Source organism: Sphaeramia orbicularis, chromosome 19 (assembly GCF_902148855.1).
Source record: "Sphaeramia orbicularis chromosome 19, fSphaOr1.1, whole genome shotgun sequence".
In the NCBI taxonomy this organism is placed as follows: Eukaryota; Metazoa; Chordata; class Actinopteri; order Kurtiformes; family Apogonidae; genus Sphaeramia; species Sphaeramia orbicularis.
The window spans coordinates 27,089,612-27,203,946 of record NC_043975.1 but is presented as its reverse complement, the minus strand read 5'-3'; the positions used below and the strand labels follow the sequence as shown (position 1 = coordinate 27,203,946).

Here is a 114,335-nt window from a genome sequence, read left to right as displayed (position 1 = left end):
CGAGAGCTTCGCCTTTTGGCTCAGCTGCCTCTTCTCCACAACGGGCCGGTTTAGTGTCCGCATCACTGCAGAGTAGACACCACCCTGATCCACCTCCACCCTTGGGCACTCCACTCTTTTCCATCTGAAGACCATGGCCTCAGACTTGGGGTTGCTGATCTTCATCCCAGCTGCTTCACACCCTGCTGCAAACTGGAGGTCGCTGCTCGATGAAGCTAAGAGGACCGCATCATCTGCAAAAAGCAGAGACGAGATCCTCCCACCACTGAACTCGACCCCCTCCTCCACCTGGCTGCACCTAGAAATTCTATCCATAAAAGTTTTGAACAGAACTGGTGACAAAGGACAGCCCTGGCACAGTCCAACCCTCACTGGGAACAGATCCGACTTAGTACTCATACAGCCTTGACAACCTATTTGCAGTAAAACAGAACTAATGCATAGTTTCTTGTGAGATGAAAAACAGAGGTAATTTCAGAGAGACTTAGGCTGGCCTGGACGTCATCAGAGGATTAATACACCATCATCTAATGTTGGTATCTGTGCCATAAAAACCTGAGCACAAATGTATATTAAAATTTGAATAGAGTGAAACATATATACACTCAGTAAAATTCAATAAGAATATTTATGTCACATTAGATGCAACATACTCTACCAGTCAAAAGTTTGGACTCACCCTCTAATTTAAATGGCATGAGAGGGACCACAGATGGCCAAGAATGAGCAAAGCAGTAATAAAAGCAAAATGTGGCTATTTTGAAGAATCTAAAATATAAAACATGCTTTCAGTTATGTCACACTTTTTTTAAACTACATAATGTGTTCATTCATAGTTTTGATGCCTTCAGTGAGAATCTACAATGTAAAAAGTCATATAGTCAAATAAAGAAGAACAAGTGTTCAGAGAATGCAAACCTCTGCCAAGCACCCCGAACGGTGTGCATGTGTGGATCGACTATTTCTTTTTAAATTAAACAGTTTCAAGGTTGTTCCATACAGTAGAAAAAGTTGAAGCTTGCTATCAGTCATGTGTATGTCAAATTATATTAAATTCCAATCAATATTTGTTGAGTTATAATGAAAAATGTGTGGTAAATGGGATTTTCAATGTTAAATTGAAATGTCCACAGAGTCCACATTCCACAGTGGATGTGGACAATTTTGTGCCAGATACAAGATATTGTTATAAGCTACAGGTGTATTAAATTGGAGGCTAATCGGAGTCATTTTTTATGAATTTTCGAAAATTCCTCAATGATGAGAGATAGGAAAATTTGAGTTTTGTGACCTTGCTGTGACCTTGAACTTTGGCCTACTTGGCCCAAAATTTAATGGGTTTGTCCCAGGGCCTAGGGCTATCTGTGGGTAACATTTGGTAAAGATGGTTGGAATAGTTTTCCCGTAAAGTTGCTAACAAACAAACACACAAAGCAAAGTGATCACAATACCTTCTGGCAGAGGTAACCAGGGGCCTCATGTACAAAGACTTGCGTGGATTTCATACTGAAACCTGGTGTACGACCAAATCCAGAAAAGTCCGAACGCACAAAAAAAATCCAGATGTATAAAACTGAGCGTATGCCCGAATCCAAGTACATTTCCTTTATACATCCCAATCAGCGTGGAAGAGAGCGCATATGTTGGAGTGCCTGACTCCTCCCTCTCCACACCCACATTTAAATATGCAAATTAGTATAAACGGGGTCTGCAGGTGGGATTCCCTCTGGGATTCCCTTGTCTGTATGATCAGAGGATGACGTCAAGGTGGACACGAAGCGGAGGCCGAAACAGGAGAAAAGAGACGAACTGAGACTGTTTGAGCAGAAAGTTGCCGACACTGTGGGTGACACTTTTCTCACAGGGCTGATGCAGATCACCCGCAAGGTAAATATATATTTAGTATTTGTGTAACTCACACATTAGTTCATTCTACGGGTCATACAATAGTCTGATCACAGCCAAACAAGAAAAAGGTTCATGTGTGATCATGTCACGATATCAAAGAGGAAGTCAAAGACTTTGACTCATTTTTAATCACTCAAATTATTATTTTCCAACAATGAGACAGAAGACAGTCAGACCCAGTATCATCCTCCTGTCACAGAGGTTTCTGTTGACTCCCCGGCGTTAGCCGGTCCTCCGGTCCGCCACAGCCCACTGCTGATGCCCGTCTGACCGGTGTCCAGAACACCGGCATGGGTCCATGCTGACCCGAGTCACATTAGGACATTGTGAGGACAATCGGCGGGGTCAATGAGCAAGTGGACCGACTAATAAATGTTCTCACAGACATGAACACTATATTTATCAACCAATGAATTCTGTGTCCTTGTCTCTTTATGTGGTTGTTGCTTAATGTCCTCCCGGGCAGGATTGGCACTGATGGGTCCAGAGTTGGTTCTGGTTCTGGTGGTGGATGTGCTGCTCTGACAGTAGGATGACGTGTCTGTGTGTTCATTATTCTTCTGTGTATCTCCGATGTGCCCATCAATCGGAGGAATGACCTTTTTCACATTATTAACAGTTTCTCAGTGTCACCTCTAAGTGTCGCCAATGGTTCCAAAGCACTAGAAACGTGCGTACGCCAGCTATGGAGTTGGCTTGAAGGACCGCACATTTCCACGGTCATTTCAGTCTTTATACATCTGAACGTGAGCGTGGAAAAGGGCGTACGCCAGGTTTTTGTGCGTACGCACGCTTTGTACATGAGGCCCCTGGTGAGTCCAAACTTTTGACCGGTAGTGTAAGCAACATGACACTTATTCATTCAACAGCATATTTGTTCTTTATTTTTCTGCTCAGTCTGGACCTTAAATGAATATTGATGCCTGAACTTGGAAAATCCTCTGATAAACCCAGTGCATATGACACATCCTTCAGCAAACAGACATGAAACCTACTGTATCTGTTGAACCAACTCTAACATGGATATTTTTCTGGCGTTTTAAACAGTAGCTGAATGTTGTAACTGTTTCCAGACATTTAGCCAGAAGCCCTCCATAAGCTGGTGATATCGCAGCGGCTGCTTATCTCTCAGCTGGGTTCGTTGTCCCCCAGTGACCATAAATCAATTATTGCAGCTTTAACCCAAGTTAAACAAACTAGAAAAAAACAACAGCTCATCGTGGGAGCGTTGACACAGGAAGCCGAGGGTCACACTTCCCATAATAAGTCTCACTCTCCCTCTGAGGAGCTGCTTTCGACTTGGATCACCTTTAGTCTTGGGCTTAATCTCCCAGAGGTAAACAAAGGAGCACTTTAACACTCATTAGTGTCCACTGCCACAGTGATCCAAGCCTCTGTTAATTAGAGAGCCACTGTTTGTACGACGCTGTCACAATTTTCTGTTCACATGTCCTGATTTGGTATCCTTATGCATAATTTATATATCCGTTTAAAACACTTTTGTAAATGATCTGGTTATTTCTATCTGTTCACTAGTGTACTGGTATTTAATGACTGGTGATCAGTGACTTCACAGGTTTTAGCCTTTCATTAAAGATATTTGCTTAACCACGACATTTCATGAATTATAGATATCTTATTTACTAGCATTCACTCTACTTGCCCTTCTCCTATTTTTATTCCATTATTTCTGCTATCGCAAAAACAAAACTCCTCCCCAGGAATCATTAAACTTTCATCCAACCTTAATGAATATTGCCCAACCTCATCACATCAGAGTTCACATCTAATTGAATGCATATTTAGTTTGTTTTAGGAGCTGCCAGGTCCCACTAATGTGACATTAAACGTCTGCAGGGAGGGTTTTTAAGTCAACGTGATTAAACCCCATGCGCTCAGTATTAAATGATGGTGCATTCATGATTTATTAAAAGTGGTTAGAAAGCATCGCTGCCTTCATGCGTCAAACCCACAGGCTGAAAAATCCTTTCATTTCAGCTGTTGCAGCTCATTTTAACCAGGCTCTTCAAAGCTAGTGCCTTCATGTGAAGTGCAGGTATTCTTTATATCAATGGTTCTCAACTGGTTTGTCTTCAGGACTCACTGTCAGCCACGAACCAAACTGAAAACAGTCAAACTTCACCAATTTAATAAAAAGATGGTGTGATTTGACCCTGAGATAATACAGAATATGACAGCATGAAAACGCAGAAGTTTAATGATAAACCAAACTGACCAGCAGGTGGTGGTACTAAATATGGAAATATTCCCTTTAACTCTAAATCAACATTTTAAAGCAACGTACGACTTTCATCACAAACTTTTTTCAAATGCATCAAACCCCAGTGATAGTCTAATTATCACTAATCCATTAGTCTCTCCGTGCTTACATTCCTGAATTTCTTCCCTCACAGTGAATAACTTTGAAGATGACTCCATCATAAACACAGTCCACTTGTTTACATAACAAACCAAAATGTCACTCGAGCCTTTTTTGAAAATTTTGTCACGAAGTGCATTGTGGAAAGTGAAAGCAGTTTATCACAAATTTGACAAGAAAATGAGCCAGATTGCTACAACATAAAATTATACAGCCCACCAGGGTTGTTGTAAAGAATGAGTAGTCGGTGGATGGAGATAAAGGTGACGTTTGGGTTCAGCACTCACAAACAGACAGCCAAATTACTGCTGTGTGGAATTCCCATTCCCACAATGCACTTTGTGACAAAATTTCTGAAAATGCCCAAGTGATGTTTCAGTTTGTTTTACATAAACAAGCGGACTGTGTTTATGATGGAGTCATGTTTGAAGTTGTTCACCGTGAGGGAAGTGATTCAGCTGTGTCAGCACGGAAACACTAATGCATGAGTCATAATTAGGATACCACTGAGGTTTTACAAATTTCAAAAAAAAGTTGTGATGAAAATCATACTTTGTTTTAACCAAAACCAACAAAGTGCAGTGTTAAAAATTAAAAGTGCATTCAGTCACTTATTCAAGAATTAAACACACTGACGTTTTTGTCCTCCAAACCATATCTGATGTAGTCGCTGTCATACCTGAGTTTCCCCATGATATGAATAGTAACCTGTGGGTCTTCTTTTATTCTGTGAACTGTTTGATGTTAATTAGCATTACGGCGCAATACCGCCACCTACTGTTGGGGAGTATGAATGGGCGGAGCTCAACTCCATAAAAAATAAAGCACAGGGTTTGTGTCTGTACAGTATTTTTGTCCAGACCAAGGTTCTAATAGTTTTGGATTTTTCATTATAGTTTAGTTTTATTTAGTTTTGACTTTTTTTTCTCTAATTCAGGTAGTTTTAATTCGTTTTTAGAGCAGGTTTGCTAGTTTTTATTAGTTTTCATTTTTTTCCTAAATGCTTAGTTTTAGTTTAGTTTTAGTATTAATTTTAGTTTTGTCGTATCTTTTCTCTTCTTCTCCGTCATACTCAAATAAATCCCGTACAGGACTCTGCTGCTTTCTCCCAACTTTAGTCTCCATGTTTCCAGGTAGAGTGGGGACCAGAAGACGACTGGAAACCACAAGTGACCACAAGTGACGGACCATCAAGTGTCGTATGGTGCTGCTAGCTAAAATTGCTAGAGCGAAATAAATCTATTTCGTATCAATCCGACATTGACAAAGACGAAAACGAAGGGAATTTTTCCCATAATTTTTAACCGTTTTAGTTAGTTTTATAAACACACAATACAGTTTCAGTTAGTTATCGTTTTTTTTCTTCTAATTATAGTTTTTATTTATTTCAGTTAACGAAAATGTTTTTTCAATTTTAATTTTCATCATTTTGTTAGTTTTCGTTAATGATAATAACCTTGGTCCAGACAAAGGCCGATGACCCACTGAAAAGGGGTTTGTGACCCACTTTTGGGTCGCGACCCACCAGTTGAGAATCACTGCTTTGTATGATACCTACCACCTCAAGGTACATTTCCATAAACACTCGGGCCATAACAGACGACACACTTACAACTGTCATGTATAAGAGGGTCACTTTTATTGTCACAAAAACACAACAGGAACGTACAAAAGCAGCAACCTTTGTATGGTTGATTTTTCTCACACGAAGCAGCAACTTTACCCTCCATACACAAAGTTGCGTGGTGTTTTGCACTGTAAGTTGGTCTTTAGTATACTGATTTCGTAGTAGGTTATCATTCTTCTTCACAATTCACAAACAACAATTATCCCACACGGCAAGCATCACTCTCAGACTCCAGGAACAGTAGTTGATATACAATATCATTCAAATATCTTTCTCTATAGTTGTAATAATCTTTTTTTCCTTTTTTCTGACAGTAAAAGGGGCCTTACCCACCCATTTAAACATAATACAAAATCTATGTTACTGTACAATTTCTGTTTACTCTATCATACACTCACAAGTATACACAGAATTATTGACAAGAAAATGAGACCTCTGTTGACCCAGCGTGCAGATTTCCAGGAATGTATACAGTATGCATGCCATCTTGGATTATTTTTTTTGCCTAAAAAAATTCACATAAAATTTGTATAATACTATTTGGGTCTATATACATGATTTCTGAACATCCACAAATGGTTTGAACGATCACACATTCATCAAGAAACCATCAATACAATTTAAACTGTATAGTCTGTATAGTGTACATACACTATTGGTTATAATAGAGGAAAACAGCTACAAAATGGGGTGTTTTATCAGTGAGGTGATCGTTTTCGAGGAAGGAGGATATGTGCTTTAATAATGTGGTGGTACTAGTTCTGTCCGTACATCACAACCATCTGGAGTACCTCCCACTCTTCCACTGCTAACTGGTCTCTGTGATTTCTATAACAAATGATTATGGTTAGCAGAAAAAATAAAAAATCTTTCAAACAGAAAAATAATAATTTACAGAATAAACGTGTTACATGCTTATGAATCCTCTTTTTTTTTTTCCAAGTATAAAAATACAAAAAAAGCTTGATTATATAAAACATAGATGAGACTTTATTTTTTACATGTTAATAAAGCGATCTCTTCAAACAAAAACTAAATGGTCATATAATATACATACAATATATCTGAGAAGTGATTTTAGGTTATACTTTATATTTCTATTTCCGTGCTTTTAATGCTGTTTGAGAGTCTATTAATACATTCCATAAATGTATTCACTATATATTGAAACATCATTTTATAATTAAATTTTTGCCAGTGTTATGATCACACACTCGTAGATTCAGATTCCCCTCCGGCGAAATGTCAAACAGCACATAAACCATGTGCAGGATTATTTTTCTTGTCATTTTACATTTGCTTCAACCAACAAGTTTCAGCGTTCACCCTTTCATTCCAGCTCTTTGTTGAGCCTATTTTCCAAATCTAGGGTTTCGTTAGAACGTCTGCACAAAAATCTGGGGTCAAACCTACTTTACATTTGTAATCAAATGATTGTTAGATATGATGGATGATGGATTTGCAGCACAGATGTTAAAAGTGAAATCCCCGCACTGCTTGTTACTGCAGGTCCAGAGCAAATAGATACAACCAATAAAATTTATCCAGAACATTTCAGTCTTTACTTAATGTAAAACAGAGCTATGTCTCATGGGGCAGTAAATGAATCATTGGTTCGTAAAAGAATTCTATTTGGCTCTACTGTCATAATTTGGTGACCTCTAGCTGATGGTCAGATGATGATTAAATTAGTTAAACTCTTCTTTGTAAATCTGACAAATTACAAAATCTCTTAACTAGGATTTTGGAGTCCAAAACCAGAATGATCCGAGTACTCACTCCTCACGTATTTAGTCCAGCTGAGACCTGAGAGACCTGAGAAGCAGACAGAGAATGAAGAAAGCAAAGCAAGAGGATAGGGGGGAGGGGAGGGGGAAGGGGGGGGTAAAGACTGGCTGGCTCGCAGATCAAAATGATGTGAGAAAAAAGCAGCGGAGGGAAACGTCAGCAAAAGTGATGATTGGTCAGAATGAGCAGGGTTTCTGCCGTAGTGCAAGAAAAAAAGCAGTTAGTGACAAAAGCTCAGCACTGCCTCGGTGCAGACGCACAAAGCAAGCACAGAGGGGAGGATTTAAGAGCAAAATATGTTGAAAAAAGACCAAAAACAAGAGGCGGAAATTTGGATGAGGACAAGAAGCAGTGAAAGGGAGGGGGAAAAGAAAAAAAGACAAAAATCAAAATTTACAAACAGACAATGTTTCTCAAATTTGTCTTAACAGCTACATCTGTGAAGACCTATGTGTGTGTGTGTGTGTGTGTGTGTGTGTGTGACTCATGAGTCAGTGAAGGCAAACGCTCCACCCTTCACTATCACTCTGTGCTTCAATCTCCTGATTGGCCGCTGGGGATGCCAGGTTTTGGTGCATCGGATGACAGCGCTTGTGCTTGTGGATAGATCAGAGAGGGAAGAAGCCTCTGTCACTAAGCTGTGTATTGTATAGGCAGAAATGATGCTGTGATCAGTACCGCTCTGCCGTCAGGGCTTTGGGACTCGCTGCTCCCCTTTTCTGAGTGATGGAAGGGAGGAGGAAATGGAAGAGGAGCAGTGTAGGAGGGACAGGAGGAATGAAATATAAGGCAGGAGAGGAGAGATAATGTGATGCAGAGGAGAGGAGACTGTCTGAAAATCTTCCCTGTTTGACTGCCCACAGCCGTTTATTAGCCAAAGCTCCTGGGTGTTGCTAAGAAAACATTCACTTCTCTCTGAACTGATCTTTCTTTACCACCACAGCAGCCGCAGGAGTCTCAGAGCCTCCTTTATGTGCCAAATAAATAAAGAAACTGGGAAAACAACCAGAATTTGGCCGTCCCCTGATCCTTTTTGCTGCCAGTGCTAATGAATGGCTTCACACATTAGAGCACCGTAGATTTTCTCTTCGATTAAACGTCTATGCCGCACATGGCTGGTGACGCTTTGTCCATCCAAAAAGTTCACTGAGGCAAAAAGGGTTGTGAGGACAAACATGTTACGTTTAATAAGATTAATGGCCGCGACTGCTTACTGCACTGCGATGGCACGCCGCTCTGGAAAAGCATGCCTGCAGGGCGCAGAGCAAGCCAGGCGTAGACGTGATAGAAGGGTTTTGGGTGTGTCCTTGAGAAGTATGCACAGTGAAGCCTCAAGAAATGTTGAAGGATAGAACTTAGAGGATGCAAACGCTGTGCAAAGGCGAAATCAAATCTTAAAAAAGCCTTTTCATCTTGTCCCAATGCTTATATTGTCTATAAATGTGTAAGAACAGCATGTACAAAAAGGAAGAATCCACGCTTGACAACAGCTTAAGTTCAACAATAGAGAATAACAGTTTGTGGTGACAAGGTGCTCCGTTGTGCCTCAAGGGGACACTGGTATATGTGCGGCTCTCTCAGTGCTCTCAGGAACAAAAGGACTAGAAGAGACAGGTGCACCACCCATGCCTCCAAAGGGATTTACAGAATAAAGTGCGCCGCCTCTTTTCACAGCAAAGCAGCAACTTCTACATCAACATCTAACTCGTCTCCTTTTTCAGATGCGGAATGAAATAAACAGTAAGTGCATCCTGGTTCATTCTGCCCGCTAGGACATAAAAAGCCTGCACAAGGCAGCGCAACTATAAACGACACCATTTTGTGATATAATGTGCAACATTTGGTCACATTGTTTTGGCAGTTATTCTGCGTGCGTGCTCTTTTGTACAATAATAGCCTCTGGTTAACAAACACTTTCATCACTCAAATGCATTCATTTGCCCGAAGCAAACACATACGCTACACGACTCCTGCTGATCTAGAAACAGGCATCAAGTGAACTTTACTGCATCCTTCAGCTGCAGCAGAAAAGGGGTGGAAAAAAAAAACAAAATAAAACTAAAGAGACTCAGATGAAGGTTGCACCCAATTCTAGCTGCTTGTTAATGTGTTTTTTTTTGTTGTTTTTTTTTTTTTTACTGTTTCATGATTAGTTACATTAAATATCATACATGGAGTGTAATTTGACCCACAAGTCACAACACTGTATGTACAGGGTGAAAGAGATGCATCTACTGATGTTGAACCAAATCACTTTTTTAAAGGTAAATTACAATATACAGTGTATTGTGATTATAATACTGGTGTATTTGTTCAAACTATTTTGCACTGAGTTGAGAATACCTAACAGAATCTGTTTCTGTATTATATTAACACTATGTCTGGTGTCAGCTCAAGCCATGAGTTCACTCCTGACTACATGAAAAAAAAAAAAAAAAAGATTTTAGGCAAAAATTGATGTTGAAATACTATGCTTTGAGACAGATCAGGACTAAATGACTAGTGTTTAAAAGGCAGTAAAAGGACAAACGAGGATATTACACATTTGAGTTGCTATGCGGCCCATTACCACACAAATCCAGCATGAATACTAATTTTTGTCATTTTTTTAAAGGACGTAGTGCCGTCCATACCCAGATGGCATTACTGTGTCAAGCGGAGGTCAGCCGTGTTAGCCATGAGCTAATTACTGCTACCACTAATGGGATGTACTGTCAAAGACACTGTCCTTCCCAGGAAGTCATCACAGACAAGTCTCCAAAACAGACTCCTGTGGGTGAGCTGCTCCTGGCCATAAAAATATAGATAAACTCTTAGAGGCATGTTGATAAGCTTATCTTACAGATGAGGTATTGAATGTATGAAGAAAACAATTATTAGTATGTTAAACTAAAGCTGGATTTGCTTTGATTTATCAGTTAATTTAAAAAAAAAAAAAAAAAAAAAGTAGAATTAACAGAGAAAAATGACTGTTGCTTGAAAATGGAGCTGGTGTGAGTGGTTAAGGTGCTCCCAGCTCAGTGGCTGGATGAGTTATCGCTGTCTCTTACTGAGAAATTCCTGCAAGCTCTTTTTATATTTTAGAGCAGTGTGGCCAAGGGTGGGTCAAGGCTGCTCCACTCAGCATGTCAGGGGCAGCTTGGAGAGTCTGCAGGAGCAGATAAGACGGATGGAGTTTCAAACCTAAAAGGTGCTTTTCAGAGTTCATTGGCCAAGAACTGAAGAGGAGCGTTGGGCTTTTCCGCTACTGTCTCCTACCTCACTCACCACCAGGCTGTTCATGCACAAATCTACTTGCCAACAGCTCTGTTACTCTGTAAATGAATGGTTTGTTCAACACATTCAGCTGAGATACCTCCCAACAAGTAAGCCTTTTCAGGTGACCTTTAAACTTGTGCTTCTCTCTTGACATTTTGCATAATAGCTTATAGCTTTAATGCTGTTAAAAGGCAATGTTAAGTATGTTTGTATAGGCTTTCAGGCTGGTAACTATTCAGTACCAGCCCCACCGAAGTACAATGCAGCATAAAGGCTGCCAACCAACAATGTTGGAGAACTGCCTGCTAACCTTGAGATTTAACGGATGGGTAACACAAAATGAACAGCACGTTGTAATTATTAGATGAATAGAGTGAGAGATAAAGGGAAAGACTCAGTGAGAGAATACATGGCTGGATCATGGAGAAATATCACTGTGACCTTGAGATATTCCGTGGCATTATTGAGGATTATGTAGCACACTGGAAGCAGAGAACGTATCCGAATAGATCTGACGATTATAATAAAGCTAGTTTAATCAGTTACAAGCACCACCGAGATCTTCCTCTGGAAATCAAAACATCGACATACTTGTACGACAAAAACTTCTCTAAGCAAGCTAGTTTAGATCCAGTAACTTAAATGTTAAAACACACATCAAGAACTGGTAAAAATCAAGAGATATATAGCCTCCCCCTTCTCCTTGTATGTGATTTCACAATGTCTGCTAGTAGGGCCTACAGTTTTTCTCATTTCCAAGAAGTCGCAGTGGGGGAAAACCTCCTTTGAAGTTACAGCAGAGGAGAGTCAGATAGCGAGGCAGACGTAGGATCAGAGGTGGCTGTTTAGAAGTGGAATACCTGCTGCTGGCCCTGGACTTTAGGGAAATCCTCTTTCTGCTTGCGGGTTTTGGGTCTCTCCAGGCTGCCCTGCTGAAGGTGTTTGAGCCTGGCTGCCACGGTGGGACCCTTGGTTGGCCCTGGGGAGTTACTGCTATTCTGTGAACCCAGAAGGAAGCTCATATTAGGACACAATGAATGAGTTACTTCACAGAAATAGCTCTTCAAAGCCCATCATCATAAGCACAAAACTGTTCTTTTTTTATCACTTCATTTATTGCAGTGTAATATTTTGCATCTTTCAAAGACTTACACAAATAGTTGGTCAAAGGTTCAGTACATAACATGCTTGTGTGCTTACATGAAGGTTGTGTTGGAGTCTGTCTTGTGCTGGGAGCCAACAACTGTGTCTTGAAAGTAAATCCAATGCAGTTTAACCCATAAAGACCCAAACAGCCACTGGCGACCAAAAGCATCTACTGATGTAAACAGTTTATGCAAATGTAATGCAGTTTGTCGTCTTTCATGGTCATCAGATATGACCCATTTGGACGTTCAGAGGCTCCGTAGTGAACGTGGAAACACTGTCATCTTCTACAACATTGATTCACCAGTAAAACCCATGGAGTTTGATCAATGACAGTGGATGGAAACATTTGTTCTTACATTCAGTTATTGATATATTTGCTAAAAAAGTCACTTTTTTCCTGTTTCTGATTCATTAACCCTCAAGTTTAGTCTGAGTTTTCATTAACATCTAAATGATCAGTGAATTAAATATAAGAAAATACATGATTTACACTGAAAAATGCAAAACACAGAGGATAATATTATGATAAATGGTGATAAATCACTTAAAAATGATTAAATATAGAGAATAATTCATTTGGGAACTGCCACAAAAGTAGCACTGGGTCTTTATGGGTTAATGCTTTGGACCCCTAATGGGTGTACTGGTGGTCCTTTTGTAAATTATTGATCTGAATAAGATTTTAGGGCCGATAGAAGTCTTTGAGGTCTGCCATGTCTGGATTTGAGTGACAGCAAACTTATTTGTTTATTGAATAAAACATGGTTTTCTTCCACACAGACACTCAATGCTGCTGCAGCACTAGTGGAAGTCATGAAAGGGCATTTTGTGTAGCAGCTGTGGTTAACTGGACCGTCAGACTAACGCTTTTGTCCAAATATGGCCACTTCTGCTTCCAAAAAAACCTTGATGGTGACATCCAAAAAACAGACTTGAGGCATAATTTAAAAAACAATGGATCATGTCATAGAAGCATCATCCTTTTCTTTCACACAGTCTATGCTTGGAGCTGGTCTTTGATGACATTAAAAGCCTCCATCTCTGAGCCAACAGTCGCTAGTGTTGTGTACTGTTTCTACAGTTGATAAGCAGAAGAGAGGCAGTGAATCATTCAGGACGCAAACACACGCATGCACACACACACACACACACACATCCACAAGGACAAGGTTTATCACTGAGAAAACGATCCAAGTCCTTTACATAGAAAACATCTTACAGGCTGATCAGTGGTGTAGTGGTCCCTGGAGAAGTGGGTATACTCAAAATTTGTCCTATTTTGTATTTTATTTATTTATTTTTTTTAAATAGTTCAGAAAATGACGTTTTAGAAACAGTGACATGTAAGACTACTCTATTTAGTTTACCCACAAATCCATCAGTAGTATTTGCTCACTATTACAAAATTCTCATGACTTGATCAGGAACAGTTTGTAGGTATTACTGGTTAAACAAGCAGCTGCATGAATGGAAATGTATTCAACATGAGGCAAACATAGGATAACAATAGCCTTTCATTTCTTGTTCGCATTTCCAATAAGATGTGCAGTGACCTGTCAATCACCTGGGGTGGCACTGGCACCTGAGGTGGCCAGCGCTAAGCAGAGCCCTGGCTCTGGCGCTAAGTTAGCAATATTTAAAAAAAAAAAAAAAAAAGTCAGCAGTTTTCCTCAGCATGACCTGCCCTACTCTGCCTCTGATTGGCTCATCAGTCCTCATGCCTTAAGTTAACCAATCTAATCAGTGAAGGTACCGAGTACTAGCCAATTAGAGGCAGAGTAGGGCGGGTCATGGCTTCACCAGCCTAGGGGAAAACATGGGCAATTTGGCTCAGATACTACTGAATGGTGCGCATTAGGGGGATTTAGAAGTGCATATACCCAATGCTGAATGAAAAATAAGTAGGTATACTCCATATACGGCCATATACCCTGGACTACACCACTGAGGCTCAAATCATGGATGTTGAACACCAAGACAGTTAGCTTAGTAATAGAGTTAGCTAACGTCAGCAAATGACCACTCCCAGCACAAAAGACATGCCAAACAAACTTCACATAAAAACACAAGCATGTTCAAAACTCACACCTTTAACCTTTAAGAATGTTCTGCCAACTGTTATTTCTAAATAATCAATGACTGCATTATAATGAGCGTTACACAGATAACAGTTGGATTGGCAACTTAGAAATCTGTTTTTATGACAGAACTGAATATTTTCTTCCATTCTACTGACATTAATCATTCTTGAGAGAAAAGTAACTTCAAAGACAGCACAGTGAATAAAAATGGATCAAATTTAATGCAGCAGGCTGTGAGAAAATAACAAAGAAGCGCTTCTGTCTGCAGCTCTGAACCTGAAATCCCCACCCCTAACCCTCCCACCTCCTCGCTGTCCTTTATTTTGACAGCTACCTGCTTAGTGCCTTTGTGAGATAATTCCAACAAAAACAAGACCTTTTACTCAGTGAAATCTGTCACTAGAGCTGTCGTGAAGTGCGCTCACTGCTAAGAATCTGCAAAGGGAAACTAAATACATCTGCTCCAGCTCTGTGCGCGTGCTTGGATCCATGCTGAGTCACTGTGAAATACACCATCCGATACTTTATAGGGTTGTATATTCACACAAATACACCACTGGTTAGCCGAGAAAACAGAACAAAAGCAAGTTCCCAAACATCTATTTGTACAAAGATTATCTTATGTAGACTGCTTAAGAGCTCACACGAAGCAGAAGGCACCAAGCCAGCAAAGGAGAAGAATTGTTAACAAGATTAGAGAGAAGATCAGTACAGCATCTACTGAAAGGCCATGCTGTCAAAGTGGAGTGGATGTGATAACATTTTGCTATCATAAAAGTCCAAAGACACATTTATTGCATTTGGTTCTTTTCTTTTAAATCAGTGACATGAAGCGAACTGAAGTGGATAGAATTTTGAAATTGGATTTTACTCCTCTTGACGTGTCTGATAGCTACACATTTCCTCTGAGTACGTCTTTATTTGGAATTTGATAGAGGCACAAGAATCAATAGAGGTGTAAAAAAAAAAAGATTTGGATATAAATACACAGGTTTTTGACACCAAATAAAACTGTATCTATTATTTTACAAGCTGATTTTTATAACTTAACAGCTGGTACTTTTCATATTACCAGCTATATGAGCGTTAGTTTAGCAGAAAATATAAAGGGAGAAGGAATTAGAAGAGGACAGGGAATAAAAAAGGAGGGAAAATGCTGCTGCGGGTTTTTATTTTACCTTTTTGCCCAGGGAACCAAAGATGCATGATGGGGTAGGGGCGGCCTTTGGTTGGCTGCTGTACTGTTTATTACATGTAGATTCTTTTACAGGCGTTCTCTGGAATATCTTTAACGCACAGGTGTTGTACAAAAAAAAAGTGCGGCAAAGACATGTTATGATATGACAGCCAATAATAACCACCACAGTATAATGTGCTTCCTTTACTGCTGCGATCGGAAGCCGATTTCTGACGGTGTCATACCTCTAGCTCAGCGATGATCTTCTCTTCGTCGTCTTCATCCTGGATGGCGGACGCTGCTATCACAGGTGGGGTCGAGGCAGGTCGAGGGGTGTCACAGGGAGTCCGCCTCAACTTTACCAGAGTTTTAGGCATGTCTACGTCCTCCTCCGCCTAAAGGAACATTAAACACAATGAAAGCTCTAAATTACAGGTGTTAAACATACATGAGCCAAAACAGGCCAGCCTAAAAGACCAATACAGCCTGTGGAGTGAATCTGTGAAATGCAAAAAGGACACTGAAAATATTAACAATTAAGAATGTTAAAATCATTTCAGTTCAGGTTCCGCGTATAGACCAATTCAGTCTCAGACCAGTAAAGTACTATCATAATAACCTATAAATATTGACAACTCAAAATGTATTCATTATAGTAAAAAAAAGTCAAGGTACATGAAACTGTTCAGATTTAAAAACTATCCTTTCACAAAAATGTGAAAAATCTGGAAAAAATATGAACAACCTGAAATGTCCAATAGACTACATGTTACTAATTGTTTTGTGTATTTGTCGATCCACTGTGATTTGTAAGTTGTAACGTACATAATATTGTTAACACTTACTGTTAGCACTTACATTTCTTAAGACATTTCAGGCTGTTCATTGTTATTTAGATTTTTTATGAAACATTGTAGATATAAATATTTTCATAAAGTAATTTTACTTTTTTCCCTGCGATTACAGTTGCAGAAAGAATTATTAGACCACCCTTGTTTTCTTCAGTTTCTTGTTCATTTTAATGTCTGGTACAACTAAAGGTACATTTGTTTGGACAAATATAATGATAACAAAAATAGCTCATAAAAGTTTAATTTCAGAGCTGATATCTAGCCATTTTCCATGGCTTTCTTGATAATAATCAAAATCACTTCAGTTCTTACATCAATATCTATGGCATTGTACTGGCAAAAACAGTGCTTTTAGGCATTCCATGTTTTCTTTTCTGTCTGCTTTAGTCGCATGATACACACAGGGGTTAGTACTTGATTACACAACCATTGTTTTGATGACTTTTGATGGTCTAATAATTTTTTCCACAACAGTATTTTACTGGTCCGCCCCACTTCAGATCACACTGGGGTGAATGTGGTCCCTGAACTAAAATGAGTTTGACATTTATGCTCTAAATACTGACTTATTTCATGCCGCATTTGCTAATAGGAAAACTCTAATTTAAAACCATTCTCATTTATGTATTAGACTCATGAGGCTGTGAGTCTATAAAGGCAGAGCTCAGTGACATGTTGTAAGTAACTTAGATTTATAATGTCCATTTGCAAAGACAAGGACACAACCCACCAGTGGGTTGCAGTAGATATTATTTGGATTGTAAAATAAATTATCATTTGGTCTGTTGAAACATATTTTGATCAGACTGTTTGTATTGTTCTGATAATTGTGCTGGTGCACCTTGCATTTCTTTTACTGAGCCTTAAAATGCATTAAATATGTCTAAATTAAGTATTTACATAGTGTAGACTGGTCTCAAATTCAAATATAAGTGTATATTGTTGCTGTCATGTGGAAACCTCGGAAGTCCATTTTTGGTCTTTTTCTTTTTTTGTCATAAAACAATTCTATTGGTCAGTCTTCCCATTGACCTGATAATGTTGGAAATATTTAACCAATGAAAAGTGTTGAAAACGGCTTGTGACTACATCTTTTAACTCCATTCATTTATTACCCTGCCCCCCAAAGGGGAGGCAGGAGGTATTGTTTTTGGTTCAGTTTGTTTGTTTGTTTGTTAACACTCTAGCTGCAAAACTATTGGTTGAATTCATATCAAATTGGGAATATACATTGCCAGTGACCCAGGATAGATGTCATTACATTTTGGGAACAGTAGGTCAAAATTAAATTTTTAAATGATTTTTTAAAAATCTTTTTTGTTCTCCCATTTACTTATAATGGGCGACATTTGTAATGTCTATAAAAACATCAATTTTGTTTCAATTAACTTCAAACATGGCACATATATAGAGGCAACTGATATGCTGAAATCAGTACATGCATAGAAATGATGACATCAGTTGGATCGATGCCAAAAAAAGCTACAGTACGTGTGAGGGGCAGGGTTTGTTGTGCCTGGCACCACTTGATTCAAGTATGCATTGTTTTTCCAGTTTCCTGAAAATAGCCGTTTTGGACATAAGAGGTTTCTGCCCGACAGCGACAATATGTTTTCAATCACATAGGCACACAAACACAGAGTTGTGATTTATAAAATGTATAAATGTTATATGACAATATTATAAGGTGATGTACAAAAATGGCTCAAAATGGTCATGAATTTTCATCTATGCATTCATCCACTCTTCTCATGATTTATAGATAATAAGACCTACTGTGAATTAGGTTGTCACTTACTTAAAAAAAAAAAGTGAGTGCTCCAAAAAAAAGTTTGGGAAACACTATTTTATTATTACACTTGATCAATCATCCGGGCAGTTTTTTTACTTCATGATTCCAAGTAAAGTTACTAACGAAAGAAAAATCCAATCAGAATCCGTGCTGCAGTTAACAGGAAAGGTCAGGAAAGAGCAGAGCCTTTCAAGGTGACAACAACAAGTAAACAAGCAGCGAAAGAACTGATGAACAGTTTTTGTTTTTTTTAATAATTGTTTTTTCCCAATTGTGTTTTTGTCTGATATATTAAAGCAAAGTGGAAAAAAAACAAGACACAGAAATAGCGCAGGAGGATTGGCATTTAACCAACTCAAAGAAATGGAGAGGATTGGTTTTGAAGAGGTTGGTCTGTTTATTCATTAAGCTTGTATCAAAAATAAAGACATTTAATCACAAAAGCAGGACTGACAAGGGTGTGTTACACAGATACTAACCACTCCTGTATCTCTTGAGAATATTTTGAGAAAAAAATGTTTAACTTCTTCCAGGATTTTGGGACATGATGATAGTGATGCTGTTAAAGTATGTGTATCTGGTGTAAAAGAAAAGGATTTGCTTATTTAAAAAAGACAGATATATATAGTAGGTAAATGACTGTGTATTGTCTGTGCAAAAAATATAATAGAATAAAATAATATGGATTACAATACAGAGGAACGCTGCCTTCTTTAGGCTTCTGATATGACTGTTTAGACAAGATCTGTTAAATATTAAGTTCTTCTGTATTTATTAACTAGTCTTATTTATAACAAGATGAATTATAATAGTATTTTTATATAGATACAAGTGCCAGTAGGTATCTGCAGGACCAGTGTGGCCCCTTTTGTGTCAGCGTGGCTCAAGAGGATGGAAACTTTCCAGCACCCTGTTAAAACTATGACTTTGAACAGTTGGGCTACTTTACTGTTTTACTCAGCAACTTTCTCATAGAAAAAGGAGACTTTGGGGAAGGACTGGAGCTCATAAACCTGCACCCAGACACTGAGACTTTTAATCAGCTATAGATAAAAGCTGCATCAAAACCCTCGCTCCTCTGTCCTGCTGGTGTGTTTAAGGTCAGTGTGGTCGTACTAAGGCTGAAGATTACCGGTGGTGTCTATGGGAGCCTCACAGTGTCTCACCTTCAGGCTCTTAGTGGTGACGATGACCTCCCCAGTGCGGTTGGTGGTGAGACCATGAGCGGACGGGAAACTTCGGCGTGGTGGGGGCGGTGGGGGAGACTTGGAGGGCTTTTCTGTACGATATCTAGCCACGTTGAGTTCGACTGTGGACAAAAAAATGACAATGAAATGAGCTGCAACTATTGATGATTTTCTTTGATTTGATACAATTAAACGAATATTGGAATAGACCAAAAAAATAGCAAAAATGTGAAAAAGACATGTCTGAAAGTGATAACTTGTCATTTATTACAGAACCAGCTGAAACAACAAACATAAAAAGTATAAAAGGGTATATAAAAATATCTATATCTCTATTTATATCTCTGTATGTATGTATGTATCTATCTATCTATCTATCTATCTATCTATCTATCTATCTATCTATCTATCTATCTATCTATCTATCTATGTCAAATGACAAATGCCCTCTACAAAGAATATGTGCACTGAATTTCTTTGCACAAATTGGACTCCAACTCACTAATTTTGTTTGTGTGAAAGCTTAAAAGTTTAAAGGACTAACTGATGGTTCTAATGATAAAACGTGAGCATATAGACATTTTCTGCCTTTTTATTCTTATCTTGTTGATACTAGTGTCATGGTGTCACAATAAGCATCCATGTGAAACACAACCGCGGAACCAATGTTTACCAGCAGATAAATTAGAGAAACAGCTTTGATTCAAGAAAATTTGACAATTTTTATCAATTTGAGCCAATTAGTCACTTCAGCTCAACAAAATACAGCTCCAAATTGCGGTAAAAACACAAAAACCCCACCTGACCCTCGATGTGAACCAGCCCCCTCCATGCTGTTCAACTTCTGGGCAGCCAGCTGCACCTTGCCAGGCTGCTGGTCCCCGCTGGGTGTGGCGGTGGTGGTGGTAGTGGCTGTGGTCCCAGTGGTCCCAGCTGCAGAGGAAGTGGCTGTAGTAGAGGTTATTGGGATGGTTATTTGGGGCTTGGGGGGCACTGCTGGCTTGTTGATGTGCCTGGCAGCGAAATCGAGGTCCGGGATGGCCTTCATCAGCTCAGCCTGGGTCTCTTCCAGCAAGCGATTGATGTCCTGGGCACTGAACTGGGTCAAGCTGGCACGCTTCTCCTCCCAGTCCCGCTCTGCTGCCTGACATATATACAGATATAGACAAATGATGGGCTGTAACATTCACACTACTAACAGGAACAGGCACAGATGGAAAAACAAACATAATTGAGACACATTCTGGAAGTGTGTTTTCTAATATAACATGGATAGATAGAATTATAAACCTAATGCTGCTGGTGTGTGCACAGGGTCTTGATAAGACAGTCAGAAGCTGTTTCAAATGAAAATGGATGTTCGCCATCTGGCTGACACCAACATTTTCATAGTGTTAAATAATGGACACTGTGAATATTAGACTGGCCCAAAAGTGAAGGATAACAGGTACCGCATGGTTATAATAACATGATAATAGTGGAGTAATAGCTCAATAACAAATAATGTCCTGTAATTACTGTGTAAAAGCCTGGAAAAACCCTGGGTTTAACAAAATCTGTGCAATAAAGGGACAAAAAAACATAATGACAGGGTAAAAGGGAAACAATGTGGTAACTTCAGTGTAGTATTACATTAAACTAAACATCAAGAGACATAATGTTAAGAGCTTGTGTTTTCTATTCAAGTAAAAAAACAAAGGAAAAAAAATAGAGGTTTGTGAAAAGGTCTTTCCGTAAAGTATGACTTGTAAAATATGTAAAACAGAACTAAATGTGTTGCTGCTGAAAGTCCTCAGAAATTATAATAGAAAAGTAATTCCAGGTAACAAGTCGTGGCATCAAATGTATAGTTTGCAGAAGGTTGGAATTCTGCATAATAATAAGAAAAAGAATTCTGACATAATTTTGAAGCAGTTATGTTACCATATTACTGTTGTTAATCCTATATACTAGTACTGGTGTATGAGTGTGTGCCTGAATGGGTGAATGTGAGGCTTTGTAAAGTGCTTTGGGCATCATAAAACTGTGGAAAAGCACTATATAAGTAGTGACATTTACCATTTACTATATTTTAGATACCTTAATACCATCTAAAAATGTTCCCCCGTCATTGCTCAATTTTAGCCCTTTACATGAATTTCACTTTAATATCATTCAGATGTACACACCCATGGTTATCACTTTGGTAATTACATGCTAATAATGAACTATTATTAAAGTAATTCCCTACTAGTATTATGTTACTACTGAGCTGTAATGTAAAATCTACCAGGACAAGGCATTAAACCCCAGATTCTACTGTAATAACAGCTGTTTACCAGTCTGACTTCAGCCGACACAGCCTTATCTGAAGGACGGCGACTCGGAAGCTCATCAAGTATTCGGTTCCTAAAGGTCATTGACGGCTGGATGTCCTGTTCAGGACCCGATGTGTCTGCGTCAGCGGTGGACACGGGCATCCAGTTGGCGAGGCCAGCGCTGGTGCTCAGGTCGCTGAGACTAAGAGGTGGACTGTTGAGGATATCCAGGTCTGAGCTCCGGCTCAGGTCTTCTGCTCTCTTCTGGGTTTGGCTAGGGAGGTCTTCAGGACCCTTCCACACACCTTCAGTGACTTGTCTGTACATAAAGGGGGGAAAAAAAACACTACAATACACACAGGAGACCATGAAGGTCCTGGAAAATGTTAGAGAAACAATCTAGAAACAAAAACCAATGAAATACTATCTTCTTTTATCCTACGTAGTGAATCCTAGTGAATTCCTCAAAATAAAAACAAATCTACAATAACTAAGACACTTGGAAATTCTACTAAAACTACAATGAAATTGAAAAAAACAGACTGAAAGACTACATATAATTAAAATGAATGGGTATTTTAAAGCTCTAACTCTGGCCCTGAGTTGGTTGAATACAAAAGCCTTACAGTACGTGGCTGTGATAAGGACTCTATACCTGCGTAGTGTGCTGAGGGCATCTGTCATGGTGTTACAACGCTTCAGCAGGGCCTCCAGACGGTAGGGCTCCTCCTTCAGGAACTTCACAGCCTCCACCTCCACCCTCAGCACCACCCGCATCTTACTTTGCAGGCTGGGGAACTGGTCTGGATCGGAGAGAGAATCAAGAAAGAAGAAGGGGATCAAGCAGGACGTTTGGCAGAATGATGAGGAGGGAAAGACAGATGGAGGAAGAGAGAGAGCGGTGTGTCACAGGATGTGTTAAGATGTGATATGCAGAAAAATAGAGGCGGAGAGCGGGCCAGGTATAAAGGAAGCGAAGCGAGATTACAGGAAAACAGACATAAAGGGAAGGCAGGATGCTGTTTCTGTCACAGCTTGTGAAGGCTTTGGGTTTTTTTGTCATGTCGAGAAGGCTTCAATAAGAACGGTGGATGCAGGTCAAAAGACAGTTAAAGGAATAAACAAAGTGTGCATTTGCCTGCTGGTGTGTGGACATTTTAGCATTGTTAGACAGGTACAACATCGGTAGATCTGCAATTTGACCTTTTTTATACAACCGTCCTCACAAACAAAACTGGTCTTTGTGTTGCATTTGCTGTGTGGATATGCAAAATAGGAGTGGTCAGTCTACATAATGACAATTAGTTCAATTAAAATGATAGAAATAGTCACTGATAATCAAGCTGGAGTGTGCAACTACACAGGTCAAGAGGTGAAATAAAAAACTTTATGAATATGGTTTTAAAATGATTCATAAGAATGAATCTGACTTTGGATGGTAACATATAATGAACACAGATGGGCAATAACTTTTAGCAGTTCTAACAGTTTAGTATTTTAACACGGCCTCAGTAAAATGAATCATCATTGCACTAGTGAAAGTAAATTCAATTAGTACATATTTCAATGGAAACTTAACATTCGTATGTGAAATATGGAAGTATCACACTGCAAATCGAGTGGTAAAAGTCTAATTAAAATGTGTTCAAATGTAATTTCACAATTTAAAAGAATATACAAGATTTTTAGCTTGTGAAACATTTAGATTTGCACTCCAATGGTCTACATTTCACATCCAATCAGATATTACAGAAGATATTAGTGGTCAGTATGTGATGAAATCATAAATAATACTACTTAATGGAGCTAATAATGCCAAGGGAAGCTTTGGAAGCTCTAATTAAAAGGGCTGTGCTTAGAAAGAAATATGGAGAGTCTGGCAGTAGTCGGATGTTGAGTAAGTATGTAACACAAGTTTCTTTCTATGCCTTCAGGTGTCTTTTGACCTTTTCTCAAATTCTAGGTTTAAAGGCAAAAGCACAAACTCAATAATGCACTTACAGAAAACTATATGCATACGAAAGAGCCATTGCATTCACACTGCAACCACATTCATAAAGGACGTTGATGTAAACTGTTTACTTTTGAGCTCAGTGAGGGTCTCTCCCAGAATCCTTAGCTCCTTGCTCTTCTGATCTACATCCTGCTCGGTTACTAGTCCGTGGTTGACTGATGAGTTCCTCTGCAGCTCCTCCACTGACTTCTCCAGATCACTGTGGAGCACAAGGCATAATAAACATTTAGTAAAAACTGCAACCAATCTGGCCTCGAATGCAGCATATGTTTATATATTTACATTTCCACCAGTGATTCTGTATGTATTTAGAATCATGCTCTCTATAATCACTGTTCCCTAAGCTTTTGATCTCTATAAGTTTTGGTCTATATGTCTCAGTAAGTTGCAGAATGTGTGAGGTTGTTCTGCCCCTGAGGGTTTACAGCAGAACAACCGAGACAAATTACTCCACATTTATTGAATTTATTGCATTAATTAATTCTGCTGCAAACTCACTGCAGCTGCTGTATGAGCAGCTCCTCTTGGTTGAGGTACTTCAGTCTTTCCTCTTCCACTAGGAGGCGTTGTCTTTGGAGTGGGTCCTCCTGGGTGCGCATGGCATCGAGCATCATGAGGCTTAACTCTGACTCTGTCTGCCTCAGCAGCGACAAGACTGAGTCCTGGTTTTCCAACTGGAACAAGAAAAAACATGGCTATAATAATAATAATAATAATGATAATAATAATAATAATAATAATAATAATGGATTAGATTTATATAGCACTTTTCTATGAATGCATACTAAAAGCACGTACAGTGGATCCATTATTTATTTACTCTCACATTCACACTCTGGTGGTGGTAAACTACATATGTAGCCACAGCTGCCCTGGGGCAGGCTGACAGAGCATGGCTGCCAATTTACGCCTACGGCCCCTCTGACACCCACTGAACATTCATACGCATTTATACACCAGTGTGAGTAGCAGCACTGGAGGCAAGGAGGGTGAAGTGTCTTGCCCAAGGACACAACAGCACATGACTGGGACAGAGCAGGATTTCAACCGTTACTGGACGACCTGCTCTACCTCCTGAGCCACAGCCACCATGCTTATACCTGTTTTTATACAGCTGGTAAGCATACTGACAAACTGCAATTTTTGCAGACAGGGGGCTCGAAATCAAAAAATGTATTAGCAAATGACATTGTAAGTATCGCTAGATCATGGGAAATGTTATTTTCACCAACACTGGTGATGAGAGTGAATAAGATATGTTTACTGATAAAGTAATGCATTCATGTTCATATATGTGCATTTAGTGATGCATATTCACATTATGTTACACTATTATGGTGAAAAGGCTGCATGTAACATCAACCATTAATGTTAACAGAGGTTAATAGAGGTTTTGATATTTTAAATACCCAAGTAAAAAATGTAGGCCTTGTTGTTTTAGATATTTTACCGTGGAAAGTTTACATATTGCAGCTTTAAACAGGCCCGAACTGCACAAGCACTTATATAAATACACATATATGTGATAATACAGTTGCGAAAAAATTATTAGACCATCAAAAGTAATCAAAAACAATGGTTAAGCAATCAAGTACTAACTCCTGTGTGTATCATGTGACTAAAACCAACAGAGTGGGCAGCTGTGGCTCAGTTGGTAGAGTGGGTCGTCCAATGACCAAAGGGTCAGCGGTTCGAATCCTGGCTCTGACTGTCCACATGTCAAAGTGTCCTTGGGCAAGACACTGAACCCTACCCAATATGAGGAATTGTAAAGCGCTTTGGGCACCATGTAGGTGTAGAAAATGTGCTATATAAGTTCAGTCCATTTACCAGAAAAGAAAACAAGGAATGCCTAAAAGCACTGTTTTTGCAGTACAATGCCATAGATATTGATGTAAAAATTTAAGTAATTTTGGTTATTATCAAGAAAACATGGAAAATGGTTAGATGTCAGCTCTTAAATTAAACTCTTATGAGCTATTTTTGTTGTTATGATTATATTTGTCCAAACAAATGTACCTTTAGTTGTACCAAGCATTAAAATGAACAAGAAATTGAAGAAAACAAGGGTGGTCTAATAATTTTTTCTGCGACTGTATGTAAGATATGCTCAAAGCTGTTTTTCTCTTAACACATACAGACCTGCATGTTCCGCAGCTGAGAGAGCTGTTTGCGAAGTGCGTTGGTGTTCTGCTGCAGGCCTTGTAAGTGGAGCTGCATCTGCAGACGGGACACTGCCACTGGCTGGTTGGCACCCGATGGTGGGGGTGGCATCAGCGCCAAGGGAGCAGAGGGTGTCAGAGCTGCACATCAGAAAGCTGGATTTAACATTTATCCACAGTCCACATCTAACACACTGACAGAGGTCATCCCAATACACTGTTAGGGGATCAATGAGTTGAATGAATGCTGTGGTTGAGGACAAAAAAGGGGAAAACAGTGTAGGGAAAACATTAGAGAAACCTGATGTGGAATGGGTGTAATGTTGGTGGAAATTTTACTAGGTTTGTCTGGTATGACCTCAAATTTGCATCTGAAAGAAATATACTTGACAGACTGGATGGGGAATAGTGTTTTTCATTTGGCATCAGCCATGTAAGGAAATGTCAATCTGTGGTGCAGGTCAAAGGTGGATATTATAGTCTTAAAAAACCTTAATGATAAAAGCTCAGGAAGGCTTTAGGGAGAAAAAGCTCAATAGTGAAAAAGCATGTTTTCACTAAATCTGGGTGAAGTATTTAATATTGAGCCTCAGACAACCCAAATATGTGTTTGGATTCAAGAAAAACATCAGATAATCCTTTGAAATGAGAATGAAGTCTATACTGTGACAGTAATTAGGGTGTTGAGTCACAAGCGTCATGCATAACAAGACAAGGGAAAGTTACTAGAAGACAATCAACTGGTTCGTAACAGATGGTAGGAGTCCGAGTTGCATTCAAAGGCAGTTTTATTTATGATAAAACTCCCAAGGGCTGCAACATCTGAGCAGCGTAAAGCACTCTAGCGTCAAAAAAAATAAAAATAAAAAAATCACCAGTTTCTCAAAGTGTTTACCACAAGTATATTTCCACTCACACCACTACAGAGTCACAGGGTGACAGCTTCCAGTGTAAGCTGAAGCATGTATCCTAGAAACCCTGGAGAGTCAGGACAGCTGACCACGTTTGACCATAACTCAAAGCAGCTTTCAAAAAGCTTCTGAAAATCTTTGCCACCTAAATGTCTTTCTGCTGCCTCACCAGATTAAATGAATAAGTGAAATGTCTGATTTTAACAGCAAGCTCAAAGACAAACCACAGATAACAGTGTGACTAAATTAAGAAAATATATAAACTTTCATCAAGCGGCCGGACTGATAAGTGCCTGATAGATTTTATCAGATCAAGGAGAGAAGCACAAAGCGCTGAAGTCATTTAAAGCTGAAGGAAATCTGAAGGAAGCATTACTGAAATATGAGGAAAAAGTAGAAATTAATGGCCCTTAGAAAAAAAAAAAGTTCTTTATAAGGTGTGCTTTGCTAACTGCAGCAGACTTGAAATACTGTATCTATTGTAGACCAATCTGTGATCTGATGAGATTAAAAATTTCTCAAGGTTATTTACAATCAGATAAAAAGGATAAACTCACTTAACGTTCAAAATGCCATTTCTCTTCCACTTCATTATTTCACAGTTACAAACTGAGGCTCAAACTGAACATCAGCTCAAAGGAAATCAATTCATCTTCCCTTACAGTATTCAGTTAGAAAATAAAACATTTTAGAAAAACCTTTTAATTTGAGATTTAATGCAACTCAAATGGTTTACGACTGACATTGAAAACAAGGGGAATTTGAAGGACATTAGCTACCAGGAGCAGGAGGAAAGTTAGTCCTTCACACTGACACGTAAACACAGAGGGTTAGACATGGGAGAAGGCACCAAACACTTCAGGAACACATAGCTACCTTTCTTTTTTTTTGATCGTCCAGCTAAAACAAGAAGCATGGGCAGCGGTTACACAGCAGCAAAAGCCGACACATATGAAGAAGCTTGCAGAGTCAGCCATTACCATCACATATGAGCCACTTTAAGAATTAGGCAGAAAAATGAAATAGTGGCAGCTCTGTGAGAAGGAGGGCCAATTTATGTGGCTATCAAACAAGCAGCAGTGGGAAGCAGTGACAGGCAGTGATAGGGAATAGTTAGTCTTTTTTGTGAGCACTTACTGTCAGTTCCTGAGCAGTCACTGGCTGACTCAATCTTCTCCCTGGAAGAGGCAAGTGTTAATGTACTTACAGCCAGAACACACTATCTACTTAGCTACTGAGGAGGTATTGATATACGGTGGGAAATGTATGTGCTGCTTGCTACTGAATCCACAATGAGTGTGTTCGCCATTCCCCACATAACTGATAGTGATAGGTAGTGGAATCAAAATTGGGACATGAATCATCACATTTTATACAGGCAGTGACAGGTGCAGTGACACAGTTAATGTGTTGGGAAAGTCAAAACATGGTTTCATTTTTAGCAGAACACAAAATGTTCTGTTCTCTTCTGTTTAAGGGCACTACATAAGGCATATGTAAATTAAATATAAAACGCCACAGAGCAAATTGGTTTTGGATATGGCTTGTGTGTGTGTGTGTGTGTGTGTGTGTGTGTGTGTGTGCTTGTGTGTGTGTGTTTGTTTCTTACGGGCTCTCTGCCTCAGGCGCTCGGCTAAGGACTCTTTGCAGCAGCCCAGTCAGGCTGGCTATCTGCTTCTCCATAGCCTCCATACGCTCCCTGAATAAACACACCAAAGACACACAAAAGGCTAAGACATTTATACATATTTTGCATCATGCATAATGGATGCTGTGCGTTCTATGCTACACTGTGTTAGATGCAGATTCATTCTTTCTAGAAGAACTAGAATGAAAAACACAAGCAAATTTCTTCAAACTTCTTTCATGGAATTTTCAATTGTATATTCCTAATTAAACATTAGCTATTAAGTATTTTTTTTTCTTTTTTTTACATTTTGGCCTTCTCACATTCTCATTCTCATTTAGAGAACTAAATACTGGGACAGTCTACTACGCTCAGTAAGAGAATGCTACATATATGCTTCAAACCTCAACTCAAACAGTGGCTAAAATCAAACCCATCTTGTCTAATTTTTAATTCTTAGTCTTCTATTAACTAGTATTTTTAATATGCTGTACTTTTACTGTGTTGTTCTTTTACTGTTCTATTTGTAAATTTGTCATTGTGATGTTTTCTGTTACCTGCCTAGGGACTATGGATCCAAATTAGCAGTTAGCAATAAAGATGTTCATTCATGTTCACTGTCTCTACCAAATAAACTAATAAATAAATAAACTCAAACAAATCTCCAAATAGTCCCCCAAGATTCAAAACGGAACTTTTTTGTTTGTTTTTGTAAAATCCAAAGGAAACTGAAATGCACTATATTCCACTTTATCTAACTTATTAAATAAGGCTCATGCGTGTTAATAAACCAACACAAGATTGGATGCATCTGATCAGACAGTGACTTGTAATGATGGGCTTATTGATCCCCTAATCGCTGGTCTTTGCTTTTCATTCTTGCTTTAATTTGAGTTTTGATATGGAGGAATAGCATACCATCTTTTTCTCACTTGTTAAAATGGATGGTAGAAGAAAATCTGGCTGAATAAACAATAACCAAATTGCATAATTTATGTTTGTAGTATCTACACAGAAAACTCTTTGTTATAAAAGAATATTAATAGAGTTATAAATCCAGTGTGAAAGGTTAGAGGCATCAAACTGCAGAAATGAAATACTGATCATAATTGTTAAGTGACCTGTGATATTATTCTCTCAACCAAAACGCTCAGAGCAGACAAAACAAAAACTGGCTCTCACAAGGGCCTTTTTTTTTTTTTTTTTTTTTTTTACCTTTTCATAACTTCACCTCTGCATGCTACTAAATACTACACACTAAACCTTTAAACTATAAATCATTTCCTGTTGTCAGTCAGTGGCAGAAATAACAGCAAAAAGAGCAGAGACATATTTCAATTCGCTGATGGAAATTGCTTATGGAGGCTGTCATACCTGGTTTCTGTCTCATTTCCCAGCAGAGGAGAGCCAAAGGGTCCAGGGCCTCCTCCCTCCCCGCCAGGACCAGCCATCAAGCAGAGCTGCTCTGAGGTGAGGCCCAACCCTGCACCCTGCCCACGGGCTTTAGGACTGTCTCCGAATACAGAAGAGGTCACAGAGTCCCTTCTCAAGCTCTGCCTCCCAGGAGACCCCCGACCAGGCATGGTGCCTCCATAGGAATCTCTCATGTCTGGTATCTTCTGAGGGGAGGAGGGCGGAGGCACCCGGAGGCCCATGGCCAACATAGAAGCAGCATAGGCGTCGTTATAAAGTGGTCCTCCAGGTCTATAGAGAGCTTCACGTTCCATTAGCTCGCCTTGTAAAGCAGCAGCTGAATAGGAGGTGAGGGACCGCACTGATCCAGTACCGCCGCCGCCTCCGCCCCCCCCTCGGCGATATAAGGAGCCATAGGGATCTGCTCTGGCAGGTAGAGGTGAGTGAGGGCCTCCTGCTAGACTTAACCGAGCTGTCTCCGCCCCCAGAGAGTAGGGGTCTGCATAGATCCCGCCTCCGCCACGATCATCCCCCCGCAGTAGGACCATGCTCCTGGATCCCCCTACTTCATCGTCAGGCTTCACATCTCTGCGTTCCAGGATGGCGCTGGAGGAGGCGCAGAAGGCTGACTGCGGATGGTGGGGCTGGTGGATCTGGGGCTGCTGGTGGGGGGAGGAGTGGTGGGACTGAGAGTGCGGGTGGGGCAGGGAGTGGGTGTGGTGTGGAGGCCCGGCATAGGAGGAAGGCCTGCCACCACTGTAGAGGAGTCGGGCACGGGATGGTGAACCCTGGGGAGGCGAGGCTGAGGAAGATGAGTGCTGGGAAGACATGGGCGGGTTGCTGAGGCGACGGTTAGGTGGGGAGTCCTGAGGTGCATACACCATCTCCCTCTATGATAACACAAAAACAAAAGTCGTCAGAGATACACCTTGTAAATATATATTTGATGAAGAAACAAACTATTTTAAAAAATGGGTATATTTTTCACCCATAAGTAACAGGGCTGGAACAAAATATTGTAATTTGTATTTTGCTAAGTGTTTACTTTGTAATCACATGCTTTATGAGCTTGTGCAATAACTTATTTTTTACCTTCCAGTACTTTTATTTTTATTTTTTTCTGATGCAGTACTCTGTTTTACAAGTGTGTATTTGTGTTTGTCTGTGCAATTACTGTTTTTATATGTTTTAGCTGTGTTTATGTTTGTTTCTGTTTTTGTTCATGTCTTTTTTTCTTTGGATTCTGTGACTCAGGGAAACGCACAAGAATTTCAATGTACCTATACTGCGATGTATCTGTGCAAATGACAAATAAAGTCTGTTCTATTCTTGCATTTGTGTATTTCAAATAGTAAATTACTTGTTTGTGAACGTGTGCTTGTAATTTATAACAATATACAGTCTTGTGCAGAAGTCTTAGACCACCTCTAGCTTTGTTGCTTTTGGAGCTTTGAAATGAGCAGACATATTCATTTCTCATTCTTTTTTGTTTAGATAGAAGAAGAAAATACAGGCAATATGTGCACAGCCTTCAATGACACATAAAAAAAATAACTAAATGGATTCTACAGGTTAATTTCAGTTTTTAGTGTGATCCCTGACCACATGATATGAAGCAGAACAAACAATTAGAAAGATCTGACATGTGTTGAATGAAATCCACCAGTGCTGGAGGACTGGTTGAAAACTGTTGATGAAATTCACAAAATGGAGAGATTAACATTTATGCTGAGTCTGCAAGATGAACTTTACATAATGAGATGAAGCAAATGGATTAGTTTCTTGAAATACAATTAATGTGTGGTTTGTCTCATAGTCCTGTGAAATGCTTTATGAACTGCTGCTCTAAAATTTTATAAATGAGGTAAATTGATTGCTATGTCATAACTGTAACCTAAATTATCATTACTATTAGATTGTGACTACTATCTGTTGCCGATTGTTGTTTGTTATGTTCTGTATGACAAAATGATAAATAACTAATAAAAATTAAGTGTCAACACAAAAACATCAACAAATGAATCCAATAAACCTTATATTGTCTGAACATAAGGTTAACCCTTTCATGAATAGTGGTCACTACAGCGGACAGCTATTCTACAGCTGTTCTCTTGTATATTCATGGGTTTTGTTGTTCTTTTCCTTGTTTTTTTTTTTTTTTACACGTATCTTTATTAATGTTTTAAGGCACTACATATCTTTTCTGACATGAATTGGTAATATTATGTAGATCTCTCCTGAGCATTAACCCCCAGAATCACAAGGCCTCCCCATAGTTTTCACACAATTTATCAGTAAATACACGTTTCTGTACGTCAAAAATTAAACATGTGGTGTCCAGCTGAGTGGACACTTTTGTAACTTCATGAAAAATAGGTTCATTAGAATTTTTTTTTTTTCATTATTATTTTTTTAATGTTTTTTTTTTTCTTTAATTATTTTTTATTTTATTTTTTAAATATATTTTTCAGAAGAAATTTTTCAATCACATTGTTTTTTTCATGCCTAAAGAGTAATAAAAACACTCAGGAAAAAATTTAGATTAAGGTTCTCATAATTTGTGCATGAAAGGGTTAAAGACATGTTAAGTGCAAAGGGAGGTCATATTAAATTCTAACACTTTGGTTCATAGAAGCTGTTTTTTCCCTGAAACTTTTGTTTTTACAGCTGTACATAATTCACATATATCGAACTGGATCTAATACAGAGACTGTGGAATGCATATGTGTGGTTATTAGAACTTCACTAAAACAACAAACCTACAGTTGCAGAAAAAATTATTAGACCATCAAAAGTCACCAAAAACAATGGTTATCCAATCAAGTACTAACTCCTGTGTATATCATGTGACTAAAACAGACAGAAAAGAAAACATGGAATGTCTGAAAGCACTGTTTTTGTCAGTACAATGCCACGGATATTGATGCAAGCACTGAAGTGATTTTAGTTATTATCAAGAAAACATGGAAAATGTCTAGATATCAGCTCTGAAATTAAACTCTTAGGAGCTATTTTTGTTGTTATCATTATATTTTTCCAAACAAATGTACCTTTGGTTGCACCAGGCATTAAAATGAACAAGAAATGGATGAAAACAAGGGTGGTCTAATAATTTTTTACCTCAGACTTTTGCACAGTACTGGCCATTTAGATGTATTTGTGCTAAACTCATTGCATTATATTCACTTGTATGTTATCCGTAAACTGGGGATGAATATTAACAATTTTTTATTAAAACACGCAGGCACTCTAAACCAATCCCTTGCCAATTTGATGCACCAGAGGTATTATTTCTTGGAATAATGAAAAACATGGATTTGAAAGTTGCATTTATTCAAATATGACTCTTTTTGTGCATCATTTCATCTCACTTTTCAAAATCGTTGAAATAGATCTGACAATGCAGTGAATAAATACAGACATTAAACTATAGTTGCTGCTATTTGCATTTTGAGGGATCATTTTCTTCTTGTTGTGACATATTGTAAGTAATTGCCTTCCAGTGTAGTATCACAGACTTGGTGTATTGTGATACCATAATTATTTTGAGCATTGTACTGTGTTAGCATCATTTTGTGAGTTGCTGCGTCAATCCCACTGCTGATCGGAAAAAGAGAACATCCTAGGAAGCAGTCGGTTAACAACATCTTTCACAATCTGCCAATGCGGCTTACTGTAACATTCTACAGCCTTTCATAGATGCAGCTTTGAGATAGACAAGAAAGACTCCAAATTGCATTTTAAGTTGCCCTTGATAGTTTATTGACAGACTGAGCAAGAAGGGATTATCTTTGGCATCAATCCCAAATGTCACAGAGAGAGGCAAAACAAAGCAGGGCAGTACAGAGAGCAGCGGAGTGCAGTGTAAGTGAAAGCCCTGCATTGAAGGGTACCAGCCAAGTGTAATAGATACAGCAAGGGAACACAAAAGAAGACAACACTGTAATTGCATATGACGCACAAAGCTATCTCCTGGAGACGATGCAAATTGAAAAACCAATATTTCCACATAATAACCCTTAGGCCTCTTACAACAACACCCTGTGGATAGCCTCGCAGCCGGCTAATGACTCTAGTGCCATCATCTTCCATCTTGTATCTTAGCAACCGCTCCTTATCGACACCATCCTTTACCACGCTGAGGACTGAGACGTTTCATTGCCACCTCCAAGTTCCCCCCCTGAAGACATGGGACGTCTATCACAGGTAAACTCCATGCAGGTTCATCCCCTGGCATCGTTTGACATGGCCTTTCTTCAGCGGCTGAAAAATCTGCCAATCAATCTCATCCTGAACCATATCCTGTCCTCCGCACACCTGGGTGTCAATAATCCTGGTCATGCTTTTGTGGTCTGCAGTCAGGGAATAATCTTGGCACAGTTGTCTTGGGTTCAGTAAGCTCATACACACACAGACACACTCAAACGCATACGTCCTAGTCGATCACCTTGGCAATGAAAGAAGCAGCCTCACACACATAAAACTCAAGCTCCGTCTGTGGGTTTGATAAGGCTGTAAAACGCTGGGAAGATTTCACTGCTCTGTCTAAGCTAAAGACGGCAACCGGCTCCCGTGAGAGACGTGGAAAAGCTGACCTCTAAATGCTGGAAAGCAATCACATGCGCAAACATGTAAACAAAAGCCCCAGGGTGTTTGATTGACGGCAACAGAACCAGCAGAGGTGTCAAAAACACCCCCATTTCAGTAAAACTGTTTAACATTTATATCCATGCTTCATTTTTCACTACTCATCACATATGTCTGCTCTTCTATAATGCAATTTATCTAGTTTATAATTTATTTAATTTGGTAAAAGCCGCAATCACTAACATTTTAAATCACTGCTCCCTCATTTCCATAATCGCAACGTAATTAGATGGTAACAAAATGCAAGGTCTTGTACTGAAAACACTAGCACTGCAAAATTGAATGATATTAGGCATTCTGTCTTTTTACTGGCAATGGTTTATTTTGTTCCAGCTGTAACCAAACGCATAAAGCATTAGTAATCATGCTAATCAGTCTGGTGCCTCATTTATTGCCAAGAGCTCAGAGATAAATTAAGATAAATCCCTTTTGCGGCTCGTCAATACGATCGCCGCTACTGAACATGAGGTGTTACAGGTACTGATAGAGGAGACGGTGAGGTAGGATGAGGAAGTGAATGAAATACACAACACGAGTCCCAAAATACTGGACTGAATTACGACGTCAGCTCTTTGTTTATATGTTTGTGTACTTGGCTGTAAGTGAGTCACCGTTTAAGTGGTGCGTTCAGTTCTCAGGTTAAAAGCAGATGGTGAGTAAATCCATTTGCCATTTAAGAATACCTCTACCTTAACAATGAGACTCTACGCCCATTAACTGGTCCTCAGCTGAACCGGGCACAGTCTATCATCTAGTAACAGTGTTCATGCTATTTTGCAGTCTGTTAGCATTCAGCCTAGTCAGCAGCAGTGATGTAGACTGGCGCTAGTCCAAGAACAGTAGGGCAGGAGTAAGGTCACATGACACACTCCACTCACATCCACTTGTTTATAATGGAGTGTGGGCAAGCCTTACTTATGCCTGGACATTGATATGCAATGCAAACTAATGTCTGACAATATAAAAATAGCAGTGTTGTGAAGGTGATGGATACTGGTTTGACTGATAAATACATACGTATATACATAACAAATTCAAGGGGAATTATAAAATGTACCATTTGTGGGATGATTTGGTTCACTGCTATCTGCCACTGCCAGAAAGAGACAAGTGTTTGTCTCGCTCCTTAAACTATGAGTCATAAGGCAACTGCACAGAGAATGAATTGGTAATGAAGAAAAAGGTGACTGTGACTGTATCTGGATCTTTTTCCTAGCTTCAGTTTACATTTTGGCTCCAATGTAGCACAAAACTATCACATTAAAAATCCCAAATACTGTGGAACTCCTGTTGTTTTCTCTTTACCATTTTTTTTTAGAAATGTGACTGGGGTTTTATTTAGTTTATGTATTATATATTACGAGACAAAAATTCCAAAAAATAATGTTTTCAGTGCAGCACAAAGTCTTTGTAGCACCTACACCAAGACTGAGAAAAACACTGAGAAACAGAAAAACACAGCCACACACTTACCCGGAGGTCTCCGTTAGCTAGGTGTGGGTTGTGGTGTCCGGGGTAGGTGCCGTAAATGGGCTCTTTGCAGTAAATCTTAATTACACAGCGGTCCTGAACATCCCGTGGATCCTCTAGTTCGTAGAAAACATTACGAGTCTCATCTTTGATCAGCAGAGCTGTGCTGGGAGACCTAAACATCAATAGTCATCAAAACAAAACAAAAAGGAATAGAACATTAATAGACAGTCCATGTAAAACAATTTCAATGCCTATTACTCACCAATAACCAGTGATGTACATTCATTTACAGAGTGTCAAGGGAATTGGAAGATCTTTACTGCATGGAGGCACCAAAATGAGATAATCAGCTGGGTGCAGCTTCATATTGAACTCATCAGAAATGTAATGATAAATAAGTTTGGAGTTCTGAATTTTGCAGACTATAGAGACAATTTGTTGTTACAACTAAATATATACAGAATTTGTGATTCTTTGGCCATTTTTCAGAGAATATGAATGATACTACAAAAACTTTTCTTTCACTCTTGGTTGGGTGAAGCCATTTATTATCAAACAAATGTGTCTGCTCTTTACTGACATACTGACAACAGAAACTATCCAAATGACCCTGATCTAAAGTTTACATACCCTAGTTCTTAGTCCTCTGTATTGGCCCCTTTCACATCAATGACAGCTTGAAGTCTTTTGTGGTAGTTGTGGATGAGGAGCTGACCATTCTTCTTGGCAAAACACCTTCAGTTCCTTTAAGATTTTGGGTTTTCTTGCATGAATTGCATGTTTGAGATCTCCCCAAAGTGGCTCAATGATATTGAGTTCAGGAGACTGAGATGGCCACTCCTTCACCTTCACTTTTTTCTGCTGTAGCCAATGACAGGTTGACTTGGCCTTGTGTTTTGGGTCATTGCCATGTTAGAACACCCAAGACCCTACCTTTGTGCATTCTGTCAGGGTATGTAAAATTATGAGCACAACTGTAGCTTAACTGGGAGCTAGTGTTGTCAGAGTTGAATGCTAAAGGGAGTCATTCATATATGTGTCTATGCATAGAAATCTTGCAGCCTAAGAGGTTGAATCAGTTTATGTCTATGTGATTAAAATACTTCAATCACAAAATCAAGATTAGTGTTTTTTCCCTAGACCTTCCTTTCTCATTAAAAATTTAAATCCCACCAGTTTGGTAGTCGTGATACATTGATTGATGTTTATCATTCTTGTTTATATTTCTGTTGCTGTAGTATTGCACAGATACACTTTACAGTAGTTTAGATTTTGGACTCATAGAGAGTTGATGTCTTGCTCCATCTGGTTGTGCCCCATGGGACCTCATCTTTTGACCCCACTGGGATTATGCCATCACAGAAATCCACAGTATACTATAAAAATATGAGAAGATAAAGACTACACTCATGAATGTCACACAGGTCATGTCATCATAAATTTCTCCATAATCTGGTCAGAGTTGCTGGAAATGTCTCTACAGCTTCAACATGACCAGACCTACAGTAATTTTTCCTTCTGTTAATATTTCGCCATCATACTCTCGAACAGTGAGGTGTTGGTGATATGTATCACATGCAATGAGAGGTACAGCCTACTATCTATACCAGGGGTGTCAAACTCAGATCCTCGAGGGCCGGTATCCTGCATGTTTTAGATGTTTCCCTCTTCCAACACACCTGATTCAAATGATAAGCCTATCATCAAGCTCTGCAGAAGCCTGATAATGACCGTCAGGTGTGCTGGAAGAGGGAAACATCTAAAACATGCAGGATACAGGCCCTCGAGGATCTGAGTTTGACACCCCTGATCTATACTATCTTTACCACAAAATGTAACTTTACTTTCCTGCAAAATGATATTTTAAACAAACATCACATGTGTAAATGGAGACACAAATCAAACAGGATCAAAACATTTTCTTGCCACTGACCACCATTAATTTTTTTTCCCCCAAAATTAGGTCTCATGGTTCCCACGGGAAGGGGCGGGGCTTCAGTTCTCTATTGCCCTGCCCTTACATGATCTTTTATTCAATTTGTCTTTCAGAAAATGAAAATTTTATGGCCATTTATCCTCTCAAACTGGCTGTTACACATCTCATTTCTGAGATCCAATATCAATTTGTCACCTTATGAGTCCTGATTAAACTTGCATTTAATTAAGTGCAACTGTAGTGCTTCAGATAAAAGACACCTAAACAGATCAATGACCATATAAACAGTTCAATAACCTCTGTGTAAACATAGACATAGAGCACATACACTTGTATTGAGCCAACGGGAGGCTGCACATGTGATGTACATGTACCTGAGCATGGCCATGGTGAGTCTCTGGGGGAACATGTGCACTATGAGCGCCCTCAGAGTGTCCAGGCTGGTCAGTTCGTGGGTCAGATGCACCCTGCGTGTCTCCTCCCCAAGCTGGAGGAACAAGATCCCTGCATTTATGGATGGGGAGGAGCAATGAGGGGGATGTGTGATCATTAAAGATGACGAACCAGTTTTAGAGTCGGGTCAAGAGAAGGTAGATACAGTTTTTCATCTCAAAGTATTAATATGTTATACTCAGTGACAATATGTAAATAAGAAATTAAGAATGTTTTTATCAACATCTGAAGAATAAAAACAAACAATACAAACTTAAGTTGGCACAAAATGAAAGAATGTTATTGTGTTAAGCATCTCAGTGTTCTTTGTAACCTTTAATGCAAAGATCAATAATACTATCAAAGTACAGTAGCTTTGAAAATTCATTGTCTACTGTGCCTTAATATATTGCATCTGAACAAATAAAATCCTCATGGGACTACCCATCATTATCATTCTCTCATTACATACAGTCACAGCTGCAAAAGCAGAGTCAGGCTAATGTGAGTGAAGTGAAAATAAATCTTGTACCAGTCAGCTTCATTTATTAAACCAAAATGATCCCAGCCGGCCATAGAACAGGATTAACCCATAAAGACCCAGTGCTACTTTTATGTCAGTTCTCAAATGAAACTTTCTCTATTTCCGACTTTTCTTAAGTGATTTATCATGATTTATTTATAATATTATCCTCTGTATTTTTGGATTTTATCAGTATACATCATGAATTTTCCTACATTTAATTTACTGATCATGTAGATGTTCAAAAACTCAGATTAACATTGAAGGTTATTATATCAAAAACAGAGAAAACTGCAGAAAAAGTGACTTTTTTTGTAAAATATATCAACAGCTAAACATAAACCAAGCATTTCCATCCACTGTCATTGATCAAACTCCATGGGTTTTACTGGTGAATCAATGTTGTAGAAGATGACGGTGTTTCCATGTTCACTACGAAGCCTCTAAACATCCAAATGGGTCATATCTGATGACCATGAAAAGATGACAAACTGCATTTAACACCAATTATTTATATGCATTGATAGAATTAGTGGATCAACAGTTATTAAACCTTTTAGATCAGTAGATAGTTTTGATAATGGTAATGGATGTTTGGGTCTTTATGGGTTAAATGCCAACATGTTTGTTACACAGTGTTCAAAGCCTTATTTTGTAACTATGACACACACTATTACAACAAAAGCAGACAAATCAAGAAATGTTTGGAAAGTCGCTTTATATCCTCTATATGTGGAATTACTGTTTCAGATGTTTGTTTTTTTTTCTACAGCTTCTAACTCCTGCAAATGGATCAGCCTCAGTTTCTTTATATGCAGGAAGTATAAGGAGTAAATGAATTTGCTTCCTGCCGAAGTCATTAATCAAATATGACAAGTAGCTTGACAAGATCATCTAGAAGCAGTAGACAGCTCTGTTTAGATCCAGCGGTTTCATATGCAATGGACTGATTTTCACTGGAGGCTGGTTTACTAGATTAACATCGGCAGCCTTCAGTCAGCTCAGATAAGGAACTGCCTGCACGAAGGCACTGGTGGTCCTCAACGGATATCCCACCTCAAGGTCCAGTTAACCAGTTTTCCAAGCAGACATGACATGTTTGAATACTGTTTTTCTTTAAGAACATCCTGGATTAAAATCTGATGATCATATCTTTAGGTTTTGTCTCTACAGGCTTTAGAAAATTCCAGCTTCTTGACATTATATAGTCAAAACATTTGTGAGGATTTTGGAGAATAAGCTCAAAAAACGCTGACTACAGCATGGTCATTGTGCATTTATTAGAGTCTCTACAGTAATTCATTTAACAGATGGGTGCATTGTGTGTCAATGAAGGCCAAAAGGCAAAAAGCCTGATTTTTTTTTCCTGTTTTAATGACAGTGACAGTGCCTGACCTGGCGCCCGTAGCTTGGCCTGGCTGGATGACCGGGCCAGGGGCAGGCTCTGGCGAAGCCGGTTCATCCGGTTAAAGCCGATGGGGATGTCAGGCTCTGACATGGTCTCCAGATTTTCAGCTGACGCAAAGGACACCCTGCTGGCCTGGTCAGCGAGAGCAGGCTGGGTTGGACTTAGTCGTGTCACGCGTGGGGTGCGAGTCTGAGAGACAGAAGACCAGAAGTTGAAAGAGATAAAGATTAATTGCACAAATAAACAAAGAAAAGCAAGAAAAAGATGATACATTAAAAAGTAATACAGTGATCACTGAGTAGGCACCAAAAATGTAGAGCAGAAACACAAAGGTGGAAAATAGTCCAAGAAAATCAATGCAAAAACACAAAACAGCTACTGAAAAAGAAAGGTTTAGCACACTGGGCCAGACAAAACAAAATTTCCTCAGACAAAGCAGCCTTTATGTCCACCTCCACCGAGAGAATTCAACAAAAAGAAGGAAGAATCGTGAGGATAAAATTAGAGCCACAGAACGAGCAGCACAGTCATCTAGGTTAAACACATCAACTCCAACCAGTTTTACCACCATCAGAAGAGAAATGGGATCAAATGCCCCCAGAAAAGTCATCCCCCATTAATCATAAATGGACAAAAAACCACAAAGACTACTTAAGTATTTATTGTCAAATTAAATTTCTAAAAAAGACAGCAATAGGTGATGCAAAAAAAAAAAGAAAAGTCAGGGCAAGAAGCAGCATTTGCAGAGTGAAAATACTCTGAAGAAAGATAAAATAAATGGATGTTACTCTGCAGCTACTATAAAGTGCACTGGCCCTGAGCAAAAAAAAAAAAAAAATTCAGTTCAACTGCTCCGTAAAGAACTGAGCAAACACGGGCACCGTCATGCTAATGGCCGCAATGGAGCCAAATTCGATCATGACAGTCTTACTGTAATGCAGATTACAAGTGATATTTCACCTGTCCAATTTGAACCACTGGGGAGCCCAAACTGTGAAGGACCTCTCATTACAGCACTACCCAGAGCTGCTGGAGCAGGTTGGGTTTTAATGAATCCTTACTGACAGACATTTTCCAGCCCAAAGAATACAGTAATGAGCTCCCACAGTGCTATGTGAAGCCAGCTCCGATTGCTTTATGCATCTATGGTCTTCCTCAGCCCTCGAATACTCCTTATGGGTGTTGTTGTTTGCTTTCTCGTGGCTACAATAAGCTCAGAACATGCAGGCATCGTACTCAGCTATCTATATTAACATGTGAAATGCATAATTAAAAGGCACAAATAAATCAGGAAAGACTGCACGCATGCACATCTGTTGCACTAAATTATCTCTGGTGGGTTGCATGTTTATAGAGTCCCTAAAAATGCGAAAAGCCGTATAGCTGCACCCACATACACCACTGTCAACACAGAGAACAGCCTGAACAGCAGATTATGTGTACTGCCGCTCATATGTTTGGAAATTTATGGTCTCAGGGTGTGCTTGTCAGCCAGAAACTGCACACCTTCCGCCTTCTACTTCATAAAATTCAAGCTACGTCGAGCAGAAAATAATGCAGCATCCAGGAATTAAAAAGTTTATGTTTAGTGAACTGTGAGAAAATAAAAAGAAAAAAGGAGCAGAGAAAAAGGTGAAGGTATAAAAGTGAAGTACAGCATGTCAAAAACTGAATGCACCAGAGAAATAGAGGGGAGAAAATGAGAAATAACATGAGCAGAAAAATATGAAGATCGATTTTAAAAAATGATACAGAAATGGAGGGGCTAACTTTTTTTCCTCATAAGGTTCAATTGTCTTAAAATTGGCTGCACAGAAACTTTCCCTCAGGTGATCATGGAAAGATAGAGTACGTTTAGCTTTGGGGTTAACTGTAACAGCTAATAAACACCCTGACAAGGCATATCATGCTCTCGTGGAGATCATTCATAACGGATTTTGCCTGTAAGTCCCCAAAATAATAAAATTCATACATATCAAGCAAAACATCATTAAGCATTAATATGCGCTTATGACGACTTGAGAAAACTACGAACAAACCTGATCCACAGTATGACAGAAATGGAAAAAAACATGCTAAATCAAACATAGAAATGAATAAAGATCTATAAGTATTAAGAAAATGTTTGATATCGGATTTGGACAAGCGTTCTTTATACTCAGTCAAGATGTATTGCAACAAAGCTGATCTTAGTGTTTCAAAGAATAAAAAGTTTTAGGATTTAAGAGATTAATGGTGTCATTCACGTTGTCTTCACTGGCAAAAAATAAGGATTTTTGACGTATAAAAGCAACATCAAACATTAAATAATAATCTAGTCTTAAGAAAATTGTGCCTTGTGAATACTGATGGTAGATCAGAGGAGGTTTACTCAGACTAGACTCCCTTTCCACTATGATGTCTCTGTTACTGAGACAGTTAATATTAACATGTTCTGGTCAGGATGAGCTGAGCTGATCAGACAGGACCTTAGAGGAGATGAGTAGTGTGTACACCCCCCCCCCCCCCGAAGGGGAGGCAAGGGGCATTGTTTTTGGCTCAGTTTGTTTCTTAACACTCTAGCATCAAAACTATTGGTTGAATCACACCAAATTTGGTTTATAGATTGCCAGTGACCCAGAATGGATCTCATTACGTTTTGGGAAAAGTAGGTCAAAGTTTCAGTTTTTTAGGAATTTTTAAAATCTTTTTTCTTCTCCATTTGCTTATAATGAGCAAAATTTCACATGTCTGTAGCAGCAAAACTATTGGTTGAATTCACACCAAATTGACTTTATAGATTGCCAGTGACCTAGACTGGATCTCGTTACATTTTGGAAGCAGTAGGTCAAAGTTCAAATTTTTTTAAATTAATTTTTCAAATCGTCTCACTTACTTATAATGAGCGAAATATGTGCAAGGGGTGGGGTTTGTTGTGCCTGGCACCACTTGTTACATATTATGTGATTAACAATGTAAGAACATCATATTATTCCACACAGAGGACACCTTAAGTAACTATAATATACTGGGAGGTAAACATACCCACTAAATAGTTACATAATTATTCTTGACTACATCTATATGAATGTATGTATTATGTCTGCAGATGGAAGCACATTGTCTTTGGATTATAGTATTGATATTTTGACATGACATTTTTTAACCAATAAGGACCCAGTGCTACTTTAGTGGCAGTTCCCAAACCAATTTTTCTCTCTATTTAACCATTCTTAATTGATTTATCACCATTTATTATAATATTATCCTCTGTACTTGACCTTTTTTCAATGAAAATCAGGTATTTTCCCATATTTAATTTACTGATCATGTAGGTGTCCATAAAAGCTCACATTAACCCATAAAGACTCAAACAGCCACCAGCAACCAACATCATCTACTGATGTAAAATGTTTAATACCTGGTGATCCACTAATTCTATCCATATGATCCATTTGGACGTTCAGAGGCTCCGTAGTGAACATGGAAACACCGTCATCTTCTACAACACTGATTCACCAGTAAAACACATGGAGTTGGATCAATGACAGTGGATGGACACACTTGTTTTATGTTTAGGTAATGATATATTTTACCGAAAAAGTCACTTTTTTCTGCAGTTTTTTCTGTTTTTGATATAATAACCATCAACTTTACTCTGGTGCTTTAATGAACATCTACATAATTTGAGAATAAAATATAGGAAAACATGATTTTCACTGAAAAAAATGCAAAATACAGAGGAGAATATTGTATTAAATGGTTGTAAATCATTTAAAAAAGGTTAAATTTAGAGAAAAAAAAATCATTCAGGAACTACCGTAAAATTACCACTGAGTCTTTATCGGTTAAAGTTGATTGCCAAAATATCAGAAACAGATAACAATGAAGAAAACATGACTTTTTCAACAAAATCTATCAATAACTGTGCATTAACCAAGTGTGTCCATCCACTGTCATTGATCCAAATCCATGAGTTTTACTGGTGAATCAATTTTGTAGATGATGACAGTGTTTCCACATTCACTACGGAGCCTCTGAACATCCAAATGGGTCATATCTGATGACCATGAAAAGATGATAAACTGTATTTTACACCAATTATTTACATGTATTGATAGGATTAGTGGATCAACATGTATTAAACTGTTAAGATCAGTAGATGGTTTTGGTCACCAGTGGCTGTTTGGGTCTTTATGGGTTAAATTTAATTTGGTTACATATTTACAAGTCTTAAAAATACCACAATAATAATACTGCACAATAAAAGTAGAAAACTTCAACAGAAATTTTAAGTGTGCATGTGCTTGGTTCAGGTTTCCCCCATCCTGCAGCATCCCTTTCATATATTCATAGCTCCATCCTGTTTAAGCCGTTCTTCTGCACTTTAGCAACAGGAGGTCAAGTCTGAGAGTGATTGAAATTTGGCTTCGGGTAGTCCTCACACAAAGGTTTCTCAGTCACAGGTGGCACCTCATATCACCGGAATCCTTTCACGGTGAGAGAGAGGACACTTTGGTGAATGTGTTGGAGTAAATTTCATGAAGGTTTAGCGGAAACTGTGTGGAAATTTATAAAAATGAGTTTTTCTATATTTGAACAGACATGTCATCTCTGATATATTATTGGGTTCACAGGGGCAGCTGGCTTTAACTGAGTCACTGAGGGTTCTAGTATTGATTCTGTAAGTCACTGGGCTCCTGAAGTCACACTGTATCAAAGACAGCAAATACAGCTGCATTGGTGGAAAAAAGAATGTGTAGGTTATAAACAGTCCCAGATAAAGAGCAGATTTAAAACAAAACTTGTGAATATTACCATTGCTCTATTTGCATGGGACTAGTTTTACATGTGGACCTCTGGTATTTTGTAATAATTGTCAAAAGATCATATGGTCTTAATTCTGTGTGACTTAGCCATGTTCATTGTAAATCACCTGCTCAGTTTCAACAAAATCAGTGGTTCCATGATAATAGTTTGTGTGACTCGACATCTAAGATAAGATTGGATAAGATGAGATAAGATAACATATTTAATTTAATTTAATTTTATTTATTGGTTTATTTAGTAGGGACCATGCACATTTATGAACATTGCTGTAGAAAAAAATACACCCATGTAAATAGGCCAGAATTAGTAAAAATAACTACTTTTCATCTGCAGTCCCTGGGCAGGTTACAGAGCAAGACATAAAACAGCCAACATTAGTGCATCACTAGTTCGCTATAAATTAAAAAAATTAAAAATACACATAATGATGACATAGGCATCATCAAAACAAACAAACAAAGAGACAAACAAATAAACAAAAAAGAAATAGACATAGGATGATCTCAGGGGCATTAGCCTATACATTCACCTCTATACTTGCATACAATTTAACAGAGAAAGTGTATGGGTAATGAAATGTATGTCAATTAAAAGTGAGTGCACCTCTGGTTTTCTAGCCACTGTTTTAAGTGAATTTTAAAAGTGTTGTATGTTGGACACTCTCTTTTTGGGAGGGGCAAGCTATTCCAAAGTTTATCTCCTACTATTGACAGTATGTTTTGGCCAAAAGTGGTGCGTCTGGAAAAGATAAGATAAGATAAGATAAGATAAGATAAGATAAGATAAGATACGATAAGATACCATACGATAAGATAAGATAAGATAAGATAAGATAAGATGTGTTTCCTTATTATTATTATCTCTGTAGTTTGGTGGGATATGTGGTATTTTTTGTTACCTCCGCTCATGTATTCAGCCTGTTTCATTATCATGGATGACAAAAAATATGCTGGTGATGACAAATTAAAATTGTATTTTAGGATGTTTAAAGAAAGAGCAGACTTAAATCTTTTGACATCTGAAAAGATGGATGATGACAAGCACGACAGCTATGGTAAGGAACATTATTCCATCTTTCAACAGTTATCTGTAAGTGGTGAACCTTCCCTTGACATCCGAACTGAGGAATAATGTCAGTAAATATGAGTAAACAGACTTTGCTTATCCCAATGTGAATGTGCAGCATGAAACACAGGCATGGGGGCATAATGTCCAAATCACCAGAGGTCCACAGGTTAAACTAGTCCTGTGTGAATAGGGCTTTAAACTAATTATATATTTATTTATTTATTTATTTATTTATTTTTAATTGTGATGCTAGTAAATGTATTTTATATTTCTAATGGTTTTCTTTGGCAAAACTATATGCAAATGCTAATAAAATTTTATAGATTGACTTGAATTCGTTTTATGAGTGAGTTTTTAAAGTTGCAAAATGAGTTCTGCACCAAAGTCATATAGCAAAAAAAGAACGAGAATAAAACAGGCATTGAATATAAAAGGAGTCGTATGTAGGATTGTGGCCAAAACTGGTACTGCAGTCACATTCAAAATACTGTAGAATGTGGTATCCTCTCCCCCTCCCCCCAGACAAGGGGTTGCCAGATCCAGCATGAGCGTCTACTACAAGGAACTATCATGGCAAGCGATGAGTCCTACACCGGTACTTATACCGGGCATAGTTTCTTCACCTGGGCCATGGTCTCTTCTCCCGGGACTGGGCCGTGGTGTTTTCTCCTGGGGCCGGACCGTGGTCTCTTCACCCAGGAGAAAACATCACGGCCCGGGCCTGCAGTCTCACCACCCGATAAGAGTCACTGAGAGCCGGCAGAGACCATGGGAGAGCCGGTGTTCATCCTCAAATTCTTCTCTGTTTTCATTCGTCTCCATGTTTCAAAATCATCTCCTATACATATCCTTGTTTTGTTTCTCACTTTGTCACTACGTATTTGGGAATAATAAGAGGCCTTTTCAGTTTAGTAATGTCAGACATTTATGATGAGAAATGTTCCAGATGCAGCTCAGTGGGAACTGGCAACCTGGATGCTGAAACACTACTGACTTCATGATTGGGAGACAGGTGATGGGCAGAGCCCCAGACCAAAACATAAAATGACAACATAAACATTATTTAGGGGCTGACATTTAGCTTTTCAAATGCGAATATTCTGGCTGGATTACTACTGTCAGTGATATCAGCCTTTGAAATGAACATGATTCCTTAATGTCTGGTGACATTCAGGGCCATTTTATGATTACTGGGAACATAATTCTTACATACAGCACCTTTAATATGTCCACTGATAGGACGCACATAATGCAAGAGCTTCTATCCAGCTCCAAAGCCATGTCAAGTGGCAAAGAGTCATTCTGTTTACTTTAGTCCAGTACATACATTTACTGAAAGTCTGACCTAAATATCTCCAGGGCACATGAACAGAACAAAGGACAATGACACAGCCATCACACCGTAAAATATAGAGCACAAAAGCCTCTGAAGTTGAACCAGCTGCTAAACTGTGGACATTACCCATCAGTCTCTTCTGCTGTCTGAATCACTGAGTTGGTGCGGCCACGAGAAATGTCGATTTAGATTTAATATTTCTTGCATGGGGGATTCTATGCATTTCAACAGCTATAATATTCATGTAAAACTTGGCAAAGGAAAATACAGAGTGCATGGAGTACTACAGCAGGAAATCAATGAAAGTCAATGAAAGGACTTCACTGGTCTGTCATTCTGCGGAGCTGTGAGTTATTTAACAAGTCATGTTTCTAGATATGCAGATTTTTAAATTTTTTTTTTTTGTATTATAAATATATAAATTTTCTTTACTTTAACTACATAATATAATTACATTTTACATGGAAGCAGCCATGTAGTTCCATTTTTAAAGAACAGTATTTAATTTCTCTGATTACCATCTCATCCATACAGACTATAATTAAACATTTTCAACAGATTGCAGCCATTTTTAACATTATGCACATCTAATTTGATAAAATAATCAGCCACCATAATACCACAATATTTAACTGACATAATCATTTATCTTTTTTTTCCAAAGCAGTCAACAAACAGCTGGCTACATTAACACCTTTTTCCAAATCCTAACACATGAGCAGTGAATACAATCCTGCCTGCAGAGCTGTTGTAATACTAATGATAACTGTACCAACCTCTGGCAAATGACAAATCCAATCATTTTAAATCAGACCCTGAGACTAATTTTAATTGCCTCTACATTATTACTATTTTCTACGCAGGTATTCTTTATTATTGCTAAACATAATGATGCACAGCTTCCAACATCTGGCTAGATTAAATGAGTGCTGCTGAAGTATGAATCCATTTGGTGTGTTAACTTAAGATGTCACATATCAAAACTGTAATGTTATAATAAAAAGACATTAAGCACCATCGCCAGCTGCAGTAATAACACATATACTTATAAAAAGAATAACCTTTTTCTGAAGTGATCACATTGCAGCCGTGAGTTATTTACAACAGACGCCTCTGAAGAGTTTCTCTATTGTAAAAAGCATCCAGCGCTATGTACATTTGATGCTTACCTCTACTTCCAGCATCTTGTATAAGGTTGTTAAATCTGCTGCACATTACTATACATAAAACCTTGAGATTAATCGGCCACTTTTTAAAAACACGAGGCTCTACTGAGCCTTGTAACGCCACCTTTCAAGACTTGATTGGTTGGACAGAGACAGTTTTCCCACCAACCAGTGAATACTATTTTAATTTATGAGGCAGCTGTGCACAGCTGTACAGCCACTCAACACACACACACACACACAGATACTGACACGTACACACCTGTCACACCCACAGTCTCTGAGATTTCACGGGCATTACCGCTGCATACCAAGGCATTCCTTTCCGGTGAGACTCCCCAACAACTGCGCATTATATAACATCAATTTGTATTCATGGCAAACACAAGTGGATGAAACACACGTTTTTTAAAAGCATCGCCTGCAGACATACAGACAGGTGAAGGAGCGCCGAGTGCACATGACACCTTCACATGCGAGCTGCCCAATATAGTCACAGTCTTCTGTCATGTTCCTACAGGGCACTTCCATGGGAGCAGCAGGGGGGTTAATTGCTTTGCTCAAGGGCACTTGTTTCTGAGTGAGACGAGGGGCACCTACTGTTCATTTCCATGCCCGCCTGGATATTCCCTGTTGAACTGCTTCATCAGGGTTAAAGTGTTTTATCAGATGTTTGATACACTGTCAGCAGTGATTGAATCTGCTTTTAACCTTCATGCCTCCAGACTGAATGTACAACCTACAGTCGTGGAAAAAATTATTAGACCATCAAAAGTCATCAGAAACAATGGTTATGCAATCAAGTACTAACTCCTGTGTGTATCATGTGACTAAAACACACAGAAAAGAAAACGTGGAATGCTTAATAAAAGCACTGTTTTTGTCAGTACAATGCCATAGATATTGATGTAAGAACTGAAGTGATTTTGGTTATTATCAAGAAAACATGGAAAATGGCTGGATATCAGCTCTGAAATTAAACTCTTAGGAGCTATTTTTGTTATCATTATATTTGTCCAAACAAATGTACCTTTAGTTGTACCAGGCATTAAAATTAACAAGAAAATTAAGAAAATAAGGGGTGGTCTAATATTTTTTTCCTCGACTGTATGTGCTCTCACCGCTTTTAATGTATTTGGGTCCGATCAAGCTAAAGTGAACATCAACATGAAAAAGTAAATTTGCACACATCATTTATTGAGTGGGCTCATTTTTTAGCTAAACATTTCTATTTTATGGAACTGTTATCCTTTTTAAAATGCACACAAATGTACAAATATTTTTCAGTTTAAGAGGCTGTATAAGGAAAGAATAGAGACGCTTTATAAAAATATGTGATGAAATAATTTCATTTATGGATTTTTGGATTTGTTCATTTTCATTGACTATCATGTAAACTGTTTACTGTAATAGCTGTAACAGCAACTTATCTGATGTAAGCAGATGTTTGAAGAAAGGGGAAGGTATTATAAGTTTTCTTCATCCTGCTCCTTTCCAATCATTTAGATTAGAATGAATAAATAAATGAAATATATAAATGAAACATTTAAAAAGACTGAACTGTTACTGAGAAATTACTCTTTATTTGTAATTTACCTATATCAGTATGGACCACCATAAGTTGTAAATAACACTGTGTTAGTATTAAATATATTAAGTAATGCATTATGATTATATATTTTTTGTTGTTTTAAAAAAATAAGTCAACATTTTGGCTGATGCATACAATGGTAAAGAGTCATCCACGTGTTACTGTGGCAGCCTGTCCAAAGGTTACTATATTCTCATGTAAATAAAATCGAGACTTTGCAATATTTTAAACCAGAATTTATTTTCAGCAAAGTTAAACATAATATCTAAAAGGTTTTAGTGTCCTTGATATCAATTTCTGTCGAGAACCGCGTGTTTTGAATGTTTGAGTAAAGCTTTACAAATTGATGTCCATTTTAAGTCCATGTTACCGAGCAGTAATTTGACATTTTTCACCTAAAAATTTCATCTCCCCACATTTTTTTATACATCATGTTAAAGTGCTTATAAATACCTACTCAGATAATACATGCATATAAGTTACTCTGCTTACATGACAGAGACTGTTGCACATGAAATGTGTCCACGTGTTACCACTTGATCTGACCCATTTCTATAAAAGTCCTTGCGAGCCATGGAGCATAAGTATAAAGTACATTCCTCTACAGAATCTACTCCTCGAGTCGATATTTTACTTCAAATCTACAGCCTGCAGTAGGGCTGTGCAATTAATCGAAATTCAATTACGATTTCGATTATTACACGCAACGATTACAAAAATTATGTAATCGAGAAAAAACGATTATTAATTTTGAGTTGTTTAATTCACGCGCACGCAAGCTACCATGAGCTGCTCTGCCCCGCCCCCCTCTAAGCTACTGCTGCCTGCTAGCCGACAGGTCCACCCTAAGAGGAAAGTTGTACCTAGCGGTCTGGAAAAATAGCAGGAGAATCGCAGCAGAAGTGCTTGGTAAACAAAAAAGGCAAGTCAAATTCAATTGTATGGAATCACTTTGGGTTTGATGAAGAGCAAAAACCCATTACGTGCAAAAAGTGTTTCGTAGTTGTGTCCGCACCGACCGGTAACACAGCAAACCTTTTTAACCATCTAAAGTTTAACCACCGTGACCTTTATCATAATCTTATGAAAAACTAAAACACATAAAAAAAAAACTCCGTCTACAACTTCGTCCGCAATGCAATCTTCAGTCTCCGAATCTCTTTACGCTGCAACTCCTGTATTAACCTAACCCTAACCTGTATAACCCTAACGTACGTATTCTAGATGGCTGATGTATACAGAAGACCTTAACTGAAACCTCACGGCACGCCACTGAATTTACTATGTTTCATACTACACTGAACATACTTGAATTTATAATTTGCACTTTACGTGAGTTTTTTTTTATTGCTCCAGTTCTATGGCAAGTCTAGAGCAGTTTAATTCCAGTGCACTATTTGTTTACAAAAGGAAACATACTTGAATTTACAGTATACTTATTTGCATTCAAAGATTTTTTTGTTTCGTACAAAAGTGAACATACTTTGTTTTAATGGTTAAAAGCTTTATTTATATTTAAAGAGTATATCTTACATTGTTTTGCAAGAAAAAAATAAACAACTTTAAGGTTAACAAATAATCGTTTTTAATAATCGTGATTTCAATTATTGCTAAAATAATTGTGATTATTTTTTTTTTCTATAATCGAGCAGCCCTAGCCTGCAGTGAACAATAATTGCCATTAACATAAAATCTAGTAGGAAGAGTTCATCCTTTTATTGCTTTTCTCCTAAGTTCTACCTTATTAATGTGTATCCTGCTAAGCAAACCTTGCTGCCTTAGCAGATGGTAGTGAAGTGTCAATAAGTGATTCTGGCCACATGCCTCAGTCTAGTGCCAGTCGGCAAACGGGGAACGCTGCAGAAGCTGGCCTTTCTAAGCCTTTTAGTGGTGGAAAACACTCCCGCTATTCTCCGACTCAGATTGGGGAATAGCAATTTTCCACAGAGTATCGTATCAACAGCCAAACAGCACAAGGGCAACAAAAGCGCTTGTCTGAATGGGTTAGAGTTTAGCTAGCTCACTGGGACAAATATGGCAGCGGTAGTCAGGGGGGGCTTCTCTGTATAGAAAATGCCCTGGTCAAATTTCTGCATACAAGATATGTGAAACGCAGATGAGTGCCTTGCAAGGATTCAAGGCTCCCTGAAGTGACACAAATCCTGGGTTAAAAAAAATCTGTTCTATAAAAAGTTTTGTTACAGATATCTGCTGATGACTCTTTCCTTTCCAGATTGTTTTCGAGCACAGAATCACACTGGTAACGATAAAAGAGTAATTAAACATCTTATCAAAAAATAGACTTATCCAGCATTTTAACTAAATGACAAGGATATTGGTTGATAACAAAAATATTATGCATCAATCCATAAAGTCCCAAATAGCCACTAGCAACCAAAATCATCTGCTGATCTAAAATGTGTAATAACTTCTGAGTCACTAAACCTATTAATATGTTGAAATAATTGGTATAAAATGCAGTTTGTCATCTTTTCATGGTCATCAGATATGACCCATTTGGATGTTTAGAGGCTCTGCAGTGAACGTGGAAATATTGTCATCTTCTACAACATTGATTCACCAGTAAAACCCTTAGAGTTTGATCAATGACAGTGGATGGAGACACTTGTTTTTACATTCAATTATTGATATCTTTGCTGAAAAAGTCCCTTTTTCATCTGTTTTCTCTGTTTTTTATATAATAAACCTCAACTTTAAACTGAGCTTTTATGAACATCTACATAATCAGTAAATTAAATATAGGAAAATACATGATTTTCACTGAAAAAAATGCAAAACACAGAGGATAATACTAGAATAAATGGTGGTAAATCACTTAAAGGGGTCATATTTTGCTGAACCCACTTTTGTCAGTCTTTGGTACATTTATTTGTGTATTTGGACCCTAATAGTTCATAAAGTTTGAATTTGAACCCTCCAGGTGCTGCAAAGCTATCTTTATATTCATTTTGGTAAAAACTGAGTGGATTTCTACAATCCACTTCAATTCCTGCTTAATTTGCTACATTTTATAACTACTTATGTCACGACATTTGCATATATAAGGTCAAGATGAACATTTCTCTGAGCATGCCATAATTGTTTGTCAGCAGCAGCGGTTGTAGTCCATACTGAAAATATGTCCAAACTTCGAGCCGATTACCTAAAATGATCAGTTGTTGGTTGTATTAACAAACACAAGTGGCTGAACAGGACAGAGCAGCATGGTCAACAACCTGGAGGGGGAGGGGCGTGAAGTGGTTCATTTGCATTTAAAGGGCCAACACTCAAAACAACCTTTCTGGTGTCATTACTCAGAGATAGGGTTCAAGATGGACCTGTGGAGTTGAATTAATGAGAATTCAGACCCAAACATAGCATTTACAGTTTTTGTAGACTACAGGGAAATGTTTTAAAATGCATAATTCCATTTAAAAAAAGCTAAATATCACTCCTTTAAGAGAGGTTACAGATGAAGAAAAATTAATTTGGGCAGTGCCACAAAAGTAGCACTGTTTCTTTATAGGTTAATACATCAGGGACTAACACACTGACTTTTCCAACACTTAATCTTTTGAAACAGGCTTCATATTAAATTATATGCTAAAAAAATTCTCACCTGGAAGTATATTTAGCATCTGATACAGTCATTTTTACATGTCGGGTTCTCTTTTGACTGTGAGCAGTATGATATGTTATCTAGTGATTCAGTGGAACATTCAGAAGTAAAAAGCAGGGATATTTTTATTTAATGAACTCTTTTCTCCGCTTTAACACAGCGGCTACCAAAGCACGCATGGGAAATTCTCACTCGCAATAAGCTCCGTAATCATTTTCTCGTAAAGGAACATAGTTGATGAATAACTGGAAAACCGAGGACAAGTTCAACAGAATCTCTTTTTTCTTTTCTGAGCCTACGGTATGAGAGTATATTCCTCCAAATTCAACACTGAAGCAAACACAGAAGACAATAGCCTGTGATTACTTTGGCCACTCCAGACAGAAAGACAAGAGCACAAGAGACAAAATGGAGCATTAATATTTGTATAAGTGAGGCTGGAAGCAATGAAAAGGAGGAAATTATGCAGCACTCTGCTCCATTATGTTACCAACACTGTCAGTGGCAGCAGCCGTAGAAGACTAGTGTTTAAATCCATGTTCTTCCCAATGGACACGCAGACAATCCCTCTGTTTTTGTTGGAGGATTTGTGGAGAACATGTGAGAGGGAGTCTTGAAACGTGTGTTGTGTGTGTTGTACAATAAATGACCATTTTATCTGTATTTACAGTTTCCATGACCACTGTGAAGACGTGCATATGTTTGCAGCTAAAATAATTGTTTGCTAATCAGTGTGTGTTTGTTACAGCGTGTGTTCCTTTAGAAAGCTGAGGAACCAATGAAACATCAAAAGGGGAGCAGTAGGGGACTATTAAACACACACACATCCACTGTATTCGTGCACTGCTGCAGGGGTTTCTATTGCATCAGAAGAAGAGGCGAGACTCCCCGACTCCCTGAGAGGAAGGGGAGCGATAACCAATCCTGTATGAGCTGCAGACCAGCAACAAATGGGAGGACTGAAAAAGTGCCAGCATGTGTGTATGTGTGTGTGTGTGTGTGTGTCTGTGGCTAAACAGATGTGGGAAATGGGAGTGAGCTACTGGAAGTACATATAACAAAAAGGATCACACAACACAAACTTAAACATATAAATATCCTGCATATGAATCATGACAGGGTATAATATTTCTAATACACATTTATCAAATATAATTTATTTCTAATTCAGCGGTACCTCTATTGTTTCCATTGAATAAAAACACCCCCAACAATGTTAAATTTTGCTGCATCAGCGATAGCACTGCAAGATTCGTTTTAGAATATCAAGTAATTTTATGGTTAAGATGCTGTAAGCTAGCAGTAAGTGCTTAGGTTAGCATATGCTTAACAGTGCAGTCTCCCTGGGGCTTCATCAAAGTAAGGGTCAAAAGGCTCTGTTCAATAAGCATAATGTATTCAGGTCTGAGGTGGAACTAATAATGCATTATGGCTTTTTCTTGCTCTTTACAGGGCCTTGCATCGAGCTGGGAAGGAAATATTGACAGTTCATTTTTCATTATATCTCATTTTGTTTTCTCTTAAAGGTAGCACTTTTTTCTATTTGCAGCAGTCTGTTGAGCGCTGTGTTATTTATACCCAGGTGTGCAAACAAAAAAGTGTAAATGTATATGTAACATAAGTCTTGAACCCAGGTCATTCAGATTGAGATTTTGCAAGAGACATCTATTATTTTTAATTACTTTCAGTGCTTGATAGTATCGATAACTCCATTATTACTTTTCAGCGTATTGTAATTCAAGTGGTCTGAGAGGAAATTAGATTCCTGCAGCTACTCTTTGCCTGTGTTATAAGGCTGTAGAAAATCTTCTCCATGATGCAGACTTCAGCTAATCACAGGTGTTTTTCAGTCAGATAGGGGGTTAATGTGACTGACAGATGGAAATAGCCAGTCACCTATCAGATGCCATTATACATGACCTGGATGCGATTCTACTGCTTGATTCCATAGCTCAAAAACTGACTTCCTACTTCTATAACAGCATCTTCTAAAATCTTTTTTTTCTCCCCATTTACTTTTAATGGGCAAAATTTCACATGTCTGTAACAGCAAAACTATTGGTTGAATTCAAACCAAACTGGGTTGATGGATTGTCAGTGACCCAGAATAGATGTGGTTACATTTTGGGAAAAGCAGGTCACGGTTCACATTTTTTATGAATTTTTTAAAAAATGTTTCTTCTCCCATTTATTTATAATGTGTGAAATTTCAAATATCTATAAAAACATAAGTTTTGTTTCAATTTGCTTCAAACTTGGCACATATATAGAGGCAACTGATATGCTGACATCACCCCATGCATAGACATGATTACATAAGCTGGATCCATGCCAAAATAAGCTACAATAAGTGCAAGGGGCGGGGTTTGTTGTCACCACTTATCATTGATTTCGGGTCCTGCAGCTTTAAGGGTTCGTAGTCAGATGTGAATATTAGCAGCAATATATACTACAGTAATGCCCAATACATTGATCGCAATTGACTAGGAGATCACAAAGGTGGTGAAGGAGATCACATGCCACTCCACCTGTTTTTAATTTTACCTTGTAAATATCCTTTATATGTTGTATTTATTTCTTCTATCTCTGTGGTATAGATCTGACCTTTTGTACATTTTCAGTATCTCTTTGTATTTTTTGTATATTTTCAGTATTTTTTGGTATATAATTTCCGTATAATTCTGTGTGACAGTTTTTCTATAGTATTTATTTATTTTTTTTTTCTATTTTATTCTATTCTATTCTACTCAAAAAATGTTTTAGATGTTAGTCTATCATTTATGCTGCCACTTGCCATTTTTCACCATGTTATTGAAGTGCATTTTTCTGATCTATCATTGCTGTTCCAAATACAGGAAATGTGAAGAGGCACTTTTGAACTGTTTATAAAAACTACAATACTGACCTCCCTCCAAAAAAGCAAGAAACAGAAAGGTGAGAAAACCATGATCACAGTTAATTGGACAGCGGCCATTTTTCCAACATGAACATGATTAAGTCCAAATAGTGTTCCACCATGACTGATGATTGTGTGGAAATCTGCTTGACACTGGTACTGACCATAAATGTATTGAATTGTATTGTTCTGTAAGGGTTCATGCAGTTATTATATTGTATGCATATAAGTACATTCATTTTTTTAATATATATATATGTGTGTGTGTGTGTGTGTGTGTGTGTAAGTGTGTGTACATTATAGATCATTTTGACTTAATTATTTTAAAATTAGCTCACAAGACAAAAAGTGTGGACACCCCTGATTTAGTACATACTGTCAACACTATACAAAACCGGGTATAAATAGATTTGCTGGCTACAGACACACGTGTGCAAAGACCACCTGTCTTTTTTTTTTCTTTTTGTATTTTTTACCAGCTGAGATTATACAGAGGGTACAGGAATTTAGACACATTTTAGTGCAAATAATTCAGTGGTTTCCAACTTTTTTTGATTCGTGATCCCATTTTAACATTAAAAAAATTTCTGGTGACCAAAAATATTCAAAACAGAGAATTTTTTTTTGCTAAAATTAATTTGTTTTGATCACTTAATAGTTTGCTATACTGTGTTGCAAATAAACGTTAATTTTAGATGACATTTAGGCTATATAATGTATATTATTATGGACGGAGGCAGAAAAGCCAGGTGGAGATTACTGCACAAAGTGAGAATTTTATTTTCCTTGCTCAGGATATATACAGTCAGTCCAGCTTGGATTTACAAGGCTGACAATTAATACTGAACAAACAATAACTCAAACTATGAATTATGAAAGAGCTGCAGCATCTGAAACTGACCACGATGACCATTTGAAAGATAAACAGTACCACAGTGCTTCAATTTCAGCTTCAGAATTTGTCATGTCTTTTATGTGTTGGGATTGTCTCTCTCAACACACCATATATTTTTATTAGTAAGTTTTGTTTTGTTTTTTATCAATTACTAGAAATTTCAGGCGACCCGATTTGAATTCCAGGCAACCCCATGTGGGGTCCCGACCCCAATGTTGAAAAACACTAAAATAATCTAACCCTGCTTGATGGAAGTGAAGCCACATTTTCATTCATCTGTCCTAAAGGTTATCAATCATAAAAGCAGCAGGCAGTGTCTAATACGAAAACCCTAGTAAGACAGAATTAGACAACATTAAACCACAAAAGCAATTTCATGGCAACTTGTTCATTTTATATTTCACTCTATTTATACAACATTCTATCTAGTGCCTGCTAAAATACATCAGTCAAACCAAAGCAGAGATTTCATTTTGATGGTAGCTGGGCACTCGACATGGGCACAGTTTCAAAGGCATCCTAGTAGTTCAGAAATCCTGGAGGAAGACCATGTGTTTTCTACAGCGTGGGCTTATATTTGGCTCGTGGGCTTTGCATCATGTCAGCTAATCCCATCTCCCAATATTTTCTGTCAGTTGGCAAAATGAACTACATATGAGCTTAAAAAGTAAACCATATAACAGTGTAAAGATTGCATGTACTGTATATTATCCTGCAAACAAGTAGGCGTGAGTCATTTTTCACCTGTTTCACTTTTACAGATGTCTCCATTACTACACATGGGGCTGATAACCAAATGCTAAGTGGCCCAACTTAGAAGGGATGCAAATTAAATACCATTTTAAGAGACTCAGGATGGCTATTGAATAGGGCTGGTCGATAAAACGCTAACAATATATATCCTCGATAGAAATATGAGACATGCTCAATACAATTTCGACAGAATTAATTCGTCCATGTTTTGACAAACATAAGAACAGCTAATCATAATTAAGTGGCGCCGCATAGGAACAGATCACGCTAGAGCCATGGCAAGTTAGGTTGACGCACACAGCAGAGGCGTAAGAGAAGCTGCAGCACACATGCTAATGTTTGGGCTGCAGTGGGAGGTAATGAGTGTTCCTTTGAGAGAAAATTTGACTGAGAACTTGGCTGACAAAGGTTACTGAAAAGTAGGGTGCGGCATAGAAGTCAAGAGTCTGACATTCAAAGCATGTTAAGTTTCATTTTCAGTTTATGGCAGTTATAGAAGTTAAGGAACACACACCCCCGTATATACCCCCAGCATTGTTTCGTGAAGATGGTCTGTTTTGTTTGTGTTCTCTTTTAACACTGGTCAGACATTTAGTTTAGTTTTAAATATATGTACCTTTATCTGAAACAGTTGTATAATGTTCTTCAGCCCATTTGTCATGTTCAACCTCTGACAGAAAATAAATCATATTCAAATCAAAAATAACCTTCTGATGTCTTCAAAACTAACTTATGAGTAACAGAAAATTTAAACTTCAAAAAAATAGTGATTTGATTTATACCATGATACATATCGATTTCATCTGATATGAAAAAAAATTACTGTGATATGATTTTTTTCCATATTACCCAGCCCTACTATTGAAGTAGGTACTGTAACCTCTGTCCAGTTCTCATTCAAATAAATCATAATCATATAGAGTCCAGAAGCCATTTACCCTTGATAAAGACTTAAAGCTGTAAGTGTGTGCACAAGTGACTGCCACTAAATAAGAGGAAAAAAAGGCGAGCAGGCATGCAAAGACACAATAGAAAGTTATCCTATTAAAAAGACAAATCCACAAAGAGGCACAGATTTACACTGAAACACAAACAAAATATTGGCACTGACCTTGAAGCTCCAATAGTTTGGTTGTTGCTAAGGGGGAAGAAAAACAAAGAGAAAGAAGACAGAAAAGGGAAGGGGAAAAAGAGAAAAAAGGGATTGAGAGTGAGACATTTTTCTCATGCGTTACATTAAAAACACTATTTAAAAAGACCAGGTAATAAAGTGATTGGATGGAAACAAAATGAGTGGGAGGCCGAAAACGGTTTGTGACTCAGTTCCCATGTGAAGATATGTGAGTGATACCACAAACTTTAAGAGGTTGTATATTTTTTTATATAGTGTGCCCCAAAATGTTACACCACACTACAATAAAATGACCACAAACTATAATAAAGTTTAAGCAAACAAACCCGTAAATGGACCATGTTTTTGGGGCACATTAGGGTTGGTAAGAAAATGATGGGCTAATTACTGTGATGATAGCCAGATTAATTTACGTTGTCCTTCACTGCCATCATAATAGGACTTTAATTGCTTGTAATTGCTTCTCAGCAATTAATCAAATGTTTACAGTGACTTCACATGCAGTAATGATGCACACCCAGGCAGCTCCTTAAATTCAGCCCCACACTCTCCCCAGATGAATGGTGTACTGGCTGGGGCCCAGGAGCAGGATTAAAGTGATAAACACACACTGGATTAAGGAAGCTGCCATTTTCACTTTATTTGGGAGGTAGCCAACATTTACATCCAAGTTCATCTGATATGTTAAGACACAGATATGGAACCCGTATGTGTATTCATAAGCCTGTTCACCTACTAAAATATCCTACCTTTCATATTTGGCTAGAATTTCTTTGTAACCCACCTTGTGTCGAATCCAATAAAGCAGTTTCCTCTGCATTTGACTAGAGAATGCCAAATGTGAATACAGAGCTAAACACAAGGTCTGTGCATTCAGAGGTGTTTAGGTGTTAACACCTGGGAAACGGAGTGCAGAATGAAAAAGACTGAATTAAGTGCCGTATTCAAGGAGACATCACCTTGTGTGGCAAGGCTATCCTGTAGTGTAAAATAACGTAGTGACTTCTTGAAAGGGAAGTCAAGTATATGTGTGAAAAAACATTTCATTAGGATTCCGATGTACAGACATTCGATCAATGCCAGTTTGACTTCTCATATTATATTTGACATAGGGTAAAATGATGGTTTACAATGGCCTGCTATCCATCAACTTATGGCACCAGTCAGTTAAAATGTTCCTGTTCTGAATTGAGAAGCATCTTTTCCCCATGTTTTGTTAAGTGCCGGGTGTAGAGACAGATGAGAAAGTTTATTAAAGCAGACAGAGCCAAAGATTCATCAGTTTGTTCATTGGGAAGGAAAGTTCCAGAGGTGCAGCCTAAAGCAGGACACTGTTGGCCCTATCTCATTGTATTTATAGTGGATTCGTCTTTTCATAGAACTGTTTTCCATGGAGAGTTTAGCATGTTTAAGTGGAAAATACAGATTATATAACATGATAATGAAGTGTTAAAAGTATAGTGCCTCTGTGGTAGTCTAAAATGACTGAATTCCCTTGTTTGAGAGGATGGATATGTCATAAACACAGCTGTAATCTGACTCACAGAACGTTCTCTACTACATACTGAGAACGTTGAAGGTACTATTAGGGTGGTGGGACTGTCATCTTCCTCCCTTCTGTCATTAGCATCATCATAACCTTTATTTAAACTCGGAGATATATTGAGGACGCAATCTCATTTACAATATAGCCAAGACAGAACAAGACATTTGAAACATCCAATGGACATATTAGAAATACCGAAAAGTAAAAGTGACAAAGACAAATTAAAAACAGAGAACTCTACTTAAAAACAGGAGCAGCTGGAGGTAAAATAAGACGGAGTTATGGATATAAAACACAACATATCTGAAACATACAATGCCATATTAGAAGTACCGAAAAGTAAAAGTGCGAGTAAATTAGCATGTTATCATTTTGAAAGTCGTAAAAGAACAACAACATTTGAGCTGCAGCTGCAAGACTGAAAATGGCAAGTTTTCACAAAGACACACATATTTTATGTGGCTTTTTCTTTTCCTGGGATATAATGATTTTAATACCACGGCCATGAGTCACCTCTTCATGTGTTTGACCAGAACAAGGCATCTCTTGACACTATTTTACAAAGGTACCGCTGCTGCGTCCTAGGCTCAACACTGCCCAAGACCAGTGTGACTCATTTAAATAAATACAAATTAACAGCCCTGAGAGCTTTTACCTCTATTCCAGAATGATCTCCAGTATTGGAACATCTCTAATGAAGTATGGAAGTCTGGATATGTGAGACACAGCTGTGCTAACCCGACACTACAGTTTTAGCAAATGTGAAAGTATGCATATCTTAACACAGGTAAAGCAGCTACCAATCATCCACATATGGAAAACTGAAACCTTCAGCAATGGTGATGAGTTTCTCTATGAATATAAATTCCTTCACATATACTCTCAGAGTTCATGAAATTATTATTATTCACTCGAAAAGAAACCATGATGTAGGTGGAACTGGATTTATGTTCGTCCAGCTGTTTTGGGAGATGCCTAATTCCCAATATTTACTCTGCACTCTCCTGCAACTTTGAAATACACCTCAGTTTATTTTGAATATGGAGTGAAGGAAGCAAGAAAAGCAAAGAAACAGGCTTTGGGGAGAAAAGAGCAACAGGCCTGTGGGCTGCTCTGACCCAGATTTTAGCTCTGAGTGTTTTATAGTCCTGTACCCAAGCCTTGTGTCCAAAAACACACAAAGGCCTGGAAAATACTATTAAGTTGTTAAAGTTACAAGAGCAAAAATAAATACTGTGTAGTTAGAAATGCTAGTTCATTAATAAAGCTTAGTTTTATTTCCACTTCCCGCTGATCTTTGCCTTTTTCCCATTTTTCTTTCTCTCCATTACTGCTACTGTCCTTACCTTTAAATTAATATCCTACATATAATTCAAGGCTTTTCATAGGTTTGTGCAGGGCTGTGGTACAATGATGTTTTAAAAACTTCACATTTCTGCATAATTTTGGATCCATATTACTGTATAATATCTAGGAAAAATAGCTAAAATAAGCATAAACTGAATCTGCTGATTAATGAGGTCGACACACAATTCCAATCTCAAAACAGTCTATTCTTGGCAAATGATATTTTTTTCTCTCCGAAGTCACAGAGAAGACAGTTTGATAAGTGTCTGAGCAAAAACACTTCGCTGCTGTGCCTAAGTCTTAAAATGGTAAAGCAAAGCCTGTAATTTATTAAAATATATTTCCCTTAGTGTATCTGACAGGTATGCGTTGCTGCTACATTATCTGAACTAGCTCTAAAATATAAAAAAAAGACCCTTTGAAAATGATGCATAAGCTTTCGGTTTTCTGTGATTATTTTCAGAAATTATGTCAGTCATTTTGACAGTTCAGTCAGGACCACTTTTGTCAAAAACCTGCTAAATCTGCATCAAGTTATATTTGGTGGAATGGCTCTGTTTTAGGACCTCCGTGCCCTTCCATGTGCACAACATGGAGAGCCTAAGGCAGGGAGAGCAGCAACGATACACCAGGAACAGACCAGAGCAGCCATCAATGACAATGACATGATATTGATTAAAACAGTCACTGCATGAAAAGGAGGAGCTGGAGTGGAGGTTGGTTGGGTAAAGGTAGTAGACTTGGGTTACTAAACTATAAACTGTACAGGTAGAAGAGAATAAGCTCTCAGTTCATGTGCACTGAGATCAGCTGATGTCAGAGCTAATGCTCTGCAGAACGTGTTTCCCTCATTGCAATATTCAACTGCCACCTTCTGCTGCTCACTGGTTTACTTTTCTGTCCAGTTCTTGCCAAAATAATAATAATCCTGTCAGAGATAATTCCAGCGGATACAGAGTTACCACCTCTTCATGCCCCTGCTGACAACTTCAGAGCACTTGCACACGGAGGATTCCTAATTACAACTGGGAAATAGGCATTTGTATTATCAGGCTTCTCACAGGTTGTTGTTGAAATTACTGCAACAGAAACAAACAACTGATAACAAGAAAGTCAAGCATCCATTGTGTTATAATAATCCCTAATATATTTCACTTTCACACAGACTTGCGCAGTACGTAATCACCCACTCATAAGGTTTATTCACCTTAAACTGGAATGCCAAAATCTGCTCCGCAAATAATTTAATGCACCAACAAGCGGACATTTTTTGGAACATAAAACCTGTCTCATCTAACACAAACAGGCCCCCTATGCACCGTGACTCAGTGATTACTGCCTGCAATATTTCTCAATCACTTGAGCTGAAATCCCAAGGCACCCATATGCACTGAGACAGACAGGGCTTAGAGAGATGAGGGGAGAACGAGGGAAGAGAGATGGAGAGAGTGAAAGAAACAGTGAGAGAGGGACGAGCAGAGAGACATGCATGCCTGACCTGCATGCCAAGTAGCCATCTTTGTACCCACCCTCTTTTTTTTTTTTTCCATCACACTCCCTGTCCGCTTTCCTTCCTCTCCAGCCCAAACATGCACACCAGCACACATGTGCATCCACTCAGACATACTGTACACTACTACAAGCTTGTGCTGACACTTACAGACACATTTCTGTCATCCACTATGAGTACACATAAACTGACATATGAACATACATCACTCTCCACTCACATATTGCAGTACCACACCTGGACAACACTTGCCTACTTTTGATAAACAGACCCTCCCCTCAACACGCAGCCATAACCAAAAACAGGAGAGGATGGTTTTAGTGTGTACTCGTCAGGTTTACCTGTCTTTACGTACAGCGCAGTGTAAACACCTTTAGACACATGCCTCCACATCAGATGCAGATATATACACTCAGAGAGTTTCTAGCACTCCATCCTCTCCATCCTCATCTTTCCCTCTCTGACATGCAGCAGTAAAAGCATCACACAGTTATGGCAGCGCAATGGAGGAACGCTGGAAACGTCTCAGCTGAGACATGCAAGGACATGGTTAGAGAGTTACCGTTGCTACTTAATGAGCATGTCGGCCGCCTGGTGCATCCTCCTGCTCCACATGCCTCCCTCTTCCTCCTCCCCCCTCTCCATTTTTTTTTCACTGCGGCTCTGTGTCTTTCCCGCGCCCCAAGGATCCGCAAGAGTCCCCCCTCGCTGGTACCCGTAGTAGCGCCTAAGAGGCAGTTAGCATCTCGCTCTCTCTGCCCCTCCTCCTCCTCCTCCTGCTTTCTCCCTTCCTCTCTTACTGTCTTGACTGTCACTCTCTCTCGCCTCTTGTCCCTGACAAAAACGCAGTGGCTTCAAGCTCCCTCGTTCCCTCACTGTCTCTCCCACTGCTGTTGCCTCTCAGTCGGTACAGCGTGTGCCTCTTTCCAAGCCCAGGGATTGCCAACCATATGATATCACTCAGTTGCCTTATATGGGGAACGTGAGTTGCCATGACGACAACAGACTCCACCTGTTTCTCCATCTCTCTCTGTCTCAGTCCACCTTTTTCCGGAGGAGATAGATGGTCTAATTAGGGTAAACACACACAGCACATAGAGAGAAAAGCACAGGTAGAGGAGGAATTGGACATGTGAGAAGAGACAGCAGACAACAAGAGAATGAAACTGCCCTCGCTAGAAAAATTGAAGAACTGATATGCTTGTCTGAAAATCTATAACATCCTTTTTACCTCAATGACTGCTGTCTCAGTGATGCAATGTAAACGTAGCGTGAGAGGGAGCATCTCTGGTTACGTCAGCAAAGTAAGGGTGGGCAATCTGAAAGCCTTATATAGCGATCAAGTTCACAGATGCCCACAATCTCCATTTCACTGAATTGAAGAGACTGAGTCATCCGATTCCTGTTTCAGAATATCAAATAACTTCAAATAACAAATATGTAAAACTGTGGATTCATGTTATGTTAATGACTCAAGAGAGATGTGTAGCCTAACATGTGGTAGTGCTTGATCAAATGGTCTTTCTTCCCTGAGATATGTCAAAAAAATTCCACTCAGGTTAGAGAATTACTAGAAACAGTATGATTGAAATGTCCTGGAAAAACAGTTTTGATGTTTGAGGCATGTTAGAATCTAATAAATTAGGAAGCAGTAAAGAGCAGCCAAAGTCATAGTGGTCAATGAAGGTTTTAAAATGCTAATGGAGACTGTAGATTCATGTCAACAAAAGGCAGTTACACAAAAGTCAGATTAAACGTCAGAACTTGAATACTGCATCCTGGGATGTCATTTTCAAGTATTCGTTTTAAAATAAATACTTATTTGTAATTGTTATTGTTGTATTACTTTAGTTGTCCAAAACATCCGGGGGAACTATTTGTTTTAATACCAAAACAGTGATCTCTGTTGGAAACAGTATTTTTACTGTAGTATTGTGGTTTAGTATTGCAAACTGGACAAAGAAAGATCACAATTACAACAGTAGATTTTGAAAGTGATTACATTTTTTTTTCATTGTAACACAGAGATGATTCTTCCATTAATATATATATATATATATATTTCTAAATTAAGTATAGACTGTTATAAAACTTTTAAGTTGAGGAAACTCTTTGCACACTGTTTCCAATGGTTAACATAGTTTTCTTACAGGATAAGTTCCTTTATTAGTCCCAAAGTGGGCACATTTATAGAGTCACAGCAGCAAAGAGGAAGACAGTGACCAAAAGAATAAGTAATAATAATAATAATAATAATAATAATAATAATAACAATAATAATAATAATAATTAAAAAAAAAACAAAAACAGAAGAAACCATGACCATAGAGTGCTATTAAGGTTAATAGTGGTCTGGTGGGAGAAATAAAGAGTGACAGAGGGATTCAAGTAACTCAGAAGGCAGGGGGAGCAGCAGACCTCTCTGTTTTGACCATCTGTTATAGGTATCATGTAAGAGCATCTGGTGATTGATACGAGGGTGAAAGCAAAGATATAGGAATAGAAGGAAAGATAAATATGGAATGAGGCAGCAAAGAGGTTTTATATTTCACATTCAAACCTTTTCTCAGCATTTCACTCTAAACCTTTTCTCCATATTCTATTGCTGACCCTAAAACAGTGACCATTACGGACCCAGTAAGCTGGTCATAAAAATGCCTTTACTCTGTATCTAAAGCCCCAGAGGCATCATGCAACATAATGTGCTTGTGTGGGTTTCCAAGCCCTCCAATATGCTGTTATTATCTCCCAGGAAGAACATATTCACATGTAGAAATAGAAAGCACTCAGAGGACTCATATATCCCCCAAGGCTGAACACTCCACTAAATGTGATGTTTATGTGCTTCTGGGTCCATGTCAAAATGCAAATAGTGACTAGACAGTAATGGAGTATATAGAACTGATTTTTTTTTTTTTTTACATGCATTGATGTGCATTATGAATCCATGGGAAAAAATACTTTAAAATACTCTAGTAATTTAAAGGTTCACTGTAAGATTCACAAATGCTCTTGTGCTGATATGAAGCTTGTGTTGAATTCTGTTTTGTACTAGGATACCTGATTTCTATGCAGAGAAAGCAGTGAAAATCTTTGGGCTTGCCCCAAAGTAAGCAATAGTAGCTACTGTTAGGATAAATACGCTAATGTCAACAAAAAACAGCTGCCAGCTCAATACAAAGTTCATATCAGCACACAAACATGAGAAATCTTACTAAACTGCTAAACATTTTCATGAATTCACAAAACATTTTCATCTGATCATTTCAGCACATTTTTTCTGATAACACACCAACAAATAGACAGGACCAAAGCCTTAACTAGTTCTGCTATAAGGCCAAATATGAACTTGTCTATCACGTAACAGCCTATGTTTTTCAGAAAATGACTCATTACTCAACAAAATTAATAATTCTGTAACGATATGATACAGGAGAATAGTTGTTTGTGTGTATATGTTAGTCCTGTGATGAACTGATGACACGTTCAGGGTGTACCCCACCTTTGCCCATCAGCTCTGGGACCCCCATGACTCTTTCAAAGACCAAATGATTTGGAAAATGAATGAATAAATGAATGATACAGGACAACCCTGTAATTGTCCAAAAGGCACAATTTTCTCTGTACAGTGATAAAGCTGTCTGGCCCTGAAAAGGCTTCTGGCACACAAAATATTCTTGGCTTGATCTATTTTCAAGGTAGTTAATTATAAATGAGTGACACTGAACTTGCTTATTAAGAAATGTATTAACAGTTATTTTAATGCTACATGATCTAAAGCGTTATTCTTTTGTTTATTGTTTGCTAATTAGTCTTGAGGTGTGCGCTGTTGAGGATACCTGTCGTCCACCAGCAGCCGGGCCCTGGGACACGCTGCCGGGGCTGTTGGTGTACTTGTTTTTCTGGAGGTCCATCAGTGCATCTCGCTGCCGCTCTATGTCAGCCTTGTGAATGCTGTTCAGCGCCTCCAGGCTCTTAGCGGCCACAGAATTGTGCCGACGGTCCAGTGAGGATGATGTAAACCCCCCATTGGTGTTATCGGGGAACCGCCGGGCCCCACGGCCGCCACCGGCAGCCAGGGTGTGGTAATCCCGCGGGAACTCGGCATCACCGGCAGAGATCATGGGACCCTTTCTCTTCTCTCGACCTGGAATGAGAGGGGGGTGTCGGGACAGGGAGTTGGATTAACAGAGAGTGGGGGCATAGAAGTAAAAAGAAAGTTAGCAATGAGAATATATATGACAGCCTACTTTTATATATATAACAACAGTCAGTGGTTCAGAAAAAACTGATTCTGCATTGGTGGTTTTACAAGTTTGACAGTTTCCCTCATCAATTACCTACCATTTTCCCAAAACACACTACAAGTGAGTATATTCCTTCCCTTTTTTGACTGCCATCCAGGCAGCCTGTTTCCTCCATTCAAAACTTTACTATTTGCAAAAAATCAAATCAGATCAAATCAAATTTTATTTATATAGCACCAAATCATAACAAAAGTTATCTCATGACACTTTACATTGAAAGCTGGTCAAGGCCAGACTTTGTTGCTAACTATTCCCCTTTTGTGCCGGTGGCCAGTGTAGGCATTGGCTCCAAGAAGCTTGGCTGATTTCTCCTCAACACCTCTCTATAAAAACTAAGTCAACATTATTTGTTATCAGGATTCATTGTGGTTTCATCTGCTTTTTTGGGCCCCTGTAATAAGTGTATTGGTGATTCTTTTTTAAACCATTTCTCCAGTGTGACTTTCAGAGCTTTGGTTTAATAAATAGTTGACATTAAAAAAATTTACACAAAAGATTTCAGAATTTTGTTCTGAAATTGCTTTACTACGTTTACTGTTAGTTATAATACCTTAGCCACATCAGCTAAACGTACCATTAATTCTGTATTGCATTACATTCTATGTTAGCTTGCTGCTGGCTGGTGTGTACAATACATTAAGGCAGTGGTTCCCAAACTTTTTTGGCTCATGACCCCATTTTAACATCACAAATTTCTGGTGACCCCATACATCCAAAACTGAGACACTTTTTTTGCTAAAATTAATTTGTTTTTGATCATGTAATAGTTTGCTATACTATGTTGCAAATAAACGTTAATTTTAGACGACATTTAGGCTACATAATGTATATTATTATGGACAGAGGCAGAAAAGCCAGGTGTAGATTACTGCACAAAGTGAGAATTTCATTTTCCTTGGTCAGGATATGTACAGTCAGTCCAGCTTATATTTACAAGGCTGACAATTAATACTGAACAAAGAATAACTCAAACTATGAATTATGAAAGAGCTGCAGCATCTGAAACCGACCACAATGAACATTTGAAAGATAAACAGTACCACAGTGCTTCAGTTTCAGCTTCACAGTTTGTCATGTCTTTTATGTATTGGGATTTTCTCTCTCAACTCACCATATATTTTGTGTTAGTAATTTTATTTTTTTTATCAATTGCTAGAAATTTCAGGCCACCTCATTTCAATTCCAGGTGACCTCACATGGGGCCTGACCCCAAGGCTGAAAAACACTGCATTAAGGTGACATTACTGTTACCCGACACAACTCTATGTCTTAACTTTATCAGGAGGCAAAACTTATTTAATGGGAGCTAACATAACTTTTCCTAGTTAGCAGTAGGGCTGGTGTTTGCAGCAAGTAAACTTCACAAAGTTTTATCCATCGCCCTTGCATTTTCCATCCCTCCGAATACGGCTCAAAAAACAAGAAAATCCACACTCAACGCTTCGAACAGCAGCCCACAAACCTGTGACTAATGCCATGGTGGCTGGAACTATGTCTACTTCTTTTACACAATCTGCACTTGACGTGGACACTTATATGAGATGGATAATCAGTTACATTGTACAGTATAATCAGCTATTTCAATAATTACATTACAGTCATAAAAGTTGAAAAGACTTTGAAAAGTCTTTGAAAACAGACCGCTAAACAGCTGTATTTTTAACACAAGGTATGAAAAATTCATCCTCTTTTTTGCCAATTATAATTTTTTTCAGCAACGTAACACAGGATGCGATCGTAAATTCTCAGATCTCAGAGCATCCTTGAATGCACCTCTAGAGAGTACAAGAAGGTTTATGCTTGAATTCTCACGACAAGAAAAATTGAGTCAACAACTTCTTCATTTTAATGGATTTCCTCTGTCAGATAGTTTTCAAGTCTCTGCCAGTTTCCTTTCAAAACGAATGAAAACAACTCATGATTTAAATCTTACAGAAGTGCATGATAAAAGGTGCACTGAGGTACTGTGTCTATAGATGAGCAGGATATATCACAGCATATCATATATCAATAGGTCCAACCATACAGCATGTAAGAAACGACTCAAACTGAAAGAATGTTTATGTCAGGGCTCACGATGCTCCAGCATTAACGTCCATGTATTCTGTCCTTAAGCAGGCTCCACAGTGTGAGGTCTAGGAGGAACCATATTCCCCCTCAGTATCTTGTTTTCCTCTTAGCACACGTACACACTCCTATCGCTCTGCACACAAACAGACTTGTACACACAAACAACACAAACACATAAATACACCTCTAGCAATATACCCCTTGCGAAAACAGCTGCAACATCTGTCTATTCCAACAACTGCCACTGTCCTGGGAACCCTGAGGCACAGAAACGTCCCCCGCTATTAAATGACAGCAGAGCCGTCTCACATATGTGTCAAAATCAGTCGAGGTAAAGTGACATGAATGGAAACGATGTCCTCTTGTTAAGGGAATGGTTTAGTGCCCTCTTGTGACCACTGACACATAAAACACAACCAATACAGCCAAATGACTCAAAAAAAGTGATAATATTGATTGATTAATAATTGAGTTTGACATAGAATATTGTCTGTGTAACATAATGTGTGTGGACTCTGTAGTGAATAACACAGGAATATCAATAACCAGACACTACACTGGACACATAAGACACATAAGCTGTGAATGGTTTTTAAAGCAAACTTTAAATAACATGTTCTGTATTGTTTCTGGGGACAGTGCATTGATCTTTATTATGAGTACTCTTATTTTCCTGCAGTGCAACAAAAGAGCACTGAAGCAGGAAATCATCAGCTTGCAGTTAAGAAACAAGTAATGTGGCTGAAAATGAACTTCTAACCACATGAACTACTGAATCATTTCCCCCATATGGAATAATTTACCCATTATTATTGCATCTTTTTTTTGTTCTAAATGTACCAACAACTGCATAACATAAAGAATACATCATTATTACTGCCACTGGTTTTGTGTGCTTTCCACAGACACTGAACGACTGTGAGACTTTGAAGCGTTGCTCCTCTGCGGATTCAGCCTGACAACAGCAATGTTTGTTGCTGTAAATTCTCTCCTACTGATAGAAGAAAGTGTTTGAGTTGGTCACAGATGTAAATCTTCAGATAGGAGCACGGAGGCATACCACTGTGTATCCATGGCTGAAAAAAAGTGTTAAAAAAAACAAGGCATGGAAGAGAAGGAGGGAACATCTTGACAAGGGTTTGTCATTTTAATTTATGTGAAGCCTTGAGCAAACCCCTACAATGTTGGGGGAGGTATCTATGTGGGACAAAGGGATGCTATATTTTACCATGAAAAGCACTGCTGGTCATCTACTGCAATATCTGCAGGAAGTATCTCCACTGTTCTTCTTCTACAGCAATGGTGGCTGCCGTCATCTGTCCTAATTTTTGTACTTGATTTGATCCAAATGAAAACTTCAGACGCTCACAATGAGCCCATTTACATGCACACCAATACTCCGAACATTACCCCGATTTTTGGAGTTATCAGAAGATTTCTCCCCAATACTCCGATGTCTTTATGCATGTATACAGGTTAATCTGATTTCTTTCATTTTTTTTACAACTGCTTGTGTGTAGAAAAATAAAAATCTATATAAACCGAAGTCCTATCACGCCAAGACCAAGGGTAGATGTTTGCCGCAAGAAGGCCATCCATCGTTTCTCCTCATGATGTATAAATGAAGGATAGCAGCAACAAGTAACCTATTTTGCAGTCTTATTAGCTCCCACATTCGGACACTTAACAGTGACACCGTAGGTATTGCCATGGTCAGCAAGACAAGACTGGATGTTTTGAAAGTGACAGGAAGTGTACGTCTTACGTCATAATGCAAGGTATCCTGATATGTATAGCAATTTTGTGTTTTGTGCATATTCAGAATTTAGTCTGTTATGTGTCCTATTGTTGAGTTACTTAAGGGATCTGACATAGGAATTTAGGGTAAGTAGAAGGATGGGGTATGGGGGCGGGAGATTATAAATTAAACTTCATCCCGCTCCTTTTCAAATGTTTGACTTTCTTTTTATATAAATCCTTTTGTTGTTTGGTTTTACTGTTACATTCGAAATAAATAACTAAACAAACAAGCAAACAAACAAACGAAAGTATATACTTGGAAAAAAATCAAATAATGGACTGAAACATGTAAACCAGAGTTTTTCGATTATTGCATGTAAACGCGCCGCATCTGATTACGGCGAATCTCAGATTACTCCCAGTGATTGGATTTTTATGGTAATGTAAACGGGCTCCATGACAACATGTACAACCAGACCACAACTACTGAATAAGCCATTTCTTGATGAATCAACACTTAAAATTAACTTAAGAATGAAACTCTTCTCATAAAAAGACTTGACCTTTTCCCCGAAGCACAGTTCTTGATAAAAATTGCATCTTTTTTGCCATTTCTGTTACTTTAATTTCATTTTGCTCAGTTCTGTTCAGTGCATTTTAATGTATTCCTGTTTATTTAAACCTATTGTAGTACATATAGTCAGGCTTACATACCTAATCACAGCATTACTCATCTGTGAGTAAAACCCGCAACACCATACTTCATTTTTTTCTAAAGTCCAACATGTCACTACTGCTCCGGGTGGTTGTTAATGGGCTGCCACCTCCTCTCGGCTCGCTCCTGGCAACACCTCTGTTATTATGGCTGTTTGACTGCTAGAAGCCCTACTAGCTCAGCTGATGAATTGCTCTTTAATTTTCCTACTTTACTCGCATTGTTGAATCTTTAAGTGCAACGTCGCCATCGGGGAGATGACATATTTCAGCTGCACTCTCATATGTGGACTTTTATACATGAATACTTCAATGAAAACACACGTAGAAGACTGTAAGGAATAATACTACTGACTTAACAGGGGCAACCTTTTACTAATTCATACATTAACCAAGATCTCAGACATGACTAAGGAACACTATTTCATCTGTCTTGAACATTTTAAAGGAAAATTATACCAAAATGTGCTGTTTCTTGCAGCTGTAGCTATCTATATACTGTTTGTTCTCACTCACATACACAGTTACAAAAGGTCCCGTGTTGGCCACTCCACAAGATTCATTATTCTGTGTTCATTATTGTTGAGGGGACACTGAAAACCAAATGAGTGATTGTCACTGTGCCGCTGATACCATATTTCAGGTGCCTGGGAGACTTCCCAAAAGGCTGCTCAAGGCTACGTCCGAACACTTCTCATAACAAGAGGGTGTGTATGTGTGTGTGTCTGAGTGTTGTTGGTGGTGCAACCTTGGCCGGGGGTTCTGACAGAGGCCATTTTTTACTTTTATGGTTTAATCGCACTGAGGCCTAATCATTTGTACTTGTCGGTCTCTCACTCAAACTTACTTCACGTTTAATTTTTTTTCCTAGGATTTGATTTAGTGGCTGTGGTTTAGTTGAGGGTGCATGTAGGAACACAGCGTACATCCTGCTGATGACTATATATACTAGGGCTCCACCAGTTCGTGACCTGGTCAATTATTAGATCAAATATTCTGCTGAGTACCAAATAAAATCAGTGAATTTGAAATCCTTCTCACAACACTGTCATATCATTGGTTGCTCACATATGTCATCCATCAATAATGAAATTAGAAGAAAATGTATATATTACCTATTACGGAGGTTATGTTTTCATCGGGGTCTGTCTGTCTGTCTGTCCGTCTCTTAGCAAGATAACTCAAAAAGTTATCTACGGATTTTGATGAAAATTGCAGGAAATGTTGATACTGGCACAAGGAACAAATTATTAAATTTTGGTGGTGATCGGGGGGAGGGATTTTGTTGTATTTTTGTCTGTCTGTTAGCAAGACAACTCAGAAAGTTATGGAAGGCTTTTGATGAAATTTTCAGGAAATGTTGATACTGGCACAAGGGACAAATGATAAAATTTTGGTGGTGATTGGGGGGTGGGGTGGGGGAGGATTTTCTATATGTTTGTCTGTCTGCAAGATAATTCAAAAAGTTATGGAAGGATTTTGATGGGGGGAGGACTGATCTGCCTTGGCAGAGGTCTGCGCTCACTGATTGCTTTTCTAGTTTACTGTTGTGAAAACTGATAGTAAGCATTTTTGGAATATTAGAGGCAATCAAGCTTTAAGTCATTACCCCACCATATGTTTTAGGTTAGAATTCGATATCAACATTTTCATTTACTGCAAATGTACACTGCCCAGCAAAAAAAAAAAAAAAGTCACACAGAATATTTCCTTATTTGCCTTTAGCTTTGACTAAGAGTCACATTCGACCTGGTATAGTTCATGCCACATAATGCTTATGGAAAGTCATGATTAATGTTTATGATGATTTATGATTCATTTCTGTTCAGAACTGCATTCATTTTTGGCCAAGATCTTGTATTGATGACTTCTCCAGCCCATCTGTCCACAAATATGTCCTAGAAATAAGTCTCCTTTCTATATATTCACGTTCTGTATATTCACATTCAGCTCTCCACATTTGGGCATAACGCTGCTAAACCTAGATCTGATCAACTGAAGAAACCCCAGATCATAACACTGCCCCCACAGTCTTATACTGTAGGCACTAGACATCATGGCTAATCACTTCATCCATCCCTCTAGAACAGGGTCAATCTGAACTCATCAGACCACATGACCTTTTACCATTCAAACACAGCCCAGTCTTTATGCCCTCTATCAAACTGATGGATGTTTTGGCCAGGCTGTGTATATCTATTCTCAGTATCAGTATATACTAGTATATACCTTGCGATACAACTGAATGAATATTATGTTTTCTATTGAAGTCGTGGCATTGAGTGGTAGCATACAATATAAATCTAAGTATGTTGTCAACATGCATCTGCTTCAGGGTATACAGATGTCTGTGCATTTAATAATCATCACCATTGAAATATTCCACCCACAAGTGCAGTAATCTCTCCAAGGAATTATTAGAATAATAATATATCTGTTCACATGCTTGTTTGTCAGCAGGATATCAGAGAAAAGATGCCAAAAGCTCTAAGTGAAGACATGATTATTAAGGAAAAATTACAAAAATAATGTTTCTGTCAATTCCTAAAATAAAGGGACGTCATAAAGATGTAAATATGAAAATGTAAGCTCCTGCTTATGTCCTTACATGAAGTTTGAGATGGAGTCTATGTTCTGCTGGTAGCTGGTCATTTGCTCACATCAGCAACATTTCTATGTCAACAGTATCTGTATAGTACTGTACTAACAGTAGTGTGTGATATCTGCCCATATACTTATACTTATTCTTTATCTGTAATGCTGTGTTTTAATTAGTGTATTATTGGTTACAGCACACATTATCCCCAAGGAAAATTTCCCAAAGGGGGCAATAAAGCATGTCGTATTGTATCACAGTGTTTCCCCTACAATTGTATTAGGGGGGTGCCCCACCCCCCCAACGGCACACAAGAACGCAGACTGGCACAGCCCCTGTCAGTGGCTCACACCCAGGCACAACCCCTCAGACCTCACATCCAGTTCCAAGTAATCAGCTCCCAGTTACATGTATCACTGTCTATCTCTCTCTCCCTCTTTCTCTAACGTCACTCAGTACACACAAGGCATACGGACATACTGATGCAGGCGCCACTGACTAGTGATGTGACGTTCATGAACGAATCGAATCTTTTGAACGGCTCTTTGAAATGAAAGATGGGAACTGAGTCTTTGTAAAGAGCCATTCATTTATTTTTATTTATTTTTTTTAAGGAGGGAGTGTCCGATTGCCTGTCAATTTAGCGTCACTGGGGAGGCATTGGGCAGGAGGAGAATGTTCGAGCAGAAAAAAAAGAGTGCTTATGCATGTCTCATGGCAAGAAGTTAGCAAAAATACAACAGTTTGAAGCGTGAGGTGAGCATACTGGAGGAGGCGGAGCTGGAAGACTGGTCGAGAAAAGTTTGAGAAAGAGTGAGTGACCACCTGTGAGTAATGAGCCAGAGAAAAATGTTATTTCATAAGAAAATGTTTTATTTTCTTCTTCATTTTTAGGCTACAGACTAGTCCATATAATGTACTGTGATGTTTCTTGTCAAATTCCAGCCTTTGCTTAATGTCACCTCTCATGTCATGTATTTAGCCCACACATTTTAACTTACTATTCTTTTTTACAGTAAGATAATATTTACTGCCGCGCCAATTAAACACCTTTAAATTGTAATGTCAATCATCACATGTAGCCTATTTAGTCATTAAAACATTGGTGTTTCAAAATAATGCAAAAACCATAAAAGAGCCAGTCTTTTAGAACATCTCTTTTCAGTGAACGGCTCCTGATTGAACGGCTCCCTTCAAAGAGCCAAAAGTCCCATCACTACCACTGACCTGGCATGCATACTACATTGATAAATAGGAACTTTCACACTCTTTTGCGTGTCCGTCTGCATGCAGATTTTCCCCCTAAAACACACGTCTAAACATGGTTCAGTTCAGATCGTTACTGTCCAAACGTAGCCTCAGACAAGTCACCACCGGATGACTGGTTTTGATCCAGCTTGGCTGACAGAAGCGAAATAATTGCCCTGGCTCTACAAGACTGATCTGGGTAAGTAGTAAGTCAGTTAGAAAATAAATACATTACTTAGACACAAACAGGCACAGTCAGAGAGATAACAGATGGCTTGATGGATAAAATAGAGAACAGAAATGTTTTTGAATAAATAACGAAGAAACATACTGACTGAAAAGCACCTTGTTACTGTAACAGAATGAATAAAATGAACAACCCCCCCCCCCCCCCCCCCCCCCCAAGGATGCAAGACTAGAAACACTGTATTGTGTCTTACTGTTGCCACTGTAGAGGAGCAGGACAGTGGTACAGAGGTACTTTGGACCAAGCATAAAGATTTCCACTAAAGACAGAGATCTGAATACAGAAATCAGTGATGGACCAATGATGAAGAAGAGCATTTGTGAATATTAAACTGAATCCATTATTTGGGTATTTTTTCTATAGATTCATGAAGAGCAAAATATCCATTGATGTCCAAAATCTTTGATATATATTCCATAAATACTCCATAAAACCTTCCATAACCCTTCCCTTTTCCCACCTTTCACTGTGCATGCCTTATCCTCTGGGCCGTCTTTGCTCCATTGCCACTGATTCATCCATTTATTCATGTATTCATTTTTTTTTTATAATCTCAATCATATTCTAAGTTCCAGCCAGTGGCATCTTTCCAGCTGCTGGAACTTCTAACCCTGTCTTTCTCTCCTGCTCCATCATAAAACTCTATTCAACGGAGACCATTAATTAAGGAGGAAGGCACTGTGGCAGGACTGAGTAGAAGAGAAACGGTGCTGCTCCATCCACAAATTATAATATCCAGCTCTCCGGGGCACTCGAAAATTAAAGTAAAACCTAAACAAGATCAGAACGTGAACGCTGAGCGGGCTATATTTGGAACAAGGGCTGCCTTCTCTGAATACAAAATTTCTGCAAACTGTTGCCAGCAGGGAGGTATTGGATACAGAATCACAGAGAACCAATGTGCAGCTGTTACACTTAAAAGAGGCTGTGATTGCCTACATCTAAACTTGCAATCATATTAAAGAGTGACTGTGTCTTTCTGGTAGTCACCATGTACGCTAGGCTCTACATGTTTGATGTTACCACTCAGTGAGCACAAGATTTATGATGGAAATAAGGATTTGCAGCGAGCAAAGGATGTGTAATGTAATACAGTCAAACCGCGGCATCATTTTCTGCATGTAGAACCCGCTACAGCTCTCTCTGACCTCCAATTCAATTTCTACTTCTCAGAGTTCTTCATAATTCATTTTCAGCCAGAAGATTGATTAAAAAGTTATGGGGTGTCTCAAAATACCAGAGTGACTTTCTAAAATATCTCCGGGCAGACACAGCCCCCAGACAGACAACCTCCCGAATTTCCAACACCATGCTGCCTCCACGGTCTTGTTTTGTCTCGCTCAAGAGTTACAGCCACTTGTCAATGCATGGCTCTCAGCTGCAATGTAAACAGGCTTCAAGGACGCTTAACCCTCAACATCTCATCTCCCAGTGACCTTAGGAAACACAAGCTATGTCTGATCCCACTGATAATCACTCTACGAGGGGATGTGAGATATGAAATGCAGTATGAGACCAAGTCTGAATTTTCTAAGCACATGTAAAGAGAGCGTTCTGTGTGCATCCTTCAAATAAATAATACCAGACCCTGGGAAGTTAATGTCCTCTGCTGGGAAACAGAATGTCCAGCTTATCCCTCTGTCCTTGTTTCTCTTCTTCTATCGCAGCCTCACCTCTCCTCCCACGCCTCTGCTCCTCTCCCATTTCTACCCACAATTCACCCTTTGTACCACCACCACCACTGCATCTTCACAATTCACATCATGCATACAGATAGAGCTGCACATATATTCAACTTGCTAATGGTTAATAGCCTACGCCTGGAGCCTACAAACGTCACGTGAATCACCTGGGAGTAAATGAGAAGCCGCAGAGGTGTGAAAGTGTGTTCGCATGTCATGAAAAGAAATTTCTGTCCCTATGGGAATGTATGAGTAACTGAATGAACTGTCATACTGATATACCACGCAAGTGCAAGATTGTTTGTTATTCCTGTTCCTTTTTGCAGTCACGAAATGCGTCAAAGTGAATTATTTATTTGGAAAAAACTGTATGTGGGAATTATGTGCGAAAATGACTGACAAACTGATTTTTTTTTTCTCAGTTTTTGAGCTTCATTTGAATTTTCCACGCACTCTCTATAGAGAAATACACACAATTACAATTCATCAACTGCATGGGATAAAATTATTTCTGACATATTTGTGGACAGTTGGGATGAAATAAGAGCCAGCGTTGCTAAGAGACGTGCTGTCAACCTCTAAGATGTGCCATTAACCGGAGCAAATCTGAACTCTATTGGTTTGTACAGTAAAAGCAGATCTATTGTTGCTTATTTTGTGTTAATTTGTCCCTTAATAAACTTCAACTTTAGATTGTGTTTTGTGTTTTAAAGTTTGCATTTTGCTTGTACAGTCTAGTTAGCCTAGCTTGCTAATATCATAGGTGTATTCACAATTTTAGCATGACAGAGGAATGTTGGACATGCTCCCTCATTCCAATCCTACAATATTTAGGGTTTCATACACGTATAACAAAATTGTACATAATAATGAAGTTCAACACCTGCATTACTACCGAGAACACTAAAGCAGAAACAGAGGCTTTTACCACAACATGTTTAGGTTATATTTAGGTCAGAATTGCAATGCCAGCCTGTATAATTATTTATAGGTTCCGTGTGCGTATGGTGACGGTGTGAGTCTATGCTAAATGAAAATTTGCAACTTTTTTGTATTTTCTGCACTAAGAGTTAGAAAAAAATACTCATTTCCATATAAATTTGAACAGTGACTGTAACTCTCTGTACACCACTAAAGTGGATCTGAAATGAAGCGACATAATGTGATTGAAGTGTGTGCCTTCAGCTTTATTTCAAAGAGTTTAACAAATGTATTGCCTTAACTATTTAGGAATTACAACCACTTGAAACAAAGTCCCTCCATTTTCAGAGGCTTACAAATAATTAGACAAACTAAGACCATTATAAATATGAGGATGGTTTTTAATGGAACCCATGGAAATCACCAAACACTGAGTTTCCTCCTGGAGAAGCTTTGCTGTGCTTTTCATAAAGCTGCCTTCAGTTCCAGCTTGTTTGTGGGTTGATTCTGGCCCCTCACACAGTTCTTTCTCTCTGATAGATTTATACTGTGTTTTCAGTTGAATGACGGCCTCCTTAAATTGCACTGACACCTCTTTGGACCTCATTTTGGAAATTCCAGTGAACAGCTAGCAAATGTAAATTCAACATCTGGAATCTACAGGTGACCTTTTATCTGCTTCATTTGTCATATAATAAACAGGAAACAGGACACATCTGGACATGACACTGTATGTCAGTCAGTTGTCCAGTTACTTCAGAGCCTCTGAAAATGGAGGGACTTTATCAAATGGAGCAGATGACATTCTCACTAAGGCTTCAGAAAGCCACCTTTACCACCTTTAGAAGATGGGAACCTTTGTTGCCTTTATTGATGCAACGATGATATTTGTTGGTGATGCAAAACCTCATGTTGTATGTTGAGATGCTGTCATCCTGCTTCTGACTGGGGATTACACTTACAGCTTTATTCTTGGAGTGGACATTGCTGTGATTGTTATTGTTTTCTTTAATTTCCATCCTATATTGTCTATGGATGTTTGTAAAAATACACATACAGCTGAGAAAAAGGAAAAGAAACTTACTGAACAGTATTTAAATGTATACACTGTATTGTACTGATAAAAAAGAAAATATAATTAAAAAAAAAACTAAAGCCTAATGAAAAAAAAAGGAGAGACTTTGTTTTAAAATGACTGTAATTCCTAAATGGTTAAAGGTTGAACTAAAGCTGAAAGTTCACACTTCAACCACATCCTGTTGCTTCATTTCCAGTCTGCTGTGGTGGTGTACAAATACACCATAGGAAAAAATACAAAATCTGTGTCACTGACCTGACAGTATACTCAAATCACAAATCACAATATTTCCACAGTTATCACAATGTGAATTTTCACCAAATTGTGCAGCCCCTGACTATACTGTTCTGAAGATATACTTAGAAAAAGTTTGGCATTTTTTTCCTAAATGTATTTAGGTCAGAGGTTTCGATCTATTTTCTTCCTTGTGTTTTTGTGCATCATCTGACATGGTTAAGAAATGATGAAACACAGACTGAGGCTTTAATAAAGCCAGGTACATTTATAGCACAAATAATCCCATGTGAGGCATCTGTGTGACATTTATCCACCGTTGATGCAGCTACACGGTCAGTAAACATTGACATTTAGCACTGTATCAACATTAGCCTCACGCATATGACGACACTTTCTTTTGGGTGTCAGCTTTGGAAATCTGTGCCAAGCAGGTCATTTGTTCTACGGAGAACAAACCACTGTGTACATTTTTGAAACATCACTCGAGGTAGATCTCAAATTTGGTGATTCGTCTTCAAAGAGAATAATGAGGAGACAGGGAGAAAAAAAAGAGACATACTTTCATCATGAGGACTGGGGACAGCCAAGATTCCATCCTCTTTCACTTTACCTTCTTCTCTGATCTACTGACCGTCTTGTACTGGATCTATACTACATGCCCAGTAACTTTGAACCCTGCCTGGTAGTGTTTCCCATAAAAAAAACAAAAAAACAGTGCCACACTCGTATCGGCTCATCCTAGTCCAATAATTCAAGGTCTGGGATACACAGTGCATTAATTTACCAACACTCAGAATTTGCAAATCCCAACTGCTATTAAAACAGGATGAGAGTCTGTCTGATTATGATAGATGAAATGAGGGGTGAGTACAGGTATGTGACAGAGGTTATCAAGTAGTCACCTTCAGTCGCATGGCTATGATTGAATTCAGTCCCTGAAGCCTAGAGAGGAAGCACTAATGCCTCTTTTTCCAAGTTATACTAGTAAATTGCGGTACCTACAACAACACTCAGGCTTACCTTTCCTCACTTCACAGCCAATGACAACACAAAACCTGGTCTAAGGCCAGATGTCAATTCCAATTTAGAGAGGAAGTCCTGGTAATTAGGAAGTGATATTTTTGGCTTGTCTGAGCCCAGGACATGTCCTGAAGGTGAGTAATTGGTATCATTGAGTGAACAGTGGGACAGGATGAGTCAGGGATCGAGATCTATTAGTGGCCACTAATCAGTGTCTCACACTGGGCTCTGGGAGTCTGCCAGCCACTGTCTCTGCTTTGTGCTGTGTCAGAAAGCAGAGAAAACAGTAACACCTACTATAGTACTGGCTGTAACGCACAGTAAATACTTGTTTTTCCAGCCAAAGGGCAGTTCATAACAAATTATTGCCCTTTTGTGGTCCAAGAAATTTGGAGGAGAGCTTAAACTTTATACTGCAGGTAAATAAAAAGTGAGGAATGCAAATGGTCACACCTTGCCTTTTCACTATATTTACCAACATATCTGTCAACCCTGAAATAGTAGAAATCCCATATTTAAAGGAAACTCTTTAGTATTAATATATGCAACAGAAAACATTTTATCCGCAACTGGGGCAAGTCTGAGTCTTTGAAATCTGACGAGCATGATTCATTTATAAAATAAATACTGGAACAGAAGATTAGCATCCTTGTGTATAAACATCAATCAATGAGCCAAAATCCAGCTGCAATAAAAAAACTAATTATATAGAAAAGTTGGCTTCAGTATGCGGGTAGAGTTCATGAGGATCTTTTCAGAAACAGCAAACAAGGTAAACCTGAAACTTGTATTTTTTCTGCTGGAGGCATACATACTGAATTTATTTATTTAACTCAGGGAGAGGGCTGAGCGACTAGAAACTTCACTATTTAATTACATTTATAAGGCAGACTAAACCAGTCCAATTTACATTCTGTCTGAAGTCTTTCTTCAACATGCTTTAGATATACTGTAGCTCCTGACATTAGGTTTGGTAAGAAAAAAAGAGCCATTTAACTGAGTCAAAGAGCTCTATTTCTTGTTTAAAAAGATAAAAATACAGAATTTGGCTATTTTGTCAAAAGATCTTTTACCTGCACATGGTGTGTTTGCGTAAGTGGCACATTAACCAATCATGACCTGGCAGCATGTTACTTCAGTGGTCGTAAGTCAACTGGTATGGGGAAAAATAGAGTTGGCCAGGCAATTAACAAGACTGATGTGCTCTGAGGAAAAGTGAAGCTAGAAGGAAATCCACTCAGCTGAGAAAGCAGTTTCAAAGGAGCATATGTCTGTGGATGTGTATTTGTGTGGTAATATGTGTACGGCTGATTCCCTGCCTGTCCATATGCATGTGTATTTCACAAATTCAAAGCTTACAGTTGCCTTGCTGATAAAGAAATCCCACAGTTACAAGTGCCAATTGCTTACATAAATAATGCACAAATCCAAAAATAACTGTGAGCTCTGACACCCAGAAATGCATTTCAATACTTGCTAGGATTTTTTTTTTTTTAAATCTGGCATTTTTGCATATTTTGTTTTGCTTTCACCTTGCGAGTAACAAAAGAGAGTGACTTGAAACAGGGCAGTTTGACCGAGAAGGATATGACTTCAGCACATCAATATAAAAAGCAGGCTCTGTTTAATATGTCAATAGAGAAGTCTAAATGCTCAACTCTTATCACTTTACCATCTCTCAGCCCATAGAGTGATTCAGTTCAGTGCTTTTTAGCTCCTTCCAGCATCACTAATAGATCCAGACTCAGACAGACTGCAGTCTACCTCCGTCTCCGCTTGTTATCCCTGATCTCTCCCTTACTGCTCATGTCCCTGGTCTCCTCTTAGCCCTTGGCATGTGAGGCTGACAGCTCAGTGGGCTCAGAGCCAGAGCTGATACTACTGTCTGCTAGGGTCAGTCTCCCTTGTGGGGAGGGGCAAACACACAATCACAGTACAGTTAACAGCAGGCCGTGCCCTGGTGGCTCTGCAGGTCATGTTCTTACAGCACAGTGGGCGTCATGTCTTTGTTTTTGTCTTTGCCACTAATCGGCCCTTCTTGCCCCAAGTGATATAGTATATTAATCATAACAGAGCTGGAGTCTGGGTTTGCAGGAAATATAACTTTGTGTACGTAACAATTTTGCTTAATGTAAAAGACTTAAACCAATTACAAGGAATGAATGGTTTCTTAGCAACTGTAAGGATATTTTCCATTCTGGGATATCAAAAAAACTCATTCCCAATCATAGAAAAGATGAGCGTCAATTATGATTCTTAGATTAGCCAATTCCTACAGAAGCTATTATCATTATATTTTGCTGCCCCCTTAGGATTAAGTTTCAAAAACGACAATTACACAGCATGTTGTTTAGAAGATTTATGTGCAGTAGCAAAATAGAGCTGCATGACATCGGAAATAACTACAATTGCAATATTTTTTTCACTGCAACACACTTTGCAAACTTTGAACTTTTAATGCTTTATCGGGCAAGTGAATATTTTTAGTAATTTCCGCAAACATTAAATATGGGACCAATCCCGTGCCTCAGTGAGGTCAAGAAGCAAGTTGGTTTTTATTAGGGGTGCACAGCTCATCTGTTATTTTCAAATGACATTTCCAGATAACTCGTGTTTATTAGAGCTTTGCAAGACAACTGTCTTGCCCGCATGTAGGAGCCCAGCCCTTCTATTTCCAACTACCCTTCTCAGTATTAACATCAATATCCACATTAGTAAAACCTCCTCTGTCGTCACCATGTTTGTTATTACCTCCGCCAAGGAGGTTATGTTTTCGCTGGTGTTGGTTTGTCTGTCTGTTTGTCTGCCTGTCTGTGTGTGCAAGATAACTCAAAAAGTTATGGATGGATTTGGATGAAATTTTCAGGAAATGTTGATACTGGCACAAGGAACAAATGATTAAATGTTGGTGGTGATTGGGGGTGGGGGGGTCACGGGGGCAGACAGATACTGATCTGCCTTGGCGGAGATCTGCGCTCTCTGAGTGCTTTTCTAGTTATTGACTTTCTTTATCTCAAAAAACTTTACTCTTCTTCGTGGTATTTGGCCAGTATGGTAATTAAGAGCGGCACCCTCTGGTGAATTGATTGAGAAATGCTCATTCCAACGTACATGACGCATGGAAGTATTAAGGCAATGTTACATGACAACATTAGAAGCAGACTTACCTCTTTACGTACGTAAAGCGAACATAAATTAGCCTTAAGGCTCTCCATCAGCTCCCACCTACATTTCGACACACAGTCGGGCCTCAGCCGGTCTCTGCATCTGAACCATACTGTACCGTGAACCGTGAACCGTGACTCAAGAACCGCAATATGCACTGAACCATGGATAACCTGTATTGTTGCATCCCTAGTTTTTATAACACTATGCAGTGATTCAGAGAGATTTTATAGAAATTTTGAGGCTGTAAATAGTGAATATGAGTGATTTTTGTCAGTTTATGAGGAGAGGAGAGACACTGCTGTCACGCCAACCACCGCGGAGGTAGATGACGATGTTCAATAATACACTTAGGTTGAAATTTTGAATTTCCGAGTATTTCAATGAGTGCCCTATAAATGGTTACAGAGATAACTTGAACAACTCCATCTGAACTGGTCAAGAATGACTGTCATTGGTGGTTCATTGTGAAAGTAGATCCTACCTTGCAACAAACTGTCTATCTAGTGCTTAAATATGAGTCAGTTGTGTAATTTTTAAAAATTTCCATTCTAAGTCTTGTCTACCAATTAAACTTAATACACTACTATTCTATATGCACATCCTGACGACGACACTGAAAGAATAGATTGTGCAACCCTAATGCAAAGACACACCAGAAAAAACACTGCTGATTTTTGGAGTAAAAGAAATCCACTGAAACATGAGGAGTCATTTCTTTCATTTCATCTTGACACAATTTGTAAGACAGGCCTGATTCGTCTGGCAGAGCGCTAGATCAAAGAAATCACAAGAAAAACGTCAGCAATGACTCAGATTAAAACTTCATTCTGAGCTGCTTTTTCTCTTCAGGCCAGCAACAACTTACTTCCAATATAATCCATAAAGCAAGAGAGAGGCCCCGGCAGTCTCAAGATGAAGAAACTGATATCAAACCAGCATCAAAGTGAATGCACAAGCCTCAGACTGTGAGTCAGAAGATGCTCCAGAACGGAAAGAAACAGAGGTATATCTGTTTTTAAAAAAAACCTTAAACCAAGTCAATGGAGTGACTCACATGGGATTTGGTCTACGAACTTGGCACACCTAAAAACAATCATTATCTCTGGTAAAAAAAAAAAAAAAAAAAGCCTGAAAGAGCACTGAAGGTATGCATTAACACCAAGTGCTGTTATAGTCACACACTGCACACTCATTCTATAACAAATACAAATTAATTTCACAAGAATGAGTAATTAGCTGGCATGTCCATTTCCATTTGCAAGTCAAGCAGTTGCCGCCCATCCCCTGAGCTTCGGCACATACAATTAATGATATAACCCAAGAGATGCAAGAGAGCAAAGGAGTGTGTGTTTGTGGGGAGTAGGTGTAGGGGGTGGGGGGTGGGTAAGGGTGCGTTTTAAGAACACATGGGTAAAGTCTTTGAGGCCAGTGTCCCATATACTGTTGAAACTAGTAGCACTCACTTCCCATGTGAAGGTCAACCCAGGTTAGCTGGCTCTCTGCCGCATACTTTCCATGACATGACCTACATGACAAAACACAGCTCAGTTTGGCTTCTCTCATCTCCCATGTCCTCTCTTTTCCCCACCATTCCCTCTAATGTCTACCCTCCATCCTCTGCCTCCACTCTCTCTCTCTCTCTCTCTCTCTCTCTCTCTCTCTCTGCCTGCTATCTTTTTTTGGTTCTCTTGGGGCTATGCAAAGAAGCTGGATAATCTTGGTGCATGCAGCCTGAGAGAGTCTTCTGCAGAAAAATGAGTGGCTGGATCACTACAGCGACAATCCCAAAAAAAAAAAAAAAAATCTGCTGGTGCATTATGTGTCAGTTTGAGCGGAAATGAATGGAGCATACCTGGTTGTGGTCCTCTGTGCAGGCTGGTCTCCCCCTCTGGCCCGGTATTCTACATGGTGTGTTTGTAACTGCTCGTGTGTTTGAGTGCTTGTGTGTGAGGGGAGGAAAAGAAATAGAGGACTGAGTGCTATTGAGGAGACAGGAAGAGTGCACAGTGCAGTGTAGAAGATTGGAGGCAGGGTACTCAGTGTGAGCTAAGACAGTGCCTGTGCATCTCCCTCTCTCTCTCTCTCTCTCACTCCCTCTCCCTCTCTCTCTTTCTCTCTCTCTCTCTCTCGCTCTCTGTGTGTGAGTATAATCCTTTCCACAGTCTACAGGGACGAGCTGCAAATGAACCAGCTCTATCTCTCTCCCTCTCTTTCCCGCTCCCTCCACTTCGCTCTTGTTCTGTATCTCGGCTTTGCACATGAGCCCCGAGCAGAATTACCCTCCCCATGCCTCCACCTTGCAGTAGATAAGCCAAAATGCAGAGAGCAGTCTTGCCCTTAATGACTGCTACAACTCTATCATGCCCCCCCCCTCCCCATTTAAAACACGACCGCGTCCGCGACTTGTTTGTGCCGCAGTGACTTCTGTGTGTGATTAAACCGTCATTCCGGCTGTAACACTTAGACATGCATGTTTATTGTTTATACAAGCACTTAGGATGCGATAATACTTCGGTGTCATTTCAGTAATGACACAATGTTTTGAGCAAGGCTTGTTTACGCAAGGGTTTGAACTGCATTTGAAGTTTTGTGTACTCCTTTCTGTTTAACACTTTAAGATGCACAGTGCAAATGTTGACAGTGACTCAGTCTATCCTTTATCCCATCTGGACTCATCTTGCATTAAATTAAAACTGGCAGGATGTGTGAGGAGGATGATGACACATGATTTGAGCTTATCTGATGAAAACTCAGTTATGTGTATAAACTACGTAACTTTTACCTCAAACTATATGAGTTTTAGAAAATAATTGCATTTAATAATGTGTTTTTGTTCATTTTCTGCAATAAAAGTGCTGCAGAACAATATCATATATAATTCACATCACATCTGTGTAGATGTTTTATCTCCTTACTTTGAAGGAACAGGTGTTTCTGTCATGACGCCAACGGTACTGACGTGTACTGACGTGAACAGAATTTCATCTGTGTCTGTCAGGTTGTCAAAAACTGATTCAGTAATCCCATGTCATGTCAGAGGTGTTTTTTTTATGAACCGTGCAGCGCTTGATGTGGATCAGTGCATAAATACAAGAACACAGCACCAACTTTTACACACTTTAATCAACACTTGCTACCTGTCCCATAACTTATTCCTGTGTACCAGCACTTCACACAAGCTGCTAGTAATATTTTGTGACCTCTGGATATCAACAGCATCATCATCAACCAATAACTGTTACCTAGGGTTAGCCACATTTTTTCACTTTCTAAAATTGAGCATGGGTGAAAATGCAAAAAACAGACTGAAATAAAAATACATGCCAAGGATGGAAAGAAGAAAGGCATAGGGGAATTGACAGGATGAAGAAAAAACATTGAAAAGATCACTATGAAATATTACTTCTCCAAACCAGAATACAGTGTTGGAAATGTATCTGAATATATGTAGCTATTAGGGCTAATACAAATATTACTTGGATGGATAGAATATATTATGTAACATAAAAAATGTAAAGGTTTAATTATATATTTTATAGGGGTGTAACAGTGCACTCATTTGTATCGAACAGTTTCGGTTCGGGGCCTTCGATACAATACGGAGGTGTACCGAACGAATACATGTAGTCTATGTGAAGAATGCAAACACTGGGGAAGCAAGGTGTCCACAAGCAGAATCCATGTGCAGGGTTTCCTCTATATATATATATATATACATTCTGCTGAATTCTCAGCGCTGCTGCTACTGCTGCTGCTGCTGCAAAAAAAACACTTTATTCTGAGGCTGGGGGGGGGGGGGGGGGGGGGGGGGATGACAACAGAGAGTACAACAGAGGCACAGAAGCCAGGAGGGGTGTTCAAAGTGTCTTAAGTTTCACTTCTGGTTTTCAGTAGTCATGGAGCATACACCCCCTATACACCGCCCTCTCACTGGTCTCCTTCACTGTACCGAAAAAGTATTGAACCAAAGACCCCTGTACCAACAACCGATCTGAAATTTTTCTGTACCGTTACGTTCCTAACATTTTACAAAAAATTAAATTAACTAACTTATTTTAACTACAAATATATATGCACCGATAAGAGCATCTTACTGGTTTAATGACTTCATTACAAAATAAACTAAATTTAGTGTACACTGTGATTATTTTTAGTTTAATAATTGAAGTAGTTTGCCCTAAATACATAAATTAAACAAGAAAAGCACTCAGAGAGCGCAGACCTCCGCCAAGACAGATCCCCCCCCCCCGATTACCACCAAAATTTTATAATTTCTTCCTTGTGCCAGTATCAACATTTCCTGAAAATTTCATGAAAATCCATCCATAACTTTTTGAGTTATCTTGCTAACAAACAAACATGCACGCACACACACAAAGCAAAGTGATCACAATACCTCCTGGCAGAGGTAATAAATATGTGTATGTGTGGACATCAGCAGAATGCAGAAAGTTCTAATATAATAATGCATATAATAATATCCACACCAACATGTGAATGAGAGTAGAGACACTTGTTTGTTTTTCCGCTTGAAGCACCGGTAACAGATAATGAACAGTGAGCTGGTTTATTGCAAAATGAAATAAACCCCAACAGCATAATTCAGGATGCAGGTCTTCATCTCCCTGCGCAGAATAATGCTTGCTGTACATTACCTTGGTTATTACGTGACTATTTACTGATGAAATCACAATACAGCAATCTGACAAACAAAAAAAGAACAAAATGAACTCACTGATGGGAAAATAACTGTATATCCTCTGCTAAATAAAAGTGTCAGTTAACAGCTAATAAACAGTAGCTGCATTCCAGTTCCAGTACTACTCTGTACTCCCTTGACAAAACTTCACTCCCCTCAGAACACCCTGCAGCATCACCAAAGCAGACACCATTTCCTCTATATTAGTCTAGTAAACACCTTAAATAGCTACATGTTACCCTTACTATATAATTTTTTCCACCACTAAGCTGAAATAGGAAGTTGAGAAACCAATGGCTGATCCCGTAGTTCCTCAATCCATTAATTACATAAGGTTTGGTTGATATCACCTAATATCAGTATCAACATAAAAGATATTAATTCACCAAGGACAGTGGTAGATATTTATTTATTGTGTTGTATTAACCCACAAAGACCCAACCAGTGACCAGCAACCAAAAACATCTACTAATCTACTGATGTTTAATAACTTTAAAACCACTTATCCTATCAATACATGTAAATAATTCAGGTAGTTTCTCACCCTTTAAGAATCTGCATCATTTTCTGATTCACGAGTAAAACCAATGTAGTTTGACAAATGGTAGTGGTTTTTAGATTCAGTTATTGACATATTTTGCTGAAAAATTCACTTTTTCTTCAGTTTTCTTTGTTTTTATATGATAACCTTTGAATTTATTCTGAGCCTTCATGAACATCTACACAATCAGAAAATTCAATGTAGGAAAATACTCGGTTTCCACTGAAAAATGCAACATAAATAAATACTGATAAATGTAGAGAAAATTTCATTTGAAAGTTGGCACAAAAATATATATAATTCCTTGCGGGTTTACAGAAAATAACAAAGAAAACAAAATGAACAGAGAGAATATGACATTGGTGTCTGCATCAGCTAAAAAACATCCATTTTAATATCAGTATCAACATCAGCCCAGAATTTTATCAGTGCATCCCTAAAAATCCCTAATAACATTTACATTTACTCTATAGAAGCATTTCTTTCTGCCCCTGCTACAACTGAGGAGTAGTATTCTGTGTCTACTTCCTATAAACTGAACAGTTCTTCACTACACACCTTACAATTCCCTTTGAACTGAACATTGTTTCTCCCTATAGTTTGGAATCTCACTTAACCCATAAAGACCCAAACATCCATGGGTGACCAACAGCATCTACTGATCTAAACTGTTTAATATAATACCTGTTGATCCACTAATCCTATCAATACATGCAAATAATTGGTGTAAAATACAGTTTGTCATCTTTTCATGGTCATCAGATATGACCCATTTGGACGTTCAGAGGCTTCGTAGTGAATGTGGAAACACTGTCATCTCCTACAAGACTGATTCTCCAGTAAAACCCATGGAGTTGGATCAATAACAGTAGACGGAAATGCTTGTTTTATGTTCAGTTATTGATATCTTTGCTAAAAAAAAAAAAAAAAAGTCACTTTTTGTCCAATTTTCTGTGTTTTCAACTTTACTCTGAGCTTTTATGAACATCTACATGATCAATAAATTAAATGTAGGAAAATACCTAATTTGCACTGAAAAAAATAAAGTACAGAGGATAATATTAGAATAAATGGTGAACAATCACATATAAAAGTTAAATATAGAGAAAAATATATTATGGAACTGCCAAAAGAGCAGCACTGGGTCTTTACGGTCTAATATGGATATTAAGACACACTAAGTCTGTTGGAAGTAGTAATGATCTGTACAAAAATAAGGTCCCAAAATGCCACCAACAAATGTAGTCATTTATGTTAACCCTATAACGTCAAACGTATCATATTTGATACATGAGTTTTGAAGCCCTCTACATGATCAGTGTGATATCTTTTTTCTTGAAAAACCTGATGTATACAATTAGATACATGCAATAGATGGATAATCCGCAGGGGGGAGGAATTTGTTCACCAAAGGCCTTTCCAGTGACAATACAAGATTGTCATTAATGAGGAAGGAGGCCGAACTTTGCCAATTTAGAAAAGGACTTACCAATTTGTTAGACATGTTTGTGTTATATTATGTTTCTGTTTCTTCAAAAATAATATTTGAGCACTGAGACCCAATGTATCAGATATGATACAAAATTGAAACTCATACATAGAAATTGATATTTGAAAAAAAAAAAAGTTTTGGAATTTTCTGTCAATTTCCTGTCAATGATTTAATGGTTCAGGCTTTACAGGGTAAAAGTTCAGAGTTCCAGAGTAAATAGGACATTTTTATGTATGCAATTTCATGCTATTTTCATATTTCAGCATTCTAGAAATTGTATAAAGGTGACCCTATAATGTTCGGAAGCAGATATATAAATAAATTTGGATTTATTTTTTTACTGTTACTCATTCACTTCCACCGTGGTTCGCTCCTATTACAGCAATCAGCAGCATTCAGAGAAAATTGCTTGTAATGTTAAGATTGTTCATTTCCTTCATTTCCTTTCAGGATTTACACATCCAAATGCTGACAGTTCTATCTGTACATGTCTGTAGTTTTCTACACTGTAATGCGCATCTTCACATGTTTATAGCAATTTTCTCCATGCCCACTCAAATGCATCGCTTCCTAATTTAGAACGAGTGTTTCACCCCCACCCACATGCTCGGCCTACTATGTGTATCCACGCTGCTACAGTGGGCTCCAACACATCAAACCTCTCGCCTCCCCTTGATGGCTGAGGGGGAAACGCAAGCCCAGTGGATTACGAGTGTGTCAAATTGGCAGAATGTATTAGTATCACACCGATCACCGTCACATTTAGCCCCACTAGTCAATTATCAAGATAGATAGCTCAAATAGATAATAGCCCGCAACAGTGCTCAGCCCCATTTTCTGCTTAGTGGACAGAGAGGAATGAAGAGAAATTGAGAAGGGGGAAAGAAAGTAAGCATTAGTGATGTTGTGATAGGAAGAAAATGCTACTTTCAGCACAGCTAAAATCAGATTGGCTGGATGCAGACAGAGCGAGAAGAGAGAGGGAAAAGGCCGATATTACTGCAGACTGCCTTTGGATCCAGGCTAGGGGCCCGGGTGGCAGAAAGATGGAGGAAGAGGCACACTTGTCATCCCAATGAAATCATCCTCCAAGGCTGCTGAGTAGAGCGAGATGAGATCCTACAGTCTGTGAAGTGAGTGTGTGTTACGAAAGGGAGGGGATGGTTGCAACTGTGTGAGTGAGGCGAGCCAAACAGACAAAAAAAGTAAGACCAAGAAACTGTTTGCTGATTATATCTCGCTTGCTTTTAGGCATCTCTCCATCATACATTCAGTGCCCGTACTCTTATCTTCCTCCCTCATCTGCTTTCTGCTCTCAACGCCACAAACACGGTAGAGTCTGTGGAACCAAACAAGTGACCATTCATTAAAAAGGATCTCTATCCTGCTTTTATGATGTTGTTTTTCACCATCGTGTTAAGACTCCAGCTATGTTTGACGAACAATGTAGAGTTATCTGACATGTCCAGTTGGTTGATGTCTAAATAGTGGGTGGGTGGGTGGGTGGAAATGGGTGATAGGCTCTATGAACATTTCTCATGTTGTTTGATGAAAGCTGTCGATTTAAGACACATTATTTCATTGAATGAACCATACAATCAGTGTTGTGGAGTCACTAATGACCTAAAACAGAATTACTTACTTAAATTATGACATTAATGTTATCTAATTGGAATAAAATATAGTTTCTACGGCAGGGGTCTCAAACATGTGGCCCAGGGGCCAAAACTGGCTCACCAAAAGGTCCAATCTGGCCTGTGGGATGAATTTGCGAAGTGTAAAAAATGACACTAAAGATATTAACAATCAAGGGTGTCAGACTCATTTTAGTTCAGGTTCCACATACAGAGCAATATGATCTAAAGTAAAATAATAGCAGAATAACCTATAAACAGTGACCACTCCATTTTTCAAGGTTCTAGGTTCAACTGGACAAGTTTTGCTCTTGTGAAAAAAAAATAGTCCAGTTGATCCTCCATTCTTTTAGTTCAAAACTCCAATTTTAACAATATTCTGCTTGTTACCAAATGTTTGTGTGACATTGTGCGTAATGCACGTGCTAATGACAGGTTGAGGAAAAATATTGTTAAAACTGCAATTATTTTGCTTGCAAATTTCTGTTTTTTCAGGTTATTCACATGTTTTTTGTTAAAGGACAGTTTGTAAATGTAAATATTTTCATAATTTAATGCTTTTTATCACACTAAAACAAAAATAAAAAATTGTCATTATTTATAGGTTATGATGCTATTACTTTCCTGGTCCAGTCCACAGATCCAGTTGGGCTGAATGCAACCCCTGGAAGAAATGAATTTGACACTCCTGTTCTAAAAATGTCATTAAATTGCAGTGAAGAACAGAAAGCACAACAACAAACATTGTACCCATAATAAAGATTATTTAAGCCATGATGGTTATAAGAGTTTATTATTATTATTATTAGTAGTAGTAGTAGTACTGTTGCTCATACACATATAAGTGGTGGCCAAAATTATTAGAACATCTGACAGATCTGAAAATATTGACCTTATTTTGCCTCCAAAACATGATTTCATTTCATAACAATGATAAGAATATAATAATGAATCATGCAGATGTTTGCTCTGACCACAACAAATATCAAATGAAGTGAATCCTGCTGTTTTTATCCACTTCTAACTTTAATATTTATTAATGAGCAGAAAGATGTGCCTTGTACATTCAAAAGGATCACATAGCTGTGTCCTACAACTCTTGAAAACCGTCAGTTTAATTACTATCACACCTGACAATGACTGTACAAGGAATCTGGCTTCCTCCGTGAAAGAACATGATTCTGTGACATTGACAGTGAAATAAGCTTGGCTTGTTTTAGTAAGAGACATGACGAAATGATAAATCTCCTTATGATGGCTCTATTCTGTGGTTTATACTACGTTGCGGTGACGTTGTCGGTAATTCATTAATTTTATGGGTATTTTAATGGCCAATTTAAAAACCTCTTAAATATGCCAAGTGTTAGGTAATAATTTTAGCTGCCACAGTATTATGTTTGTTAATTTAAGGGGTACTTTTACACATTAAGAGATTTGTAGTTGGTGGTAAAAATGTTAAACTACAAGACTGCGAAAATACGTAAATAGAAACAAAGCACACCCGAAAGTCGCAGAGATGACATCATCGTATCTGTCTGGCATTAGCTGCAGATTCAACATGATGAGAACTGTAGATATTTTAATACTTTTTCACCTCGGTCTGGACATTTGAGGTAAACTAGAACAAACCAACAACTGCTTTGGTGTTGGTGAGAAGAGAAGAGAAGAGAAGAGAAGAGAAGAGAAGAGAAGAGAAGAGAAGAGAAGAGAAGAGAAGAGAAGAGAAGAGAAGAGAAGAGAAGAGAAGAGAAGAGAAGAGAAGAGAAGAGAAGAGAAGAGAAGAGAAGAGAAGAGAAGAGAAGAGAAGAGAAGAGAGCTACTCCAGTCAGCACAATGATATTAACAAAGTGAATATAAAATCACAAAAACTAAAAATAGGATAAGAAATACAATATAAATTTTACAATTTTACAAAGTAACATAAGAATAGAGCTAGGAAGAATAAAACATAACGTCCTGCACACTTTTAATCCCCCTTGGCCAAATATAGTGTAAGATTCTGTTGAAAGTTATTCCCCTATAATTTAAATTAGATTGTCTTTGTGTAAAACTTATTACATACATATTTATATTTGAAAGTACTCAGATATTATAACTGCACAAGGCTATTTGACCTTGAAAAATTAGGTCAAGGTCACCCATTTTCAATAGGCTTCTGCTCCATGCTAAGATGCATTCACAGTATAAATTTGCTGCAGATATCTCAGTGCATTCTTCAGATAATGTGATTATGTCGTTGAATGGACAGACAGACGGACAGACAAACAAGCGACAAAACTATTACAATACCCCTTGGCCTAGGGGTAATAAAAATTTAAAATAGACAAAATATTAATAGACTATGAATAGCAAATTTGCAGAATTAACAGTATGTGACAGTAAGTACTCTACTAAATGATATTAACAGTATGTATTACCTGGGAAACAGTATGTATACCTATGAACAGTATGCAAACCTATGAACAGTATGCATATCATGAACTGTATAAACAGTATGCATTGCTATGAAAACTGTATATGTATGTATGTATGTATGTATGTATGTATGTATGTATATCTATGAACAGTATGTGTACCCATGAACCCAAGTCTATGTAAAAATAGTGCATTTACATTTTGATAAATATCAAATAAATATTACATTGTTATTGCAGAACAGAAGATTATTGCACGACTTATTGCACATAATTTCACATTATATCACAGTATATTACAACATCCATCCAATTTAGCTGTTCTTTGCCACAAACTGTGACTTTCTTGACTTGTAAAATTATCAATTATTATTAATTGACAAGTGTGTGACACAATTCAGACAGAATCAAAACTCATCAAGGGTAGGATGGCACATATTTTCTAACTTACAAGCACAGGTTTCTGCTACCTTGGAGCTCAATCAGCTGATTTCTGTTTCCATCCAATCACAACCTGATGCACTGGCCTTAAGCCAATCACTTGTAAACTCTCAAGCTTTAAAACCAGCGTCTTTCTCTCTGCCGTCTTCCAGCCGTCATTTCACTGACCCTCCTCCACCACTTCACCACCAGATTCAGACGTGACCCTCTTCAATCAAACTCCCCTGTTATGAAGCTCCATTACTCATCAACACCTCCACCGCCCATGTCTGTCCTCGGTGGAGTTTTCTTCAAACCTAAAACATACAATTATATACATGTACTCACCGTGGCAGCCTAATTCTTTCCAGGGTCAGTGTCTGTTACTTTTTAAAAAATTAATTAATTAATTCAGTCTCCACCTTTCTCATTGTCTTTAACTGACTTTTATGGAAGAGGATTAGGGCCACTGGAAAAAAAAAAGTCCAATATATATATTTTTATTATTATTAGACAAAACTCAGAATTCTGAGATTAAAGTCAGAATTCTAAGAAAAAAGTCAGAATTCTGAGATTAAAGTCAGAAATCTGAGAAAAAAGTCAGAATGCTGGCTTTTTTCTCATAGTGATAATAAAAAAATATATATTGGACCTTAATTTTGTATTTTTTTTCCCCGTGGCCCTAATCCTCTTTTGTAGACTTTTAAATCTCCAGATTGAAATACATTTTAAACAAAAATGCAAACTTCTTATCCAAGAATAACAACAGTGTAGATGTCTGTGATATCTAATTAAACAAAAGACAGAGATTACTCTGTGTTGCATTCATGAACATTACTATTTGACTACAGACCAACAGACTTTGTTGCTTGAGTTAAGTGAAATTGAAAGTGAAGTTCATTTTTAGTTTCACTGTCCTGTTATATGAGAACACAAGAGATATTCACTTCAGTGAAATGACCCACATTTATCCTGATTTCTTTTTCCCAGATCATTATGAAAAACTTGAGCTTGTGCTTGAGGAAGAGACCCTTTTAGTTGCAGAGTTTTTCCCACTCAGATTCAGAGAGAATACAGTATTTTGTTTGAGCGTGAGCTGCAAATGAAGTGATTTTGTAATGAAATGAAAGAGCTTTGACTGCTGCATTTATATTTCAGCTGTCTTAAACCAGAGAGGGTTTGGCACAGTGGGTGCATGAAGAATCAATCAAAAACTACATTTAGACAGTGTGCAAATTCATTAAAAAATATCCCCCTCCTTCTCCCCCTCCTCCCTTTCAAATAGACCATTATTCCACCGGACAGAGGCTTTTCATTTGAGTGTCTGATCAGGGTTTCAGAAGGGCCATTCTGTATAATCAGTAAACAAGTAGCTTATTAAATGTTGCTCACTATAATTTAGTCATCTGTGTGGTGGAGCAGCATTTGTTATGAGGACGCAGTTCAACAGAGAAATCAGAGCTGTCACAGAGCACATGCACACGTCACAAACAAGCCTACACTTCAACCTAGTGATGAATATTTTTTTTCCAATTACAACCATGAGGCTACACATCCCTGGTAATGTCTGATGTGCCTATATGCATGTAGTATGTTGTATAAAAACAGGTAATGTGCGCTAACAGTACTGTGCACTTCACAGACTCTGCCCTGTCACAGGAAAACCCAATACACCTGTGACAGCGTATGCACTGGAAGTTGATTCCTCTCTGCCTTTGTGCCCTCGCGTGTGACAGTAATGCTATCTGATAGGCTGCTCTCTACTGGAGATGTCACTGCAATACTCCCTTATCAAGGACAAAGCATTACAGCTGTTAGAAAAATATGGAGATGAATATCTATGTATGATTCAGTCTCTCAGAAAAGATGTCAAATAAGACTGAATTTAGTCCCTGTTGCGCAAGATACACAAAAATTTGACAGCAATAGCAAGACCTTGACATACCCGTCTGTCACACATTTATATATAGACACACAGATGGAAAAAAAATGTCAAAAGCCACCACCCTGTGGCAATTCCAAATGCCTCAGCGATGGTATCTAAAAATCTATCATCATTGTGGAATACAACAAAGGCCATTTGAGCCATTTCTTGTGCTGTAAAAGCTGTGCTTCCCTCTACACAGAACAATCCCAGGTCTCATCTGGGGATTTGTCTGTTACACACACCAAGTAAGTACGGAAAATGATGGAAAGAGGAAAACTAAGATGCAAATGTGTAAAACAGAGGGTTTTACATCGTTCCCAAATGTATCCAATAAGCAGGGAATCAATCTGCAAACACAGACATTGGACCTATTCTGGAGTTCAGTGCTGATTCAACAAACTGTGTAGAAGTTCACGGCAGACAGACTAATTAATAATCACACCTCCAGCCACTGCAGCGTTCGTCTCTGTTAAATGTTAATAGACATTTTTCACGGTAGACATCTTGACCTTATAAAGCAGGAAAGCGCAGGTGTTACTAATAACATTAACAATGGCACCGTTCCATTTCGTCATGCTTGTAACTACATCAGTGAGCTCCATACAAGTAACAAGCAAATGACCTGCCAAAAGAGAACTGCATTAATTTATTGGCTAAACATGTGTTTGACAAGCTAAATCTCAACACAGTGAAAGGTCTTGCAGAAATCTAATGACTCTCTGTGATTTTAAGGGGGTATTTTACTGATTTTACATGTCAGAGTCAATTTGGTTTTCACAGTTAAGTGCTATTTAGCCTGAGAAAATAACCAGTAATGACACATTACTATTAGGAAAAATCTTTAACAAATGGCATCGGTGGACAAAGACACCTTGACTAACACTGAGCGGGATAAATTCACAAACACTTAAACAATCATTACGCTGCAACTGCACTGTCAGTAATGTCACTGCGGCAGCTAAAGGGCAAACATTACTGCAGGAATCAATTATGCCATTGTGTACTACAGACTGTGTGCCTCTGTATGCATGTGGTAGATGGATGTGCGGCTGAGTCTAAGGAGGAAAAAGAAGCCATTTACTATTATAGAAGAGTTTAACTAGAAGCACATCCCTGTCCAAGTGCCAGCATTAGCAGACTATAGGTCATTATCGGCAGTTTATGTCCAGCAACTGTCAAATGGAAAAGAATATTGGTTTGGCTGCGACTGAGAAAAATGTGATGCGGGACTTTGCAATTAAGCTGATTTATTACATCCAGTCTCTCTCACTGGGAAAGTTTTTCTCTGTTTTTCCGCCTATTTTTCTTCCTCTTGTATACAGGCTGCAACATATCGAAACAGCGATGACACAGTGCCTGACAAAAACATAAAAGGCTTCACTGTTTTTTTCTGACTTGTCTACTTTCATTGTGAGATTAGTTTTTAAATAAAATACATTTTTCATCCTTATGTTACCTAAGCCTATCCCATATCGTTTGTCTTCCCGCTGTGGGATTTGCCTATAAAGATAACAGGTTATTTGAAATAGAAATATATTAAGTATGTATCAGCAGACGGACGTCGTAAACATTGCTGCGTGTTATCAGTGTCAATCCCAGATGCTGTGTTTTCAATGTGCTTTGCTATTATCTGTGGGATATCACCTGCCAGCTAAGTAAAAATGTAGGAGGTAGTGGAGGGGAAATTCAGAGGGGAAATTATGAAAGACAGCAATTTCAGTACAACATGAATAACCCTTAACCCTTTGGAGATGGCTGTTGCTCCAGCGCTGCAATTTGTACTTTACGGCATTCAAATGACCGTAACTCGCGAAGTGTTTGCGCTATTCACAAAATTCAAACAGCATTGGAAAGGTGAGTTTCTGAGCTTTGCAGCTATGTAATTCCACAATATAACACTTTACGGTAGAGGCTCACATTGTCTGTGGGGGTGGGGTGGAGTGGAAGTGAGTGGAGCAAAAAGTAGCAGACAGAGCAGGGTAGACAGCAGGTGCGGTCAGTCAGAGACACTTAATACTTTTAGCAGCATTTTAGCGGTGAATTCTTGTAAATAATTGTATATAATAGTGATGGTGCTGTTTTGTAGGTTTGTACTAGTATGTTTTGCCCTGTTTTCATGGAGTTTAGCCATTTTCTTGCCTTTTTTTCACAGTTTTTAATCTGTATTTTTCAGTCTGTATAGTTCATTGATGGTTGCATTTTAGCTGTAAATATTATATAAATGTATGCATGCATGTATGTATGTGTGTGTGTATATATATATATATATATATATATATATATATATATATATATATATATATATATAGATAGATAGATAGATAGATAGATAGATAGATATAGATATAGATATATAGATATATATATAGATATGAGAAAGAGATGCACTTTCTGCAAAAGAAGCAGATCATGGATGTTTTTTCTCCCAGTGAGGGGCTCTGTCTACCTGTCTACAACTAGACAGCGTTACAGAAACACTCAGGCAAAAACTGACTAGAAATAATGAAAATTAAGAAGCTATAACATGAAAACAGAATGCTCTAGATCAGGGGTGTCAAACTCATTTTCTTCCGGGGGCCACATTCAGCCCAATTTAATCTGAAGTGGGTTGGACCAGTAAAATAATAGCATGATTGCAAATAAATAATGATAACCTCAAATTGTTTTAGTCCAAAAACATGACATTCAATTATGCCAATATTTATGTTTACAAACTATCCAAACAAAAAGGATATGAATAAGCTGAAAAAAATGAAATTTGTTAAGAAATATAAGTACAATCTTATCAATATTATGCCTCGACTTATCATTTATACATATGCGTTACAGATCAGATCTACAAAGGCACAAAACATTTAGTAACAGGCAAAATATTGTTAAAATTGCACTTAATTTTCTTTAGACATTTCAGGTTGTTCATATTTGTTCAGGTTATTCGCATTTTATTGTTAAAGGATAGTTTGTTAATGTAAACATTTTCATAGTTTAATGTTTTTTGCACTAAATCAAAGAGAAAAAATTGGTGTTGTCATTATTTATAGGCTATTACGATATTATTTTTTGAGTTTGATGCCCCAACTTGCACTTTACAAATCCATCCCACGGGCCAGATTGGAACATTCGGCAGGCTGGTTTTGGCCCCCGGGCCGCGTGTTTGACACCTGTGCTCTAGATGAACAAAAAATGTTTGGGCACGTGTAAATTTGTTGAAAGTTTATTTCTGTAATCCCATAAAATTTCGGTATGAATATTTACAGGTTTTATTTTTCATAATATGATAAAAAATGCAAGTCTGTTTTTAATTTTTTCGCTATAACACACTGTTTTAAGCATTTATTGCATATAATAATGATAATTAATGGCAAAATATTGAAAATTAAGTTCTTCCTGAAAAAATGAGCAAAAGTTGATATAAAAGACTTTTTCTGAGACTTTTGTTGCAAAAAGAAAACATAAAGAAATCTAAGCAGCCTGTTACAATGGTAATCTCAAAAGGATTAAAGTCACATACAGACTGAAAGTCCAGTACATGTTAGTTTTCACAGGTAAACTTACAGGAAAAAGCCACAGGACTCGGGGCTGAAAAAGATCAGTAACTCTTTAAATATATATGTGCTGCGATAAGTATGTATCTGTGAAAGGAGTTGTGGGGATAAATATTTTCTGCTCCCCAAAGTGCGCATCACTTTTTTCCAGCTCTCATCAAATATCACCTAAAAACTAACAGCAATGTACAACAAAAATAACTACACTTATATACATCATTTCACAGGCTCCCATGCTGCATATAAGCTGTACAGTCAAAACAGGCTGCACAAGCTTCTTTTGAAATAAAAGAAGCATCCTTGAAGAAGAAATCTCTGCCAGCTCCACAGGTATGATATTTCTCCTGCACTCCACTTAAACCATAAGCACTTTTCTTACAACAGGAGAGTCCATGCTCCACAAAGATCAGTAAGCATTTAGAGGAGTTTTAATAGATGGGATGGATGGATTTAAAAACTTCTGACTTTTCTGACCTCTAGTGGTGGTGTCAAAAAGACACAGTGGATAGGACTCATAAATCAGTAATGTCAAGGAAAACATTAAGGCATTTCATATATTAACTCATAACTTAAGAAAAGCTACAATTTAAGTCGAAGAAGCTATAAGAAAGATGTGTCACGGTGAAAAATATCGGACATTTTAATTAGGTGAAGTCACATGCCAGTAAGCTTTGACAGTTTCTTTTACCACATGATGTAGCCTCTGGTTTCATAAGCTTCCTTTGAGTATCTGCAATCTCAGTGCTTGAACCAAAAAATTTCTCAAAGATGCAGTTTTCACTCATAAAAGATGTCAAAGGAAGGAACATCCGGGATGAAACAGCCACAGACTTTGTACGTGTCAGAGTGCAAAGCAGCTCTTGGGATAACAGGCAGCTATGAGTCAATAGTATAGTCAGCTCACCCTTACCTGGTGGCTCTGTGGCAAACACATCAGTCATTCGTCTGATGTCGGCACCCTCGGCTCTGCAGCTTCCACGCTCTGCCCTTCATCTCTTCATTCTCCCCTTTTCTCCCCTCTCCCTTCCATCTCTTTCCAGATGTCAACAAGTTTGATCAGGCTGACATGGGAAAACTGCTGTTTGGCTGCCGCTCCTCTACTTTCTGACAGATCCTCTACCCTGTCTCTTCTGCCTCTCTTTTGCTCCCCAGTCACTTGCGATTCCAACACGCTTGATCTACTACCCACCACCACCACCGCTGCCGCCGCCGCCGCCACCACACACCCACCCCGCCCCGGTCTCCTGGGGAGGTGGGAAGGCTTCTGGCATGTCATCGAGGTGACATGACTCACATAGTCATCCAGCACAAAGAAATAAGTTTGAGATCTTCAAGGGCAATTCAAATCTGTTTCAAAACGTTCCGTTCAGACTTAAACCCCTCAGCAATTTTCCCAGTGAGACGGCATACAGAATGTGACAGGCCTCATATCGAAGAGTACGCAACGGTGTATTTAAAAGATAGTGGGTGGTTTTCCAATCCTATCTCTCAGCGTGTTTGAGAGACTTATCTGGCTTTGACACTGATTTGTGCTGTGTAAGTAAAGGAAGAGGGCATCATGTAAATCAATACTGATAAAAGATAGTTCAGACCTCCATTTTGCACTCTACCAATCTGGAGTCAGTTTCATATCAGTGGCAGATACGTAGGAGGGGGAAACCCACCTCAGTAGGCAACACAATTGAAAATTAAGCTACTTAATTTAACAGTGGAAGACCAATTTATGATGGAAATTGGTTCTGCTGGTGATGTTCCATTATCACCAAGTGCACAGCTTCTGTATTTTTAACTACGGGATTAATGGTCAGCATCAGCAATATGCCTGCACTTTCCATTTCTTTCTGGGCAACGGCAGCCTCTGTAAATCTATCAATAGCCTCTTTCAGCCTGCCCCAGATGCCAGCCACAGAGAGTCTGAACATCAACTGTCTCCTATCTGCACAAGCAGTAAACAAGCGCTGCTGCCAGACACAAACGAAACCACCAAAGCCCCATGCTCTGAGACGCCAACATCTGCCCTGAAAAGCCATTAAACACTCTCTAAAAAGGTCTTTCAAATGGGCTCAAACACTTAGAGATAATTGTTTTAACTGTACACAATTTACTCAGGCGTGAGTTTTCTAAAATGATGCTGAAAAGATGCTTTACCATAGTGTCCTAGATTCAATATCATAGTCATATAACGTAGCAATGTTTTTTAAGACCTGCAAAAACAGAACTTATACTTTCAGTAGATACATGCACGTTTCCCCAAAAACATGCAGGCAAGAGCAGATGTGCGGTTCAAAGACAGACAGCATCACATTGAGGAGGAAGTGGAGGTAAACAGCGGTGGTTTCCCAGCACCCCCAGCGCGTCAGAGAAAGGCACTCAAGTTAGAAATACCTGCAACTACAGAATGGACGGAGAGAGAGGGGACATGCCTGGGAAGGAGGAATTGCCCATTCTCCGCCTCGATGCACCTGTTTTCTGTCCTCTACTGTGCCAGCACTTTCTCTCTTGTCTTCTTTAGCCCTTTATCCTCTTCTCTCTTCTCCATTCACTCTCGTCGCAGCTTTTACTCTTTCTTCTTGTTTTCTTCCTTCTTTTGCTCCACTTTTATCCCTTTCTTCTCTGAGCATCCATGTCTTCTTTGGTGAGGTCCTCTGGCGGAGCTGTGTCAGCATGTATGAAAACCGTTTGGGTGGACTGGGATGCTGTGTCTGTGTGTGTGATGGGTATGTGATCACGCCGGAGTGCAGAGGCGCTCCTAACCATGTCTTACCATGGCCACTGAATAAACTCATGTTTTATGGATGGAGAGCCCTCCCCGTTCTGTTTCTCTTAAAGGGCCTGCACCCCAATCCCACTCGCTTTGATCTTAGAGCCGTCATTATACGCACTGGATCTAAATCATGTGTGCACACTCATGTGTGGAGATACAGTCTGCATCCGTAATTCAATATCACTATGTGGGCTTGACACTCCTCACAGTGCAGTAAGGGTAGCTGGGGAGAGGAAGCAATTGATCGAGTGATAAAAAAGAATGGAGAAAAAGTGAATGCAGATATTTCACTGACACTTTCACAGCAGACAAACTAATGGTGGCGATGAATAATGAATACAAGCAAGCATAGTTAGGCAGAGCAGACACTCACAGCACATCATAAAGGATACTGTGTGTACATGAGCCTGACGAAACACTGCCTACACAGCTGAACTCTGAAAGTGTGTGTGTGCATGGGTGTGCCTGCAACAAAGGAGTCAAAGTAAATCCTGCTCCAGCAGCAGCTGTAATTCAATCCTGAGGTGAAGGCCATGAATTAATGACGCACACTGTGTGTTGAGGGTCACGGGGACTCTATGTCATGCACACTATGACACATGATAATAAGGTCAGGGATGGGGTGGGGTTAGAGATGCTGGTCACTACAAGGAGACGATCAGAAAGGTGTCTTTGCTAAAACACTTTTTTTTACAGACCTTCCTATTACTGCAACGTAAACGTGAAGACACAAAAATAAAGGGACATGAAGTAAAAGGAAAGTGGACAAGATGCTGTTCTCTCAGGTCAATGCACAGCCTTGTTTATTGCCTTCTGGCCTGAGTTAACTTGCTGGTAAATAAAACATAGTGATAAATTAAAGATAGCCCTTGTTGGTCCTTGACAGCACGGATGCTCCTCACAGACCTCTCTCTTGGATCCTTTCTACCCTTGAGCAACTCACCTTTGTGGTGCTAAACATCCAAAATATTCCACAGGTGGGTAATAGAAGAATATATCATTATGATGTAAGCTCAGCCTTTTTTTTTCTTACTCGTGGCATCTCAATGAGAATCACTTAGACTGTGGTTCCTCAGCACCTTTCTATAGTAAGATAATTAACGCGGTAACTCACAGCTCAGCAAGAGACAAATCACACCCTGAAGAGAGTAAAGACCTGAAACGTAATTACAGACAGACACATTGGAAGGGTGTAGGGAATGGGAGTGAGGGAGATGAAAACCATGTAGAATGTTTATTCACCATGTGTCAGGTAAGTTACCCGTGGTTTTAGCTTCATACAGACTCAATCTTACCACTTCAAGTGTCTCCTTTAGATGAGCACCAATAATGTGGTAAACTAAAGCAGCGGTGCTGTGTAATGTGACAATAAATTTAGTGCTAGACTGCCTATTATACTATAATAGCAGTGCTGTGTTGTAAATATGGCTGGGAGTATATCAGCTATTTAAGATACATTGATATATTTTCAAAGGAGATATTGGATGAGACATTACTGTTTAGAGATACATAGTTTGTTGTTGCAGTAGTGATGTATTGTCCATCTATATATTTTCACACAGAGTAGGCCTGTTGTTATTGATGTGTTTCTATTTTTTATTTCTATTTATACAGTGTGTGTGTGTGTGTGTGTGTGTGTGTGTGTGTGTGTGTGTGTGTGTGTGTGTGTGTGTGTGTGTGTGTGTGTGTGTGTGTGTGTGTGCAAGGCAGGGGAATAAAACTAGTAATTTTGATAGTCACAGAGGTAGGTGTATGAGGAGTTTTTTAGATGTTTTGAAGATGTATATTTTAAAACAGCAGAAGAAATGCAACATGTTGGATTTTATTTTGATCATAGGCTGTTTTGTTCAAAGACTGTGACATCTGACATTTGGATTTGACGCATTATTATAGAAAATAGAGTTCGCTGTTCAACCATAAAATAGACATATTTAGTTGTAAGGGAAATGTTTTTATGAAGAAGAAGTAGAAGAAGAAGGGAAGCTCAGTGATCCATCCAGTCCAATACCAGAAATACATCAGTGCCACTGTTAAGCTAAACAAAAACAAAAGTTAATGAAGATGCTGACACAAGAGAAGTGAAAGCAAAGTGTAAAATAACTGAGCAATAAATAGATTAAACATTAACTAGAGAGGAGAATGAAAATGAAAAATAAATAACAGATATGTAGATATAAAGAGTGTAGGAGAATAAAAGGAGAATAAAAACAGATCACAACATCATAGAAAGGGTAAAGATAAAAATCATGAAAACAAGACGATACAAATGTGTTTTAACCCATAAACACCCAAACATCCACTGTCGATGAAAACCATCTACTGGTGTAAACGGTTTAATCCTTGTTGATCCACTAATCCTATCAATACATGTAAATAATTGGTGTAAAATGCAGTTTGTTATCTTTTCAGAATCATTGGATATGACCCATTTTGACGTTCAGAGGCTCCATAGTTACCATGGAAACACTGTCATCTTCTATAACATTGATTCACCAGTAAAACCCATGGAGTTTGATAAATGGACACACTTGGTTTATATTCAGTTATTTATATCTTTTCTGAAAAAGTCATTTTTTTCTTCAGTTTTCTCTATTTCTAATATAATAACCCTCAACTTTAACCTGAGCTTTTATAAACATCTACATGATCACTGGATTAAATACAGGAAAATACATGATTTTCACTGAAAAAACATGAAATAAAGAGGGTAATATTACAATAAATGGTGATAAGTTACATACAAAAGAGAAAAATTACTTTAAGAATTGCCACAAAAGTAACACTGGGTCTTTATGGGTTAAGAAGTGATCACTAATTCTGGTCCCCTTAAGATCTGAACCCACCTGAGGATCTATAAATCATGAATTGGTTTATTGAGGTTTATCTAGTCAGCTGTATAACTAAGAGCCAGACCAAACAAACTTAAAAAGTCATCAGAAAAATCTTGAAATCAGTTCTGAAATGAACAGGGAGCCAATGCCCAGAAGGGTGATATGATGTTGTCTGTTAAAAACCATCATTTTAAGCCATTTGGAGGCAAGAGAGTGAGAGTCTGGAAGAGATGAATGCACGGATAACTTTCTCAAGGTCGGAACATCAGATCACAGGTTTTATTATAGAAACGGTTCTTAAATAGAGAAAGAAGGATTGGACAACTTCATTGAAGTGTGGAGCTCTGAGATTTCTAATAGCTGTCTTTATTCTGAGGATAACGTACCAAGGATGGTTCTGATATTGCAGATGGAATTTTAAGGACTGAATGGAAAAATAGGACTTAAGATTTTTGGAGTGAAAAGTTTGACAGGGAATAGAAATCGTGACTTTGCAAATTATTCAACAGACTAGAGCCCACAACAGACTCACAAGTCATTAACCTCCAGTGCTTTGGTATTTAGTGTTAATTTTTTGTCTTTTTATACATAAATGTAATACTTTCTAACATGTTTAATTAAAAATTCACCCAAAGGCTCCAAATAAAAGGAATCACTTTATTTATTCACTATTTTCAGAAATATAATTAATGCCAGTAGTTCCCAACTTTTTTAGCTCGTGACCCCATTTTAATATCACAAATTTCTGGCGACCCCAGACATTCAAACCGGAGACTTTTTTTTTTGCTAAAATTCATTTGTTTTTGACCATGTAATAGTTTACTATACTATGTTGCAAATAAACATTAATTTTAGACGACATTTAGGCTATATAATGTATATTATTATGGACAGAGGCAGAAAAGCCAGGTGTAGATTACTGCACAAAGTGAGAATTTTATTTTCCTTGGTCAGGATATGTACAGTCAGTCCAACTTGTATTTATAAGGCTCACAATTAATACTGGACAAACAATAACTCAACCTATGAATTATGAAAGAGCTGCAGCATCTGAAACTGACCACAATGAACATTTGACAGATAAACAGAACCACACTACTTCAGTTTCAGCTTCAGAGTTTGTCATGTCTTTTATGTATTGTGATCGTCGCTCTCAACTCACCATATATTTTTTATTAGTACGTTTTTATTTTTGTTTTCATCAATTACTAGAAATTTCAGGCGACCCCATTTGAATTCCAGGCAACCCCATGTGGGGTTCCGACCCCAAGGTTGAAAAACACTGCTTGATATTGAGACTTGTAATATTACTCATATTAAATGCTACATAAAAGAAGCAAAAAGAACATAGGAGGACAGATGTTAAAAACTGTAAGTGGAGGATGGCAGGAGGCAAGAGGAGAGGAGGCATGTGACACTTGGAAAGTCTGATAGACTGAGTGGATGACAGCCTAATCAGACAATAGATGGACAGATGAAGACAGAAGGAATAAATACAGAGCATGAACACACAGGGGGGAAAACTCATGGAGATAGACAGAGAGATGGCAGGATAATTACGGATTCATAGATCCCAGTTCACTGGTGACAGCAGGAGCAGCTGCTCTCATGCCTCGTCTGAACAGGACCGATGAATCGAGATGCAGCCAACACTGCAGACACACATAATGTGACGCCATACATTTCAGCCACAAGCAACACAAGACAACAGAGCAGAGCAGAGAAGCTACAAAGTGTCCGTGGTGCTTCTATAAACTGCACCATGTGAGGAAGAACACCCGAGGATTGTATTTCTGCACTAGTGGACGCCTCCTGCATGACAACTTTTACAGATTCATGTATAAATGAATTTGAGTTTGTCATTGTCAAAGATAAAGCAGTTTCACTTAAAGGAGTTATTTGTAGTAGTGATATTCCAAACTCTCAACAGCAACCGGACTACCAAAACCAATGAATCAACACTATGTATCCACAGACTGTATCACTCACTGAATGAACAAATAAAAATAATGGATTAGTTTATATAGCGCTTTTCTATGATTGCATACTCAAAGTGCATGCAGTGGATGCATTATTCATTCACTCACACATTCTCACTCTGGTGGTGGTAAACTAGACAGTGGCAGGCTGACGGAAGCGTGGCTGCCAATTCACGCCTACGGCCCCTTCAACCACCACCGAACATTCATATGCATTCATACACCAGTGTGAGTAGCAGCACTGGTGGGTGAAGTGTCTTGCCCAAGGACACAATGGAACATGACTAGGACAGAGTGGGGTTCGAACCACAAATCCTTTGGTTATTGAATGACCCACTCTACCTTCTGAGCCACAAGGCCAGAATTGTCACTGTCTGAACTGTGGACCAACAAACACTAATAACATCACATAACAACTTTATACCTTGATAAGCCTCATAATCAAACTCACCCGTGTACAAGAATCACTGTGATTTCATCATCAAACTCCATTCTTTTCATTTAGAGCTGTGTCCTGTGGACAAATAACAGTGCTTCTAACTTTTATCACTTTCTTTGACTAATATTTCTCTTCCTTGTCACTTTCTGAGGTTTGATCAAAGGCCCTGTGGCGTTAGTTTTTCTCACCATGGGAGACTGAAAGAGTGACTCACTACTCCCTCTAGTGGTCACATAAGTCTGTCAGAGCACTGGTATGAATAGATTCAATGCAGATGACTTCAAGCAAATGAAAAACCATCTTTGGCATAACCTCAGGACTCTATATTCTGAGCATTGTGATGATACTTATAGGTCAAATTTGAAAATTTTCAAATAAAAATACTACATATAGCTCTCCATAGCGCTCTTGTCCTTTAAGACAAGAGAGTCACTGAATGCTATGAGACGTATGGAATCATCAGGTCTTATCTTTGGCAGGAGCAGGTAAAGCGCAATATTACAGTTTAGACCAGGGGTAGGCAACCTGGTGCTCCAAGGCCACATTTGGCCCTTGGGCCCTTTTCTAGTGGCTACATGTGGCTTTGTCAAAAATTTATGGAAAACAATAACACTAAGGCTTTTTTTTTTAATTAATTAATTAATTTATTACTTTTTTTTTTTTTTTTTTTTTTACACTTTTTGCTATTATTGTCGGAACCATAAAGTCAATCTAATGTTATGCAGCTGTAACAATGTGGACTATACTCCAAATGAATCTAAAAATAGAAGCAGTAGAAGTAGTAATACTAGAGTACTTTGTATTTTATGACACTGATCGTATTCATCTGTATTCTCCACTGCAAAGAAAGCTTTCACACAGCAATACATTTTTGCTGTATAACACACTAATGAAGTGTAGTTCTGTAATTTATTTGCAGTTCTGTAAATGCACCAAAACTTTGATTTATTTTCAACATCTTCCATGCAAAATAATCCTACAGAGCTTCTTAAAACATATAAGGATATGTTTTGGCTCGAGACAATTTTGTTTTTCTACTTCTGTTCTAGAATGGCTCTTTAGATAGTTAAAGTTGCTGACCCATGGTTTAGACTAAAGATAGCTGATGGGTCAGGTCAAGCGGTGACACAGTTAATTGTTTCATGTCCAATGGGCTCTAACTTTGTACATATATAACCTATATCAATGTGAGTTACTTATTTCAGTAGATATTTGTACTTAAACATACCAAGGATGATGGTTACATAAAATACAATTTTTGACCAAAAACATTTAAAAATGTGCTTGGTAACACGGTCTCATCAAAATGTCACTGATTTTGACAAGGTTTACAGCAAAGTGCTTTACATGCGGTTCCAACAGGAAATCCACATAAATTTGCCTGTGATTTGTTAAATAACATTTTGATAATGTCATGCTATGAGGTGATCACTGTTGGGACTGTTTCAGACAGGAGCACTGGTATTATGGAGAGGAAAGCATCATAGTACAAAAGATACAACAACAATTAAGTGGCAAATCCCTTTGTTAAACCAAGTTTATACCTGATACTGTTGGTTCTTTACTCCCATGAGTATTTCAGCAGGTCATCAGGAACCTTAAATGAAAAACTTTCAGCTCTATAAAACCTTTAAGGCATGATTAAGTCACAAGTAAATAGCTTTCGAGTGCCACAGGAATAGAAATAAAGAAGAAAACACAGTCATTTTTCATTCTTGAGATTTCGGTCTAAGCAAAAACACCACAAAACGGGGATGGTGAATTCTAGCAGAGTAAAGGACAGAGCAATATGTCAGTTTCACAAGCGTAGCAAAAATTGTAGATAATGACACTGCTGTTCATAGACCTAGGAAAGCACAAATGTCAGAATATATTATAAATGCATTCTGTTTAGTTTTTTATGCTTTTCCCCAATAGAATTCTCTATCAAGCCAAGTCAACATCTTTGCAGGTCTTATTGATAGTGGAGCCGGTAGATGAGCTCTAATGCAACACTTTCAGTGTGACACTGACTGCAGCTTCTCTTCTCTGTCTCTTTGTGTGTTGACCTCAAGAGTCATTCAAAAATCTTTCCACTTCTCATTGTAGAACTTCATTAAAACAACAGAGTGGAGTGTTTACCTGACCCAGTTCTGGCATGATTATTCACATTCAGCCAAAGATCAAAGTGTGTCTCTGCCTGATTGTTCTGAAGTCTAAATATAGTTTGGCATGATTAAATCTGAAGAAATGACAAAGTATTGGTATTAGCAACAGACGCTTTACAGCAGACTTTAGGCAGATAAGGTTCAAACACAGAAAAACTCCCATTCAACACCTCATGAAAATCTTCATTTTTTTATTCACTATAGTGCTTGGTTTTGCTGCAAGATTTGTATCTATTTTTGTCAAAATGACTGAATAACACCAGTGTATTAAACAGTTATAATTGTATAACTTTCACCGCATGTATTAAGAGTAGGGATGCACCGATACCACTTTTTCCCAGACCGAGTACGGGTACGAGAACTCACATTTGAGTACTTGCTGATACCAAGTACCGATACGAGTTCTTAATAATCCCATTCCAGTTCTTAGTTCCTTTTGTAAAAGTGCTTTATTGTCGTTGTGATTAGTCTGACTGGAAAAAAGTGCTGCTACTAACATTTAATGTGTTTGAATGAGCGTTTCTCAATTAATCCACCAGGGGGCGCCGCTCTGAATTAACCATACTGGACAAATACCATGAAGAAGAGTAAAGTTTTTTGAGAAGAAGACGAAGAAAGTCAATAATAACAAACATGTAGACGACAGAGGCAACACTAATGTGATACTAACATTGCAGCGTTTTCGCTAGTGAGGTTTAAAAGCTTAGCTTCAGTAGGTAGAGAAAAGAGAAATGAGTGATAAGTTTTGTTTTCACTTCCGCTGGCAGCGGTCCGCACCGCTCTGTACTCCCGGTGGTATTCTCTGGGTACGCATCCACCAGCACCTGGAAAACTGATGGAATGTACGCAGAGGATGGACAGAACGCTGCATCTGTATCTGTCTGTGTCTTTAACGTTACTTGCAGTCAGCGTTACTTTTATCACCGTCATTTATTTTGAAAAATCTCCACACCCCCCACACATTATTCCACCGCCGCATACCTGCTGCACTGAACTGTGAATGTCACACAGCCATAAGTGGTTACGAATACGAGTACACACACTGAGTATCGGAGCCGATACTCGTATCGGTATCAGTGCATCCCTAATTAAGAGTGATTACATGGATATTTTTCAATTATTTAAATGACAGACTTTTCTAAGAGGACATGGTGGTTTGATGGTATTAGTTGTAATATTATAATGACTTGTTATAGTGACTATAACTCAGTCTTGCTGCATATTGTTTTTCATTAGGACATCAAGGTGGAAACCTATCAGGCAGTGAATTTAATTACTAGCAAACATATTTTAATTCATTTCACTTTGATTATTATCTCCCTCTCTGTTGCCATCCAGCTGTCTGTCTATTTAAAGATGCGTACTGAATAGAGTGAACCACAACTATCTAGAATTTCACTCTGTTGGTTCTTTTCACGTGCTTTTCATCACTAAATACATGACTTCTCTTTAATCCTTTTTTGTTTCTGCATCACTTGTCACATGTCCTAATAGTGAGCAATGAACTGTAACTAAAAGATTACTTTTGTCAAAAACTTCATCATAGTGTGGCATTAGGATCAGATCAAGGGAACACGCACATCTATGAGAAAAATCAAAGTTTTTCTTATTCTGTTCTGTATGCACTCATTTGTTAGTTAATTACTGTGATGTATAATAAATGCTTGTATTAAAAGTATTTGACTTGTTTTCTTAACACAATGGTTCTTACATCATAATAGGATCAAGAATTTCAACCGTGTCACTATGCCTATTGAAACAGTGTTACTTCACAGTTTCTGATATATTTTCCTAAATTTTGACATCAGTGTATCTTAATGTGTGTGTATATTTATTTATTTGTTTATTTATTTTTAGGGGGTCTAAACAAAGCTTCATAAGAGGTCTAATTCTGTTTGTAAAAACCACAATATCAGCACAAACTGTTATACCCCTAGTGTAATAGTATAAAGGAGTCCAAGTCCAATAACCTAAAGGGTGCATGATGAAAATTCAGCAAGGCTGGATGTGCAAATGTAAAAAAAATAGTTGGTAGAATATAATCTGCAGACATCAAGCAACAGTTTTTCTAGACTCTCATGTAACTTAATATCACTCACCGCATCACTGAATGTATGGCGGATGTGCAGCAGTGGTAAGTAAAGTCCATGCATCCATTCTCTGTACGTCCTTTTACAGGGTCAGCAGGGAACTGGCTCATATCCCTGAAATCATAGCACTCAAGTGAAGTGGAACTTTCCAGGCTGATGCAGGTCTAACACATGTAACACTTCCATATAATTGCCACCTGTAAGTAATTAATTTACATGAGATGCATAAATTAGTATTTTGAAGAGAAAACCAAGCACCAAAATGAGGAAATACTGATGCAAAACATAAAATACAAAGGTTGAGACAGGTTGAATCAAAGTTCACGCCCGTGGACCCATAGAAGAAGTCTAGCTATTTATTGTGTCAAAAGCTTGTTTAAGTGAGTGTGAGGAGGACTGCCCTCTCAGGCTTTGAGTGCAGCTGTTACATAATTCAAGCCAACAGCTGCAGAAGATGAAAAACCCTACACCTGGGACACATGTTGGCTGTCTACGCATACAACCACCACCTTCCTCAGCATCCATGCTAAATGGACAATACCACAGGAGCAACATGCAATACTGATACCTGGAGAATCTTATATCAAACCCTGTTTCATCTATATAAAAGGAAGGATGACTAGCTACCAAGTACTAAGTTTATTTACATTCTTTATACACTATGGTCTGTATCACA

General features: G+C 38.4%; 1 protein-coding gene across 1 annotated transcript; it reads right to left on the bottom strand.

Moving 5' to 3' along the window:
- Positions 1 to 5,905: 5,905 nt before the first annotated feature.
- Positions 5,906 to 104,158, bottom strand: LOC115410172 (SRC kinase signaling inhibitor 1-like). Its single transcript, XM_030121655.1, has 21 exons — positions 103,833 to 104,158; positions 67,549 to 67,856; positions 59,286 to 59,312; positions 40,029 to 40,230; positions 38,053 to 38,182; positions 35,743 to 35,914; positions 29,584 to 30,512; positions 28,192 to 28,281; positions 27,720 to 27,760; positions 27,459 to 27,482; positions 25,652 to 25,812; positions 24,008 to 24,183; positions 23,578 to 23,708; positions 22,151 to 22,298; positions 21,517 to 21,841; positions 20,000 to 20,342; positions 19,178 to 19,320; positions 15,614 to 15,763; positions 15,370 to 15,477; positions 11,822 to 11,959; positions 5,906 to 7,943 (listed from the first exon to the last, which is right to left on the bottom strand). Exons 1-21 carry the CDS (start codon positions 103,852 to 103,854, stop codon positions 7,938 to 7,940), a joined length of 3,774 nt encoding a protein of 1,257 aa, XP_029977515.1. The 5' UTR covers positions 103,855 to 104,158; the 3' UTR covers positions 5,906 to 7,937.
- Between the last annotated feature and the right edge of the window lie 10,177 nt (positions 104,159 to 114,335).

What these genes read in the sequence shown, in the direction of transcription:
- LOC115410172 (XM_030121655.1), bottom strand. Translation starts at nt 103,854, where the DNA reads ATGGGCAATTCCTCCTTCCCAG. An exon ending in GCGCCTGAGGCAGAGAGCCC is followed by an intron (nt 27,761 to 28,191) that starts GTAAGAAACAAA and finishes TGCCTCTTCCAG; the next exon opens with GGAGAAGATTGAGTCAGCCA. An exon ending in CTGCTCATACAGCAGCTGCA is followed by an intron (nt 23,709 to 24,007) that starts GTGAGTTTGCAG and finishes TGTGCTCCACAG; the next exon opens with TGATCTGGAGAAGTCAGTGG.